This window comes from Phyllostomus discolor, chromosome 2 (assembly GCF_004126475.2).
Source record: "Phyllostomus discolor isolate MPI-MPIP mPhyDis1 chromosome 2, mPhyDis1.pri.v3, whole genome shotgun sequence".
Classification (NCBI taxonomy): domain Eukaryota; kingdom Metazoa; phylum Chordata; class Mammalia; order Chiroptera; family Phyllostomidae; genus Phyllostomus; species Phyllostomus discolor.
Window position 1 is genome coordinate 18,911,416 of NC_040904.2, and position 144,179 is coordinate 19,055,594.

Sequence of the window (144,179 nt, forward strand, 5' to 3'; positions counted from 1 at the left end):
TGGTGGGTATTTTCCTGGGCTCTGACACGGGGCAGTAACTGGGTAAGTTACTTAGAACCAACACCTACCTCAGAGGTAGTTATGAAAATTAGATGAAATAGTGCAGAAAAGAATGCTGGGCACCGTGTGCCTGCTACAGTAGTGAGTGTTTAGTAAAGTGGAAGCTTCCTGAACTATCAGGATGACCAATATTGCCCAACTGCAATTTAGCCTGGTAGTTTGCAAACCCCGCTGCATATTGAAATTACTTGGAGAACTTTTACGACATACCAACACCTGAGCCCCACTCCACAAACCCTGATTTAACGTCTCCCCAGTGGAATCTCGGCTGATCTAAGGAAAAGGGGACAGTAACCGCTAGGGACTTCCTACTGGTTGAGGAAACAGGTCTTCATTCTACTGGATATGATTGGCGGTATAACATATTTGGGACTTGAATTTTTACTTACCACATTATATTTTATGGAGTTCTCTAATGAAGCATTAACGTTGTTCCTATCTATTTCAGACTGCTTTATGAAAACTTTTCTAGTATTAATCACTTCAAAGCACCACACGTTTGTTGTAAAGCTGCTGCCACCGGGAGTGTCTCCTCCGCTGGGGAGAAATTAAACCCAAACTTCAGGATCATCTCAACCACTTACTAGAGGAAATCTCTAGAAATTACTGAAAGGGATTTTTGCCTTAATCTCTTTCCTTCTGGTACTTTAGAAATAAAAGAATCGTACCCTTTGCCTCCTTTTGTGGTAAACATTTTCATAGCTCTCCATCACTTCTGTTACTCTGAGTATGTCTAGAAGGCCAAAAAGGCACATTTTATGTATCTTTGTCAGTCTTGGAAGCACAGCCCATCATAGCAGGTTCCCTAGTATTTGTTGAGTTGCGTATATTCAGTTCATATATATATATACAGGGTGGTCAAAAGTAGGTTTATAGATGTTCCTATGGAAAATACAATAATTAATGAAATAAAATAATAGTACAAGAATGAACTGTTTCACAAACTCACAACTGTAAACCTACTTTTACCAACCCCCATATTAACACATTGCCTTGTTATAAAAAGTATTTAAATATTCATGCAATAACTCACAAGTTATTATATCTTAACTTATATTTTAATTATTTTTTATTTTTTGATTTTAGGGGGAGATGAAAGGGGAGAGAGAGAGAGAAAGAGAAACACTGATTTCTTGTATCATTTTATTTATGCATTCACTGGTTGATTCTTCCTTGCATGTGCCCTGACCTGTAATTGAACCCATAACCTTGGCATATGGGGATGGTGCTCCAACCAAATTTAGCTACTCTGCCACAGCTTAATTTATCATTTTAGAATGTACTTTTAACATGTAAATTTTACAACATTAATGTTTTGTACTTCATATTGCTGAACACAAATTAATCTCATAAAGTCATCTTTGGACATTGGTTTGTGACTACTTTGTATAAATAGTAGCTAACATTATGCAGTTGTCTGAAACTTCTTACTGACCCTTTAATAAGCTTTTGTAGCTATTTTCAGTTTAGAAAGTATGTTTCATCACTTTCCCTCCAGGGAGCATGCCTGCATCCTTCCCTTCCCTGACAGGCATACATCTCCTAAACTCTAAGGGACCCTAAGAGACTTGCAACCAGGGGAGCAATAGGCAGCGACAGCTGTCCCAGGCTCCTCCCCGAACCTGCCCCCAAGGTCCCTTTTATCTGACTCCCCAGTGAGCCAGCAGCCGCCCTACCTTGGCTCACTTCTTTCCTATAATGTTTCTAGAGAGCTAAAGCAGCCCTGCCTAAGTTGACTCCTATTGCTTCTTCTATCCTAGGTCTTTCCTTATTTCACACTACCCAGCTTTTTAATACCCTCAAAATAAGAACAAAAGGAAAGAAATTATATCTCTTGGAAGCTGTAATGGAAAAATCTCTTTAATTCTGGAACATACATTATCGATTGTTTGGTATCCTCCAAGCACGCTGACAAACAGTGCAGTCACTGAGTGAATGGCCCGTCTTAGTAAAGCAGCACACACTCCTCATTCTGTAGCCTCTAAACCAACAGAAAGGTGATTCCTGGCCCATTATGAAGGTAATACTTGAAGAGACATAAATAACTCTGAGGGCTACATAGCGTCTGTCCTCCCAAAGATGTCTCAGCAGTAATGGATTTTTTTAACACACCCACACATCAAAATTTGACTTATATTTAAGAATTTAAGGATATTTCACCTCTTCTCTGCCTGGATTATGAAGGCATACGAAGCAAGAAACTTTTTTTTCTAAGAAATTTTCTTTTTTAGGGGAACTCAAGCGTTAAAGATTTTAGCCTTAGTTAATAGTCTTCAGTGATAATGCAGGTGGAAAGATATTATTTCAGAAACTGGAAAGCAACAACAAGCAATTCAGCCTTTGTGCCCCGAGGGTCTGTAAGCCTGTAAGCAATCCAGATGTTATCTGAGTTGTTGATCAACAGATAAAGAAGTACAAGGAAAATCGCCAACCCCCCTCATTCCTTTCCAATTAGCCTTTCCCCCCCCATTCCCTTATCTACCTGTCCTTGGCCTGATAAAAAGGTCAGTGTGAAAAGGTGTTAAAAGGATTAAGCACTCACAAAGACCCAGTCCTTGTCTCTACTTGCTGGTTCTGGTAGTGACAGGCAGCATGACTCAGACTTTTCTGGTTTCGCATTCACAGTGATGATTTTCATGTTTTCTAGAAAACGATAGTGCTGTTCTTCACAAGAAATGAAGGTTTCTCACAAGGTGTTCTACACATATTACCAAGAACATTGGTTTCATGGATTAGTACCATCCAAGTCCTTTTTTACCTCTAAGCAAATGAACTTGTAAATACATACCTTTTTAGTGTGATGGCAGGTATGTAATATTGATAAATCAGCCCTTAGCCAGTGACCCAGAATGTTTCTGAGATTCTTTTTTTTTTAATGAGGATTTCTTTATTTTTAAAGATTTTATTTATTTATTTTTTAGAGAGGGAAGGGAGGGAGAAAGAGAGACAGAGAGAAACATCAATGTGTGGTTGCTGGGGGTCATGGCCTGCAACCCAGGCATGTGCCCTGACTGGGAATCGAACCTGCGACACTTTGGTTCACAGCCCACGCTCAATCCACTGAGCTACACCAGCCAGGTCTGAGATTCTTAATAATGCAAATTCCTCAAAATGCCTAAATTAGGGCATTTCCAGAGCCACATTCTGACTTTCAGAGGCCGGAGGTACTCTTGCCTTTGTGGATCTCTCTCATCTCAAAAAATATTTAAAATTGTCTGTTATGGTTATGTTGGTGTAAAGGCAAATTGACTCCACACCAGATCATATTATTTATTTTGATTTTAAAAGAATTGAAAATGATTTTACAGGCTCTGAATAAGCTGGCTCTGGGCGTTGCTTGTCTCCCTCCCTCTCTCCACCCCTGGGATATGTTGTTCCCATGATGCCAATGATATGAGAGGTTTTTTTTGAAAAAGAAGGGAAAAGTGAACTTACACAATTCCCACCCTTCTGTGTCTCTATTTCACCTCTTTTGCCCAATTCCCTATTCTGAGGGTATCTTCACCCCGAGTCTCTTTTCTCTACTTTTCTTCTTAGGCCAAATCAATCTATTACAAAGTACTAAATTTTCCCTGTACTAAAGATAAAACAGAGACATGTTTACCTCGGAATAAAAGTATGTTGCTTGTTTTATTTAAGCTCTTCCTTCATCTCCACAGTTCCATAGTTTATATTTTGGCTCTGAGGTGTTTTGTTGGCTTGTTTGGATGAAAAGACATAGGACTGGTAGAAGCCCAGAGAGCTTATCCTCTTGCTGGGATTTTTACACTAACCTGGGTGGTGACCTTTAGAAAGAAAATTAAACTCTGTGAATACCATAATCCTCAGGAAGAAGGAATTATAATGGCTGGTGTTAATGATGTAACAACAGGATGTTTTGAGAGCAAATGACAACGTTTGCATAGTGCTCTGGGCTTTTTAGATTGCAGATGCTGTGCTTACCCCAGCATTAAGCCCATTTAATTTATACCCAGATTACAAGTTTAAATATTACAGAAGTGGATGGAGCCTCCATATATACTTTATATCTTGCTGGTTTCTTTTTGGCTGGAGACAGCTTTCTGTCTGATACGTAATAACAATGCTTTACATTTATAGGCCATATACTATCTTTCACCCAAAGAGTTCAAAGAACTAAGCAATTGTGACTCATTGTTCCTTAAAATGTCTCTATAAAACTGGTGATCGGTACAGAAACTACGTCCATGGAGGTGTTAAGGTGTTAACAAGGCATTTTAAGAGTCAGAGATGGAATTCAGAATGAGTCTCCCTTTCTCTGGATTAGACCGTCATCAGTAGCATAAATTCCCTCCCAGTGAAGACATGCTCTTCAGGGGCTTCAGGTCTTGTTTATGATAAAGATAGTAAGAAGAGTTTGGCTGTTACGCACTTGTCCAAGCTCATCTCATGCTCCCTGCCCCCCCTGTAGCTACAGCCACTGTGCAGATGCTGTCCCCTCTGCCTGGAATACTTGACCTTCCCCAGTGGATATCTCCTGGCCATCCTTCCCATTTCAGATCAAGTGTCCCTAAGAGAAGCCTGATTAAATCAAATTCTAGCATTACAGCCTCTCAAAGTACCAGGTGCCTCTCCTTCCCAAAGCACTTGCCACCGTTGCAGTTTTATACTTGAAGGTGTTGTTTGACTGTATGACTCATGCCTATTCCACTCGCCCAACTGTAGGCTCTACGAGGCAGGGAACATGGCTGTTTTCTTTACCACTATAACCCCAGCATCTAATGTAGTGCTTGATGTTAAGTATGGGCTCAAAACATATTTGTTGTGGAGGTAATTCAGATTTTAGAAAGAGTGTTCTTTTAGAATTTGAACCCAAATCCTGAGCTTCAATTTGGAGTTATAATCAGGAAGAAAATGATCATCATTAAAAATTAGTATTGTAATATATTTGAATGAGAAAATGTACCGAATACCTTCATAACTTAATTAAAACCCTTAAAACTCTAGTAAGAGGAAACGAGACAAATTAGGAAAATAGTGAAAGGAGGAGAGCTCCATAAAAAAAGTAATTCAGGGGAGTTACTGCAATTCAATACCAAATTTATTGCTGTTCTTTGGGAATGTGAGGTTAGACAGGGAAGCCAGCGGATTATTTTGATAGCAGGAATACCCACTTGAACCCAAGAAATGGACTTCTCTCTTTATATATCCCTTTGGCTCTTCGGCTTCTTGTCACCTTCACATGTTAACTCGAATGGTCAGGAAGGGCTCACTATAGATTCTTCTGTGGCATCTAAGGAAGACTGAGAGAAGACTGAGGGAAGGCTGATGCATTTGACTTGTCCATTTCCTGCCTTATGGAGTGGCTCCTGGAGAATTACTGCCAGCCAAAGCCTTGCATGTACCGAGTGGTGGTTCAAGTATAACACACACTGGGCAAGAACCCCTCCTCTCAGAAGTCAAGCTGTTCGATTTAGCAGAAGAAACAACCAAGGTTGGGGTGTGTGTGTGTGTGTTGTTGTGTTGTCTTGTTTTTCATTTTAAACAGGACCTGTCATAATCCTGTCTGTGTTTTTTGGGAGGGGGGGGGTGGGACACAGAACAAAACCTTGTGGAGGCAGTATCAGGGATAGATCTGGAGAAGGAAGGAACAAAAAGAAAGATCATTGAAAAAATTATTGACATAGTTATAGTAAAAGCTGAAGGGGCCGGAACACAAGCTGTGGGAGTGAGAGGGTTTGGGAGATACTTTGGGGGAAGAACTAGCAGGGTTTGAGCTCCGTTGGATGTAGACTGTGAGGAACAGGAGGCAATCAAAGCCGCCTTAGGTTTCTAGGTTTGGGCAACCAGTGGATAAGGGTGCCATTAACTAAGTAGGAATAGAGGACAAGCAGGTTTCCTGGAGTGTAAATGTTAGGGTTTTGGCACCTGAGGGACATCCAAGTGGAGATGCCAGAAAGAGAGACGACCTGGCTGGAGATCCAGATTTCGGAACCTAGATTACGCTCCTTTGAGGAATTAGTTTGCTTTTTTATATTGGTTGTAAATCTTCTTGCAGCCATGCTGCAAATATGGTTAATTTTCCGAGGAAACCCATAATCACCCATCTAGACTACAATGCTGCAGACAGAGCAGATGAAATGTCGTTCATGAAAATCCCTCCTTGGGGACTTGCATTCAGCAGGCCAACTCGGCACTCAGAAAGCAACCTTTCTCTCTCAGATGTGGAACTGGGAGCCCGGGTTTCTTTGCCAAACCTTATCCTCTTCCCAGGAACAATGGAGCCTAGAACGTTTAAGGGCAAGCTGCATATATTAAGACGAGGAAGCAGTGTTGTTTGTAGCTTTAGGGAGATGGGACTAGGTTGGCTTTTAAAGAAGCGAGAGGGAGAGTTGGCAGATCATTCAGGCAGAGAAAAGGGATCCAGCATGGATAGATGCTGGTGGGGAAAGTTCTATGTAGCAAAGGACCCTGGTTAGAGTTGAGAGACTGAGTAGCAGGAGTGGTGAGAGAGCAAGAATGAAAAGCCTGAGACCACAGATCCCAGGCAGCTTTGGTGGTTTTATTAATGGGTTTGGGAAGATGTCAGCTGTGATACTGTGATTTATAAGACAGATAGATGATATAGATATAGATATAGATATAGATATATGCGTGTATGAATGTGTACACACACACACACACATTTGGTTATTCAGATGATCACAATTTATTTCTTTGTGTATATATTTGGTCTCCATCCATGGTTCCTGACCCACAGCTCCCAAAACTCTTTGAATTATCTGAGTTATAAGAGCAATGGGAACATCTTTTGTTATAATATTTGATCTCTTGCCCTAAGTCTCTGAAAAGCTTTGGAGCCATAAATGTGTAATGGGCATCTTAGTTTTTACAGCAGGCTTCTTCTCATCGCCACTGGGCTTATGCTAATGAGGTGACAGCCGGACTTGCAGCTGACCTCTGGAGTCTGCTCTAACAAATGAAACAAACGCGAGAAGTGGGTTGTTGGAGCCTCCAATCTACAGCCAGTTTGTCAGATAACCTGGTCTTGCAACTGGCCTCTTAAAGTGGTTTGTGGTGATGGTAAGGGCATCTTGTAGGACTGAGCTCTTAACCTGTGGAATCTGAGGTAATCCCTGGGTAGATAGTGTCAGAATTTAGTTGACTTGTAGGACACCACACTGGCATCTGAGAATTGCTTGGTGCTGTGAAAAAACACCCCCACCCACACAGCACACACATTGGAATTGAGGAACAGAAATTTGTCAGCCATGCGATCTGCTTATCAGCAGTGAAGAAGAGAAGGAAGGTAAAGTGTGTGTGTGAGGGTGTTGAGGAGGGGTGGATGCCCAGGGGCAATGGGAGTGGGCACGGAAAGGCTGTTCTTTGGACCACCAGGTGACTCCTTGGCTAGGACAGCCAATCATGGAGATAATTTCAGATTGCTGATAGTGAGAACACACTATCCCAATTCCCAATTCAAGCTCTGAAGAACTAGGAAACTTGTAAATCTCTGGTAGGGGAGAAACTTCCTATTGTGTAGATAGGCATGCTGTAAAGGTGATCTTACCTATTGCTGCTTTTAGAATTTAAAAGTCGGTTAAGCATTCCTGATTCAAAAGCATTTGAAAGATGTAAGAACTTTCTCTTTATTAAAAAGCATTCTTATCACTGCTGAGCATTATACTTTCACTTTTATGTAAACCTTTTTGCATATAAAAATATGTGGTGACTGATTTTGTGATTCTTTTTGTTGCTTTTTTATTTTCCACTTCCTTGGATCTGCTATAGCTAAGCAAGTAAGAACAGTGAGTGTCACTTATGGGACATTAATTTCTGTTCTGTCAGTGAGCCGAACTTCAGTTTGGCAAGAGAGGCCAAGTGGGGATGGGGGTGGCAGTTGACCTTTGTAGCAACGTAAGAAAACTGAGGAAAGAACATTCAAACATATTTAGTATGGATTTATTTAAAAAGCATTGGCCCTGGCTGGCGTAGCTCAGTGGATTGAGCGTGGGCTGGGAACCAAAGTGTCCCAGGTTCGATTCCCAGCCAGGGTACATTCCTGGGTTGCAGGCCAGAACCCCCAGCAACCGCACATTGATGTTTCTCTCTCTCTCTCTCTCTATCTCCCTCCCTTCCCTCTCTAAAAATAAATAAATAAAATCTTAAAAAAAATAAAAAAAAAGCATTTAAGCCCTGGCTGGTGTGACTCAGTGGATGGAGTGCTGGCTTGTGAATGGAAGGGTCACCCCTTTGATTCCCCATGGGGGTGCATGCCTGGGTTTTGGCCAGGTCCCAAGTTGGGGGTATGCAATAGACCACTGACCAATGTATTTCTTGTACACTGATATTTCTCTTTCCCTCTCCCTTCCCCTCTCTCTAAAAGTAAGTAAATAAAATCTTTTAAAAAATACTAAATAAAAAGCATTTAGGCAGCTGCAGTTTGTAACATTTTAGCGTTGGTGTAATTCCAACAGATGAAGTACACTCTGGCTTGACCTAGTAGAAATGCACTGAGTGCATAGTTGGGGGTCTGTTAACATGATAGTAATTTTCATTTTCTTTTTTTTACTCCTCACCAGAAGACATGCCCACTGACTTTAGAGAGAAGGGAAGGGAGGAAGAGAGAGGGGGGAGAGAAACATCAACGCAAAGAGAAATATCAACCTGTTGCCTCTCCTACACACCCTGACTCAGACTGTACCCATAACCCAGCGATGTGTCCTAACCCAAACCCATGATGCTTCGGTGCACAGGATGACATTCCAGCCAACTGAGCCTCACCAGCCAGGGCAGCATGGTAGTAATTTTCCACACTGTGTCCTGTAGGTGTGTTAGGCCATACTTTTCTTGAGTTGTTTATTTCATTACTATACATTTCCTGCTTGCTTGATTAAGGAATGAAATGGACTTTTGGTGAGTAGTCCCATGTGGCTCTCAACAAACAGCTGCTGTCTTGCCAACATTCCTTTTGTGCAGATGCTCTTTCATGCACTAACATTGCTTAACGGGTGGGAGAAGAATCAAATGGATAAACACTGGCAACTCAAATAGAAACTCAGATGACAACTCACAATGGTTAATTGAGTTTGGTCTATAGAACTGCAAAAAGTCAGCTTCTTAAAGATGTGCCTGCAGGTTCCAGGGGCTGACTTCTTAGAACACCACTTAAATACCAATTACTCTTGAGACGGATGATAGTCAAGTAAAGGTAATAAGAAGGAAGGGTCTCAGTTCAAGTCAAAAAACAAAAAAACCAAGGTAGGATGTAATCTTCAACAGAATGAGGAAATAAACCATAGCCTCCTGAGAGCTTAGGATAAATTCTTTTGACTTCTTTTATTTTCCCCTCAGACCCCAAAGGGTTCCTGAGCATTTTTAACTAATGGTGCCTAAAATACCAGAAAAAGCAATGTATTTTCTCCCTAAGCTACTCTACTGTGGTATGGAGTGTAGTGAGGTTGAATACGAAGTAGGGTTTACTGTGACCATTGCAGAAAGGATCAGTTTAACAAGGATGTTTCCAAAGATGGGCATAGAATTGGGCCCATTTAGCAGGCATTCTGGTTTTAGTATTGGTTGTGTAGAGTGTGGTAACCTAAGTGAAGCCAGAACAGATGACCTATATGGGAACTGAAAGGGTAGTGGTTTGACTCTGGCTGACCCTGAGGTATAGATTTGAGTGCACATCTTTTTTTTTTTTTAAAGATTTTCACTTTTCTTTTTATTTAAGTTTTTATTTATTTATTTTTAGAGAGGGAAGAGAGGGAGAAAGAGAGAGAGAGAGAAACATCAATGTGCGGTTACTGGGGTTTATGGCCTGCAACCCAGGCATGTACCCTGACTGGGAATCGAACCTGCAACACTTTAGTTCGCAGCCCGCGCTCAATCCACTGAGCCACACCAGCCAGGGCTACGTGCACGTTTCTATTTAGAAAGTGATTCCAAATAGCACAAGTAGAGAAATGGGGAAGTGAGACCATCATAGGAGAAAGCCAATAGAAAGTATGATGATGAGCAGATTGACTCTGTGGATAGTGGGTCAATCCCAGTATGAGATCCTGGGAGATTATACAGAATAAGTCGTGGTGTGGAGTTGTCCCAGGTGAAGCATGAGGAGCTGGGGTGTTTATCTGTTGATGGCTGCAGGCTGTTCCCGGGGATATTAACTCTCCAGCATTCCCCATCTTTAGGGGCCCAGCACACTCCTACAGTTGGAGAAAGTCTTCAGGCAGTCCACCAGTCTTTGGTTCTGACCCACAGAAAACACAGGAACAGTAAATGCTGAGTGAATATGGACCATACCCCTATAGCATCTGCTGTTTTTTTGGTTATCAACCACAGGGAGAATTTAATTAAAGTTATGGATCCTCTCACTAGAAAAAACAATGAGTACATGTATTACATGACTTTGCACTTGACTTCTTAGGATTCAAAAGTTCCACCTGAAGTGCCAAGGTGTTCTCTGTCTTTGAGGATCTATGCTGATCTATAGGAAAATTTTGCCTTGTCTTAGCTTGCTAGAAAGTGAATACGGGGGCATGGGGAGGGAAGAGGCCAGGGTTTTACCAATCTTGGGCAGCCTTCTGGAAGAAAATACTGTGAGATCCAGATGGTGAGCCTGTAGTTAAATTAAAACACCATGTTCTTGTGCCCTGGCTGGCATAGCTCAGTGGATTGAGCGCGGGCTATGAAACAAAGCATCGCAGGTTTGATTCCCAGTCAAGGCACATGCCTGGGTTGCAGGCCATGACCCCCAGCAACCGCACATTGATGTTTCTCTCTCTCTCTCTCTTCCTCCCTTCCCTCTCTAAAAATAAATAAATAAAATTAAAAAAAACACACAGAAACACCATGTTCTTGATGGAGGAACAATGACGTTGTTAGCAGGACTCAGAAATGTGAAGGAGGGAGGTGCAGGTGTTCTTGTAGCAGCTGGTATAACTGAAACATGGTGGTAAAAATGTTGCACCAGAGATAGACCTAAGGACTGAAGGATAGTGTTGCCAGAGATTAAGTGTCTGTGTCCCTCCCAAAATCTGTATGTTGAAGTCCTAACCCTCAATGGGGGTGGTATTGAAGGCGGGGCCTTTGGGAGATGATTAGGTCATGAGGGATGAGTCCTCATGAATGGACTCGATGCCCTTATAGAAAAGACCGCAGAATACATCTGAAACTAATATAATGTTGAATTGTCAATGGTAATTGAAAAAATTTTTTATAGTAATAAGAAAAACACCTGGCTGGTGTAGCTCAGTGGATTGAGCGTGGGCTGCGAACCAAAGTGTCGCAGGTTCAATTCCCAGCCAGGATACATGCCTGGGTTGCAGGCCATGACCCCCAGCAACCGCACATTGATGTTTCTCTCTGTCTCTCTATCTCCCTCCCTTCCCTCTCTAAAAATAAATAAATAAAATCTAAAAAAAAGATCTTATATAAAAAAAAAAAAAGAAAAATAAAGAGGCCCAAGAGAACTTCTTAGCTCTTTCCCCCACATGAGGACACAGCGAGAAGGAGGCCGTCTGCAAACTAGAAGGTGGGTCCTCGCCATGTGTGGAACGTGCCCACGCCTTGACCTTGGGCTTTCCAGGCTCCAGAACTGTTCATTATTTAAGCCCCCCAGTCTGTGCTGCTTCTGTTACATGTAGCAGCCCAAACAAACTAAGAAGGATCTTCCCAAATTGGTTGGGCTGTAAACCTTGATTTGATTCCAGCAAGGCCATCTGAAAGTCCTATAGGAACAACACCATAGTCTGTTCTATTTTACATTTTGCTTGTTTGTTGAGTGTGAGTTCCCGCCTTAGTTGCTGTAAAACAGGGGTGTCAAACTCATTTTCACGGGGGCCACATCAGCCTCGCGGTTGCCTTCAAAGGGCCGACATAATTTTAGGACTGTATAAATGTAACTACTCCTTAACTGTTCTTAACTGTTACGGAGTTGAAATTACATTCGGCCCTTTGAAGACAACCGTGAGGCTGATGCGGCCCCCGTGAAAATGAGTTTGACATGCCTGCTGTAAAGGATGTAAAAATAGATTTTCTCCCCGTATGCCCTGACTGCCAGCTATTTGGAATTCCTCCAGGAGCAAAGACTTATCACTTCCAACACATTAGTATTGATGGCTGTGGGAGAGAGATTTCTGGTACCCAGGAAAATGAACAGTTATTGAAATTGCTATGATGTCATCATGGCCTTAAAACAAAGATAACACCGCAGAGCCATCTGGCACCATATCTGAGTTTCCATTAACCTTGGAACACTGTTCCTCCTGCCCTGGAGATTCCTGAGACACCGCCCCAACCCAATTTGCAGGCCCACCCAAGCCCTTTCCAGTGGCTTTTTCATCCACATGTCTTGTCTTGGCTTATACTGCGTACTTTCCAAAAAAGCTCTCGAAGGCTCTGGCCTCATGTGCCCCATACCTTTTGCCTAAAGAACAGTGGCCTATGCCAGCACTTCAGCCTGAGAGAAAGCTGCCCCTCCAGCCTTTGTCCCAGAGCCAGACAGTTTAGTTCCTGCCTGTATGTTCTTGGCATCTTTTGAGCTGCTACCCCGGTGCTGGAGCTCAGAGGGAGTGAGTTCAAGTAAGTCCATGCAGGTCCTTTAAGAGAGCTGCCTGGGACTCTAGGAGGCTTTACTCTCCCTCAGCCACAATCCCCGCTGGTTTTCACAGACAGACGATATGGGGACTGCTCTTCCTGGCACTGGGACGCTGGGATGGGAGGCCTGTTCCGGGGCTGGGACCCCTTGCTCCTCGGGAGGAACCTCCACAGCCCAGATATCCTCCCGATCTTTAACGGCCACTCCTGGGTGAGGGGTCAGCCTGTTCCACGTCTCTGCTTCTCCTTCCAGGCTTGATGTGGCTTCTTTACGTCTGTAGTTACAGGACTTCTTTTCAGCTACACTTCAGGCAGTTCTGCATGATGGCAGGTTTGAGTTCAGCTGTAATTTTGATGTGGTGGTGGGAGGATGCGAGTACCACATTTCCCAAGTCTGCCTGGGCTTGTTAGATGAAGTGACAGGTTACTATATTTAGTGTGTGTTCCCTCCTCTTACGGTTTTAAATCACCATATGCTATTGTCTAACAAAGATGTTACTACATCATAGAACTTCAGACACAGAGAAGCCAAGAGAGCAATCCATTTTATTCATTTTGCCAATGTAAGTGCTGAGAGATTCAGGGAAAGGGGGAAATGTATTAGAGTCTTCATATTCAAAGAAAAATAATTTTGCTAATATTAGTTGACAATTTAAAAAAATATTTAGTTAGTTCACATTATAATTATATACCCAAATGGGTTAAAGAAAAAAATGATATAATAAGATAATCAGAAGAATATAAATATGTACAATGGGGTCCCCCAAAACAGTGGAGTTTATTTATTAAAAAATTGTGTATTTATTCTTACATGTTTAAACTTCAGTTACCTTCAAAGTACTTTCCATTTGATCCAATACAACTATTGAAATGTTTTTTTCCACTGTTCAAAACAGTTTTTGAACTTGTAGATTTTGATGCCTTTTGATACTTCTGCCATTTTTTGTTTCACCTCTTGCACATAAGCAAAACACTTCCCTTTGAGGACTTCTTTCATCTGGGGAAACAAAAAAAAGTTGCTCAGGGTGACATTGGGTGAGTAGGGAGGGTGGGCAGGGGGGCCATACCATTTCTGGTCAAAAACTGCTGAACATTCAGTGCAGTGTGGGCAGGAGTACTCATAAATCACCCTTTCTGGGCAAACATGTTGAGAGTCTCCAAAAAAAATTCACTGAAGCTGATTGCAGCCTCTCACAACAACTCCAGCTGGTACACTGATATAGATGGGTTCCTAGAACACTCACTTAGCAGAAGAAGCCTATATGACAAGAGGCCTGCCCACCAGAAGATAATTCTGTTTTGGGGGGGTACCCCCTCATATATGTGTGTGCATACATACACATAGGTTAGAAAAGATCTTTACTATTTTTGGTAAATTTTATTGAAATATAACATATATATGAGAAAGTGAACAAATCATAAGTGTGTTAGATGAATTTTCACTGAGCAAACACTACTGTGTAATTATATAAAACCAAGGACAAAAATGTAAGGGATATGATTAATAAGACTGACAACATAAATAACTTAAAACATCTGTACATCAAAAACAATGCAAACAAAATGTAAGGAAGAAATAAACATTCAACCAGAACAGAATGAAAAAACAAGAATTCTAAAAAATGAGGAGAGAATAGGAAGACTCTGGGACATCTCCAAAAGTGCCAACATCCGAATCATAGGGATGCCAGAAGGAGAAGAGGAAGAGCAAGAAATTGAAAACTTATTTGAAAAAATAATGAAAGAAAACTTCCCCAATTTGGTGAAAGAAATAGACATGCAAGTCCAGAAAGCACAGAGTCCCAAACAAGATGGATGCAAAGAGGCCCACTCCAAGACACACCATAATTAAAATGCCAAAGGTTAAAGATAAAGAGAGAATCTTAAAAGCAGCAAGAGAAAAGAAGTTAGTTATGCACAGGGGAGTTCCCATAAGACTGTCAGCTGATTTCTCAAAAGAAACCTTGCAGGCAAGAAGGGATTGGCAAGAAGTATTCAAAGTGATGAAAAGCAAAGACCTATAACCAAGATTACTTAATCCAGCAAAGCTATCATTTATAATGAAAGGGCAGATAAAGTGCTTCACAGACAAAGCTAAAAGAGTTCATCAGCACCGAGCCCTTATTATATGAAACGTTAAAGGGACTTATTTAAGAAAACAAGATCAAAACTATGAACGCTAAAATAACGATGAACTTACAACTGTTAACAACTGAATCTAGAAAACAAAAACAAAGTAAGCAAACAACTCGAATAGGAACAGAATCATAGAGATGAAGATCATTTGGAGGGTTATCAGCAGGGAAGAGGAAGGGGAAGAATGGGGGAAAAGGTACAGGGATCAAGAAGCATAATTGGTAGGTACAAAACAGACAGAGGATGTTAAGAATAGTATAGGAAATGGAGAAGCCAAAGAATTTATATGCGCCACCCATGGACACGAACTAAGGAGAAGGGGGATTGCTGGAGGGCAGGGGAGTACCAGACAGAACGGGGCAAAGGGGGAAAAATTGGGACAACTGTAATAGCATAATCAATAAAATATACTTTAAAAAATAAAGACTTTTAAACTTCAAAAACATGGCAGGGAAAGATGAACAACTGGAAACCGTTTTCAGATATATGACAAAAAGATAATTACCTTAATATTTATTATTTCTAAGTAAAAAGAATCATCGATAAATTTGAATGCCCCAGCTGAAAATGGGTAAAGTACACAAGAGGCAATTAAAATATATACAGGTTGGGGCAAAAGTAGGTTTACAGTTGTTCATATGGAAAATAATATAATAATTAATAAATAATAATAGAAGAATAAACTATTTCAAACCCAGCTTTTGAAGTGAGTGATACACATGTACATGTGCTGAAAACATACTGGTAGATCTCACATCAAAATGGGAATTGGTTTAAGTCTGGATGGAGCAATGTGGGTGATTACTTTTCTCTTTGTGCTCTTCTACATTTGCAAAATTTTCCATAGTGAATATTAATTTTCTAATTAGAAAACATATAATGAGTAATAAAAGTAATTTTAAAGTTTTCTTTAGTATGATTCCATAAAGTCTATCCTAAGCAGTAAATATTTCTTTTGTATGTGTGTCAGCTGCAAATTAAAGAAACAAAAACAGTGACTCACTTTATCTTCTTTGTTTCAAAGTGTTAAGCCATTCCATACTCATCTTTAAAGATGTGTGTGTTATGGTTGCCTCTGTAGTGACATCCAGAGTCTTGACACAACATCAACACACAACACCAGGATTAATCAAGAATAACCACGAATAAACCACTAACACAATACTCGACAAACAGGAGGTAAATACACTCTTGTAACACCAACTAGATGAAGTGTATTAAATTACTCGTCTATCAAATTACTATGATAACAATGTTTGAAGGGTTCCACTCAATTCCACCAAATTGCAACTTACACATATTAAGCTTTTACAGATTCACTAATGATATTATCTGGCGAAGTGGTGCCCTAGAAGGGATTACATGTGTATTTTCTGTCTCCTACTTTGCAGATGATGTTGTCACTTCCTCCTTGTAAGGGTACGGATAGATCACCTTTGAGCAGATCATGATGCCTTTTGTATACCAGGAGGGCATGGGCAAGGCCCGGGAGAAGGTATAAAGTGTCAATTAGTTTAAAGCCAACTCTGAAGCTAAGTTGAGGAAACCATTTACATCAGGAGCCAGGGGCTTCTGGGAAGAGAGAGACAAACACTTCTCTCCCTGCCCCCAACTTTTCTACCTGAGGCTTGGTTCAGGAAGATTCATAGATTTGGACTAGGGTAGTCACATTCTGAAATACAAAAAAGTACAAAGAAAATCATAACCATAAATATCCCACCCTCTAGAATAATCACTACACATATTGTCTTATTTGATTCTAGTATATCTTAATTATTGTTTAAAATTGTCCATTATTATTACAGAATTCTTAAAACTATTATAAAGTCAATACGTGCAGATTATAAAGAATCTATGCAATGCAGGAAAGTGCAAAAATGAAAGTGAAAATATCAAATTCTTTCATTAATAAGTAACACAGTAGTGAACCTTACTCGAGATGTTTTTCAGTTAAAGAAAGGAAGAGGGTGAAAGATAAACTTTTCTACTAATGGCATAGTGATATAAATCTTATTTCTAAACACAATTTAATTTAAACATACTGTATGAGAAAAGAAACAAGTAAAATTAAAGGAATTACTGACATTCAAGATCAAAACACAGTTCTTTACTATAGGAGATAATCTCTTCTAAAAGATTTCTCTTGGGCTAACAAAGCATTTATGAAAAACACAATGAAATTGGAACCATGTTTGTTTTTTACTAAAATCTTTACAGCTTAGCTGACGGTAATTCACCCCCTGCTAGAAAAAGACCTTGGACCTCAGCTCTCCTGCGGTTCCCCCCACTGTGTTTTGTTTACCTTGTCATTAGAGTTTGCACACTGTGTGACATTTTAACATTTATTTTCTCATCTGTAGCAAAATTTCTGCAGTACCTTAGTGTCATTTTTCCATTTTAACAGTCAATACTCAGTTTTTTTCACCACAATTTGTTTCCAAATTTTTTTGCTTTAAGCTCTTAATTGGTTATGTTGTCTGAACAAGTGGTTCTTTTAATAGATCTTGTGTTGCCTAATGTTTTTAACTTATGAAAATATCTACTTGTTATTTTTATTCTCGAATAATACCTTGTCTAAATAATTACTCTTGAGTTACACCGTATATTATATTTGGGTCCTGCAGTATTTCCCTTTTTGAGGATTGTTTTAATTACCTAGTGCTGCGGAACACATCCCTAGAAATCATTGCCACTTACAACAAACCTTTGTTATTGTACACAGTTTCTGAGGGTCAGGAATCTGGGAGGAGCTTCGCTGTGAGGTTCCGGCTTCAAGTTGTGGGCCAGGGCTGCAGGCATGTTAAGAGTTGATGGTGCCTCGGAGATCTGCTTCGAAGGTGACTTACTCACGTGGCCGCTGTTGGGAAGCTGTTTCTTCCCGGCTGGTGGCAAAAGGGAGACTTCAGGACTTCATCACCTCCAGCTTTGCATAGTTGCTGGCCTACCCCAGAATCAGTGCAATCTGAGAGCGTGTGGGTTTGCAACCAGCCCAGAGGCTGCAGTGCCTTTTTCTTTTTCTCCACTCCTCCTCCTTTTTCTTTGCTACAAAAACTTTATTCTTTCCATTTGGTCCAAAACATGGGAGAGCGTGGTTTAAAGTCTGCCTAGTGGCTGCAGGGAGAGGCTCAGGCAGAGGCCAGACATCAGGGAAATGCAGACGTGCCCCTCAAAGGCCTCTGGGCTCCAAAGGCTCCGTGGCTCTTGAGAATAAGCTTTTTCATGACATGCACACCCAGCCCAACCTGAGTGCCCGCCGACCTGCGGAGGTGTGTCAGGTGGTCGCCCATTTTCTCCATGGGTTTCACCCCCTCATCCAGAAAGCGGTTCACCAGGAAGGCAGAGCGATGAGGGTCTGTGCAGATACAACCCAGGACAGGCACATCTAGATGGGCCTGGTTCAGGTTTTTCTCCATGACCGTGGTGGCTTCCATGGTGCCCTGAGTGTCACCCCACTCACCTTGGGACGGCTTCTACATGTTCTGGAAGAGGGTACAGTCACTGTGCAGGTTTTGCATCTTCAAGAGATGCTCAGTGCCTTCTTGCTACTCCTTGGCCACCTCAGGGAAGCTTGACAACAAGGAGTTAAACTCAAAAAACGGTTTGGCAGGTCTCAGACACTGAGGATGGCTGAGACATTTCCAAGGGTAGCGGCGGGAAAAGAGGTTGGACAGTGGTCCGAGTCTGAAAAACGGGACAGTTCTGGGTCTGTTCTATCCAAACACTGTTGAAGCAAGAGGCAGATCTAGGGGACCTCGGAGGGCACTCTGCAGTGCCTTTTAGGCCAAGTCTTTAAAGTGACGTACCATTGCTTTTTTTCCCCAACTACACTTGACATTCAATACTAGTTTGTATTAGTTTTAGGTGTACAGCATAGTGCTTAGACAATCATATACTTTACAAAGTGTTTCCCCAGTATTTCCAGCCCCCACCTGGCACCCTGCATAGTTACTACAATAATGTTAACTATATTCCCTTTGCTGTACTTTGTATCTCCATCATCACTTCTGTGGGATTCTACTGGTCACAGAGACCAATGCTGTTAAAATGGGGGAGGGGACTACACAGGGCATGGGTACCAGGAGGCAGGATCATTGAGGGTAAACTTGGAAGCTGACTACCACCATGCTTTTCCTATTCAGTGATGCCACGTAGAGGTCAGAAGCCAGCCCAAATTCTCTCCCTCACTAGTAGTTGACCTATAAAACCTGACGCCTTGAAATTTTTGTTTTTGTTTTTGGAACTCATTGGTTAGTTTGTGAATTGAATGTTTTATATCATACTTCTTTGGGGGGGGTGGGTGATATTTTGTTCTGCAAACTCAGTTTTTGGTTCATATTAGACATATTGAATTACACTTTGAATAAAACCTTTCTTGTGTTTTTTGCTTCTCTTCATCAAGCACATTAGTTATATTTATCTTTATCTTCCATATCGATTAGCCCCTTTCTAATTGCTCCAATCTTTGTCTTTCTCATCCTGCTTCCATTATTATTATTTCTTTAGTAATGTAGTTTTTACCTGCATTTATCACATCCTTCTAGTATTTATTATTAATTCATTAGTTGTGTATTAATATTATTTTGGTCATCAATTTTTTCTTTTAGGAGTGCAATATCTCTCTCTTCAAAATATCATTCTTTAATTTTATCTGAGAGTTATTGATTTACTCACTTATGTTTTCCTTAAGATGTTTTATATGTAAAACAATTGTGAGACATTTTCTTCTGTTGCATTCTTTATAATATATGGGCCCTAAATGTATCCCAATATAATTCAATGAGACTAACAAAAGTGAAGAATGTTAATTAGTCATTGCAAATTTTAATCCTCTCGGGTCTGAGGCAGCACAAATAAGTGATTTTTCCCCTCAGCTCTTGTGAACATGAAGAGGGAATGCATAATGCTTTTAAGGAGCTACCTGGCCCTACCAGTTCTGAGATGTCAGTAGGAATCCGGAAAAGACAACCTGAACTCTTGTTTAGTTGAAGGAAACTACTATAAAGTATAGCCCTTTTTTTCTCCCTAAAATTATATAATCATTAATCGATCTTGCCACAAACTCCTACAGATAATTCAGAGTCTTTCATTGTGATTTCACCATATCAAATATTGCTTAAAACAAGCCAGCTATCAGGAGGGAGGAGCTAGGAGCTAGGGGTATCATTTTGATTGCTGACCCTTATAGATGCAGTTGATTTGTCCTATGTCCATTCACAATTTTATGGAAGTCAGAGTTAGCAAGGTGTTTAATCAAAACATCTGGAACAGTTACTACCACTGACTGCACTATCAGTCATTTCTAGTATACATTTCCTGAATTGTTTTGTGTATGTAAATCCAAACACATATTTATTTTTTAAAACATTCACAAATACACATAAATGGGAACATACTAAAGATACTGTTTTTGTTTTGGAAATCTTTTAATATCAGAACATAGAGATTTAATTCAATTTCTTTAACAAAGGTGCCATGATTTAGTTACCTTCTCTCTGCAGATAAATTTTACTTTTTTATGCATATATCAACACAGCTGTAATAAGCATCTTTGCTCATATACCGATGTGTGCATACACGAAAGGATGCCTGTATGACAGAGTTCCCAGGATGGATTCATGAAATTTTAAAATGTTAATTTATTTATTTTAGATATTTTGCTTATTTTTTAGAGAGAGGGGAAGGGAGGGAGAATGAGAGGGAGAGAAACATCATTCAGTTGCCTCTTACCCCCCCCCAGCTGGGGACCTAGCCTGCAACCCAGACATGTGCCCTAACCAGGATTTGAACCAGCAACTTTTGGGGTCAAAGGCCAGTGCTCAACCCACTGAGCCACACCAACCAGGGCTCAGATTCTTAATGTAGGTTAGATATGACCCATGAGGTATGATTCTGTAGGAGCTACTTCAATTTACCTGTGTCTTTTGAGCCTGGGCAACTCAAATTTTAGAGGAGTTTATTATAACAATTGGGGTTTTCCTTAACAATGCGTAAAAGTTCCTGAAAATTGTGTTTTTTCTCCTTTTTACCTCATGATTTTTAAAAGTCTTTTTGTACTGGAATTATGCAATTAATGAACTAGGTATCATTTATTGAATCTGCGGGACACTCGGTTCACCCAGAAGGGAGTTGCCTCTGCACCTGTGCAGAAGTCTGTTCTGAATATAGGTCTGCCACCCATAGTGTTCTCAGCTACTCTAGGGCCTAAAGTGAGGGGCTGTAATTAAGGACTGAGTTAGAAATGGGCAAGCCTACTTATTGCATGGAAAATGGAGAATGACAGCTTCACCGTGCTTCTCACTGATAATAGCATATATTATTACATTGCTTAGCTCAAGCTAGATACTGAATGCTTGCGCCCTCTCAGAGTCCCCAGATGAAATCCTAACCTCCACTGTGATGGTGTGAGGAGGTGGGCTCTCTGGGAGGAGATTAGCTCATGAGGGTGGAGCCCTCATGAGTGGGAGTAATGCATTCATGAAGGAGATCTCAGAGAGCTACCAGGTCCCTCCTATCATTTGAGGACACAGTGAAAAGGTAGTTCTCTATGAATCAGGAAAAGGGCTCACACCAGACCCTGCATTTGCCAGTACCTTGATCTTGGACTTCCCGGCCTTGAGAACTGTGAGAAATAAATTTGTGTTATTTATAATCCACCCAGTTATAGTATTCTGTTATAGCAGCCTGAATGGATTAAGACGGTGACTAATAAGCAGTCAATAAATGTTAACTAAGTACTTTATAAGCATTACGCTAGCTAAGTCATTACCACAATTCTTTTGGGTAAGGGCTATTAAAATTCCCATCTTGTAAATACTCAAATGTATGTCAATATTAATATAGGTAGTGAACAGCAAAGTCGGAGTTTGAACCCAGGTCCTCTGGTGTAGAGATCAAAGGAAGCATTGCCTTCTACATTAGACATTGCCCCCATGGCATACCCCTGACAGTTCAACAGCAGTGGCAGGAACTTCTGCATGCACTGACATCACAGTTGCCGCTCAGCAGATTGGAAGTGACTGCAGTCATATTTAATAATTGCAGTGAGCTGGAGCAGGAGAAGAAAACAATGGTTCTAGGAGTAGACCAAGTTGCTCATGGAAAACAATCTCTAGACCCTCCAAGAACAGTTCTAGAGGAATATGAGAAAACTGGAGTTCCCAAAGGCTAAAAGGAACAGATCTGGGGAAATAAAATTTGTGGCTGCCTCTGCCCACAGTTTTACCCTGTGTAAACACATATACATCTGCTGTTACCTAAATGTCAGTACATATACATATGCTGTTCCTGATATACTTGAAAACCAAGATATTTAGACCGTATATGACCACAACGGTGTGGATGAGAAAGGGGTTCTAAGGAATGTACCTCACAGGGTGAGCAGGGTATAACTCTCCCTAACTGGGCAGGTCATTGTGGGTAGTCACACCCCAGGCATATAACTTTTTTAGTAAAAGGTTTATCTCTGCCTCAAGCAAGCCCTGTGCATTTTTCTTGTGCATTTCGGTAAATACAGCTTTGAAATGCCAGAGTAATCCTCTTTTTTCAGACCCCTTGGAAGCAACCACTTTCACGGGAGCCTCCTATAATTTTGTTAACTGTCCTATAGTCCAATCCCCACCTTGCTTTCTCCCTCCTTCATGTAATCTTCCTTAAATTCTCTTCTTAATTCCAGATGCATGAAATAAACTGTAACTGTCCATGCTTTGAAGCATTTGAGATCTGGATTTCTGGCGATTGTCATCAGTTTGGCAGGGAGTATATGCTGATAAAATTTCCCTACAGGTTTGGACATTTGTTATGGTGACAAAGGTGTTAATTCTCAACACTTCCTCAGTAGGGTGTTAGAAAAACCTGTAGCTGAAAGTAAGGTAAACAGCTCTAACTCTTCTCTTGATTGTTCAGCTCTGAATCACCTGCTGATATTTCGAAACTCTCCCACCAGTACTTTCCTACTTGTATCATAGACTCATGCCAGGCTGGGAACTTCCTGGTACACGGCTAAATATAGAAACTGTATAAAATTCTCAGTCTATAACCATTCAAGGTTCATACTGAAACACTCAGACTTTTCATCTGCATTCTGCTAATTGTTTTAGATGTTCTTGTTTCTGTTCGCTACAGTCAGCTCTGTGTACGGCTTTCTTTTTGCTCCCACTGTAGTCGTGGGAGGGTTTTAGTGATAGCCTGCTTTTTGGAGGGAGTTCAAAGTGGCCGGCTTTGTGTGTATTCCCCCACTATGTACAAGTAGTTTACTCTGGCGACCTGGGGCATTACTCAATACCATTACCTTACCTCCATCCCTACCGCCTTATTTGTAATTATTCAAAGTCCGAAGCAAGAAATACATTTGAATGTGAAGAGCGAAATGTTAACAATGAGGATTTGGGGTCGGATTGCTTTAGATGTTAATCTACCAGGGGTGTCCAACCTATAACCCAGGTTGGCTATGAATGTGGCCCAACACAAAATCGTAAATTTACTTAAAACACTGAGATACTTTTGTGATTGATTATGTGTCACAATGTATTTAGTGTGTGGCCCAGGAAAACTCTTTTTTTAAAAGATTTTATTTATTTATTTTTAGAGAGGGAAGGGAGGGAGAAAGAGAGAGAGAGAAACATCAATGTGCGGTTGCTGGGGGCTGTGGCCTGCAACCCAGGCATGTGCCCTGACTGGGAATCGAACCTGCGATACTTTGGTTCGCAGCCCGAGCTCAATCCACTGAGCTATGCCAGCCAGGGCTAGGACAACTCTTCTTGCAGTGCGGTCCAGAGGCAGCAAAAGTTTGGACAATCTTCTTCCAAATTCTGTGATCTTGGGCAAGACTCTTAACTGTTCTAATTCTCAATTTCCTGAGCTGTAAAATGGCAATTAAATGACACCCAGCAACAATTCCAAAGGGCTCCTACTTCTCTTTCTCTTACTTGCTTTAAACACTTAAAATGAGAGGACTTTTCTTTCTGTGTTATTTATTTATTTTTAAAGATCTTTTTTATTTGTGGAAGGTAGTGTTGGTAAATGAAGAGTAGAGTAAAAAAATAAAATGGAGTCTCTATGGTGAAGTTGCTAAATTACTAAAATCAAGTAGGTTGACGTATGAAGAAACAACTCTATTCTTGTTTTAACTAACCTAGGAACTTAAATTCCTGGTCTGAATCAATGCGTGGAGATACATCAGACCTCCACATAACCCTCTATTACCTTCAGGAAAGATTGTTCAAGTATCCACACTACCTGTCATCCGTTATCCAGACCACTGGTCATCTAGAGGATTTCCATCTCAGACAAGTCCAGAGGCCAAGAATGCAGGACTTATTCTTCTCAAGAACGTACTGTGGAGTGCTCGCTTCGCCGGCAGGTATTCTAACATTGGAACGATAATGGAGATTAACACAGCCCCAGTGCAAGGATGATATGCAAATTTGTGATGTGTTACGCATTACAAAGAAAGAAGGAAGGAAGGAAGGAAGGAAGGAAGGAAGGAAGGAAGGAAGGAAGGAAGGAGGGAAGGAAGGAAGGAAACTGTGGAATAAAAAGGGCTTCTATGGAAAGTAACCTCACAGGGTGATCTGATCATAAACTTCTAATGGGGCAGGTCTGGTGTTCATGCCCCAGGCGTGTAACTTCAGTTACTCAAAGGCTTATCTTTGCCTTGAGCTAGTCCTGTCCATTGTTTCTGTGCATCTAAATTAACACACCTTTGCAAAGCCCCCTCTCAGACCCCTCCTTCTAAAGCATGAGAACACATAATCTTAACTAGAGTGTAATACAATCCTCACCTCGCTTCCTTCCACCTTCCTGTAATCTTCCTTACGTTTCCTCCTCAATTTCAAATGCATAAAAGAAACTGCAAAACTTATTCTTCCTACCCGGCATATGTTGTCCGTTTGGCTCAAATTAACTCAGAAAAAAATGTCTACAGGTTTCGACATGTCTTAGTCGACAGTACTTTTTACTCTAATGTTATGAGACTAAAGGGGCCATTTGCCTGTGTGCACCAGAGCCCAATAAGACAGGAACAGGGGGTTTACAGCAGAGAAAGTAAAGGTTTATTTTTAGGAAGTAAGGATTTGTTTTTAGGAAGTAGCCCATGCCCAGAGATAGGTGAGCTAGTGCTCAGGACCTGGCTCCCTGAAGGCTTCCAGTAGATGGGTTATGGAGGGGGCGGAAATCATTACTCATGGTGACTAAGGGAGTTAGGGTTGTGGTCAGGGCCACGGTCTCTACTGACTGGATGGTGCTGGGATAGGGGTAGTTGATCAGTGCATCTCGTTCTGACGTTAGCCCTGGAGTCACTCCGTCTGGTTTCCCAATGTTCTGGGTATGGAGCGGAAACACCACCGAGGCCTAGATGTTATCTCTGGTTTGACAGAAACTCTGCCCCTGTGGTTAACAGACCCAAGGCTTTGTTCCTATAATTATCTGATGCTGATCAGAACCTTGTTGTCCAGACTTGAGTGATCCTGCAAGGGAGAAGCAGGCAGGTGGGTCAAGGTGCTGGACAATCAAAAGGAAAGAGAGGAGGAAAAGTCATCAGGAAATGAAGTTTCTGTGCAGTTACACTAAGAACCTTCAACCTTTCTTCCTTCTTTGGAACACTGGGTATTTACTGCTAAATGTTGTTTTGGGTGTGCAAACCCTAAGACCCTTCAATAAATGTTTATCTTGTATTTTTAGCAAAATCTTGAGACTCATTTTGAGTTTATTTGATGGAACTAACAGTTTACTTTAGGGTTGTGAGGAAAGTTTAGCTTTTCTGAAATTTACAGTTCATGGTGCTCTGTTTACTATCGGTTTCTGATAAAATTTTTAAAAAATTAAATTTGCTCAGAGATTTCACTATTTCAAGTGACTTTTTCCCTCTCTGGTAATGATTTTCTTAAACATAGAATTTTTAAATGTTTTGGATTTTGAAAAATTAATGATAATTAGAAATTGACTCAAAAGGCAGATGTTGGTGAATTAAGAACACTTTTTTATTGTGGTAAAACATTCATAACAAAATTATCATTTTAGCCATCTTTAAGTGTGTAGGTCAGTGGCAATAAGCACATTCTCAGTGTTTCACAGCCATTACTGCCATTCATTTCTAGAACTTTTTCATCTTCCCCAGCTGAGATTCTGCACATATTAGACCATCACTTCCCATTTCCCTCTCCCCCTGTCGACGCAAGGACATCCGAACCTGTGGAGAATTTTAATAAGAGTTTATTTGAGCCAAACTGATGACAGTTACTGGGAAGTTAGATGTCAAATGCTCTGGAGAGTGAAACTGTTGCAGCTCCTTTTTACGCATTTGGAATGACGGAGGGAAAGTCCGGAGCAGGACATGACGCTGGTAGAAAGCACTACCGGGGCTGGATTCCAGGACCGTTACCAAGACGCTGCACGTAGTCTTGAGGGGGGTGAAGCTTTCAGGGGGTTGGAAAAAGAGTCATTCCAAAGGTATGTTAACCTTGATGCACAAAAACAATGCACAGGGCTTGCTTAAGGCCAAAAAATTTTTTTTACTAAAATAGTTCAATGCCTGGGTCCTGACTACCTACCATGACTGGCCCAGTTAGAAATGAATGTTCAGATCACCCTGTGAAGTTACTTTCTGTAAACTCCCTTTTTGGCCGCACACCCATCAACCTAACCCCTGACCACCACCTCGCAGAGATATCTGTAATAGCAGATGTTTTTTAAGAAGAATGGACACAGATGGTATTTCCATAACTTGTGGCAGGCCTTTCATTTCTGCTTCCGGTCTGTGTCATTTCTAAACCATCCTAATTGCGTAACAAGGTAAAATGCTCAGTCTCTCTGACTCTATCTTAACACTAGCCTGCATTTTTTTTTTTGCATGGATTTCAAGCAAGTAGTCCCTGCTAGAGTTATGCTAATCCCTAGAGGAATTCTGCTTGAGGCCTGAGTTTTTTTGGAAAAACAGCCCCTTGCCAGGGGGTGCCTCTCTCAAGGGTGTTGGGAAACATGTACCAAATAAGAATTATTTATAAAAGATTTGCAGGAGATTCGAGACCAGACTCAGATCAGCAGGAATCAACAGACTGACCAGGGACAAAGAGATTTAAAGATTTTGTGCTCTTCCCTGGGTCCCTGCTGGCGCCCCAATGTCTGTGGTGGTCAGTCAGTTCTCCTGCCCACTCTCCCGTCCCTTGACATAAAGAAGCCTGAATTCTAGGCTTTCTTAAGATGGATGTGACGAACCTCTAAGGTCTCTATCTTCTCAAGCTGATGGCTTTTTGATCAATAAACCTTCCCTCACTCCAAACTCTGAGGTCTTGAGTATTGGCCTTTTGAAGGGTTGGGCACATGAGCTTTTGAACTGGTAACACACTGAGATTTTAAAATGGCTTTTCTGTGTCCAAGTAAGAAACATCCTAACCCGTAAGAATTTTTTAATTTATTTGAGCCACACTGACAATTTCATCAGGAAGCAAAATCTGAATAGTTTGAAAAAACTGTCCAGAAAAATGGTAGTTTTGCATCTTATTTGATACATTACAATCAAAAGAGAAGTCTTAAGGGGGTTACATGAAATCCACTGGTGATAGATTAGGGAGGCAGGAGAAGGCAAAGCAAGGAAACTTCTGGGATTGGATAAAGAGTAAAATGATAGACTTGTACTTCTTTTACACAGGTGGGTAGGGATAGTTAATAGGCAACAGGACAATGGCAACGCCAATGAGGGGATTTCTGGTCTCTGCTCTGGTGTGGTGCTTGTGCTTTAAGAGGTCTTGAAAAGGAAACATTGACATTCCAAAGGTAAATGATTGTACATGCAAAGAAACAACATACAGACTCAGTTGAGGTAAAGATGGACTTTTGTCAGGGATGATTCTAGGCTAGCACATGACTACCTTCCATGACCTGCCTTCAGTTAAAAAGTTTTCATTTCAGACCATCCTGTGTGGTTATTTTAGGTCCCTTGAGTTTGTAAGTCTGCCATGCAGGACTCCGCTGAGCTGATCAGGTTTAGTGTATGGCCACTTTTTGTCCATGTCTGCATCAGAATCACAAAAGAATGCTCAGTCTGATCAGAGCACCTGGCCCTACAGGGGCCAGGCAGGATGTGTGTCCCTGGTGTGCATTGCCCTGGGACTGGGTGCTTGACAGCAGCCCCATCTTCTCCTGCTGCTTGGAGAAATGAGTCCTAGTCTTGATATCCCGTTTAAGGGTCTGCTCAGCCTCCCACTCTGCCTTTCAAGCAGACTCCAGGGACACCAGCTGGCTGCACACCTGCCTGCCAATGTCAGGTCAGTTTCTACCCCACCAGGAATTTACCATTCAGCAACACAACCCTATTTCCTCTTGCCCAAATACTGACCTAGTAAAGACATGCTAGATCTCAGTGCTTATCTGTAAATTGAAGCAGGTGAATTAGGTAATCTGAAAAGTATTTTACAGCTTTAAAGTTGTTATTCTCAGTTTAAGACAAACAAACAGTGATCCTGTTGTAATAGGCTAGATAAGATTCTCCTGTAGAGATTTTTTTCGTATACTGGTATTTGTCATATTTGGATATAAATACAAATGCTGAAGGTTTTATGTTTGCTTTGAAAGTTCAGCTAATGATCACTAAAACGTTAAGGAATTTAGGAGAAAAGATAGTCTGTTAGTACAAAGAATTTCATATCCTGAAATTTAATCCTGAAAAAATTGAGTACGCCTAGGGACCTCTGCATGGACTGTGTTGTCTTTTCACAAAATGGTTTTGACTTTCACTCTAATACAGCCTTATTTCAGGTGAAGGCAAGTCCCTGGCTATTTGATAGGGCTATACGCGTTTCAAAGCTAATCAGTATTAAATAATCAGCTTGTAAAAGAAGAGTAAGAGGGTCATTGTGTGTATTTTATTATTGTGTAAACTCAGGAAAACAAACTGAGAGGCTGAGAAAACTCACTCAGATTCTAGCAGATAGGAAAAGTGGCCTGATCAAAATTACAACTAAACTATAGAACAACCATTATTCAGAGGCATCAGAAATTGAGCTGAATGGGAGACCTACCACTACCAAATTAAAGGAGAAACCACATCAGGACTGGTAGGAGTGGCAGAGACTTAGAACAGGCTGGTCCCACACCCACATGTGGTGGATAAAAATCAGGAGGGATGTCTCAGGAGTGAGGGGTCCCGGCCCTACAGTAAGTCCCCCAGTCCATGGTTCCAGTGCCAGAAAGATAATTCTTCATAACTTCTAGCTATAAAAACCAGCAGGGACTGAGGACATTGAAAACAAAAACTTCTGGAACCCCAGTCAGTTCCTCTTAAAGGGCCCATGCACAGATTCTCTCAGACTTATTCTTTTTGAGCTCCAGCACAGAGGCAGCAGATTGAAAAGCATCAGAGACATACAGGGAGGAGCTGAATTGTCCAGCTCCAGGGTAAAAGCCGGGGGTCAGATTTCCCCCAGATGGAAGTGCTGGCAGAGGCTATTGTTGCTTTTCTGAGCCCTCCGCCCACAGAGCCACAGAGCTAGCAGGCGGGCACCGTATCTGAGACTCCATCAACCTGGCTCATACCATTTGCCCCATGCTGGTGATTTCCTCAGGCTCTGCTGTACCCAATTTTGGGCCCATCCAAGCTGTTTCCAGTAGCTTTTTTATTCAAATGGTTTATCTTAGTTCATGTTTCATATTTTTCTAAATTCTCTGAAATAAGCAGCATCTGGCTTCAGGGAGGCCTGTACCTCTCACTAAGTTGCCTAGTACTAGCAGCAGGCCTTGGTTCACAGCTTGGCCTTGCCTGGCTACTTCCAAGCCCAGCACAAGTAGCAGCGTTCTTAGATTGCCTTGTTGCTTATGTTGTGTGACCCTGGACAGAACACAGACAGTGGCTGCCCTTAGATGTGCCAAGAGCAATTAAGGCTCAACTACAATAGGAGTGTGTACACAGACCACATGGTAGGCATAGCTTAAGTACCCTATTTGGGTAGGAGGGAAGGCTGTTCCACTGGACCCTACAGGACACTTACTACAGTAGGCCACTCTACCAAGCCTAGGAGGCATAGCAGCTCTACCTAATACATATAAACACACACAGGGAGGCTACCAAAATGAGGATATAAAGAAACATGGCCCAAATGTAAGAACAGAACAAGACTCCAGAAAGAGAACCAAACAAAACAGAGTAAAGCAATCTACTTGATTCATAGTTCAAAATGCTGTAAATAGGGATGCTCAATGAACCTAGTGAGAACCTTAAAGCATAAAATAGATCCAGTCAGAAATGAAGGATACACTTACTGAAATGCAGAACAATTTACAAAGAATCAACAGTAGTGTGTATGAAGCTGAGGGTCAAATCAGTGATTTGGAATATAAGAAAGCAAAAAAAAAAACCACCCCAAAACAACAACAACAACAAAACCCAAACAAACCAACCAGAACAGCAAGAAGAAAAAATAATCCAAAAAAGTGAGGCTAGTGTAAGCAGCCTATGGGACAATTTCAAGTATTCCAACATTCACATTATAGGGCTGCCAGAAGGAGAAGAGAAAGGGTGAGAAATTGGAAATCTATCTGAAAGAACAATGAAAGAAAACTTCCTTATTTGGTGAAGAAATAGACATGCAAATCTAGGAAGCAGAGTTTCAAAAAACATGAATGCAAAGAGGTCCCCTCCAAGATACATCATAATTAAAATACCAAAGTTTAAAAATAAACAGAGAATCTTAAAAGCAGCAAGAGAAAGGAAGTTAGTTATGTACAGGAGAGTTCCCCTAAGACTGTCACCTGCTTTCTCAAAAGAAACTTTGCAGGCCAGAAGGGATTGGCAAGAAATATTCAAAGTCATGAAAAGCAGGGACCTACAGCCAAGATTGCTCTGCTCAGAAAAGCTATCATTTAGAATCTAAGAGAAGATATTTTCCCAGTCAAGGAAAAACTAAAGGAGTCTATCATCATCAAACCATTATTATATGAAATGAGAAAGGGACTTATTTAAGAAAAAAGAAGATCAAAACTATGAACAATAAAATGGCAATAAATACATATCTATCAACAACTGAATCTAAAAAACTAAGCAAACAAGAAAAAGAGAGACAGAATCCTGGATACAGAGAGCATTTGGTGGTTGCCAGATGGGAGTGGGGTGTGGGGAAATGGGTGAAGAGGTGAGGGGATAAAGAAGTACAAATAGGTAGTCACAGAATAGCCATGGGGATGTAAAGTACAATATAGGATATGGAGTGGCCAAAAATCTTATATGCATGACCCATGGACGTGAATAATAGTGGGGGATTGTCTGAGGGAGTGGGGATTGCTGGGTAGAAGGGGGCAGAGGGTGAAAAATTGGGACAACTCTAATAGCATAATCAATAAATATAACTTAAAAATAACTATTTCAAATAACATTTTAAGGAGACCTGTAGGAAACAGTTTAGACCATTTCTATATTTGTTACTGACATTTCTGAGCACTCCATACAATTTCATGAGCAGGCTGGCCTGGGGAGGTTCTCTGAAGGGATGGAGAGACAGGATTTGGATAGGCTCCGAACTCCCTCGTTAGTAATGACCCGGTCTGCCATAACTTTACCCACTGCTTAATATGTATTAGTCCTCAGTTTAAAAAAGAGTAATTAATGTACACACATATAATTTAAATAAATGCTGAGTGTATAAATCCATAGCTGGAGAAGAATGGGGAAGGATCCCAGGCACCAGATACAGTTTGAGGGAGCCGTCAGAGGTGAAAGAGTTCAAGACCTTCTGGGAAATCAGAGCAAAAGTTTGCCCGGTGGGAGTGGATTATTCAGACAGGAATGCAGTTGGCAACAAGATCAGCAAAAAGGTAGGCTGGGGCAGGTTTGTGTACACCCGAACTAATACATTTCAGATTGTACCCTGTATGAAACAGGAGGAATGCATAATACCAAGCTAAGGAAACACAGCTCTGAGCATATTACTTCCAAATCTCAGGATTTGCACAGCTTAAGTTGGAATTCCTGGACCAGACTTCCATTCTTGAATATTTAAAGTCCTTCCTTAATCTCCTGTTTTCCGGGTTCCTCGGACACCCCCATGTGATCACTACACACATTTGCAAATCCTCAAGTTGGAGTTAATCTTTTCATATGCTGGACGCTTTCCATTTAATCCTGGGTGATAGCCCTTCTTAGTTTGCTTCCGAGTAGACGGTGGGTCTCAGCACCAGATTGTATGTATATAGAGAGCACAGACAATGGCTTGTTCATTTTCATATTACCTTCTTCCAGCACTCAGCACAGACTAGCAATTGAAGGAAGGTTATTTGAAATAGGCATTTCTTTTATAAACTCATGAAAAATGCTGAATGCAGTTTCCTCTTACAAGGCGACATTAATACACATTACAAGTCGGCCCAACATAAAAAGCTGCTTAATGGATGGTAAAAGGCACAGTCATATAAATTCCTTTGCTTGAAGAATTATTTCTACCTGAGTCACATGGTGTTTTGGATCCAACAACATTAAGTACTTATGTCAAATCTTGGAAATATTTGACAGGGGCGAAGAAGAATTATGACCAAGGTCAGTTACTGCTAGGAAAAAGTTTTCCAATTAAAGAACCTTTTTACAAACAATAATAAATAAACCTCTCACAATTACACTTTATGGCCTTCCCAGTTTGGTTGTGTAAAAGACAGGCACTTTTTCTGTTGTTGTTGCTTGATTTAAAAATAGAAAAGAAAAAAAGACAGAATGGTCATAATGACTAAACTTGACCTTCTGTCGTTTATGAAGGTCATTTTGTCAGCTGCGTGGGGTGCAGGGCTGGACTTTGTTCCCTTGGTTGATAAGAGTAATCAAGAATGGAACAGTTTAGAATACAGGGACTGTACATGAAGGCTCACATTTTTATTGCCTACTTCCTAGTTGTTATCGAATCTCTGCTTCTTTTGTATTCACATTGATTTTCTGGGCTAGGTGACTACTTTATTTTTTTTTAATTCCTTTGGTAAATATACAACGTCCAGGATATCCTCCGCCCCTTCCAGCTCCCTCCGGAGAAAACAGTGGAGCTGGGGAGCTCGGCAGCTCTGCTCAGCACAGAAGGCATTCCACAATGACTCCTGAATGAAGGAATTCGAAGGCTCCCCTCAGACTGCTAAGGCAGAAGACAGTTTGACTGGAGCCATTTTTGGAGTTAAGGTCGTTGTTACAATAATAGTCTAAACTGGGCGACCCATAAATAAACGTGATGGTGCCACATGAGCCATACTAGATAGTTAAGAAAATGTGTTCCCCAGGAAGATCAGTTAAAAAAGAGTAGTTCCACATAAAATCACCGATGGAAATACCAGGGACGAACTCAACATCGATATGAAATTGAGGGCCCTGTTTCTTTAATAAAATTTTGTATTGTCGTTTTTACCATTACTATTTAGACCCTGTATGCCCCCCTCCCCCCGACCCCCTAGAGACCTATTTCTGAATATCGATGCTCTCCTTCTTCCTATACTGCCCTCCTCCACTTTCCCGTCCCTGGGGCACAAGAGCTGGCCTTCAGTTTTGTAGCAGGCACGTAGACAGACATGAGCAGGGCAAGGACGGCAGGTGAGGTGCAGAAGGTCTCCAGGGAGGAAAGCCGCTGGTGCCTAGCAATGGGCAAAACTGGGAAAACAAGGACCTCGCCCCAGGGTGACCTTTTCTCCCCTAGATACAGCTGGTCCTGAGGTTGAGGGCCGCTACCATCTCCTCCCTAGAGATGACATCTAGGCCTCAGTTGTATTTCAGCTCCAGGCCCAGAAAAGCGGCAGAAACCGGGTGCGTGATGCCAAGACCAGCTGCTCTAGCTAGTGACCCTGCCCCAGTGCCGAAAAACCAGTGAGTGGAGACCACGCCCCTGGAGGAGCACAGCTGAAAAGCTGCTGAGTAGTCTGTTTATACCTTCCCCTGAGACTCCCCCTAAGATTCCTGCCGCCGGCAAGAGAAGGATAAAACCTAAAGCCGGCAGGACAAAGGACCCAGAACACCCCCCACCCCCACACCTACACTCCCGTGCCATTTTCTTCCCCCTCAGGCACACATCTCTTAAAGCCTAAGGGACCCCACGACGAGACTTGCAATGAGGGGAGCAGTGGGCAGTGGCAGCTTGCCACAGGCTAACCTCCAGAACCTGTCCCCAGGAACCCCTTTTCTCTGACTCGTTAGTGAGTGAGCCGAATCAGCCCAGGCCAGGCTTATTTCCCTACCTAGTCCCTCTCCTGTCGCTCCTATGCTAAGCCCTTCCCTGTTTCACTGGGCCCAGCTTTAGTAAACATCCCCCTCTGAGTGTGCCTCTGCTGCAGCCGGGGAATTCTTGCTTGCTTTCCTGCACTTTGCCTCTTGACTGAAATCTTTCCAGACAAGAAGAACCGAGGTCTCCTGATCTCGCTGGTAACAGTGTGAGTGAGGGAGAGCAGTGGGGGGTCGTATTCACTATTTTTAATACACACACATGTGAGAGAGCTGTTTGATAGAGAATTTTCTTGCCAGCGGTTGGATCCAGGGAGGTCCAGGCTTGGAGCCAGATTCTCGAGTGAGGCAGAAATGGGGACTGGACAGATGCTCCTAGGCTTTCAGACCAGGACAGAGAGAATGCAGATGTAAAACTAGGCGTTAATTTGAGTAGTAATTTAGACGAGGTGTTGATTTAGGAAGATCTAAAAGATATGGAATTAATGGGAAGGTTAATTATGGGCCTCTTGAAGTGAGAGAATGATGGCAGATTATGGAATATGCTTAGCTCCTGATCATTATGTATTTTAATACCTATGTTCTAGAAAGCGGGACCTAACAATAAAGAATGGTGCATTTGTAAATAGCAGCTTTCTTCCCTCGCCTGCATTTGTAACCTCATTTCGTGAACATGAATCTCATTTTGAAAGTAAAGGAAGCCACAGCTAAGCAGCAAGGCAGAAAAACTGTTAGTTCTTCAATTTACGAGTAGAGAATTGAGACTGGAGAATTATTATTTGTATGCTTATGGTATTTATTTATATAGTTGGCTCCTTGTCCCATGGATAATTTGGGCAGGAATGACAGGCAACTCAGGACAACACCGCGCCAATGCCAACCCCCAACTCCTAGCCATCATCTGTCTCTGGAACCCCGATGGAACGGTAGAGCAAACCCCAAGTTTCTATGCATGTAAGTAGACGGCTGCAAGATTCATGAATTAAGTCATTTGGTACTTTTCAACCATGAAAAAAGCTACTCAGGCTCTCACTCATTATTTATTTACTTTAATTTTAGACATGACTATGATAAGCTGGGTTATCTGGCTTTATCTAGCCCACAGGAGACTGGAGCTATACATTTCCTCGGCATTACAATTATGAAATGGTTTTCACAGCCATTATTAGCTGCTCGAGGCAGACACAGCAATAACACCAAGTGGCAGCTGACTGCCAGACAGCCTGGAGAAGACAGACAACTTCTAAATAGTCACTACATAAACCACAAGAATACACTAGTCTACAGCTGTGATTAGGGGGAAGGAGAAAGGTATGCATTGCTTTTCCTGGGAGACAGTGCCACAGGTCAGACTCAGGTTCCCAAACGAATATAGATGTCATCCAGCCCAGTCTCCCAGTTGGCACCTCCATAGTCTTCCTCTAAGGCAGTCGGACAGGCTCTGCTTAGGTGCTGCCAGTGATGCGATTCCATACAATTGACAAGGAATTGGCTGTACATGATTAATTTTATGAGTCAAGTTGGCAGGATCGTGGTGCTCAGACATGTGGTCATACACTAATCTGGATGTTTCTGTCAGGGTGTTTCAGAAAGAGTGAAATTTAAGTGAGTGCACTTTGAGTAAAGCAGATTGTGCTCTGCAAAATAGGTGGGCCTTGTCTAATCAGTTGAAGGCATGCACAGGAAACAACAACAACAAACCCTGACCTAGCCAAAACAAGAGACAATTCTGCAGCAGGTGGCTTTCAGACTTAAACTGCAGCCAGCCTCATCTCTTTTGCTCCCCACAGGACATTTGGCCAGGCATGGAAACATTTCTGTTGTCACTAGGCTGTGTGTTTAGGGGGCTGCTGCTGGTGTCTGGGGGTAGGTGCCAGGGATGCTGCTACACTTACTACAGTGTCTTGTGCAGCTCCCAGGGCAAAGAATTATTCAGCCTAAAAAGTCAATAGTGCAGTTAAGAAACCTTGAATTAGACACAATTCTTGCCTCCCTGTGGCTGGCAATCATTTTTTTAATCCTCATAACACCTCTACACATGACACACATTATTATCTATTATAGATAAGGAACCTAAGCCACAAAAAAATTATGATAAAGCTAAAATGCTCATGGATACCTCCGGGAATTGGGGTTGGAGGGGAACTTTCACTTTGTATATAATGAATTTTGATCTTTGAATTTTATAACCTGTTATATTATTATTATTTTTCTAATTAAAATCAGAGTTTAAAAGAATTAAAACAAATGCTTTACCATTCCCAATTGCATGTTTAAAACAACCCAGTGTCCTCAACTTAGCTTCCCAGGTACCCCAATGTCTAGTTCTGTCTCCTGTTCCAGCTCCTTCCCTCCCCCTCACGCACTCTGGATTCCTGCTGCTCCAGGTGAATGTCTCTTTGGGGATGCCTGTACTTTGCTCTGCCCATCTTTTTATTGCCTGTGACACCGAGGAGGGTCTTGTACATAAACTGCTAAGCAAAGTGAATTACAAAGATGAGTTCTGTTTGTATTGAACCCAAATCTGCTTTCCTATATAATTTTACCCACTGATCCTATTTTTCTGTTCTAGGTATTTACAGGTTTGTGTCTAAGACATCTTCACAGGACAACACTACCAACATTTAAATATTTATGTTCTTTAAGTTTTTTTTTTTTTTGTATGTGAAGCCTCTTTAATTATTTCAGTCATTTCCCTACTGGATCTTATTTTAAGACCATTTTACCCTCCTAGCTGCCCAGCTCTGCTAGAATGCCCTTCTCTGCTCACATCCTTTCTGCAGTGGGGCATGCAGCGTGGTGTATCAGAGTTCAGGGGTGAAGTAACTATTTAGAAAGCAAACAATCTCTTACTCCTGATTTCTTTCTGAACTTTGTACTCGTGTGTAGGCTTTCATTGCCTTCGCTTCTTTGGAAGTTGTGTCACACATCCTTGAATTCAGCTCACCCTGGTAGATAAGAGATGTTTACCATGCTACCAAGTCATCCACGGAAGCCTTAAATCATATTTAGCACCCTTGGCTTAAGGAGGCAGGGAAGAATTTAGTGCAACTTGTGTGTTTATATAAAATAGATATAAGTCTTTTTAAAATTGGTTTGTCTTAAAGAGGTATTCACACAACTACCTGAAACACTGAATTCTCCAAAGGTCACAGTTCCCCCAAGGCTCTAGAGAGACAACATTGAATTGCACCATGAATCAGAATGAAACAAGAGAGACCATTCTAGAGCCCAGCAAGAAACCTCAAGTTTAAAGATAGATCGTGCTTGCTGCTGATTTCAAAACTCGGTTTTGAAATATCCGCAGAAAGTTTAGAATAAAAAAAGTTATGTGGTTTTCCAAGATCATTTGATAAATTAGTGACACAGTCCCAAATATGAGATCAGGGTTTAAAATGCTTAAAATAAAATGAACCTTAAATATTTTGTCTCTAAAATATTATGCATTGAGGAGGCGCTGTGTTTGTGTGAACAAATGATTACAATGCACTCAGTTGGTATTACGTCTCTTCAAAGTCTATTTCTCTAGTTGACTTATCTATGAAACCTCTGGGTTTCTTCTCCTATTAGAAGATATTCTTTCTACAAAAATTTGAAATATATTAAGCTACCAATGAACACCTTTAGCAGTACACCAAGTGACCACATTTTATCACCTACCACCTTCATCATCTGTTCTCTTCCAAGAAATAAGGCTCATTTTCTAGTAGCCTTTTGATTATGTTACCATTGCTTTTCTCAAAGCCTTCAGGAGCTCCCAGATGCTTTTGACATTAAACAAAGATTTGGAGTAATGAACTTTGAGACTTTCTTACAAATTCACCATTATCACAAAAAGCTCTAATTTTTCTTTCACATGGTGTTTACACCCTAGTTGGGAGAGACCACCTACTTTCTCATAGGAAGATCCGTTCTTACTACCTCTGAAGTGTGTGGACATGTTTGCTATGTTCATCTTTAGTAAGAGCTCTCTCTAGGGTTATGAGTTTTCTCAAATGGCATGTTTTATAGCTGAAGTGGAGTTGTTTAGGCCACCTCTTTGCAAATTAGAAGTGCAGTTCAATCAAGGTTCAGGGAAGATGGCTTGAGACCCTGCTTTATTAGGAAGCAAGTTCTGGAATAAACACCTATTTTTGGATTACTCTTATCCTACCTTCTATTTATTGCTTAATTCTTCATTATGTCCCCACTTTGAACTTCTTCCCCACCTATTTTTGGACTACTCTTATCAGCCTTCTATTTATTGCTTAATTCTTCATTATGTCTCCTCTTTGAACTTCTTTGTGCAAGAGACTGAATACGGTGAACATAGAGGAAAACAGCAAAAATAATAAGTAATATTTGATGTTGAGTGCGTCAAATATGTCAGGGCTCTTTATCTACTTTAGCACTAATTTGGACAATAATTATACAAGGCAGAGATAGATACACTGATTTTAAAGATTTAAAATTGGCTGAGAGAAGTTTAGTAATTACTAAGGGTCCCATGAGTACCAAGTGCCTAAAAGGGGAAGCCAAAGAAAATTTGCTACTCATTATTGAATATCATTGAACCTTGTGAAAAGGATGGAAGGAAGATTTGTGGGAGATATATGTAAAAAATTCAACATCCATGCATGGGTTCTGTTAGGGATCTCTGGACGAGTTGTGGATTATGGTGCAAAAGTAAAGCGGACATTGGGATTGAGTTTCTCTAACACTGAATTGGATTTACTTTAAAGTTGGAGCCATTTTAGTTTTTAAAAACAATCTGATGGAAAACAGAGTGGATGGTAGGTAGTGAGTTAGAAAGTCTTTCGTACTTTTATCTTCTCATTGCCTTGCCATTAAGATTATGGGAAGCCACATTTCGGTGGGGAATTTCTATGTGGCTGACAGTTAAATTGGATCAAAGATGCAATGGTAGCTTGGAGATCTGAGTTTGTCAAACACCTGGTTTAATAACATAAAATATAGTGATTTGAATATTTCAGCCAACTCATAATTTTCCATGGTTAGAACCTAGATGAATAATATTTACAATAATTTCTAAGTCTCAGTCATTAGTTGGTCCTCATCCATATTGCCACAATATCTACCAAAACTACTAAGAAGAAACAATGGAGGTGGGTTGAAGATTTACTTGCTCTTCCTTTCCAGACCACTCGTGTCTGTCTCCTGAAGGAGCAACTGGAAGGAGACAGATGTGGAAAGAGCCTTCACAACATAAACGGACCTGTCAGCCTTTGAAGGAACGAGAAAGTACTTTAGCATGGTGAAAGTGAAGGTTACAGCTTACCTGTGATGAGTTGTAATCTGTTTGCTAACTGTCCTTACTTTATAGTATTGAATATTTTATTTTTCTGTATTTGTGATACCTAAATAACGGTTAGCCCCAGTTTAGAGCACATGATAACAATCCCATGGCATTTCTGCCCTTATTATCCTCCCTGGACTATACTCACATTTTCAACGAGTTTTCTGATAGCAACGGTACTTTGGGCCTTTTATCGTGTCTCCTTAGGCACAAAATTCAACTTGAAATGAGAAATGGAATTTTATGTGTATGTGTGTGTGTGTATAAAAGCTGGAAGTTAAGACAAATATTCAAAAAATTCCTAGGAGTCAGAAAATTGTATTATTTATTACATAATCAAACTCCCAAACTAGGATAGGGTGACTATGTATTGAAAGGTTAATCTATATATTTTGAGAAGTTGAGAAATGGTATAAAATGATTACTATATGAAAATGAAAATAAAAGTCAAATGATAAGGCAAGCAGTACTTATCCTGGCTAAGATTATTTTTTTGAGTCTTGAATCTTAAAGACCACCCGGAAATAGAATGGACTTGGAGGGAGAATGAAGAGGCTGGAGCTGTTGTGGGAAAACAAAACAACAGATTATTCCTCTGCCCCGTGCTTTTCTGCTAATAAATGTTAACCTTTCCCATTGACCTTCCTCTTTGTCATTCCTAACAACTTTTTAAAGGTTCTAAATGTACAAGATTAAATCTGAGAAAAATTTGACATTTTGCACCAATGTTAATTTCTATTTTCAGTTCCTGTGCATGTGAGTGTCCTCTTCTATTTCTCTTTCTCAGGGATGAAATTTACAGAAAGCTGTAAATACATGCTTACTACCAGCATAAGATGGAAATACACACAGAAAATTACAGATAGAGTGGTTATTTAGCCCAGCTTTGTCTGATTTAGAAATAAATCTTACGTTTGTGCAACCTTGTCTTAGCTTGCCTTAACTCGTTCTTATTTCTGTTTATTCAGCAAAGTTATTTTCCGCACAGGTCCTGCCTTTGCCTGGCAATTGGATATTTTTGTTTTTGTTTTTAATTTCCATCGCTTCCCACTACTCCTGTTTTGAAGTGCCGCCACACACAGTTTGTGGTTGCTCTACTTCAGTCCAGGGAGTCTCATCCTTGGGGGTCATTTAAATGAGGAGCTTCTTCTAGATCTGTTGATTTTCTGATCATTCCTTCTGCAATGAATCACACCTTTTCATTGGATTTGACAATTCGTCTCCTCAATTTTACCGAAATACTTTGTTTTCAATGAAGTATGATTTAATAGAAAGAGAACTACATTGTGTGCTGGGGAACCTTGGTTATTCTCAGTGTGTCCCCTACCCACTCACCCAAGCGACTTCTCATCAGGGAAATGAAGGAGCGGGATTATGTCCATTGTTTTCAATTTGGAGTGCATAGCAAAACCATCTGAGGAACTTGAAAAAATACTACCCCTTGGCACTGGCTGTAAAAGCCACTGGTTAAACTGAAGAAAGATATGCTAGAACTAGGGTCACGTGAAAGCGTTAGCCTCAGAATGTGGCCTTTAATCCGTGGACTGCAAAAAAATACAGCATGAATAAAATGACTGAGAAGGTCATAGGGAAGAATGCCTGCCTGCCCATCTCTGGGCTGTAAGGTCATTTGGCTAAAGGTCCTTTTACCTATGTATTTATCCTTCTTGATCATAAACCACTTACGTATCTCACCAGTCTACCTCTAAGGACCTAAAAGCACTTTATGTAGTTTTTTTTCTTTTTTTAAAGATTTTATTTATTTTTATTTTTAGGGAGGGAAGGAAGGGAGAGAGAGAGAGAGAGAGAGAGAAACATCAATGTGGGTTGCTGGGGGTTATGGCCTGCAACCCAGGAATGTACCCTGGCTGGGAATTGAACCTGGGACACTTTGGTTCCCAGCCCGCACTCAATCCATTGAGCTATGCCAGCCAGGGCTCACTTTATGTAGTTTTTAATTAATCTTAAGATCTGGTTAAGATGACTAGAGGTCCTGTCTCCACGTAACCAGTTGTGGACATAAGCATATATATGTAAGTTGGTGGCATCTAGGAGACCTGCCTCCCAATTTACTAGGCGTGGCTGCTGAAATGATGGAGCTCTTAGTGAATGTTTTGGGTCAGGGGCTGTGAGGGCTTAGGGAGTCCAAGAGAGAGCTTTGGGAAAGGATGGGTGGTTTTATAGGGGGAGGAGGCACTTTTTCTAAGTGCTGACTAGCTACATACTTCAGGCAAATCCTCCTGGTGGAACAGGAGGGGCTGCTAGGAAAGCTGGCTGTCTCAGCAACTTCTGCCTTATGCTTCTCTCAGGAAAAAAAGCCTTCAATGCTCTAGTGTTGTCCACGTAACATCCTGTTGATGGTGAACACCTTGGTTCTGGTTAAGCAGCTAATACGGTTGACAGCTGTGCCAGTTAGGGTTCGGAGCAATCACAAATTAAGGTGGGCTGTAAAAAGTAGCGTGTTTCCTCAACTTCCTGTTTTTCCTGAGAATGAAACATTAAATCTTTAAAGTGTATATATATATATATACACCAGTAAGAAACCCAAACCATCAGTAGCATGAAAGATGTAAACTTCTTTGACATTAAAATTATATATGTGTGTCTATGTGTACACAATATACCAATGCCAGCATCATTTTTAATGGAAGCTTTAGAGCTTTTTATGATAGAAGACAAAGAACCCCATCATTGCTACTAGAACTCCTAGTTTAGAAGTACTGACCAAGGTAATTAGACATGAGGAAGTAAAAAGAGGAATAAGTATTTGTAAGAAGGAGATAATTTTGTTATTTATAGGTGATGGCAATGTATTAAGAAAAATAAAGAAGTAAAAGAATTATTAGAAACAATGAGATAAATTAGTAAGATGGTTGATTTCACCCACACACACAAAAGAATTTATTCACTCGCAGCTGTGTAGAATGTATTAATCATGGTTTTTTCTTTTAAAGAATCCCCAAACAAATGGTTTTCCTATATATAAAGAATAGTTGGTTAAATAATATTGAGGAGCAAAGTTACCAGTTACAAAAGCAACTAAAGAAAAAAAAAAGATACTCAGAAATAAAATTGACAAGAAATGTGCAGAGATTAGGTGAAGAATAATACTACTCTCAAGAGACTTAACAGTAAAAAGATTAGAAGAAATACTCTGGTAAACTGCTGGATTTGGGCATGCTCCCCCAAAGGGCATGTTCAAAACAAGTTCGAATAATCACTACGCTGTTTTTCTAAGGAGGGCAATCTTTGGTAACTGGAGGGCCCTTTGTTTGGCAGAACATCAAGACAGGTTTGCGGAGGCAAGTTGAAGAAAAGAACTATGCAAACCACTCCCTATTTCAGCCCCAGATATAGGAGATGAATAAGAACAGACGTGTCTGAGAGGGACTTTCCTGTGAGGATGTGTTTTGCAAAACCTGTTCTTATTTTCCATAAGAACTCCAGTTAGTTTACTAAGGCTTTTGCATGAGAAGATTTTTTAAGGGCATTAATAGCATGCTGAGTTAATGTATTGTGGTAGTCGAAGGCATAGGACAAACACGAAGACAGCTACATGGACACCATGCCACCGTCCACCAAAGTTAAGGCACACCTGATCTCTGGGTTATCTTGGGAAAATATTTGCAACACTTAGATGAAGTTCTAATAATCTCTATAATAACAGTGGTCTTATAATATAGTTAGAAAGAGGCAAATCAAAAAGCAAAAGGGCAAAGGCAGTTCAAAAAATAAAAGATATACAGGGTCAATAAGTATAAAGAAAGCATATAACTTTACTAATAATCAAAGTAAATCAATCACATTGGTGAGATATGAACTAGCTGTATTTTTCTACATGTTTTTTTGAGTTTTAAAAACTAAAATAAATATATAAATAAACAACAACAACAACAAAAACATTACCTTTCACCTATCAATCACGGTTCTAAGAGTTTACTTAAAGCCAATCAGAAACAGTCACAAAAATGTATGTAGAAAAATGTTATTTGTGTGTGCCCTCCCCACCTCCCTGCTCTCACCCTGATGCTGGACAATTTAGTTTCTCTCTGCTTGTCCCTGGTTCCTTTCTTCTTTTAAAAGTGTATTTTATTGATTATGCTATTACAGTTGTCCTATTTTGTTTCTCCCCTCTATCCCCCTCTGCCCTGCATCCCCCTCCCTCCAGCATCACCCCCACTTAATTCATGTCCATGTGACATACATATCAATTCTTTGGCTTCTCCATTTCCTATACTATTCTTAGCCTCCCCCTGTATATGTTGTGCCTACAAATTATGCTTCTTATTCCCTGTACCATTTTCCCCCATTCTCCCTCTCCCCTTCCCCACTGATAACCCTCTATTTGATCTCTATTTCTATGATTCTGTCTGTTTCTGTTCTAGTTGTTCGCTTACTTTGTTTTTGTTTTTTAGATTCAATCGTTGATAGTTGTGAGTTTGTTGTCATTTTACTGTTCATAGTTTTGGTCTTCTTCTTTTTCTTAGATAAGTCCCTGTAAGATTTCATATAATAAGAGCTTGGTGGTGATGGACTCCTTTAACTTTACCTTATTTGGGAAGCTCTTTATTTACCCTTCCATTCGAAATGATAGCTTTGCTGGATAGAGTAATCTTGGATATAGGTCATTGCCTTTCATGACTTTGAATACTTCTTTCCAGTCCTTTCTTGCCTGTAAGGTTCCTTTTGAGAAATCAGGTGGTAGTCTTACAGGAACTCCTTTGTAGGTAACACTTTCTTTTTCTCTAGCTGTTTTTAAGATTCTTTCCTTATCCTTAATCTTGAGTAACTTAATTATGGTGTGTCCAGGTGTGTTTCTTCTTGGATCCAACTTCCTCGACTTGTATTTCTAGTTCCTTTGCCAGATTGGGGAAGTTCTCCTTCATTATTTTTCATATAAATTTTCAATTTCTTGCTCTTCCTCTTCTCCTTCTGGCAACCCCATAATTCTGATGTTGGAATGTTTAAGGTTGTCCCAGAGGTTCCTAAGCCTCCTCATTTTCTTTTTTGAATTTTTGTTTCTTCATTTTATTCTGGCTGAATGTTTATTTTCAATCATTGATTGAAAATCATTGTTATAAACCATTGATTTGAGTCATGGTTTCCTTCCCTTCTCTGCTAGCTCCCTATACATTTTGATTTATTTCACTTTGTATAGCCTTCATTTCTTCCTTTACTTTGCATCTGTACGCAATCATTTCTGTAAGCATCCTGATCACCACTGTTTTGAACTCTGCATCTGATAGGTTGGCTATCTCCTCATCACTTAGTTCTTTTTCTGAAGTTTTACTATGTTCTTTCATTTGGGCCATATTTCTTTGTCTCAACGTACCTGTTCCGTAGGAAAATGTTTATTATATAATTGTTTATAATGATAAGAGTTGGAAAGAAAATCAACCATAGGGTATTTGTTAAATAACTTATGGTATAACCACATTAAAGGATACTATGTACCTGTTAACAATGATGTTGTATTTATTTATTGACATGGTGAAATTTTCATGATCTCTTGTTAAACACAAAGACATTTATACCAAAACTGTAACTTTATGATATTATTTGGCTAAAAAGGATTTCTCCATATGTCTGCATCAGAATGTACATCTGTGTCTAAAAACACACAAGTAATTTACATGTGTAGAAGGTAGAAATGTGGAGGATCTTAATGACTTCTGTGCTTTCTGTTTTCTATTTTTATATAAAATAAGTGTAATTAAAACATATTATGGTGATGATAATAAAGAAAGATTTACAGCAACATCATATATTTTAGTATTTTATGGTTCCTTGGAAAATATTCGTGTTCTTACTTGGCTCTCGTTCATAACTTTAAACCCTTTTCTTTTAAAACGAGGCAACAGCTTCTCTCTGTCTCCCTTAGGAAGATATGTCTTCCCTTGTATATTTTGGCATGAAAGAGCTGGAAGGAGCCTGGGCTGGTGTCTTCTCACCAGCCCCAGCAGCGTTTACAGGTAAGAATATCACTGTTTGGGCAAGTGTCCCAACATAGTCACATTACACAACTTCACGGAATCAAGAACTTTCCCGGAGTGTGTGTGTGTGTGTGTGCGTGTGTGTGTTTAATGTCCCAGAAATAAGCTACTAAAACAGCAGGAGCTGGATGAGAGCTCCTGGGAACGTGCATGCAAACACTTTCAGATGCAAGACCTGAAACCAAGCCAGCACACAGGCTACGTGGACAATGGGACCATTTTTCTTGCTCCTTTTTTTTTTGTATCTTACAAACCAAGCCAAATTTGCAGATACCCTTGTGTTTAAGTCCAAGTGAGATAAGCAAGATACCTTCAAGACATCTTTTAGCATGTGTGTTGGAAAGACAGGACCCATGCTGTTGAGGACATGGGGGCTGAGGAAGAGCATTGTGGCCAGGTGGGCCAGTGCTCCAGCCATGGGACTTGAGGTTTTAAATGTTAACACATCTTTCAACTGACAAAGAAGTTATGGGGTAGCATAGAAAGAAAAAAATCATTTAAATCTTAAATGCAGGACACAGAGAGGAGGAGAGAATGTTATGAGTGAAGTATCTTAGCAGCATCTGGACCCTTTGAAGTACTTTTGGTGGTGGGTGGAATTTACTCGATAGAAGAATGTAACCTGCCCTAGATATCTATTCTCTTATGAGTACAAACACGTGCAGATGGTGATGGAATAAATGTGTGCTTGTTGCAATACGTGTTCCTTTGAGTCGGACTGTGTTCAGTATTGTTAACCTTAAATTGCTAATGAACCACAGCTGCTTTCCTGATTTACTAGTAAATTATTAGACTAAAAATTTATTTTAAAAAAATGTCTAAAGTAGGATAGCTAATAAACTACTTGAGTCAACCCAGCAGGTCAAGTAATTTGCCATTTTCACTGGTTACTAGGTTGAGAGTAGGATTTCTAGAGAGGGAGGTATTGGGGAGGCAGGAATGGAGGATCATGAATTCCTTTGTGCCTTTTATCCACACTTAGAAAATGCTGGTTCCTACAGAAGTGTCTGGATACGTTAATATTTTTCTGCAAGTTTTATATTATTTTTGTTCTCCCCATTTCCTCTAGAGGAAGGAAGAGTTAGAACTTAGTGACAAACTAGACAATGGCTGTAGTGCAGTGGGCCATAGTGTCTTCCTCTGGCGTTTCCAGCGTTTGCCCACTGCTAGGGAAACCACAGTATATGACCCATAAGTAGGGCATTGAACTCACCACTCAGCACTTTCGTTAACGAGTCGCCATTCTTGACATCACTGTGTCAGCTGAAAGAGAACTCCAGAGGATTTACTGTGAATGAGATGAGTTAGACATGCTGACTCCAGGCTGGATCTTGCCATTTTGTCCAAATTTCGGAGACTGTCTAAATGATCTTTAAAGAGGCTCCCAGACCATCCCAATTTCTGTAATGACTCTTGCTCTCTCAAACTAGCTAAACTTATTTCCTTATGATTTATCAAAGGTTAACTGAGAGAAAAAGTAGACAGGAGCTAAGAAGATAAGTATAAAATAAAAAAGGACCAAAAAAAAAATCAAATACTGAATGGCTATAATTGGTGTCTTAACCAGCAAGCAAAATGACTCCTGGGTAGAAATGCAAGGGATACAAGTAGGAACACAGTTGGGCAGAACAGAAAGGACAGGAGCAGTCAAAGTAGAGCACTGCGAATATGGCCCTCGAGCCCACTGTTTCTAAAGTCCAGGGTGATAAACATATTAAATGTCTTTATTTTAGGGAATATTTTTCAAAAGACAATTCTGCTTCCCAGGGAGTGAGCTCCCTGCCTTTAAAGCCTGTCCCTGTCTTTTTCACACGGTGTCAGGAGAGGGATGCGTCCGAAGATGATGGCAGGACTGTCATTCCCACAGGGCAGTAGTAGTAGAGTTATTTCCTGCTGACTAAAGCAGTTCCCTTCCAGAGAACTGTGATCTCATAAAATAGTTGGCCTGCGCTTGAAAGGGAGGCATTGTTGGTAGGTAAGCCAATGTCCTCCTCGGCGCTGGGACTCGGCCAGCCTCTCATCGCTGACCCACCTTTGTTTGTTTTCCCAGACAGAAATGATCGCAACACATTAAGGGCCACGGCAAATGCTTGCTTGCAACAGTGAGATGTTCTACATTGCTAAACTATACACAGTATTCAACCGGAAAAAAAAATAACACACAACAAACCAACAACACAAAGCCCAGTGAAAAGCTCAATTAGCCAAGAGGTTGTTTGTATGTTACTTTTTTAAAAGTGATCACCAGTTCACCTAGTTTTGCCTTTTTTTTTTTTTTTGAGAGGAAAGGAGACTTGGGTTGTTGCCAAAGAAGATAAAAATCCATACTTCTGCAAACATATTCTTTTTTTCCTTTCACCAGGCAGCTCTGCTTTAGTGGGCTGCATAGTACATTAAGTTTTAAGATGTTGGATACTTTGGGCAAATCATTTACTCTCCCTGAGTCTAGTCTGAGTTCATTCACTTATAAAACAAGGATGGTAATACTTCCATGGACTATGCATGGTCTGGTTAAAATGGTTAAATAAGATACTGTACATGAAAGCATTTATCAATTGCAAGGTGTGACACTAATGTGAGAATGGGAGGGATCGTCTTTGCTTACCTTGGAGCTGATGATGGTTCTGGGGCACTGAAATAGGGGAGATGCCACCCCAAATTCTCTCATTTCCCTAAGTCTGAGAGGCTGGGAGAAGAAAAAGAAGAGAACCCTGAGAGTTGGCAACTCCCATTTATCCACTAACATGCACAGAAAAATAATTTTTCTTAAATGTTAGAGAAACGCAGCCCAATTCTGCTTCTTTTCCTAGACCCACATTGTCCACTATAGTGCAGGTCTAGATAATCTAGACAACCATACTGTGTTCAGTACAGCGAGGGAAACCATACTGTGGTTTCCTACGAGCGACTTGTGGTTGTTGAACTCTGCAAATATGATGAGTCATAACTGAGATGTGTTACACATGGAAATACATGCTAAAGTTTGAGTACAATAGTTCAAAAGAAAAAAAATCTTTTTCTTTCTTCTTTAAAAAAATCAACTTTATTTGATTCACAGTTTAATGAATTAAAAAATGTCTACTCCCACATAACCACAACCACATTAAGATATGGAGCACTTACTCCAGAAAGTTCCACTGTTTCTATTTTCAGCAACCTCTCCCCAACATCCTGGTCTTAGACAAACCACTGATTTGTCTTCTTCATGATAAGTTAATGTTACCTTTTCTAGAGTTTCATTAAAACGCACACACAAAAATTAGCTTAATGGTTTTGAAATTCAGTCCATGTTGTATAAGTAGTAGTTTATTTCTTTTAAAAAATTATTTTATTGTTGTTTAATTACAGTTGTCTTCATTTATCCCCCTCACTCCCTCCCCCCGGCCAAACCCATTTTCCTCTCTTACTTCCACCCCCTCCCTTTGGTTTTGTCCAGGTGTCCTTTATAGTTGTTCCTGAAAACCCTTCCCCCATTACCCCCCCCACCTCGCACACCTCCCCTCTGGTTACTGTCAGATTGTTCTTAATTTCAATGACTCTGGTTATATTTTGTTTGCCTTTTTCTTTTGTTGATTATGTTCCAGTTAAAGGTGAGATCATATGGTATTTGTCTTTCACTGCCTGACTTATTTCACTTAGCATAATGCTCTCCAGTTCCATCCATGCTGTTGCAAAGGGTAGGCGCTCCTTCTTTCTCTCTGCTGCATAGAATTCCATTAGGTTGCTTCCAGTACTTGGCTATTGTAAATTGTGCTGCTATGAACATTGGGGTGCATAGGTTCTTTTGGCTTGGTGTTTCAGGGTTTTTAGGGTATAATCCCAGCAGTGGAATTGCTGGGTCAAAAGGCGGTTCCATTTTTGGTTTTCTGAGGAAATTCCACACTGTTTTCCATAGTGGCTGTACCAGTCTGCAAAAGCTTGTGCACAGCTAAAGAGAATAGCATTAAAATGAAAAGAGAACCAACTATATGGGAAAACATATTTGACAATGATATAACTCAGACAAGGGTTTGATCTCCAAAATATATAAATAACTCACATGACTCCACTCCAAGAAGACAAAAAACCCAGTTAAAAAACAGGCAAAGGACTTGAACACACACTTCTCCAAGGAGGACATACAGAGGGCCCTGAGGCATGTGAAAAGATGCTCAGTATCACCAGTCATCAGAGAGATGCAAATTAAAACCACAATGAGATACCACCTCACACCAGCCAGAATGACCATCATAACCAAATCAACAAACAAGTGTTGGAGAGGGTGTGAAGAAGAGGGAACCCTAGTGCACTGCTGGTGGGGAAATATCTTGTTAGTATTTTTATATTGATTACATGTAGTGGTGATAATAGTTTGGACCTATTGGGTTAAAATATATGGCTCAAATAAATTTTATGTTTTAAAAAGACTATAAAATTTACAATTATGCAGATGGCTCACTTTGGGTTCTATTGGGTAACACTGCTCTAGATAGTCGGGGAGGAAAGAAAGATACGGCCTTCTTGACATGCATCTTGCATTCCAGCCTCTATCCACCTGAGTGCAGGGCTGTTTTTCTGTTCATTTGGGAAGTACATGAAGACACCAAAGAAAGATCATAGGAAGGCCATTCCATTGCCCTCGAAGCACAGTGCACAAACTAGGCACTCAGGACCTGTCCTAGCCTGCCTTCCTCCCTTCCTTCCTTCCTTCCTCAAGCATGCAATTAAAATGGGGAATGGAGGAATTTGCAATTTCATGTCTCAAAAAGACCGAACAGGAACAAATGGTTTCTCTCTTTTCACTCTTACTAGTTCTGAACAGGGAGAGTTGTGGGCCCCCTGTATGGCTGGCTTTGCAATGGCCTGTGTCCAAGTCACTTATTAAAATCTTTTTTATAAGATGTACATGAATTTCTTAATATCCTTCTGAAGGTTTAGATGTCTTGAAGTCAGGAAATGTGTTTTACATATCTTGCCTTTGCTTTGTATCTTAAGAGGTGCTCAGTAAATGTTGTTGTAAATTATGGGTAAAACAAATAATACATCTATGAATTTATCTTTCTGACCCAAACTGAAATTTGAACCTAAAATGCTGTATAATTGATTTGATGTTGATGATATAGGCATTTTTAAAAATGTGGCTTGTGGTTTAAGATACATTACCCTATCTTTTATCTGTTAAAAAAATCTTATTTTTAAAGCACCTCTAAAGGAATTTAACAAATGAATAAAACCTTCCCAGATTAAATCTCTGGCTCACTTATTCCCAAAACACAATCCTCTCTGACTTTTGTCATTTCAGCAACAAACTAAAAATTGTCCCGGGAACAAACCGATAAGTCCTGTGAGAAATAAGAGAACAATAAGAGAAGAACAATAAGAGAAGAACAATAAGGGAAGAACAACAACCCCATTAACCTGGCGGAGGGGGATTGAAATCTCAGCGGGGGAGAGTGGAGCAGGTTGGATGAGGAACAGCCCGGGGCACAGTGCACACTCATGGGCTAGGGGCCCAGCAAAACCCCGGAGTCCAAACAGCCTCAACAGGGATGGAAGGGAGGGCTGGGGGGGAAGGGCTGAGCCTGGCTGCAGGGATCAAAGAGAAGCAGGGGAAACAGCCAGAGCAGTGTTGCTCTTTGAGCAGAGATAATGGAGTCCTCTGGGGTGAAGAGAATGAACACACAGAGAGATTTCACAACACAACAGACCCAGGGCTGATCGGATTCCTTTATTCCATACCTCAAACTCATCAGGCTTGTCCTCAATTCAAAACCACTCCATATTGAATTACAGGGTTGGAAAAAAATAAAAGGGCGTCCTGTTGAGTGTTTTTCAAACCATGGGTTCATCTCTCTTCAGTGCACGAAATTAATTCAGTGGGTGGAGATTTGTATTCAAATAATGAAATAAAACAGAATGGACTGTTGAAGGGCTCAATAAGTACCAGGGATAAATATTGTTTTATGAATATTTTGTGTTTGTGTGCACGTGTGTGTATGTGTGTTTGGTACAGATACAATGTATTTCTTATTATGGATCTCAGCTGAATGATGAAACCCAGGAAAAACTAACCTAGTCTATCCCCCTGCCTTATCTTTGGGGTATCCTAAAATCAGTCCTAGGGAATGAGGCCTTCGGGGAATAGAGGTTTCATAACCTCTCCGACTAATCCCACGGAGGCGTTCCTGCTGCAAATGCATCCCCTCCACAAAAACAGTCAGTTCTTTAGCAAAGAGGTCCTGGATCAGGCATTTCATTCTGATGAAGCTAATGCTGCTTGTCAGAAACTGTGGGCAACCTCCCGTTAAAGCCCCTAATTAAGGAGAAAGAACAGGAAAAAAAATGGTAATAGCATGCCTCAAACGTGAGCCGGCCACTTGGCCAGTATTCATTAGAGAGCCTGCAAACTGTGGGTTCTATTTAAGGAAAGTCTGGGATGGTTTGAGGGGAAAAAATGAAACGGCGTGGCTCAAGCACTTCTCTCCTTATTGCCAGTTCTGCTTTCAGCTTCCTTATTTTGCCCTGACTTGTGTCTTGACATTTTAGTCAAATTTGGTTTACAATTTGCTTTACAATTTAAGAAGCAGACAAGAACATATATAGAAAAGATCAGACAGAGAAAAGGAGACAGAGTTTTTAACACAAAAATTGCATTAAAGATTCTGGCAAAAGATGAGGACATTCCTGGATCCACTTTAGACAACCACCAGTGACAGAGAAAAAGGAATTGATTTCCATTTCTGTCTCATGGAGTTGAAACTTAAAATTCAAAGTCGACCAGGTGAAGGAAGGACCGTTAACTACAGACTTCATTATTTTCTGCAAAGCACGAAAGACAGGGAGAGAATTGTGGGGTGGGGCGGGGAGTCCTTCAAAGAAGTCTGAGTCAAGTTATCTCAAGGCAGATCTTGTCCCATCCAGACACAAAAGCAAGTGCTGAAGGTTTTACAATGGTGTGACCACTAAAAATACCATTTAAAGATGAGTGGACTTCTTTATCGCCCCAAGAAATCAAAGTAAACCATCTGAAACCCAAGCCGTAGGAAATCCCGCTTCTCAGATAGAGTATCCAGTGCGACACTGAAACAGCGTATCACTTTCTGAGAGCGGAGGCTGCCTGGCTTAACCTCCAGCGAAGCCTTTCCCTGGCGTTCAGTTCAGTTCAGTTCAGCTCAGTTCAGGAACAGACATTCTCTCAACTGAGTCAGAGACGTGGATTTTAGCCGTAATTATGGCCTGCTAATCTAGTGTAGCCCCAATGAAACAGACAGAATGAGCACATTATCATCACGGCAGCAACCTAGTTTCTCTCCCTCGCACAGGGCATGGGTCTGGGAGACAGACTATTGAGAAGTGTGCTCGCTGTTGCCAGCTTTGCCTCTATCTAATCTTGAAGGAGCTTGGTTTCTCCAAAGGAAGAAATGTGTGCCACCCTCCCATCTCAGAGTTGCTGAGGAAACAAAAAACCCCACAAGGGCAGTGTTTAAACATGCCATAACTGGGCACTGAATTGCTGTGGATGAGTCTGTACCATTCCATTGTCTCTCCCACCCACCCATCCTGGGAAACTGGCACAGAATGCGTCTTATTCTGTGTTTCTCTGTCCTGTCTTCCCAGGCCCTTCTCTCCTCAGGTAACCTAATCTGAAGCCTTGGGGACATGCTGTCATATTTTAGATGCAGAGGACAATTTCAGGTTAAGTGGTTACTTTCCCTCAATTCTTAAACACAAAAGAATGTTTAATAGTGGGAATTTCTGGTTAGCGGAAAGGCAGTATTAGTGATAATTTTATGCAACATGCTTTTCCAATATCTCCTTCAAATCATACAATAAGAGCAACATTTGCTCATATATATGAGCCCCTTAGTATCCTTCCTTCCTCCCTCCCTCCCTCCTTCCATTTCTCCTTCCTTCTTCCGCATCATCAACATCCCTCCCTCCCTTTCTTCCTTCTCTCCTACCTTCTTCTTTTCATTAAAGACTATTTAGGATATGAAGTTTTAGGTTTACAGCAAAATTGAGAAGAAGGTACTGAGATTTCCTATATACTCCTCAATTCCACATATGCATACCCTCTATCATTGTCAACATCACTCACCAGAATGGCACATTAAAAACTTAATTAATTAATCAATTAATTAATTATCTTTTCCAGAAACTAAAATCACTTTTGAAAGGGAAGAGATTTCAGACCATTGGTGAGATTCAGGAAAATATGACCAGGCAGCTGATGGAGACCGGGAGAACTGTGTGAGGTCCCAAGGTGCCTACTTTGAAGGGTGCTAAGACATCATTGTCCTGTGTACCATGGTTCTTGTATCTTGTATCTTCTTCAGTAAATATCTCTATTTTTTCCTACTACATGGCTGGATAGCTTCTAGACAGACCTCGCATACCTAAGTATTTTATTTTGGGAAGTTACTAATGTAAATGGTGTTATGTTTTTAATTTGAAATATACTTGTTCATTGTTAGTTTATAGGAAAGACGTTGACTTTTGCATATTAACTGTGTATCCTGAGCCTCCCTTCTTTCTTTATCAAATATTTCTCAATGTCTACTGTGCCAGGCAATTTGTGGCATGATCCCTTCTCCAGAAGCTCAGAGTTTAAGGAGCAAGGTATATAAATAAACATAAAAATTAAAATCATATGTTACTACAAGGAATATATGCAAGAGGTTCTTCTCACTGAGCTTAGGTGGGCCAGGAAAGACTTTTTGGAGATGTATGAAGTGAGTCTTAAAGAATGAGCCTTACGTGAAGTGGAAGAGCAAGGACATTGCAGAAGGAAGATGACAGAAGAAGAAACTAGATGGTTTCCCAGGAATCTATGGTGGCTGGGTAGCAAGAGATGGGGCCAGAAAAGCAAATGGCGTCGTGCTATTGTGTCTCATGCTAAGGACCTTGCTTTTTATTCTATTTTATTCTATAGCTCAGTGTTTTTTTCCCCAAGTAATTGAAGCAGCAGAATTTTTTTCCAAGTTAAATGTTGCATGGTACACCAATATAAAAACTAGATTAGAGCCCTGGCTGGTGTAGCTCAGTGGACTGAGCGCGGGCTGCGAACCAAAGTGTGGCAGGTTCAATTCTCAGTCAGGGTACATGCCTGGGTTGCAGGCCATGACCCCCAGCAACCGCACATTTATGTTTCTCTCTCTATCTCCCTCCCTTCCCTCTCTAAAAATAAATAAAATCTTTAAAAGAAAAACTAGATTAGGAAGATACTTAGCTAACATGCATGTATTTTATAAACGAAACAATGAATACCCTGCCATTGGGTTGACTACAACGCCGATGTCAGGGACAGTTATGTCTTTGTGATCGTGGTATCTCCTCTGCCAGGTAAGCGTTCAGTTCTGTCTCACATTAGCTTCAGCTGTGCAACCCTTTCGTGTCTGAGCTTTGTCTGTTGTACGGTGGCAGGGTAATTTTCATGCACAGAGATAGGCACTGGCGAATGGTGACTTTTAAAAATGTTGCCTGGTGAAAAGGCCCACGGTCACTCGCAGTTCTGTCACCGGGGGACAGGGGAGCGTGGCGGCTCGTGCCTGCCACACGGCAGTTGTTTTTGCAGTGCTAGCCTGGTGTCCTGCCAGTGTTGGAATCGACGTGTTGTTTCCGTTCCATTGGAGGAGTGTTACATAAACTCAGAATGAAAGTCAAAAAAAAAAGGTACCTGAGAATCTCAGGACACTCAGGACAAAGAGGAGATTTGGTTCTTAGATGTACATCAAAATGAAATTTTAGTTTGGGGGGACTCTGAGGATGACAGCACCAACAACTAAAACTAAATATACCAGACAGTGATTCCCAGGGAAAAAATGAGTTCAGCTTGAGACATTTTGCATTTAAGGTATTTTGTGTCATAATATAGGTAGCTTCCTGTAATTATGGAAATAAATGGTTTATTAAAAATTAAATATGAAATTGTATATGTTTTAGAGTTGTGTAACCTCATTTTTTGCTGGCTTCCTGTGTCCTGCTTTTGATAAAATTATAATGGTTTATTTAAAAAACTCTTTATATTTCAAATGAAGAGTTTGAAACTTCATATTTCAAATGAATTTGGAAATGCATGCAGCTGCTTAGCCTGTGGTTCAAAATTCTGCTGCTTCATCATTTCGGATTTCTTGATTTCTATGCAGATGCATCCAGACCAATGTTACATTATATTTAGCAAAGTTGGAATAATTCACAGGGACTTTTGTGCCCTCTCTGATTGCTGCACATATTTAAGCTAGGTCACGACACCCCTCTCCTCCCTCAGTCAAGTTGAATGAAAATGTATCTCTTCAATGAATGGCTTGTTACAGAGCAAAATGTCCTTGACGTTTCCCAGCACTATGGTACTATCACCATCCACTTACTCATTTACTTAGTTCTTCATCCGGTGGAAATAGATGCTGGGTTCTTTCTTGATTTTGAAAGTAAATGATTGTATTAAATTGCTAAGGCTGCCATAACAAAGTACTATAGACTGGGTGGCTTAAGTAGCAGAAATGATTTCTCACAGTTCTGGAGGTTGGAGGTTCAAGATCAAGGTGTCTTGGGTCAAGGTGAAGGTTTGGTTTGTTCTGAGGCCTCTGTCCCTGGCTTGCCGACAGCTGTCATCTTACTGCCTCTTCATATGGTTTTTTTCTCTGTGAGTGTACCTCCTGGATGTCTCATTTAGTGTCCAAGTTTCCTTTTCTTATAAGGACACCAGTCAGATTGAATTAGAGCCCCCCCTAATGCCACATTTTAAATTAGTCAACTCTTTAAAGACTTTATCTTCATATATAGTCACATTCTGAGGCACTGGGGGGTTAGGGCTACAGCATGTGAATTTTGAGGGACGCAATTCAACCCACAACAATGATTAAATATTTTGTCCTGGGTCTTATTAAAAAGACAAAACCGACCTCAATAGATTCCAGTTTTCTCCATAGCATTATGACTTCTTGCATTTCATTTGTATTTTGATGGGGCTCAGAACCAATCTTTCCTTCTGTTATAGGAAAAAAAGGAGAGACATTTTTTTCTTCTGAAATGCATTATAGATAATGCATTATTTGTCAGCCTTTTTGATGTCCCAACACAGAGAAGGGATGGTATATATATCCACAACAAATGAGTGTTTTACTAAGCCTGAGCTGTAGAATTTCTTATTCAAAACCTGTGCCTAAAGCCTTATTATCCCCCTAAGGATGCGTCTAAGCTACCTGAACAGAGATCGCAATAATACCATGGATTAAGAGGAGAAAAACATTTTTTTTCTGTCCTGTAAGAGCCCACAACGAAGCAGCACAGGGGGGATGGAAGCTCAGCCCATCCTCAAAACACAGCCTTTATCTCTATTGTATGTATAGGCATCCCTATTTTTCCCCCAGCTGTGATACTGTGCCATCCTGCTAGGGAATGGGCATGGGAATCTCTTTTCCAGAAGATTGGGAGGTTCTCAGATTCTGTCCTTGTCCCTGGGGGTTTCCACATTTGCTGATGTATCACCCCTGGCTTTACTTATAAGTTATCCATCTTTGAGAGAGGATAGTGCTGTTTTCTCATGAACAGTGTAGGACTGTGAAAAATAAAGGATTTAAAAAAATCAATCCACATTGTGCTATTTCAGAAATTCCTAAATTCTTTTCGCTCGTGGCATCATTAGTGTCTTATTATTTTTTCACAATACCCCTGAACCAAAAGAACTAATAATCCCATTGACTAAGTTATTAGGTTCAAATACTCTAATATAAGTATGTATGTTTTTTACAACCAAGTAGCTATTTGGAAAGCAAAACATATATACATAAAGAAAAAGTAATATTTCATTTAATTCTTGAATAAAGACAATTACTAACAGGATATCCCTTCTCCATCCTTGGAATGCCTGGACACCATCACTTTCATTTCCTGTTCCACATTGGCTTTTATGAGGTTCCCTTTTTATTGCAGCAACTGTGGAAAGCCCAGCTTTGCGAAGAAAAGAATGTCACTGAAAGGAATGTAGCATGGCCTAATGAAACGGAATCACCTTGAGGTAGCAGTGGTATCTGACAGATGTTGCTGCGCTATCCTTGAGAACCTAAAATTTCCTGTTGGGTCTCCTGAGTTCCCCATGGGACTGGGAGCACCCCAGGCCCCAGTTTGGGAACTGCAGTGCTGGGTGAAGGAAGAAGAAAAAAACATATTCTGTGTCAGGAGCTTAACTACAATACAGCATGTAGATATGTAGTCATTTAAGTGTCCCATAAAGCAGGGTACATATTTTTTGGTCTGTTTAGTATCTGAATCCCCTTTCTGCATTTAGAAAATCTGCACTATATAGTTCTTGGGGGGCAGAGTTCCTCTTCCATTGTAGACTGTGAATATACATGACGTCTGGTTTCTAGTCTCCCTCCAGTGAATGCCTATGTTCCTAGGCTCAGCAACCAGACCTGCCTGTCTTGGATTTTCAGTCAGAAACTACTGACTGATGCAAAGGGTCAGAAACCTTGGGGACATTTTTCTGGTTGTGTGGTGTCAATGTGCACACTGGCAACAAAGGCAGTGGTTGGGCCAGTGTCACTGTTGGTAATGTGGATGGACTTGGCAGTGACCTTAATGTGTGGCTGTGTCCTCATGGGACTGGTTCTGTGGCATTATTTTGGCGGTGGTTTGGATGGTGTAGCCTCCCTTTTATCTGTCCATTCTGAGTCTTTAGCCTTCTTGAGGATGTGGACAACCAGATATCTTTTTAATAAACTTCTTTCTCTTTTTAAATCAGCCTAACTTACTCTGAAAGTTGGGACAAATAAAAAGAAATATAACCAAAGGTTTCCAAAACCAGAAGAGAGGCCAGATTTTAGAGGACATATTGCACTGACCTCCCCAGATAGAACAAGGGTCTGAGAAAGTATTGAGATGCACCTTCTGAAAGCTCTAGATAGTTGAAAACATTGGAGAACCAGTCCTTGAAGACTGAAAGAGCTATTTAAGAGGAGGGTTTAGCGTGTAGATGGATTTGAGAGAGGGGAAGACTTGGAAATTTAGTGCAGACTGTATCAGGCCCTAGTAGGTGAGTTTCAAAATGACATGCTTGTAGTAAGTAGGAAGTTTGAAAATATGCTGAGAAAATTCACAGACCCCTGGGACAGGTAGGAGGATTCATTAAAGGGGAGCTTGTTGGGACCTGCCCTGCCTGGTTTCAGGAGCTGTAACACCCCCATGGTTAAGGCTGAGTGAGTGACCTTTGGACCATAAGCTACTAAGGAGACAAAGCTTATCTTCCTGGCAGAGGTGCTGCCTCTGCTCCTTTTACTTCACCTTGCCTGGCCCCCAATGCTTGATCGGTTAGCCAATGATGAGTAAGATTCCCCAAGGGGGGAACGATCTAAGACAGGCATGATCACAGGGGCCCCCAGGGAAGGACTTGGGGGGCTACAGCAAAAGGGGGTGATGGACCCCCTCAGCTTTGACATAGCTTGAGTCCTCATTCTGTCTGCAGAAGTATCCTAATCTCTTGGCTGTCTTACTTCCCCTGCCCGACTTAAGCCTGAAACAATGACAGAGGGTGGTGCAGCCCTGTGCTGGAAAGGGCAGGTTCCCTAAGGTGATCAGGCCTAAGAAAGAATACATAAACTCCTGTGAAACCTGCTTGGTTTAGAATGCTCTCAATTAAATGATAAGGGTCCAAGCAGGAAGTGAGTTTGTTCCTCAAAGTTTTGTGGCCCTTTAGCTATCTGACCCTGACTCAAAATAGGCCCTCAGAGTTCTTTGTATGTGTGATTCTCACTGCCTGATAATGATTACTGAGCTTGATGTTTACACCCTGTATTCCTATGCAAATTGAATCCAATAAAATTTTGTCAAGGCAAGAGTTGAAGCCCTCTTCTCTTGAGAGGGTGGCCGAGGCACTCCAAGGCTTGCTCTCCCCTTGAGAGAGAAGCCGCTCCATCCCTTTTCCTCCACAGGACTCGGTAGTCTGTGTGAATTTATTTCATCTCATCCATAACGCCTCAGACACTGTGGGCTAGTGTTAATGTCAGGAGCTGGCCAGGACAATAATAAATAGATATCACGTGTGATAAATTTAAGGTTGATGAGAGGATGAATTATCCAAGTAGGAGAAATAAGGATAGATAAGATACATTTGGATGATGGGTGTTTTTGGCAAACCCAGAAGTCATTACATTTAAAGGGTGGGGCAAAAGTCGGTTAAGAATTGTTCATTTGGAAAATAATACTATAATTAGTAAGTAATACAAGAATAAACTCTGTGCATGGCATACTCATGACTTTGAACCTACTTTTGCTCCACACTGTGGATCTGTCACTAGCTGACACTTCGTAAGGGCAAATCGAGATGAGTACATTAGAAAGCTAAATATCTGGCTCAGAAAGTCAAGGGAAAGGAAAGCAGGGTCTACCTGTATTGACTTACGAAGCAGGTGAAATGTCTGAAACCCAGGTGGGCCTGTGTGAAAGAGGAAAGAAACGGCATCTGGAAATGGAATCCTAGACACATGTTCATGACTGAAGAAAAAGTTGTGGCAGGAAGAACTGTCCTGCTGCTTTGAAGTAACACAAGGTCCTCAAGAGGAAGAAACCTGTTGGAAGTACACCCAGCAGAAGACAGGAATCTTTTTCAAGCTTCACTGGAATAGAATTAAACATGCATTTATAAACTCTGTAAAATAAACTGAGTCCCTTGAAATCCACAAGTTGTTTGGCTTCTATGAGATGAAGCAATGTCAGATGTGACTCATCTTATCCCTTGGTAAGTGAAGACATGATACCTTTTTCACCTACGCACATGCTCGTGGGACTTCCATGACCTTAGGAAAGCTATGTGGTGGCTGTATTTGGGACAAGATCCTCTCAAATATTAGGCAACATTGTAAATATTACTTATTCAAAAATAATTGCTGATCCCAGCAGTGTTACTAAAGGCATTAGAATATCTTTAATGTGAAATCATTTCTCAAAACTGTTTCAAAACAATTGCCCAAGTTGTTTTAATTATGGCTTAGTGTTCTAATCTGTTCACCTATCTTGTTGACCTATATGCTCTGTGTAAACTGTCCCGTCTGTGTTATTTTAAAACAAGTCCTCATACACCAACTCTCTCTATCATGGGAAGAAAGTAGTTTCACCCTTATCACACTATTAGGGGAATGTTATGCTTTTATACTTTTGAGATTGTGAGATGTGAAGCAATTGGTTGTGAGTTTGGATCAAGATTTGATTTGGGGATTCATTTTTCCTTCCAGAATGATTGGAGACAGAGAAGGAAACCAGCAGGTTGGGAAGGAGCTCCTGGAAGTTAAAAGAAGTTATCTGATAGAAGGTATATGCTGATACCATGGATCTCCCAATGCACATGAGTCTTCCTCTGGGTTCCTGGCACAAAATATTTCAGAAAATCATCCTTATTCATTTATCAAATGGATGTGGGCAGAACACTTCACCTCTGATAACAACCTGTGTCACAATCACTGGCCGGCAGTGACCATGGAACGCTGTGGATGGCTCGTCAACACATGAGAAAAACATATACAGAGACAACCAGGTCCTGTGGGGAAGTAGGAATGAAATGGCCACTCTCTCTGGTGGGGAGAGTGCCCCGTTTCCCTGCTGGAGAGGCTTTTTATTGGTTTTGTTTGCATAAGAATTCAGGTAAAGCTCATTACTCATTGCTAGGAAGTAAGGATCAAACAATAGGTAACAAGGAAGTCTGAGGACCTATTTTGAGTCAAAGAGCTGTAAAAACTTTAAGGAACAAAATTACTTCTTCCCTGGACCCTCATCATTCAAATGATAGCATTCTAAACAAAGCAGGTTTCATAGGAGTTTATGTATTCTTTCTTAGGCCTGATCACCCAGGGAACCCCCCCTTTTCAGCGCAGAGCTGCACAACCCTGTCATTGTTTCAGGCTTAGGTGGAGCAAGGGAAGTAAGGCAACCAAGAGATAAGGAGATTTTCCTCCCAGACGATGAGGACTCAGGCTATGTCAAAGCTGAGGAGCGAGGGTCCATCACCCCCTTTTGCTGTAGCCCCCAAAGTCCTTTCTTGGGGGCCTCCCACATGATTGTGCCTGTCTTAAGTCGTTCCCCTCTTGGGGAATCTTACCTGTCATTGGCTAACCGACCAAGAATTGGGGGTCAGTTATGAATGAAGTAAAAGGAGCAGAAGTGGCGCTCCTGCCAGGGAGATAAGCTTTTGTCTCCTTGCTGGCTTATGGTCCAAGGCCACTCCCTCAGCCTTAGCCTTGGTGGGGGTTACAGCTTCTGATACCAGGCAGGGCAGTTTCCAATAAGCCTGCATTTTTAATATTACATCTTACAGTCTCTTCCCACTACCTAAGCAATCACCCCATGGAGAACCTCATGATTCTCTTTCCACATCAGGACTTTTTATAACTTTGTCTTTTGCTGCTGCTTTTGTTTCTTTAAAAAAATCTTTAGTCACCTTGGCTGGTGTAGCTCAGTGGGTTGAGCATGGGCTGCAAACCAAGGTGTTGCAGGGTTGATTCCCAGTTAGGGTACATGCCTGGGTTGCAAGCCATGACCCCCAGCAACTGCACATTGATGTTTCTCTCTCTCTCTCTATCTCCCTCCCTTCCCTCTCTAAAAATAAATAAAGAAAATCTTTTAAAAATCTTTAGTCTTCTTCCTCTTTAGTATGGAGTTATTTGTTCTGTCATTTATGCCTGCCACAGTGCTTGGTTCATAAGTCTGTATAAGCGTGGAGTCTGTGGTTACTATACTATTTCTGTCTTTTTGTAAAAAAAAAAGAGTTTATTTATTTAGTTCTAGAAAGAGGGGAAGGGAGGAAGAAGGAGGGGGAGAGAAACATCTATGTGTGGCTGCCTCTTGCGCACGCCTACCTGGGGACCTGGCCTGCAACCCAGGCATGTTCCCTGATTGGAAATTGAACCCACGACCCTTTGGTTTGCAGGCTGGCACTCAATCCACCGAGGCACACCAGCCAGGGCCTATTTCTGTCTTTTCCCTTCACCACAAAGACAGAGTCTGTTGCTTAGTCATCTTTGGTCCTGCCACATTGCAGGGATACTCAAAACTCTCGAATGTCAAATGGTTTCCTATGCATTACTGTATGTATGGTCAAACTCACTGCCCAGAATGTTTTAAGCTTGAATGCATATGCTTGTTTTAATTTTTCAATTCTATAGTGATGTGTTGTGAGAAACAGTCACTTAAATTCACTGGGCATTTTGTTTTTTTTCTATTGAAAATGCATTTTTCTAGATGATGTCCAAGATGCCTTTTAGTCTCACATCATTAGTCTGCAGTTCAGGTCTTTCAGTGTATCCTTGGGCAAGTTATGTAATCTCGTTGTTAAATAAAGAAAATGCTTCTGAATTCCAAAAGTGGTTGTGAAGATTAAGTGAGATAAGATCTGGAATGAATTGAAATTGGCCCAGTAAATATACGTTTAGTGAGCGTCTGCCTGGGTGCCAGGAATTGTGCTAGGTGTTGGGCCTGCAGAGATGACTGAGACACTGTTTTGACTCTGGGGAAGGTACGATCAAGAAGTCTTGGCTGGGACATAATATGGACTCTAGCTGTTTGCTGTCTTCTCCTTTCTCTCCCTGGTCTCTCGGTTATTTAACACTGGGGTTTGGAATGATATTAAAATACAGTGATGAACCTTACTTCAAGACCAGAAGCTAAAGCTCATGGCATTCCTTAACAGTGAAAGGGATGACATAATTTGTAAATAAGGAGGTCGGACCAGAACAGCCCCAGATCACATGGGAGTTGTGTGCTTTGGAAGAAGAATGTTGTGGGAGTAACTGGCCCGATGTTCTCTCAGCCTGGGAAGAGCATTTAAGATGCCCTTATCTTAGAAAGAATAGAACTTATTTCTGGCTTATTAGCAGAGGAACAAAGTAAACATGGCCTAATTTTCCTAATGTAGTAATTTTCTATGTGTTACGTGCAATAAATTCATTGCTTAAGAATGTTATGCTGTTTTTTTTTTTTTCCAAAACAAGCCACCCAGTGGGTTTGGCCTCCAGAAAAGCTGCCTACACATTTGAGAGATGTGTACTGGACATTCAGTTCTGACACTTCTTTCCTGCCCGCCTCACTTCACCGCATTCAGTGCCATGTCTCTATGCCAATCATTTATATATATCTGAAGTTGTGGTCACACCCTGGACTGTCTGCTGAAAATGAACAAGCCAATGATTTCTTTGCAAAGATGTACTTAACTACTCACAATGTTTAAAATACCAAGGTGAGAAAGTCAGAAAGTGCTGGACTTTAAAAAATGATTTTACTTATTTTTTTTAAAGAGAGGGGAAGGGAGGGAGAAAGGGAGGGAGAGAAATGTCACCATGTAAGAGAAACATCTATCAGTTGCCCCTTGCATACCCCCAACTAGGGACCTGGTCCGCAATCTTGGCCTGTGCCCTGAAGGGGAATCAAACCAGAAACATTTTAGTTTGCAGGCCGGCACTGAACCCACTGAGCCACACCATCCAGGACTGAACTCTTTTTTTTTTTTTTTTGTAAGCATTAACTACTTGGCTGTTGTTGTTGTGGAGTCTGGTTGAGTGCTCTAATACAGTGAGTTATATCAATAATGAATGATGGACAATGAATTATCAAAGTAAGGGAAGGAATTCTAAGTAGAGGAAAAAGAAACCTAAAGGCACTGAGGTAAAAAGGAGTGTTCAGGGATGTCAAGAGTGTATTTTGATTTCAAGGTGGGCAATGGAGCTGCTATGTTTGGAGTGGCTTGCATGTAAATCGTTCTTTACGTAGTTCCAAGGAGTTGAGACACTGTTCTCCTCAGTGTGGGGGAGCCACTGAAGTCTTTTAAGCAGGATAATGAAAGTCTTGCTTTTGTACTAGCACTTGGTCAGTCTGCCACTTGTGTCTGCCCACATTGCCTCTGAGAGTGCTACAGGAGTCAGTAGGGACTTCCAGATGTCCAGGTCCAGGTACTGTCCATGGTCTCCAGCCTCAGCATATTGGACGTAGAGGCCTAACTCTGCAGCAATGGGTGCATTTAGATGTGTAGCTGGAGGAGAATCTCTGTTGACTTAGTGGAAAAGTGTAAGGATCCTCCTGGAGCCTCAGTGAGGGGCCACTGGTTCTTGCAATTGTACATACAGAATGACATGTGCTTGCAGCTCTTATCTCCATTTGCAGCCAGGAGGATTCTGTCTCCGTGCAAATGATATGAATTGAGTAGCATGTCAAATGACACCAGTGCAAACTTGATTCTTTAATAGAAAGCCCAAACTTTGTTTATTTGGAGTATTGAAATCAGTATTTGTTACCCATTCTAGCCCTACCACATTAAAGGAAGAAGCTGAGGAAGTCTTGCAGGTGCCTGAGAGCAATGGTAGAATCCCTACAGCTGCCCCCAATCTGTTGAGAAGCAACAATGTCATATGGAAAGTTGATCTTGCCTGAAGGAAGTGCTGTTTCTTGCTGGTGATTGGTTGGGAAGTGGTATGGGACCCAATTCTAGTGTATGAGATGCAAGAGGAGGTTTCCTGGAGCCATTCTGCAAACTTCTCTCCTTTTGAAAGTTGGACGAGAAATCACCAACCTCTACCTTTTGCTGAATGTGAGCATGGGGCCAGTAGCTAGGATTGTACTGGAAGGCACCTTAGGACTTTGAGGTTAAGTTAGGTTAAATCTTGGGGCTGAGAATGAAGACAGAAAGACCCAAGGTCTTGATGTCATAGTCAAGCCTTTGAATGAATCTTTCCTGAAACCCGTTCCACCTCTGGCTTTTCATTTATGATAATTTAAATATGATAAAGCAGTTTTTTGCACTTTTTCTATTTCACTGTGGTATGCCACCCCTCCTTTTCAAACCATGCACCTAGTTCTGCTGTTTTCTTCCATAATTATCTCCTTGATTCTTAGCTCATTGCTCCATACTCAGTTAGGAAATTGACACCTGACTGCTATTGTCTTTTGTTCTCACACTGCCATCATCCATGGTAATTTCCATATCCCTGGCATGCCGTGTCCAGCATCCTTACATGAGGAGCACCGAACCCCTGCTCTGATCCCATTTACCTCCATTCCTCCCCAGCACTCATTTCCAAATTCACATCTTAAATTTTGTTTTCTTATTCTCTAACCACAAAGCTTTATTCCTGTCACTGCTCCTGCCAGTTCCACGTCCTTCCTTCCAACTGAACCCGGTTTTCTACCTTATCCCACCTCCCAGCTCTGGCTTCCTCCCTGGCTTCCCATTTGTTGAGTTCCTTACGAGTTTCCCTTCCCTCCTTGAACTAGCCCAGAACCTGTGTTTCCACATCCCCACTGCCCTGTTGTGAGCACTCTACTTCTCTCTGCCCTTGGGCCGTCTGCGAATTTCTAGTAGCCCTTACCTTTTGGGTGATTGGATCATTATTGTCACAGCTGGTATTTCTGGGTGAGGTGTTGCTGAGCCAAAGCACATAATTAGACTTAATCCATCAAAGTTTTCTTTTTTAATTCTTCTGGGCATAAGTACCAATCAGCGTTCTTTTTATTCAGATATTTCTGTCGCATTAACCATTCATAACTTTTACCTACTCTTCAAACCCCTTTCCACTTTCTCAGTCCCTCACTCTCAGTGGCTGTCCTGGCTTCCTGCTTCACCCAGAGAACAGAAGCCACCAACAAAAGTCATCTCACAGATGCTTATCTTCAACCCAGCTGGCTCTTTCCCCGCCTTTCCAATTTCTGCTTCCGTGTCAAAGGAAATGGCACTTAGTGGATGTCTTGCAGGCATTCAAGACCAGGCAGGTTCGCACAGGATTCTGGCAGGCTGAAGACAATTTCTGGAGCCATGGGGATATGACTTTATTCTGGGGTGGGGCGATCCACGCACACCACAAGCCACGTGTCACACCGCGGGAAGTCCCAGCTCCCTTAGGTACTCCATGCACACAAAGTCGAAAGGGTGTCAAAATGTTATATAACAGCCTGATTCTGCACATGTGGGCCCATTCTCAAGGTTGTGTGAACACGGCTAAGTCATAGTCGGGCATCTGGGTGAGGGAGCCTGCCCGACTTCATTTTCCCTACAGAGGAGAAAGACCTTTCCCTGGTTGTTCTTGACTCTATTGTTTGGACAATTCTAGAGTTGTTGTTGTTGTTGTTTTTTTTTTTTTTTACCAATGATTAGCAGGTCCACATGTGTTCCCTGTGTTTACAGCCTCTCCGTCCCTGCTTTTTCTGGGTCCGTTCTTGTGAAGACTGGCACATGCTGGCTTGGTCCTGGCAGATTCAGTAGCAGCCATTCCTGACATGCACTTCACCCAGGCCAGGGTGTCCAGGAGGACCTCGTGCTCACCACTTGATGGCAAGGGAATTAGCTGAGCCATTGAAGGTTACCAGTCAGCAGAGAACCCCAAGCAAACTGCCTGCTGACCTTTATTTTCCCTTAACTTTCAGTGACCAAACTTCTTTTAAAATTTATTTTTCAGTCACAGTTGACCTTTATTATCATTCTGCTCCAGTTTCAGATGTACAGCAAAGTGGCCAGAAAATCATGTATTCTACTGATTGGTTCCCCTGCTGGCCCAAGCACCTGCTGGGCCATACGCATTTATCTCAGCGTTATTGGTTATGCTCACCATGCTGTAATGCACATCCCTGTGGCTACTCTGCAACTGTCCATTTGTCCTACTAGTCCCTTCGCCTTCTTCACGCAGCCCCCCAAGCACCCTCCCCTCTGACAGCTGCCAGTGTGTTCTCTGTATCTGAGTCTGTTTCTATTTTGTTTGTTAGTTTAGTTTGTTCATTAGATTTCACACATAAGTGAAATCATACAGTATTTGTGTTTCTCTGACTTATTTCACTTAACATATAATACCCTCTAGTTCTGCCCATGCTGTGAGCAAACTTTTACTTCATGCTCCTGCTCAGCTCTCTGATCCCCACTGGGATTAGAATTTCTGCAGAATTTTGCCTGCTTAGCGGGTATCATCAGTTAGATTGCCTTTTAGTGCAAAACTGCTTTTATAGTAATCTTACACACAAAGAAATGTTGTTAGAAAGACATCAAGGGCTCCAAGTATCAGTGAGAGACTGCAGGACAAGTTTGGCAAGGACAGAAGCAGGGTAGCTCCAGAAGGTCAGGAGGAAGGGCAGCACACCGGACGTCTGGCTAGAAGGCTGTGGCTTTGCTATAGACACTGTCGCTGCTGCTGTAGCTGTGGACAGGTTCTCACTGTGCTCTTTTCATTGTGTTACTTATCCAGAATTCAATGTCCTGAGCAAGAGCATCAGGTTGGGGGATGCTGAGTCCCTTGTTTGAGTTGTGCCTGCCAGGGTGGGAACGATGGCAGGGAGGTGAGACTCCGATCCCTTCAAGTTCTGTCCACAGTGGGAGGCAGGATGCTGCATCCCATCTCGACCACCCTTTGGCGTTCCAACATCTGTGCGCTTCCTGACCATACTTACAGTTCTGCTTCCTGGAATACCTGAAAAATGATCTCATCCTCTTCCTGATGAAAGAAGAATCCTGATTTGCTTCACTCGGTTCCAAATTCAGTGGTTCAATGTTTCCTTTCATTTACCTAGAAAGAGAAATGCTGCCGTTGTTTAAAACACGTAACGACATTTTCACATCGTAAGGCCTCCGTTGCCTCTGCAAACGAGCTTTGCAGATTTAGAACCACTACAGTAAATGAGCAGCAGCATAGTTACTTCCTAATAGGATAACGTACCTCCAACCTCATTTCCAACTAATTTTCCTGTTTTTATTTTACCCGACTTTTTGCCCATAGAAAAGGAGGCACAGCTGAAAATTCAATGTTGAGGTAAGAACATTTCTTTTTATCAAACCATGGTATATAACCTTAGGATTAGTAAGTTTCTGTAAATATAAATATGAAGTTCCAGGTCATCAAAACACACCAGTTCTCCCTGGTTTTTCTTCTATGAACTTGTTTTATGTGTTGACATTTTTTAATCTACTCTTAAGTATGATTCCTACATAGCACAATTATGGTATGAAAAACACGGGAGGCTAAGCTATTTTGGGGAAACTTTCTAAATGATAAACACGAATGCCTGCCTTTCCCCCCTCTGCTTCTAGCAAAGGTGTTGGCAAGCCCTGGAAACATTTTTAGACCTAGCAACTTTTTTCACACCATCATCATCGTTAAATCACATGGTCTCTGGGTTGGCTGCCTGATAACTTCCTGTCACAGCCTGGCAAGCTGAAGGTAAGTGCCTATAATTTAGACTCACATTTCTCTAGACCATTCAGGCTCTAGACCAGGAAACCAATAAAGATTTCCACAACCCGCCTGCTGGAATTTTCTCTATCACCTTGGTTATCAGTGTTGAAAGACAAAGCCAAATGCTTTTAACAGAAGTGTTCAACAGGCTTCTTGGGGCTTTAGGGATAGAAATCGCTTTGTTTATTAGCCGTTATTCTTAGATAGACCTGAATGGTCATGAAATCTTTTTTCCCTCATCTTTACTGTAGAAAAATAGTGCTCCATACCATTTCATAATATTCAAGGACTTACTTATTACAATGATTGTAAAACTTTATTAGTGTGTCCATAATTTATATTAACATCATAAGTTAGTAATTCTTTAATTCAGATTGTTTTGTGTCTTATTTGTTTGCATTGCTGTGTTGGAGTTTTCACAATTTACATCCCCTTTCATGATGTGGGTAGCCTGGAAACTGCCGCTCAGACGCCCTGCTGTGCTGCGTGTGGTTGGTGGAGAGCCCCAACTACTGGCCTCTCAACCTACCATTGCATCTTCCCCAAGGACGCCCTTTCCACAAGCTGCTCTCAGCCACTTGGTGTGGCAGGCACTCCAAGAGGAGTCGAGTCTTGCGAAAAGCAGGTTTTCTCTACAGAGCAGCTTCGGTTTGAGGACCCCCCAGTGGCCTGGATGAGGCATCATTGAATGATCCTGCAGTCTGAGTCTCTACTTACCCAGTCCATCTTTGTCTCCTGTCACCTTCGCATCATCAGACCTGCATCAGGGCCTGAATGGTTGCCTCGCCTCCTTTCCCCACTTCCATTTTTCCCCTCAGATGTTTTAAATACATCTCTTGCATGTTGAATCCCATCTTGCTGTCTGATTCTTTTAGAATGTCTTTCAAATTGTTTCATCACTTACAGTTTCCAAAGCTCCAATCATTAAACTTTTTGATTACTTTGTTTCTTACCTTTTAAAACTTTTTAAAAATTATACTTGACACACAATATTACATTAGTTTCATGTGTATAACATACGGGTTCAACATCAAAGTGACCACTTTTGCTGTTTGCTGAATCTGCTAATTCTCGTCACAGTGGTTCATTTTTTCCTGCAAACTGTGATGTTTTTATGGAGGCCTATGTGCAGTAAAGACTTGTTGAAGGGGTCTGTGATTCTTAGGTAATGCATGTAAAATACCAGTTTTGAGTTTTCTTCTGAATGAACCCTAGCAAGTTCAATGCTCTGCATGAATTATAATATTAATTTTATGGCTAGAATCAAAGGGCAGTTTTTATTTTTGCTTCTGGAAATAACACTTTTCTTCTTTGGAGCAGAGCTATTAAAACAAATCAATTTCATCTTGTGCATCATTTCGGTGTGTTTGTATTTTTGTTTGTTTCCGTCCATGTCAGGTCGGTCTATCAAGTCTCTATATGTCTGGGTAGGATCCTATAGCATTGATTATTATCTGCTGAGTCATTGTTACAAACTTGGTGCACATTCAGTATTGCTCATACTCCGTCAATCAGCTTCATCTAACTTTTAGAATTATCTGTCTTATCTTATCTTCCTTGAGTAAACTCCTTGGGGGAAGGTTCCATGTTTAGTTCTTTTTGTATTCTATCTCATCGAAGAGATCTACCCTAAAAACAGTTCAATGAATGTTTTAGCAGTTCACTTTTAAAATGTATACAACAAAAATAATTTGTGAGGTAGCTCCATGGGAAGTTTTAAAAATGCACATTAACCGTTGAAAAACTATATCTTTCACCAAAACAGGGTTCAGGCTTGGAATGAAAGTGAGGAGGTCTTGTTTATAGTTTATGAGGATTGATAAAATATTGAAGAGTGTCTTATTAATATGAATCATGCCATTAATGTCATATGAGCCACAAGGTTATGTCTAGGCTCTGGTTTACGCTGTCTTAAAGTAAATGTTCAAGAAATCCAGTCATTGTTATGGCTACTAGTCGAGGCAGGTAAAACCGGGCTGTGCCCTGTCTTAGTGGCATTGTGGAGCTGTTGTTTCTCTGTCACAGCCATGGGGAGATGTCCGTGGAAACCTTTTTGGCCATTCTGCTGCACGGACAAGCCCAAAGGGAGAATGCTAACATTTCAGTGGGGGAACCCTTGACCAGTGGAAGATGGGAGACTGGAGAAATCATCTACTCTTCTATCACTTGGGTAGACAGCTCTGAATCACATTCTACACAGGTTCTCAAAGAGCCTCTAGCAGGATCAGGGCCCAGTTGCCCACAGCACAGACCAGTTTGATATGATAGCAGTTTCCCTTTATCCATGGTTTCACTTTCCACGATTTTAGTTACCTGAGCCAACCGTCATCTGAACATAATAAAGAGAACATTCTATGAACAAACAAGTCATAAGTTTTAATTGGCCACTGTTATGAGTAGTGTGATGAAATCTCACACCATCTAGATTTGTCTCACCCAGGAGGCAGATCATCCCTTAGTTTAGCCTATCCTTGCTGTTATTTGCTGCCAGCTCATCAGTCACTTAGCAGCCGTCCCAGTTATCTGATTGACTGCTGTGGTGTCACAGTGCCTGTGTTCAAGTCACCCTTATTTTACTTAATATGACCTCGAAGTACCAGAATAGCGATGCTGGCAATTCAGATATGCCAGAGGGAAGCAAGTGAAAAGATGTATGTGTCTAGGAAAAGCATAGTATATATTGGGTTTGGTACTCTCCATGGTTTCGGGCTTCCACTGTGGTTCTTGGAACACATCCCCCTCGGATAAGATGGGGGACTACATACTCTACAACCTTCGTTTATCTTTCTCTTCCCAATTTTACCCTCCTAAGCACCTTACTCTTGTTCCTTAGGATCAACTACCCCCAAATTACTTTCACCATGTCACAGACTCTGCTTTTTGGGGGGAACCTAGGCTAAGACATCTAAAATGACATATCACAGGACAGTTGGTGAAGGGACCTAACTTCCCTGAAGGAGAGGTTCATCTTTATCAAATAATGTGTAAACCTTATTTGGAAACATATGTCTGTTTGACATATGTCTGGCTAAGATGAAGAGTCAGGCTGTTCAGATCCCAGAGCCTTGGGTTTTGCTGTGGGAATCTTTAAGCCACTGCTGCCAAGGAGGGTTGAATTGGTGGGAAGAGGTGCGGAGGTGTACAGGCACTGTAGGGCCAAAAAACACAGAACAAAGGACTTTAAAAAACTGCATGTTGTTCTTCCCCATTATGAGCTCTGTATTCTCAACTATCTTCTTTTTTTCTTGAATGAAAGAAAAAATGGCATTGTTTAAAAAATTGTGTTGGAATCATATAAATCCAACTGATGATTGAATCAAGATTCTGGTATCCAGGGCATATAGACCAGATGGCCAGCTAACAGGTTCAGCAGAATGCTCCTTGAATAAAGTCCATTCTCCTGTGACTGTTAAACCAATTGAAGCCAAAGGAAATGAAATATTCTCTAGGTGCTTTAATCCTAGTTTTTCCTGCCTTCACCAAATTGCTTAAAGTGCGTATCTCCACAGGCTGGGGAAGTTTTACTGTGTCCCTTTCATTGTGGCTCCAATGAGCCCTACTTTTAGTGGAGGACACTGGTAAGATTTTCAACCACTGCTTTTTTGGGAGTTAAGCCTAACAGAGCTTGAAAAGTACTTAAGAGAATGAGATATCTTGTCTATCTCTTGATTAAACATTTACAGATGGACTGGTATCTCAATGTATCATATCAAGAAGAGCCAACCTTCATATGAAGCATGAATCATCTCAAGCTTAAACAGATTGTTATATAAAGAATATGTGGTAGTGAAAACAATATGAACAACAGGTTATCAAGATCCTACTTGTGCAAGGCTAGATACTATAGCTAGATGCTTTCCACGTATCATTTCTGGTCCTCAGAACAACATTGCAAGGTCAATATTATTCTCTTTATTTTCCAGTAGAAGAAAATGATACAATTCCTCACTCAAGGACACACGGTTGGCAAATTGCAGTGTTGGATGAGAATAATAACATCAGCAGCATCATCATTAAGATTGTTGGCACTCATTATTATGAACAGACTGATGACCACACCTGGGACAAACACCTTACATATGTTATTTTTTGTTGCTCATAATAACTTCTAGAGTTAGTCATATCATGCCCATAATATATATGAAGAAAGTGAATTTTAAAGGTGAAGTGACTTCATCAAGGTCATGCAATGGGTACATAACAGCTCTGGAATTTTAATTGGGATGTGAAATGCTCTATGCCTTCATGCACTCTGCTAGCACTCTGAAAACAGATTTCTCGTGTGTTACCCTATGCTTGTCTCAACTGACATGTTTCTATTAAGCGTGTGACAGGGTTAAGTTCCATTTCCCACTATTTTCCCCAGGGGTCTGACTAACGCTGCTCTCTTCAAGGGACTGCTCACAGGTCTAATTTCAGCTATGTGCAAAACACCCAACGGGAAGAAAACCTCTTCCTCCAAGGCCTCTCTTATGCATGGTTCATTTTCTGGGCTAACAAGACCTAGAGGTGGCCCCACAGGGTCAACCAGTGAAACATTGCTAACTCCAGTGCCTCATGAAGCAGCGAACAAGATTTAAGAGCAAATAGGCACATTTTACGGTAAATCAGTTTCATTTGTGAGATTTCCTCAAACAGTGTCTAAGGAACCATGACAAGCTGGAAAACTTGATTGAATATGGATTCCGTTGGCTACTGTTCTATTCTCCTTCTTTCTGACACAGCCTGTTTGTTAAATAGCAGAATGATAGATCATCAGGATTAAAGGTGGGGAGAAATAATTTCATGTGTAGGTTGCATAGCAACTTTCTAGGTTTTAGCAAAGTGTCTTTGAAGTTTCTGTGTTCAGAGAAAAACTAAGAACAGTACGAAGGAGAGAAACAACAGTCTGATTTTTATTTCTAGAGTTAGCAACATAGTGTCAGACTAGTTTCTTATTTTCTATTTGAATTCTTAAAACATCCTTTTTCCACTCACACTGAGAATGTCTCACCTAAATAGGAAGCATGACTATTGTTGAGAATTCCTTAAAATAAATACAAGGTCCATTATCTAATTTCTAAACAGCAGAACAACACAGCACACAAAAATATAGTTTTCACATACATCTGAATACGTAAACTAAATATAGTTTTCATACATGCCAGAATACCTAAACTACAGAGGAGTGTGTATGGATGGAACGGGAATCCACCACTAATCAACTGTACTATGTTGGAGAAGACTCTCATCTATGAACAGTTTCTATATCTGTAAATTGGGGTTATCTCTTCTAAGAATCTCTAAAAGTTTTCCAGGTCCTAAGATTTTCATGTATTCTATTTGACACAAGGGCAAAATTACATTATAGATGATACTGAAGGAGAAAAAACTAGGTATTCCTGATTATAATCTTCTAATTTATGCTGTAATTTTTACCCTGCTTTCCCTCCATGTCTCTTATGTGGTTTGTGGTTTTTCTTGACTGCCTTTCCCGCTAACTTTCCTGAAAAGGGACACCAATGGGTTATTGTCATGCAACCTTTCTTAAGAGACCATTTCCCAAGAGGGCAATCCAGCTGGCCCAGGGCTAGCCTTTGATTTGGAAATGCCACTAGAAATATAATCTCTGCCAATGATCTAACGAAGTCCTGACTGGAGGGTGAAAGAGCAGAACCAGAGGTTGGTCTGATTTTCCAAATCCTTTAATGTCAATCCAGTGCAGTCTCACAAGGTGGTCATTCACATTTCTTCTTCTTGCATTCCAAATAAGGGAAAACAAGTATGGAATCCGGTCCTGTAAGAGGAAAAGTGAGCAGGATGCCTACAACACTCTTCCTTCATGCCCCAAGAAATAAGAGGGAAGGAAGCTCTAATATTTGCTAAGTGCCCTCTTTAAATATGATACTTACTATGGTGAACCATAGGAAAGAGAACCTTAGCTTCTTTATTTTACAGACAAAGAGACTGAGGTTCAGAGTGATTAAATGTCTCAAAAATTATAGTTACTTCCAGCTTTTGGCGCGGAGGAGGCAAAGGTGCCCCTTTCTGTGGTCGTCCAGAATCTGGGTTCATCCGACACTAGCCGCCTCCACCATGCTGCCGAAGTTCACCTCAACGAGATCCAAGTTGTTTACCTGAGGTGCACCTGTGGGCAAGTCCATGCCACCTCCGCCCTGGCCCCAAGATCGGCCCCCTGGGCCTGTCTCTGAAAAAGGTTGGTGACGACACCGCCAAAGCAGCCGGTGACTGGAAAGGTCTGGGGATCACAGTGAAACTGACCATTCAGCACAGACAGTCCCAGATTGAAGCGGTGCCTTCTGCCTCTGCCCTGGTCATCAAAGCCCTCAAAGAACCACCGCGAGACAGAAAGAAGCAAAACAAACAAACAACCCCCCCCCCCCCCCCACACACACACAACACAAAAAACCATTACACACAGTGGAAATATCACTTTTGATGAGAACTCAGCATTGCCGGACAGATGCAGCACAGATCTTCAGCTAGAGAACTCCTGGAACCTTTAGAGATCCCGAGCCTGCCCAGTCTGCGGGCTGCAATGTCGATGGCCGCCACCGTCCCGACGTTATAGATGACATCAACAGTGGTGCAGTGGGGTGCCCTGCTAGTTGAGAACTACAAAGGAAAATATTTCAATTAAAGATCGTTTAACAAACAAACAAACAAACAAACAAACAAAAAGAATTACACAGTTAAGCATTCATCGAGTAAGAATTCAGTCCTCGACGTGTCTCCTCCTCTGGTCCTACTGTGCTTAGCTCTGCAGTGGGAGTAGAAGCAGGGGTGGCTCTCTGAGGGGCCCACTGCCATAGCGGCTGTTGACATTAAGTTAGGTTATTTCTCTGTTTGTGAGTCCAGTGATTTAAGTTGAATTAATAAATGTTTTATAATGAAATCCTATACAAAATAGTACTGTGGACCCCCTTATTAAGATTTGGTGCCAGTTAAGCTTCTTTTACCTATCAATGCTTCATGGCTTTGTAAGTAAATGCACTCAGGGAAGGTGATAAAATATGTCCCCGTAACAGAGGGTTTGGGTGCCCCAGGGGTATAGATCTACCAGGAAGCTGCCTCTGACAGGGCTTTGCACAAAATGCATCGTGGGTGGAAATTTAAAAAAGACCTTTCCCCGAACTCCTGAGTGGGGGAAGTGGATGAGAAAGTGTCATCTATACCACATTTTCTTTAATTCTAATCAGAAAATGTTGGTTAAGGGTTCTGAAAATCAAATCGTAGTAGGGCAGCTGGTGTCTTCATCAAAGCCAGTAGATGTTAAGGGTGAAGTAGTAGCAACCGTAAGAATATAACAAAGAAGAAAAGGTGTGGGTAAATATAGTACCACCCCCCTGTATTTTCAGAATTTCCTTTATCAGATTTTTCAGTGATGCCTGTTGGTAACCGAAAACTCAGCTAATTAAAAACCCACTGTTCATGGTTTTGAAAGGAAATACTTCTGAGTAACTCATTTCTGAGTAAATGTTTCTGAGGCATGCCACAGCACCACTTCAGTTTGCCCCCATTTCCTTATTTCTATAAATATTGGGTTGGCCAAAAAGTCCATTTAGTTTTTTTCCATAAAATAAAAGACACATTTTTTCATTTTCACCAATAACTCTATTGATTTGGATATTTCAAGCATGTCAGCTATCTCCTGCATGGTATAACACTGATTGTTCTCAATGTCTCGATTTGATAGCAATCTACCTCACCTGGTCTATCTGAGCATGGAGCATTGTCCAGTGAGAAATGTCGAGCACAAAACTTCACAGCCCATTTTCGACACATTTGATCAGTCATAGCACCTTCTCCATACACTACACAAATCTTTTTTCTTTTGTGTTTCAGTTGTGTTTTTACCTTTCCTGAAATAATAAAGCATGGTATGCTGAATATGTTGCATCTTTTCTTCCATCTTCAATATTAAAGTGGCTGCACAAAAATTCACTGATTTTGATAAACTTTGTTTAATGCACACTGATAAGACAATTATCACAATATGATCTACCAAAATTGTTTTGAATGAAGTTAAAGACAACTAAGTGCTACTAGAGTCATCTTATGGAAAAAACCAAATGAACTTTTTGGCCAACCCAATATTAAGAAGTATTATTTCCGTTTTAGACTTTGCCCACCCTTCTGCCTTCAATCCACCAAAACACGAAACTTATATCTGAAAAATCCAGTCAAATATAGATTGGACTTGAGCTTTTTACTATTTTTAGTTCTACCAGATGCAGGGTAGACATGCTGCTCTCTCCCTCTTTCCCCTTTTTCCTTCCTCTCTCCCACCTTTCCTTTCTTCTTCTTTTTTCACTTTATATTAAAGATGTAAACCTGTAAAGCTTAGAATCAAATAATTATGAAAAACAGCGAAGCCTGTTTCTTCTTTGTCCATCTTCTCAGAGGAAACTACATTCACCCATTTTAGTTGCTGTATTTTGTATTTATTTTTTTTGTCTCTAAATGATATATTTATGTCACTATCTTTCATCCTTAGTGCATTATCTATCAGATTCTCACTGCAGAAGGTGAGGATTTAGTTCTCTTTCCTCTGCACTATTGGTTTGTAGACAAGGGTAAAAAATTCCCTTTCCCTGCTCCAGTTCTTTTGGCTGGCTGAATAATCAGATCAACAGGAGGCAAACTGACAAGAGAAAGTCAAATTTAATATCCTGTGCACAGCAACCCCCCACACAGGAGAGCCTCAGAGATAAAAAGGGGAGTTGGGGTGTACAAGACATCCTGAACTAGGGATGAGGTAATGCCCCTTGGGGCTTCAAAGGGTCATTGCAGGCTGATCAGAGCAGATGTTTAGTAAATAAAAGTTTGCTCTGCCATATGGGTAGGTAGAAAACGTTATCACTGATAAGCTCTTATTGTTGGTAAGGCCTTCAATTCAAATTCTTCTAAGTGGTAGGGAATGGAAGGGGGACACAAATTTCTCCTGAGCCTGAAGCTAAAATTGCTGTCAACTCAAAGTAATCTGCATACCACCAAGGCACATCCTGGGGTGGTTTGTTCTGGACCCTCACAGGCTATATCGCCGTTTTGTTTGGATCAGTGTCCACATTATTATAAGGAATATTCACAGGTTTGACAGGTTATACTTACTTTTTTTCCTTGCACATTCTTTTGTTCATGCCACTGTGAGCCTTATCCCACTTTATACCTGTTGTTGGTCTGGCACCATAAATAAAATGTCCACTGTCATGTCAGTATGTCCCAGTTTGGAAAACACCCTATTTACCACAAAAGTGTTTGCCAATTATCTGGGGTATTCTAGCCATTATATGTCCCTGAGGAAATTCCTTCCAGAGCCATTTGACTAACCCAGGTTGGAACTGGTTGTGGTCTATGCCAGTGCACAGCTGTCATTCTGGGACCCTCGTTGACATCATCTGATGGAATTCTGGCAGTTCTCATGTCCATCTTCTTTCCTTACATTCCGTATCTTACTCTTTTTTTTTTTTTACAAAATAAATTTGATAGACATCCCCCCAAAACAAATCACGTACAAAGAAAAAATTATCAGCCTTTTCACAGTGATATTCATTGCCTGAATATCATAGAACATCATTTACAAAGTTTGAAGGGAAAGACAGTTGGCCAAGCATCTCATATGTGATCCAGCTGTCGTTATAGTGTAAAGGCAACATTCTCAAGTATGCAAGAATTTAGGAAATGCAGTCCCACTGGACTCTAAATAATTTTGTTGAATGGCAAAATCCAGTCAACCAAGAGATGAATTCACATAAAGGAATGTATTAGAGATGAACATTGAATCTAAGACAACTGTGGAATTATGGTTACAGAATAGAAGGTGTTAGTAATCTTGATGACATACGTTTTATTTTCTATATTTATTTTAGGTTATTTAAGAATGTGGTTTTATTTTTGAAGTAGAGAAATATTGGCTTAAAATTTATTATTGAGTTCTGGTTCAACTCATTACTTTTTCTTCAATTAAAATTACATGCTCCTAAATTTAATATACATTATTGTTAAATAGTGTTTGTAATAATATCCTATTATTTCAAAATTCTCTTTAGCTAAGTTTTTCTCTGACCATACTAGAAAAATGTCTAAATGATATCCACCAAATAATGATTCATACGCTATTCAGCATTGTGCTAGAGTGTTTGCCCAGTGCAATAAGGCAAGAAAAGAAACAGAAGCCAACCTAATTGGGAAAAAAAAAGAAGTAAAACTCTTACCAAACAAAAAAAGGGGGTTTGGCTGCCTGTCACCGCAAAAAGCCAAACTCATGAGCAGATGCTGGTGAAAAGGAAAGAAGTTTTATTTGGGTGCTGCACGATCTGGGAGAATGGTAGACTCCCCATCTCAAAGCTTATCTCTTCAGGAAGACCATGGAAAAAGTGCAATCACTCTCAGCAAGACCAGCACAAAAGGCAGTGTCTATAGTTCCTGCTCCATTTTACAGTACCGTCCTTTGGGGGTCATAAGTGGCTGCTAAGCAGTTATCCAGGTAGCTTAGCTTGTTCTTGCCTGCTATCAGTTTCAGGCTGCCTCCTGCAGGTTGCATGTGGAGCCTGCATGGCCATCGGCCAAGTGGCTACTAGGGCCACAGAGTCACACAATCTGGGCTGGAGAGCATGCAAACACACCAGCAAATGCATCACTAGGTAGGCAAGGGAGCGAGAAAGGCTTTCTCTTACTAATGCCTGTGGCCCATGGAGAGAACAAGCAAGTCCACAATCTGGGTATAGGTCAGGAGCAAGAAAAGGACTTCTTTGTTCCCATGGGATTGTATTAGCCTGAGTGTGGGACAGGCCACGTTCTTTCTCAGAATGACCAATCAACTTCCCAGCCCTTTACATGCTCTGGTTGGGTCCACCTCCAAACCAACCCCTTCTTACCCTAGGCTAGACTGATAGGCCTTTCTGGTCCAGCACCTCCTTTTGTGCCATTTTGATTTCTATGGCCCATTTGCCACCTCCCCCTGGTCCCACCCTGCAATCTGATACTGGAGGGGCAGCGGGGAAGGGCTTTAACCCCACCAGTGTACAAACCTCCCCTGCCTGTTGCCATCTGGCAAATGAGAGAGACTTCCTTATTCCCCAACCACTGCGGCATGGTAACAAAACCTCTTTCTTGATTCATTTTCTCCTCTTAATTGGCACGGGAACTTCTACCTTCCGCTCTCTATACTTGCATAACTTTTGATTCTTTCAGTACAATAAACTTTATGCGGAAGAAAAGGTTAAGTGAGATAACCATTGACTCTTTATATAATTCTATCATATTAGCTTGCTTCCTTTTTTATTCACTATCTTTTTCCCACCCCCACCCCATCCTGCCTCCCATCCATATCGCCTGTCATAGATGAATGAGTTCCTTCGAGTTAACAGCCTAGTCAAGCTTCCTTTGTTGTGAAAACAGCCCAGAACAGCTGGGAGAGATTTTTCTAGACACCATACCAACAATGAGGTTGTTTTCTTTCTCCAAAAGTTCTTTGGGAACAGCATGAATCATCGAGCTAGAGTAGATGAATGCTGGAGTGGAAATCCAATCATTCCTACTAGGGCCAAGGGCGTTGACCTATAAACCTTTGGTGAATAGCTGGTCCTTAAGATAAGGGGGCTGGTTTTATGCCCTTAAAAGCCACTTTCTCAAGAGACATGATTTGGGGTGTTGAACACATAATACAATATACAGATGAAGTATTATAGAATTGTACACCCTAAACCCATGTAATTTTATTAACTGATGTAAGTCTAATAAATTTAATAAATAAATAAATAAAATGAAATAAACCACTTTTTCAAAAAAGGAGGTGCCTGTATTTTCATTAGGTCCTCAGAGACATTTGGGGCCAATTAAATTTCCTACAGCTATAATGTAAGGGTTATAATAAAACAATTATGTCCCCTGATATGATATTTTCACTATTCTTAAATTATATTTGAACTTCTATGAAAATACTCATGTGCATAGTTTAAAATGCTGAATAGATTATGTTGAGGGGGGAGGCAAACCATTCACTTGTCCTAACTTCCCCATCCTGTGAACAGTATACCTTGGAGACAGCACCCCATCCAACACACTTCAGTTAATTCTCTCTCTCTTTTTTTAAAGACATTTTTACTTCTCTTTCTTGATTTTGCATTTTAGATGTTACCTAATTATTTCCTGCTATTGAGTATTAAAATGTACTACCTGTGATGTCACTCCACCTTCTACAACACACTCTCCCTTTCCTCCCCATTTCCACTATGTTTATGTCAATTTTTGGTTAAGTCCACCTCCAGGGTTTGCTCTATTATGACCGTGTCACTACTTTCAGAGGTGAGCCACATAGGCATTGGGGGACAATTCTCCGTTGGGTCTTTTGCATTTCTGTACATCTTATTGTTATAGAAAAGACGACTCAAATGGCTTTGGGGTTTGCGAAGGGGAGTTTTATTCACACATGCGGACCTAGAAGAGATCTTCTCCAAATTCTGGGCTCCGAGCTTAGGCTGGGGCATGCTTATATTCTTGTTACAAAGGCAGAAGGAGGAGGGGGAAGGAGTGCAGCTGCTGAAAGCGGGCATACAGAAGCAGAGAGTGGGGGTTAGCATATGACCTTGAGATAACTGCTTATCTGGGAATGGCTGCTGTCTGGGAATGGCTGCTGTTCAGCTATGTCCTGTCACATTGTGAGTACAGGCACTGGTGGTCTGTGTTCCTGACTACCATTTCAAGGATTATGTGTAGTGAACAGCCTTAGAAGACAGCACTAGTGTCCCCATCCAGGACAAAGGACAGGCTTGTTCACTGTCCTGAATGATAAAGATAATGTTTCTTTTTTTGGGGAAAAGTCATGCTGGTTTTCTCTCACCCCATTATAAAAGAATGGGGGTTCCCAAGGCTCAGGGTTCCTCAGTTGTGATACAAACCCATGGTGTAAACAGCCCCCCCTGAGCTGCTCTTTGTCACTCCGATGAGACTCAAAGCAAGGGGACCAGAGTAACCATGAAACTTCTACTTGCTGCTCTGGATTCTTAAAAAAATTCCTTTGCTTCTTGTCCAGGGGTCTTGTGTCTGTTGCCCCCCAAAACTGTGACAAGTTAATCTATAGTCTTGAGAGGTAGGGTCAAGTCTCTGACACTTCCCAGTTCACGTTGACTTTCCTCTACTTAAAAAAAAAAATTTCCGACTTAATACTTGCCTTTGTTTTTGTTTTTTTCTTTGCCAAGTTTGAAAGCCCTGATGAGATGCACGAGAAAAGCACACCTTAGTGTCCACATCAGGGCATGTAACCTGAAGCTGCAGTAGCTCTGAGAAAGGCTGCAAGGGTCCGTCTGCAGGATGAAGCCTGTGCTCTGTCAAACCAAGAACATCAAAGACTGACAACTACTGTTTTGGTTTGAAAGAGTCTGAAGACATAAGAACCAAATGCAACACGTATTTCTCGGTGAACCCTGGACCAGAAAAGAAAAGAAGGCAGTTTTGAACAGTTGGCAAAACTTGAATGGCAGAGTGTCTTTGGGGAAAATATGCACTGGACTATTTGACTGGTGAGTCCTCATATTTGAAAGTTTTCTTTTAAAATATTCAGAGTAGCCCTGGCCAGTGTGGCTCAGATGGTCGGACCATTGTCCAATCAACTGAAAGTTTCCTGGTTTAATCCCTGGTCAGTGCATATGCCTAGGTTGTGGGTTTGATCCTTGGTAGTGGCCTATTGTGTTTTTATTTTCTCTCTCTCTCTTTCTCTAAAGCAATGAAAAAAAGTCCTTGGGTGAGGATAAAGTATTCAGAGGACAATGAATGATAATGGACATATTATGTCCTAAACACACACACACACACAGGCTGGGGAAGAGAAAGAGAGAGAGAGAAGAGAGAAGAGACTTGACATTTATGTGTATTCAGTAAAACATTAACATTTGGGAAATCTGAATAAAAAGGATACAGGAAGTCTTTGTTCTAATCTGGAAATTTTAATGAAAGTTGTTTCAAAATCAGTTAAAGAGTAGGGTACTAAAATGCTGATCGCAAGATTTACATTTGTGTAAAACTAATCAAGTGTCAGGCTTCATTATGACATGATCAGGCAGGACCTAGCTGTCTTGTGGGACTCCTGCTGTCCATATTTATAGGGCTAGACAGTTTCCCCAGAGGAGTTCTCCACTGTCTTGAGTGATGGAGTGTGAGCCTGTCAGTAGCTTTCTCAGGGCTCAGTGTGGAAGGGAACTAGAAACCTCACTCTTGAAAACAGGCACATTGAACATCATATTAACTGTTTACTCGAACTTTTAACCAAGCCTCCTGTTTTAGTTTCAGTGGGAAACCCAATGCTTTCAGAAGCCCTGGTTCCTTTATTGATGGTGATCTGGATCTCTGTGGCATGACTCAACCCACTTCTTGCTGGCTTTTTTCTTCTTTGGGTGCTTAGCAGAGAATGCCGAAACCTGCCTGTTATTGCTAGGTTAAAGCTTTTCAACTTTGAGTATTTTGTGGACTATAATCACTGCTATCATCACCTCTCCTTTCTCTGTTTTTGGGGGATCATGCCCTTAAAAATGAATTTTTGTTATTTTCGTGGGTTTTCAGGAAGGAGCAAAGAGGAAATCTGTTGGGTCTTCTTCTTGTTTTGTTTTGTTTTTCTATGTGCTGCAATTAACAGGAAGATCTTCCATTACCTGAGCTTTCTTTTTATTGAAGACTAACTTCCTACGGGTGAGGAAATGGAGTGCAATGCAATCATTTGGCACAAACTCCAGGTCGACACTAAGATGCCATTATATTAGGGTAGGAAAATTTTAAAAAATATTTTATAAAAATGAGAGAATTCTTTTTTGGTACTAATTTTTTTCCAAAAAACTTTTAAGTCATATTTTTTTTTGTTCTTGGATTGCACTTTCTTCATATCCAGCTGACATTTGGTTAAAATAGGTGGAAGGAAAAGTATTATTCCCTTAGAATATTCTACATCCATAAGCATTTATAACAAAATAAAGCTTTCATTCTATTTCAATACCATGACTAGAAATAGCCTCCTCATTTTTCTTTTATAGTTTTCTGGGAAAACAGAAGCCTTTTTTTTTTTTTTTTTTTGCATATCTAGAAATATTTTTAAAACATACATTCAACCTTAATTTTCATTTCTGAGAAGAAGGTTATTAAGTCTACGGTTCACAAACTGAGCCCTGAGCCAGTCTCCCGGGGCTGCTGTGAAGTCATAGAGGCGTACAACCTACTTAAACATTTTAGGGAAACACAGCAACATCTGTTGGCCACTGCAGGAACTACTAGCTTAAGGCAGCTCACAGCTGCAGCCTTAGAATGTGCTGCATTCTAGTAGAGAAGACATACATTTGTGAAGCTGGTGTTCAGTGGTTGCTGTGATAAAACACAGACAGCACATGAAAATGAATGTGAAACAGAAAATGAGGGCAGTGGTATCTAATGAGATTCCAAAGTCTGAGTGTGTGTCGCCTGTATTAGTCAGCTTTCTTCAGAGAAACAGAAACAAGGAAACGTGGATGTAGAAATACAGAAAGATTTTTTATGAGGGGTTGGCTCATGTAATTTGGAGCCTGAGAAGTCTTGTGATCTGCTTATCTATAAGCTGGAGGCCCAGGAAAGCTGGTTGTATAGTCCAGTCCAAATCTGAAGGCCTGAGGGCCATGACAGACAGTGGTTCAAGTTCTAGTCAGAGTCCAAAGGCCCAAGAACCAGAATCGCTGAGGTACAATGACAGGAGAAGATGGATGTCCCAGATCAGGTAGAGAGCAAATAAGTCCTTCTTCTGCCTTTTTTTTTTTCTTATTTAGGCTATTCCACTCTAACGGGTACATGCACCTCATTGGTAAGGGTAGTGGTCTTAAACTGTGTCCAAAATTATTCAATAATTTTTTAAGAGATGGAGCTGAACCCCTTTCCCCTTGAATATGGGCTAGACTTAGTAATGAGGTTCTAAAAAGTGGAATATGGCAGAGGTGATGGTGTGAGACTCCCAAGTCTATGTTGGAAAGGCATTGCAACCTTCTTCTTGTCTCCCTTGGATCACTCACTTCTGGGCAAACCCCCTGACATGTTGTGATGACACTCACCCAGCGTTATGGAGGTGCCCACAAGCCCATTTTCCAGCAACCTGCAGGGAACTGAGGCCTCCTGCCTATAGCCTGTGAATGAGCCAGTTTGGAAGTGAGCCTTCCAGCCCTAGCCAAGCCTGTAGGTGGCCACAGCCCCAGCTGACATCTGGACTGCAGCCTCAGAGGAGATCCTGAGACACAGCCACCCAGCTAAGCCCCACCCAGATTGCTGACCCATAGAAACAATCAGATGAAACATACTTGTTGAAGCCACTAGATTTGGGGGATAATTTGTTAGGCAGCAAATATAAGTGTAAAATAATAAAAATAAATACTTTTTGTTCTGTTATATGTTTAAAAACAGCTATTAAGTTGTGAGAACCTAGATACTCTTATTAAACTTAATTATTTAATGAACAAAACTCTTTTTTTTTGGTCCAGGGACATCACAGAAACATTATTGAGATACTTCTGTGTCCTATGTACTGACAAAATTTGGAAAATTCATCGTCAAGTTAAAGATAGTTGCTAAATCTTTTTTCCTTTAATTTATTTAAGAATATATATAATTGTTATCTATTTTTGGAATGGAATGGTTTATTACTTTTGCTACTGAACATTTTTTCCCCTTATGTCAGTTGAGTCATGAAAATAGAAAAAAATTATACATGGAATTAACTTCATTAAGGAAAGTGATCATTTGAGAGTAAATTGACTAGTATTCACTAAACGTGAATGAAATTATTGGCTTATAGATGCCAATGCAAGGGCTAATAGGAAATTTGACAATAAAATACGTTGCATATACAATGAAGAATGCAGATGCTGCTTCATGGATATATAGCAGCTTGTGCCTTCAATGCAGCCTTCTGTTTACTGGAAATAAGAAGAGATGAAGCACCCCCTAGTGGTCTTCGTTAATATAATTCAATGGCAGGAAAAAAAAACAACCAAGTTCTTTCCATACCTTGGGACAGTATTTAAAAGATACTCAACCCTATTTTTGATTTCACTGATACTATTAAACCCTTGGTTATGATGCTGTATCTGCAGTTTCTGAATGCAGGCACAACAGCTGTGACTTTTTGAGCCAAATCCAGCAGCAGTGGGTAGCTTTATTGTACACAGGAAAACCAAACCTTTTCATGTTAATATATTAAAAAAAATAACAAAACCCAAACTGGATGAAACTTTCCTAAAGCAGATCTTATCAGCAGTATGTAAGCAATTCACAAGCATGAAGGTGCCCTGCATATTATGAATTACATTGGTTGTAATCTAGCATCTTCCAACTTTCTTGTCCATGTAATAACCAAACATTTAAAACACTGACTTTGTGCTGAACGTTTAACTGTGGAGAGGGGTGTGGGGAAAGGCAGGGAGGGACTCAGAAAAGTGAACAAGTGTGGCGGGATGGGGGAGCGAGGGGAGGCTGTGGGAAGCCGCGCCAGGCACCTCATCAAGGTCCAGGGGGCGAGGAGGTTCCGGCAGGAGGAAAACACACGCAAAGGCCGGGAGTCAGAGCTGACCTGCCAGCATTTTTTTGCTATCTTGATTTATTTTAGCCTCACAAAAGGAAGGTGTTAATAAATTGTTGCTTGGATTAAAAAGAAATTCCTCTAAGGAAAGGAAAACAACTCTGCATTGTGAACTTGCTGATGACTCTACTATTTGTACTTACAATGCCAATATCAATGCTACTTTTTTTTTTTCTTGAGAACTGTGATGTTAGCACCTCTCAGAACAAGGAGTCATTTTTCACTAAGAAGACTTTTCCGAGTGTTTACTTAACCTTGTGTTCAGAACTGCCACCCTTTCATTCTCCAAGGGTGATTAATAATTTATGCCATGTGCACAGAGAAGGCCTGATTTAGTCCATAAGACAGTTGCCAGAGAGCTTCATTTTAAAAATGCAGAATGATCTCAACTAATGTTTAATGTAAATGAAAGCGGTTAGTTTATCCTTTTATGGATAAGTGTGGCTGGTAGATGCGTAGGAACTTGGTGGAATTTCAGGAGCCAACAGCTTGCCACTTAGAACACTGGTCTCGCTCTGCAAATACCTGTACCTCACAACAAGCAGACTGCGGCTGTGCTGTTCGCCTTTCCCTGTTTCCAGAGGTATAGTCACCTGTGGAGCAGCAACTGGAGAAACACAGTAAGCGAGCAAAGTAGAAATAAACACTTGTGATACATTTTTTTTACTCAATTAATCAAAGAGAAGCCTTAAAACACTTACATTAGCTTTACTTGGATGATGACTAATAAAATAAAAAAATTTGAATTTCAAACATGGAACAAATAATTTGGCAATTATATATTTGTTTACACGTATTTCTTATAATAATGACTCAGAGTTCATAATTTGTTTTAGGTTGCAAGTGTAGCAAGAGAGGAAGAGTTTTGTTCAGGGCAGTTTGGGTAGTATTAGATTAGGTCTAAAGAAGGTTTCTATTCTATGCATTCTTGGTTGCAAGTGAAGAAATCTAAATCTGCCTTATTTAAACAAAAAGCAGATTTATTGGCCCATGTGACTGGAGTGAGGAACTGGCACCAGGTACAACTAGCTCCAAGTAGAAACAAAACAATTATTCTTCTGTCCCCCTCTATTCACCTACCCCTTGGCTTTCTCTGTGTTGGTTAATTGGCCTGGTTTGGTGAGGGTGCACAGCCCCAGACCTGCCCCCCACCCCCTGGAAATAGCTTGGTTCTTGCTACTCACAGTGTTTTCCACAGATCAACAGCAGAGGCATCATCTGTGAACTTGTTAAAAATGTAGATGCTCAGGCATACCCACACCTACAGAGTCAGAATCTGCACATCAAAAGATCCGTAGCTGACTGGTGTGCACATTAAAATTTGAGAGCATCCACATGGAACCACTGTGGCTAGGGAAAGGGCTTTTCCTAATTAACTGGGCCCACGTCTCATTGGCATTAAAATGAATATAGGGAGATGGGAAGGAGATGGACAGCCCCATGAGAATCACATGACTGGGTAAGAGAATGTAATCCAGAAGAAGAGTAAGGACAGACAGTGAAAATTATCACCACAACTGACAAGTTATCATTTTGGTCAGAAGAAGGGAATGTTTCGTTCGGATCAGTCTTACATCTCTGAAAACACTGAAAATAAATTGGGGACTTCTAAGATTGTTTCCAGGGGAAAGATGCTGGAAAGGAGAGAGTACCTGTGTAGATATTTATATATTATACACATCTGTTATTACCAAGGTCTCCTTTACAAGATAAACATGTGAGTTTCAGAGTAAAATAAACAAGCATATCAACTTCATAACTTTATCCATCTGAGAATATTATTTCTCCAATAGATTTCTGTCATTTTTTTTGGCTGCCTCACACATGGCTCCTATTTATTATGTTTGGGGAATTCCCCTTTTTATGTGACCTGCTGGGAGGCATAGCCCACCTTCTGCTGTATGAAGAATATATCAGGTACTTGCTTTCCCAGGATTCCTTGCAGCTGGAAATGTGGGCATATGGCTTAGAATCTGTCCATTGGATGTTTCTACCCTAGAATCTGAATCAGTAGCTCCAGAAACCAGAATGGCTCTTTAACAGTGATAATGGTAGCAATAAAATTAAATTTTCTGGTCTATGGTGGCAGCAACATAAGCCATAGCCTGAAGTACCTCTTGGCAGTGGTAATAGTATCTTCAACAGGCTAATTCAGGGCTTTAATTTTGCACCGTGGCTATTTCTGTACAGCACTGAGCCTTGTGTGCAACCTTCTTAGAGAATAATAACTGCTGCTGAAATTAGCCAGAGCCAGTTCATGCTTGTCCCCAGGACCGCTTGTGATCTGTGTAGCCACACCGGACTCTGTGCTTAGAATGGCCCCTGCACTTGGCCGCATGCTCAGCTGTCTCTGTTTTGAAATTCCTAAGAGTTTTTAACAAAGGGGGTCTGCATTTTTATTTTGTGCTGGGCCACACAAATTGTGTATCTGGCCTTGCTGTATCTAACTATGATGACTGATAATGTATCTTTTTCTATAATACAAGTTAGTCAGATCAGGGTGCCTGGATTGGCTAAGAAGAAATCAGGAATAAAGAGAGGTATTCCCATATACTATTTTCTTGGGCAGATAATAACCTTTCTATGTGCTACTGTTACTTGTGTATCCATATTGTATTTGTTCTAATACATTGGGAATTTCTGAGAGTATGAATCATGCTTCTATAGCATCATATCACCTTCTAACATCTGTTCATCTACGAGCGAGTAGTTGAAAGACTTGTTTTTAATTATTTAATCTCATTTGATCCTCATCTAAGCCCTGGAGGTGTTGTTATTATTATTACTATTATTGTCATTATGCACTTATTGCTCAGGGAGATCGTATGTCTAAGCCCACTCCATTATAATGAAGATAGACTTAAAATGCAGGGTGATGTGAATAGCTCCTCCTTCTATGTGTTTCATACTACTAAGGTGTTTCTATAGTCATCCTAGGAATGAGAACTCCCATTGCATAGATGAAGATGTTCCAGAGATTTTGAGAGGCTGCTCCAAATACAGACATAATAATTAGTGGGCTCAAAGTTTGATCCAAGGCTGCATGGAATTTTCTATAGTGGTGGTAAAAAGGAAAACTGAGGTACAAACACAAGCAAAATGTGGTAGTTTACATTCCTAAAGATTTTTGAAAATGGTATGTTTATATTAACAAATTTTCTTAAGACAGGAGGGAGGACAAGAAGATACCACCTGCTTCTTTTTATCTCTACAATTTTATTTATTTTGAAAATGTTTCTTCATGTGCAATCTGGCTGCCACTAAATCTCTACAGGCATAGTCTGATAACACAAATGTCTTTGGAAACATAACCAGCAGGTATGTTCAGTATCTTGAGAGTTCATGGCAACAAAAATAATTATAAGAGTTACATACACAAGTCAGGTTGCTCAAGTATTTAAACAAATATTGATTATCTCATTAGCTCTAAAACAAATATTACCAACTAATGATTAAAAAAATTTCTGTTTGGAAAAACACTACTTTTTTTTTGGAAGAAAGTGAGATTTATGTTGGAAGGAAATACCCCGATGAAATATCAATTTTCTGACTTTAAATATAATTTGAAACCTGCCATGTAATGTTTATACAATAGGACTATAATGCATTTATTCTCCACATAGAAAATTGACATAGAAAATTGGCTAGTTTCAAAGTTTCTTCATAAAAATATTTTTTATTCTGTTGCCGTGTAATGATATTCTCTAATCTTTTGAAATGAAATAATTTTGTTTTGTTAAGAAATGTGATCTCTGAAGAAAAACACCCTTTTGAAATTTGAACACTTATTAGACATTTAATAATATTAAGAAATCGATCTCATTTTTGAGGAGTGAAACAGTAACTTTTTAAACTGATCATTTTTGTGATGTACTTAGTACAGAAAAATCTAGCAAAAGACTTTGGGATATTAAGACTTGCTCATGAATAAAAATCAACACCCTCCATTATGGAAAGAGGGGAGAAATTGTTTCACTCAAGTACAAAATCAAAGGATGGAAAAATGCCCATGGTCAGAAGAAACTGAATCACCACCTGTCTTTCTTTTCCTTCCTCATACAGACAGTTTTGGTTACAAGTCATGGAGTGGATCCGAAATCTGGGCGGTAAGTTCCAGTTGGTGTCAGCACAGAATCATTTCACCAAGGACCTCTGCCCAGGGCGGCCTCATCGAGTGTGAACTGTGTGTGCTGTCTCCTGGGGCCCCACACTGGCAGGACCTGTGCTTCTGCTTGTTTCCATGTTGTGCTTTTGTTGTCTGGATATCCTCAATAATTTTTAGACAAGAACCCTGCTTTTCATTTTGCACTTGGCCCTACCCTGTCTATAAGCTATGTGGCCGCTCCTGCCTTGGATGCTGCTACACATGTTTAGCAGCTTCTTAGTGGAAATTCCAAGCTAGTACCCAAACCACTCCTGACTTTGCTCTCTCGTGTTTTGCTCCTTTTTTTTTTAATCAGTTCCCAAAGTGTGTCTTAAAATTACTTACATCCTGACCTCTTGTCTTTTTTTTTCCTGGTAAAAGGTAATCCTTTTATTTGGACTATGGAAGCCTCATCTTGTTTTATGTTCTCCAAAACCCTGTTCCATCCATTTTCCTCCTCTCCTAGGTCTTCAGCCTTTCTCTTGTTATTGCTTCATTCTCCTCAACGTACAAACACATGCTTTATGAGCAGCTCTCTTGCTGGGCAAACTGGTTTAACTCCTAGGCCCCTCCTACCGCGTCCACTAGTCCGGTGTAAACACATTCTTGCTGGGCTAAAAGGTGCGGGTGGAGCTCCCCTCATCCTAGGTTAAGGGTGTGCCTGGAACCCAGCTGCATTCCTCTGTTCCAGCTCTGCTATGTACTAGCTGTGCGGCCTTGAGCAGGCTACTCACCCTCTCTAGGCCTCTGCTTACGTACAAAACACGAGGATCACACCAATACCTTCATCAAGAGGTTTTTGGGAGAATAAAATTAAATGTGTTGACAACAGTGCATGGCACATAATAAGTACTATCTCAACGCTTCTAATAATTACTCTGCCTTTCTTCAGCTCCACTCTCTCTCCCCTGTCCCTCTCTTCACATTCAAGAGTGATATGTCGGAAAAAGCAGACTATTGCTCTGCTTGTCAAAAAATGTATTAGATGTTTGGAAATAAGTGGAAAAGAACAGGCATCGTGTCCTTTCAGTGTCAGACCTTTTGAGTTCAGCTGTGTTTTTTTGCTGTCAAATCTTGGAAATAGGAAAGATGCCATTCAGTATCCTGTACCCTCCTCCTACAAGTCATCACTAAATGAACACTAAAGCCTTCTGTTGAACGCACTGCCCCATCAGTGCTTAGCATAGTTAGCATTCCTCAGCGGGATGCGTGGGAATTGCTTTATGTATGTATCACCTAAAGGAAATTCTTCTGATCGTCCATCCCCCTGGACTCCCCCCAAAGACTCTAAAGGTACTGAATCCTTAGCATCAAAAACTGAAATATCGACTTTTTTCAAATTCCTGTTCTACCACCAAATAAAATCCAGATTCATTGGGTCTCTTGCTGAAGTAGTACTTATTTAACTTTTTTTTTTTTTTGAGAAATATTGTGTTCCTTGGCTGAAGTCTTCAGAAACATTGTCTGATACAGTTAAATATTATCACAATCAATCCAGTAGCCCGAGTGAGAAGACTAGGCTGTATCTATATTCTACAAGCATCCCTGTCCCTTACTCCTTCACCATGCCTTTTATCATCACATTTCACTGGTTTTTATCCCCAATCTTTCATACCCTCTCCCTTCTCCTAATTTTAGCTTAGACTTTCCTATCTCAGTGGCTCACAACCTCAGTAGTGCATTTGAATCTTTCTGACTCTAAACATATGTATTTTTTTTTCCTGGCCCACCCTAGCCCAACGGAACTAGAACCTCTGGGGATGAGGCCCAATCACTATTTTTAAGAGGTTTCCAGGTTGTCCTGACACTCATCCATGGCTGAGGACTTCCCAGGCAACGCAGAGACTGCCTGGCAGCTCTCACTGGGTGTGTTGTTCCTCTTCTAATGGGTTCCAGCACCGACGAGAGTGATCCTCTGGCACAAGAATAAAATTATGCCCTACTCTGCTTACATTCCTTCATGGCTTTCTTTCAATAGGTCAAAAGCTAAACTTCTTGGGTCGGTGAACAAAATCCTTCATGGTTCCACTAAATCCATCTTCACACTCACTATCCCATCAGTTGCACTGTATACTCTTACATCGAAACGTTCATAGTTTTCCTCAGCACCAACTTTTTAAGTCTTTGGCTCTTTTTACTTTGTTTCCCCGACCTGGAAACCCAGGAGGTTGTTCCTTGTTTTAAGGGTTCCACCCTTGACAAATGCGTTCCTTTTTCCAGCAGACGGCTCAGGCACTCCTTCCCACATGCTGTCACTCTGCCCGCCCGTATACATTTCCCACCCCCTCCTTACATAACAAGGCCACCACTGACCTGAGATTCTTGTGAATGCTCTTGTTTCAGCCTGCCTCTTCTATGTGATTTTCTTCTTTTTAAGAATTCTTATTCATCCCTAAATGCACCTAGCACATAAAAGATGATAAAGTAACATTTGTTAAATAATAAATGTGCTTGAAATTAGGTCAGAAACAGAGTGTGAAAAAAGATAATCACAGGAGTGGGAAGAAGGACAATGAGTATCCAAAAGCTTCGGGTTCTTTCTTCTTTGGATTTCTGTGCTAAATTAGCTTGAAACGCAGAGCTCAACACCCTTTTAAAGGACACTTTGGCACTCGTTAAGGAGAATGGTGAATACGGACACGGAGTCAGCTTTAAGATGATACAGTGCTTGTACCTTCGCCCCTCCCCTCCAACTGCCCTCACCCAGGGTGGTGCCACGTCCGGTCACGTAACAATGACCATACTGACCACATGTCCACGTCACCCATCACAGTCTTAATTTGCATCTTTTCCTGATTTAAGTACTAATAGTGCCCCCTTTTACTCTAAGAAGTGTCCTGGCTTGGTTGACAAATTATGTATCAGCTCTAATTCAAGCTCCATTCATTGAAAATACCTTCCTATGTTTCCTAACTCAATTTATACCAATATTGTGAATGCATACACCTTTGCCTTCCAGCTAAAATAGAAAATAAATTGTTTCCATGTAAGCTGAGTGCTCTTCTCCTTTTTCCGGTTTTTCATGGTGACCATGATGGTCATGCTCATGAACATGTAATTGGAAGAACATTTCATGGAAATCAGAAATTAGCTCCCCCTATTTGTTCAGTTTCTTACTTTCTAAGTGCTTTGAAACTAATAATAAGCCTTGTCTATATTGAATATTATGATTTATATTTCCTGCTGCCATATTTTGCTCTGTATAATGTGTTCACATATATAGTGCACACCCACATTTTGGGCCCAAAATCTCAGCGAAAAGAATCTTTCATTTCAATTTTTTAATTTCAGTTATTTATTTATTTATTTATATTGAGAAACAAAACTGATTATCATATTCCAGAGTATTATTTTGCATACAGATATTGTTATTACTTTCTAGAGTTATACTTTTAATGCATAAGCATAAATAAAAGAGTTAAAAACATTTATAGAGGTACAGGATTAGTACTATACTATGTGCATCTTTATTTTCCCCTCAAATATCTGGGCAAAAAAGTGTGCATTATACATGGCAAAATGCAATATATTTTATCTTTAATTTATCACAGTGTAAGAGAGGCTGAAACAGGGCCTGTTTAAGATGCTCTTCACAATTTATGAAAATGTGAGCAAGAGGATATATATGCTAAATTATGTAAAGGTCAGGGCGAAATGCTTGTGCATAAAGACCAATTGAGAATAAGCTGGTAATGACATGCTTAGGACAAGAAAAAGAAATGTAATTGTATCTTAAGGGTTTGGTTTACTAAAGCTAAAAATGATTGGTTTTAGTCTTTGTTAATGTTGACTGAAGCCCAGTTTAGCTATTTTAATAAAGAGATTTTTTTCTCTCTCTGGAATGTCATAGGGGCATATTGGTTAAGATTAAACCTGGGTGAGCTCAGGATAGAGCTACCACTTCAGCCCCAGGCTAACTTTAGTCTTTGAAGTTCAGAGTGAGTGACCCTGGCGAGATATAGTCGTCTGGTGCCAGAAAATTCCAGGACATCTTTTTCAATTACAGAGATAGATTTTGAGTGCTTCTGTGGTGGAATTGCAAAACAGACAGCAGGAGTGGGAGTGGCAGTAGCAGCTGTAGCCGGCATTTATTATGTGATAACTTTGTGCCCGGCATGGGGCTCAGTGTTTTATATGAAATAACTTAATTAATCCCCACAACAGTCTTAGGATAGGATCCACCCTTAACTCCATTTTTACAAATGAAGAAACCTAGAACGGGTCAATGGCAAAGCCTGGAAAGGAAGAGCCTTCAGTCCGACGTCAGAGTCCAGGCCTTAAATCAATGTGCTAAACTGCACTTCTAACAATTCAGTGTCATAATAGCTGCCACTTACTGAGTACTACTACATGTTGAGTACTTTAAAATTCTTTTTAATCCTCACAGTACTAATATATTACTTCAGGGTTTGCCAGAAGGAAATTAAGGCTCAGAGTGTGATTAGTTTTCCGTTTACAAATTACCACATTAATGGTTTAAAACAACATCAATCTATTCTCCTACAGTTCTGGAGGTCAGAAGTCCTAAAATCAAGGTTACAGCTGGGCTATCTTCCTTTGATTTCTGCCTTTATCATCACAGTTCCATTTCTGACTCTGAGCTTCTTGCCTTCCTCTTCTAAGGACCCTTTAATTACATTGCGCCCACCTGTATAATCCAAGATAATCTATTCATCTCAAGATCCTTAATTTAATTACCCCTACAAAGTTCCGTAAACTGACATAGTCACAGGTCCCTTTGCAGACTTTATTCAGTCTAATTTCTCTCAGGTCACACAGCTGGTGAGGATTAAAGACAAGATCTGAATCTAGATGTTTTTAGCTTCCGAAGTTCACACTATTTCTGGTGCGGATCCCATCAGCCATTCAAAAAACATTTATTGAGGTTATAAAAGGATCCAGACACTGTGGTAGGTACGGGAAAAACACGACACGCTTTAATGAGTTTGAGTCATCTTTGTGCAGGTGCCTTATTAATCTCTGTGTTTTTCAAAAGCGCAGGAGATTAAAGATTAATAAGCTTAAATAATTAATAAATAAGATAAAATAACTCCCAGGGTAGGTATTATTAGGCTGAACTTTTTTGCATTAAGATATTTCCTTACTGATTTCTCACTTCCAGAGTTTAACATCAGGCAAAAGTTTCAGAGTGTATGCACTCTTTTTAATATTTGATCTTTTCCCTCAGTTCTGTGAAATGGATATCTTTCCTGGACAGATGAAAAATAACAGCCAAACATCTAGTTTTGGTTTGTTTTTTTTTTTTCAATTCTTGTAAGATTTACTTCCTTTGCCATTAAAAAATCAGCACAAAGCTTGGTGGTGTTCTTTGTATTTTTGAAGGGGCACCCGTATCTACTTCAAACCTTTACCGGTGGCCTGAAAGGCTGCCTGCCAGCTCAGAGCGGGTTGCAGAGCCAGAGAGGACTCTCTAGCTGGGACAGCAGATCCTCTGGGTACCTTAATTTTTCCAGGCTTTGTTGTTGTTGTTGTTGTTGTTGCCGTTTTTGCACTTAGGGAATAGGCACTGTCTCTATTTACCAGTGAAGTGTTTAAGATTTTGATACAGAAGAGTGGAAACTGAGGATAGTGTGCCATAAAGAACCCATTTTTTGTTTTTTGGTAAGGGAAATCTTGTTTTTAGGGGAATCAGTGATGCATATTCTGTTTTTTTTTTTATTTTATTGTCGCTCAATTACAATTGTTCCCATTTCCCCCCATTAATCTCCCCTGCTCTACCTACCCCAACTCCCGCATTCAATCCTCCCCCCACCCCCGTTGTCTTTGTCCATGGGTCCTTTACACAAGTTCCTTGTCTTAACCCCTCTCCTTCTTTCCCCTGTTATGCACCTCTCTCCTCCCCTTGGCTCACTGTCAGTTTGTTCTTTATTTCAATGTCTCTGGTTCTATTTTGCTCGCTTGTTTCTTTTGTTGATTAGGTTCCACTTATAGGTGAGATCATATGGTATTTGTCTTTCACTGCCCGTCTTGTTTTACTTAGAATAATGCTCTCCAGTTCCGTGCAGGCTGTCATGAAGAGTAGGAGTTCCTTCTTTCTCTTTGCTGCATAGTATTCCATTGTGTAAGTGTACCACAGTTTTTTATCCACTCACTTACTGATGGGTACTTAGGCTGTTTCCAGAACTTGGCTATTGTAAATTGCACTGCTATGAACATTGGGGTGCATAGATTCTTTTGAATTGGTGTTTCAAGATTCTTAGGGTATAATTCCAGCAGTGGAATTGCCTGGTCAAAAGGCAGTTCCATTTTTAGTTTTCTGAGGAAATTCCATAATGTTTTCCACAGGCTGCACCAGTCTGTGTTCCCACCAACAGTGTATTAGGGTTCCCTTTCCTCCACAACCTTGCTAGCACTTGTTTGTTAATTTGCTTATGATGGCCATTCTGACATGTATGAAGTGGTATCTCACTGTGGTTTTAATTTGAATCTCTTTGATGGCTAGTGATGCTGAGCATCCTTTCATATGTCCCTGGGCCCTCTGTATGTCCTCCTTGGAGAAGTGTCTGTTCAGGTCCTTTTCCTATTTTTAAATTGGATTGTTATTCTTCCTGGTGTGGAGTCATGTGAGTTCTCATATATTTTGGAGATCAAACCCTTGTCTGAGTTATCATTGGCAAACATATTTTCCCATACAGTTGGTTCCCTTTTCATTTTGCTCATGTTTTCTTTAGCTCTGCTGAAGCTTTTTAATTTGATGAAGTTCCATTTGTTTGTTCTTTCCTTTATATCCTTTACTCTAGGGGACATATCAATGAAAATATTGCTGTGTGGAATATCTGAGATTTTCCTGCCAATGTTTTCCTCTAGGACTTTTATGGTGTCATGACTCATATTTAAGTCTTTTATCAATTTTGAGTTTATTTTTGTGTATGGTGTAAGTTGGTGATCAAGTTTCATTTTTTTGCATGTAGCTGTCCAGATCTCCCAGCACCATTTGTCGAAGAGGCTATTTTTATTCCATTATATGCTTCTGCTCCCTTTGTCCAATATTAATTGACAATAGAGACATGGGTTTATTTCTGGGCTCTCTATTCTGTTCCATTGGTCTGTGTGTCTGTTCTTATGCCAGTACCAGACTGTTTTGATTACTGTGGCCTTGAAATATTGTTTGATATCAGGTATTGTGATCCCTCCTACTTTGTTCTTCTTTTTCAACATTGCTGTGGCTATTCGGGGTCATTTGTGGTTCCATATAAATTTTTGAAATGTTTTCTCTGTATCTGTGAAATATATCATTGGTATTTTGATAGGGATTGCATTGACTCTATAAATTGCTTTGGGTAGTATGGACATTTTGATGATGTTAATTCTTCTAATCCATGAACGTTGTATATGCTTCCATTTATTTGTGTTTTCCTTAATTTCTTTATTCACTGTTTTGTAGTTTTCTGAGTACAGGTCCTTTGCCTTCTTGGTTAGGTTTATTCCTAGGTACTTTATTTTTCTTATTGCTATAGCAAATGGGATTTTTTTTTCCTAATTTCTACTTCTGACATCATAGCCTGTTTTTTAATATTTAGTATCAGTGGTTTGAACTTCAGTGTCTGTATACAATGATGGCACCTGAGATTTCTCCATTGGGGAAAGTCCAACTGATTTAGTGCTGGGTCTGCCTGCGGAATCCTCAGGATGATCCTCTAGCCCTCCCAGAGACCGAGAAAGCCGCATAACGCATTTTTACACTTTTCTTTTGGTAGTCACTGTCTCCCTCTCTCTTTCCCTCTCAGATCACTTACTCTGCACTAGCTACCACACTGCCCCATGGAGAGGATCATATGCCAAGGAATTGAGACTTCTGGCCAATAGCTATGGGAGTGATGAGTGAGCTTGAAAGCGAATCTACCAGCCCCAGTCAAACCATCAGATGACTGCAGTTCTGGCTGTCATCTTGTCTGTAACTTTGTGAGAAACCTTGTACCAGAATCATCTGGCCCAAAGGCACTAAAATAATAAATGCTTGCTGTTTTAAGACATTACATTTTTAAAAAGATTTTATTTATTTATTTTTAGAGAGGGAAGGGAGGGAGAAAGAGAGAGAGAGAAACATCAATGTGTGGTTGCTGGGGGTCATGGCTTGCAACCCAGGCATGTACCCTGACTGGGAATTGAACCTGCGACACTTTGGTTCGCAGCCCGTGCTCAATCCACTGAGCTACGCCAGCCAGGGCTAAGACATTACACTTTTAGGTAATATTTTACACAGCAATAAATAACAAATACTGGCAGATTTAATGAAATGAGAGATTTCAGGATGATTAAAAAGGCACCATGCAATAAATGTTAGCATAGCTGAGCTTCCAGGTTTTCTGAACTTCAAGATCTCTACATGTCATACCTGATTTACTACTTGACTGGTGTCTACTTTCTGCTGCCTGAATGTGATGCACCAGGGGAGCAGAATCCCTGAAGTTGTCTATATGTGTCTGTTTCTCTAGGCAACTCACAGGCAGACCAGCTATGCGTGCTGCACTCCAGTGAGGCAGTCTGCTCTGACAATGGATAGGAGGCCTAGAGAGCTAGTGGTATACAAGGACTAATTCAAACATTGTCAATAACAAAGGTGTTATTCCATGTTTATGTAGAGCTAAGGGCATTGAGCATTTGTCTAGGATATGAAAGTAAAGAGCAATAGATTTTTTTTTGTGAACTAAGCCCTATCTCAAGAGATGTAGAGTGGAGATATGGTCAGATTTTTGCCTTGAAAACATCAATTAATCACACTGAATTTTCTGTTCTTTATACACTATTTCTCCCATCCCCCCACCTCCCAAATGCAGGAAAGAGACTTCCTTATATGTTGTTGTAGGAGGTTAAATGGTCATCTCTTAAAAGAGCCATTTGCCAATTCACTGATGATCTCATCTCAGTTCCCTTTCACCTTGAGATGTGTGCGGAATTTAGCACTGCTGAAGCAAACTGGTTCTCTTTCTCATCCGACATGTTCAAATTCCTCCTCTGTTCATTTCTGAGACATTCCACCACCAAGTTCTTGTCTTGCCTTCCTGTGTTTTCCTTCTTCAACTCGAGGCACAATAACAATAATAATAGTGAAATAAAAGACTAAATTTTTTGATATTTTGAGTTTGAGTTAACAAGGACTGTTCAAAAACAGTCTCCTTAGGAATGGGAAAACAGGCTATTGGACAGTCCTGCAATACAGACTTGAAAGTCACCCGCATAGACATGATCTTGGAAGCAAGTTGTGCATAAGATCATGGGGATGAAGGATAAGAAAAGAGGCACAGAGAATTAGACCTAGTAGATCTTTCCAAAGAGTTGAAAAAAAAAAGCTGAAAAATAGATAAGTTTTATTTAAATCATGTATTATAATTATAATTATAATTATAATGAAATGTCCATCCTTCACCAGGGCTACTAAAAAAGAATTACAAAAATATCAACTGCTTTTCAATTGTACCTCTTATTTCTCCTGATATTTTTAAGTATAGGAGCTAAATTTCTAAATATTGATGGAGAAAAAGAGGACTAGAGATTTGTACAATGCATCTGCTTGGTAATTGGTCACTGGAAAAAATCAGTTTATTGTTAATTAACCAGTATTTTAAATGTTTTATTAAGGGTAAGTAGGAGTCAGAAATCATTATTGAAAGCTAACTAGTCATTGTTCAAAAATAAAGTAGGTACTGATACAATTGAAAACCTTAATTTCCTCATGTAGAAAAGAATACACGTAATTTTTATTCCTTAGGAAATTTATCTGCTGTGAAAGTGTAATTTCAACATTCAAGAAAAGAGAAAGCAGCCCTAAATCCCTCTGAAATCAAATTAAGTCGGTGAATAGTTTATGAGGAAATGAAAAGGAAGCAAGCAGGACCTGTTAGATACGTTGTTTATGCAATGGTCTGGAAAATTTAATATGAGTGAAATTCTTGTATAAAATCATTTGCTAAATTTTATGGAAGTTTTTCATGGGTTTTAACACAGCATACATTTTTCTTTGAAAGAAAAACTAAGAAAACCTTCATAATGAGGAAAAAAATTTAAAAATATATTAATTTTTCATATTGACCTGTTTTCAACTTTACTGTTTATTGTTGACACTATTATAGATATCCCTACCCCCCTCCCTCCGTCCATCTCTACCCACCCCCTGCCCCCCTTCCTTCTGGCCATCACCACATTGTTGCCTGTGTCCATGGGTCATGCATGCATGTTCTTTGGCTATTCCCTTCACCTTCTTTCATCCAGTCCTTCCTCCCCACTCCCTCCTGACAGCTGTCAGTCTGTTCCATGTTTCCATACCTCTATTTCTATTTTGTTCATCAGTTTATTATGTTCATTAGATTCCACATGAAATATTTTTGTGCTATTATAGCAAATGAATGTAAGGAGTTAAATTACTGTAAAATTTGATGTGGTTGAAAGTTACAGTGACCTGGCTGCCAAAGCAGGCGGAATAATGGCCCCTCAAATATGCCCATCCCCTAATGCATGGAACCAGTGAATACGTTAGCTTACATGGAAAAGTCACATTGCAGATGTGATTAAAAGAACAGACTTTGAAATGGGAAGATTCTCCTGGATCACCTGTTTGGACTCAGTCTAACCACAGGAGTCCATGGAAGTGAAGAGCCTCTCTGGGCTGGGTCACAAAGATGAGATGGAAGAAGGGAGAGAGATTTAAAACTTGGTAAAGACCTACCATGGCTGGTTTTGAAGATGGAGGATGGGGGCTAAGAGACAATATCCAGCAAGAAAAATGGGGACTTCTGGGAACTGCAGCTATAGGGAACCGAATTTTGCTAATAACCCGAGTGAGCAAGGAAACAGATTGTTATAGACTCCAGCTAGAACAGTTGTTAGGGCCCATGTCAGAATTATGGCCTCCAGAATTGTAAGATAACACATTTTTGTTGTTTAAGCCACTAAATTTATAATAATATGTTAGTGCAGCAATGGAAAGCTAGTGCAGCAACTTTATTTAAAAATATGCATAACTGTTAAATAAATGGCCTTCAGTAAATCTCTCAGTCTAGACAAGTTTGTACTGAAGAGCTCATTATTATACTTTTTAGATGGAGCTGGCTTTTAGCTTCCAATTGAAAACAAAAGCTAATCCAATTCCTATAATACCTATCATTGTTTTGAATTACAGTCTACTAAAGAAGACAAAGTTGGAATCACGTCTTCAGTTGTAATTAGAAATCGTTAACAATAACAGATTTCTTTAACTTCTTCATACCTACCACAGTGTATTTATTTGTGAAAGAGGGAATTTGCTCTCACAATTCCTGTAAAATGATAATCTAGATGGATACTAGCTGGTTACATATACAGATGTGGTGGCTTTCTTGGTTATGCTAAGAAGGCTGACACATAATGTTGTTACATATTCCCTTCCCCCCAGACTAAGAATTCAGCTTAGCACAGTAATCTTTCAATGCATGCAGTGCAGTACTGTAGAATGAGCATGGTCCTTGAAACCGGAAGACCGTAGTTGAATGCCAGCTTCACCACATATTTTATCTGACAAGTAAATGAACCTCTCTGAGTGACAGTGTCCTAATCAGTGATATAGGAATAATACTTACCTTAAAAGTTTGTTCTTGCAATAGAATGAAATTTCTCTTCAAATCTTATACTGCCATTCTAATATTTAGTATAATATAACACTGAGTACTAATGAATATTTTGGGATTTTTCACCAGAGATTGAAGCGAGTGGGACAAATATATTATAGAAAATTAAAAAATTGGGTGGAGTGGGGGAGGCAAGGTGGAGGTAGTGGGAATATTTCCAGTAAAACTCACTGGGGCAGCGGCAGAAGGGCTGTCAGGCCAGGAGGTGGAGACCAAAACAGAGAGCCATCCTCAAACTCCATCAGACTAGCATCAATATGCCTGAGCAGTCCTGAAGAGAGGGGGTTGAGTCCTTTGGGCAATGCTGGTTTTGGGCAGTGCTGGTTTTCACGTTAGTCTGGGAAGCTTCAGTGAACTCCAGGGATTCTAAATTCAGTTTAAAGGCAAAAGACTCCTGATGTACCACCTGGTATGGATCTGATTGATTCTGAGGCTGGGCAGAGCGAAGCCTGCTTGTGGCAGCCATCGTCTCGTCCCCAGGCAGGGCTGAGGATGGAAAGTGGGATGGGAGCCACGGGAAACACGATGGAACCTGGGCCTCTGGGAATCAATGGGGTCATATTAAGAGACATTAGGTGAATTTTCTTCACCTGTGCCCTCACCTGAATCATGCAGTGCTTTCCTGTCACTGTTTTAACTCTTTGGGTTGAAGAGATTGGTCTCATTTAAACAAAAAGAGAAAGTTTGTTTGCAGAAACTAGAATGGTACACAAAACCACAGGCTGGGACAATGGGGTCTTAGAATGTAGGTTTAACAAAGAAGTGAAGGCATGTAGGTATCTGCTTCTGGCTCTTTTATAGTTTTTTATTCTATATTTGCTTAAATTTTCCCCCTCTTTTCTGCAAATGTGATTCTATCACGTCTCCTCTGACAGAAGAATTTGGCTTCCAACAGCTTTTGGGTTTTATCTGAAATAGGCTCAGCCACCCAGAGAGAGGCTGCTCAGTCTCTCCAGGTCAGAAGTCTCTGGAGCAAGGGATGCCAATAACCAAAGCTGGAACAATATTAGTGACCAAAAAAACCCCCCATAGTATTGAAATACAACTCGAAGTCTAAAATAAATATTCATGATTTATGCTAATATAAATACATGATTGAATAAATGAATACATAAGAAAGAAGAGACAAATCTACCATGCAGAAAAATTCCAAATAATTTCCATAGATACTATGTTTTGAAGGAGGTGGAATGTAATTTACCAGTCCTTATGTATCAGTTTTACATAGTGAGTTTCTTCCAATTACCAGTATGGGATGGGGGGGAAAGAGCGACTTTACAGGGGAGAGGCCTGACAAACACTGCTTCGCTGGGTGATCAAGATTAATACCCACAGTGGCAAGTCATGTGGATAGCAAGCACCCTTGATATGATGTGATGAGAATGACAATTTATCTCTGTGTTCTTTCTCATCAAACCCCATAATGCCAGTGTAATCAAAAGAAAAACATAAGATGAATTTTAATTGAAGAACATTTTACAAAATACATGATCAGTACTTCTCAAAACTGTCAAGATAGAAAAAAAAACAAAGAAAGCCTTAATATAATGTATCAGTTTTGGTTCATTAACTGCAACGAATATGTCACACTGATGGAAGACGTTAATAATAGGGGGAACAGTCTATTTGGGGTAACCAATCTTCACAACATTTCTGTAAATCTCAATCTGTTCTAAAATAAAAAGTTTGTTTAAAAAATCCTCGGGGAAGGGACTGATGAACTCTTGGCTCCAATATCCGGCGTGAGCCAATCATCTGAGGTCAATGGTGGCGAGGCCAAGTTCCAGACGTAGTAACTTACTATACCATCATTGTGTTGGGTATGTGTGTTCATGTGTGAGTGTGTTATAAGGGAGCAGAAATGTCAGTGATGAAGTCCAAGATAACAGTGCTGGGCAGATAATTTAATGGATGCCCATTTAATTTGATTTTCTTCCTCACCCACATACCTTGTATGGTTATGCTGGAAGTCTGCGGGATTCTCTGTTGATATCACAGTTTTTCCATTTTTCCAATCCAGCTCCCCCTTCTTGCTCACACTAGACTGATGTCTGTGGCCCTCCCCACCCATGTTCCTGGTGGCCTCCAAAACATCACTGTCAAGGAAACAGTACAAGGCCCCGACCCTGAGGGGTACCAACATATTGCTAGGAAAAAATTTTACAGAAACTTTGGAAGATAAAGATGAGAAATTGGCCAGAAAGCAGGACAAAGCTAAAAGAGATACATAATCTAGAGATAAAAGAAACCCAGAATCCCAGAAAGAAAGAATAAAGAAAATGAAATGGAGAATACTGTCAAAGAAAAAATATGAAGTGATTTCCCAGTACTGAAACTTGCAATTAAAGACAGCATTGAGTTCCTGGCACAATGAATGAAGACACATCCCAAGACACATCATTGTGAAAATTCAAATTACTAAGGATAAAGAGAAGATTCTAAAATTTTCTTGAGAAATAAAAATGTAACCTACAGAAGAATGACAAGTCTGGTATCACATGTTCCATCAACAACGCTGAATGTTAGAAGACAGTGAAGAAATAGCTTCCAAATTCTAATGAATAATGTCACAAGACTCATACAACATTTCCTGCACCTTTGAAAAGGAGGTTATTTGAGGTTGGACTATCTCCAAATGAGGAACAAAATTAAGACAAAAAATATCTTGGCATCCTTGAGGTAGTGGAGCCAATTTGTCTCTAGGAGAACAGCAAAGGGAAACTCCAGAATCACAGCTATGCCGCAGGCCTGGAGTTCGGCCAGTATAAACTGAGGCAGCAGGAGAAATGGTGCTTCAGTGGAATACTTATCATTATTTTGTGTCTGTTGGTACTGAGATGAAGGCCAAAAATCACTACAATTAGAAAAACTGAAGACAAAGGCTGTTAAGAACATATCACAATAATCAATCTACACTGCTTGGATCTGCGAGAAACCATATTTACATTCTTATTGACTTTCATCTTTCCCATTAAGCTACAGATAAAGCAGAGAAGAATTAATCATGCACAAAAGACTATTAACTTTAACCTTGCCAAAGCCATTATGCAGATGGTAGAAGTTGCAGGAGAAAAGAACAGCGTTATGCTGAAATGCACACTGTGGTCATTAATATCACGTTAAAAAGTGGGAAGAAAAATTATGGATGCAGCCTGTTTGGGTTTGCCTTGGTATTTGGCCAAAGTATGCATTTGGTTTACTGCTATAAAATATACTGTCCACAGCTGTTGAAATAAGGAAAAGACATGTTAGTATTTCCCTAAATATACAAAATAACTAAGTACTCAAAGTAGATGTATAACAACTGGTTGTAAGCCAGCTCATTATTTAATGTAATAAATTAGATTATATCTAAAATTTACAAATGAGGGAACAGGATGAAAAGCATACCATTAAAAGATGTAGAAGGAAAAATCAAGCAAAAATGATACAGGGTTAGAATGGTTATATCTAGAAAATAAGCTTATAGGTGGTAAAAGGAATAAACAGTATATACATTAATTTAATAAAGTGGAAAAATCTTTAAAAGTGATCAGGAAGTAGCAAAAAGATGTTTAGTGAAGGTGAAAGAATTATATTAATAGATCTTACTATAATTCATCTCAGTGAGGAAGCTATGTTTATTTAGAATGCTCTTTTGATAAATTGCTTAGAGCTGAAATTCTTTTTAGCTTCTCCTAGTAATTGTGCATAATATTTACATATATCGAGTATTTCATTTCATTATTTTAATTTAAAAACTATTATATAAATAAAATATGATTCTTGTTATCAGCCTGGTCTCAACAAGAACAGTCCACTCAAAATAAGAAATTCAAGGAGAGTTTGATTTTAAAGGGACTATTTATGAAGATGCAGAGAGGGGATGGTGCATTGGTTTGGAGCTCAGTAACAACCAAGATGTCACCAACCACTAGGTTTAAAGCAACAAGGAGAGTGAATAACTTCTAGAACTCGGAAGGAAAATGTTGTATATAGTGTCACTATGAATAAAGTATTGACTTTTGGTGGAGAATATAGCCAGCTTGAGGTGACCTTGCAAAGACAGATTTAGAGGAATAAATACACTGGATTCACTCTTTTGCCTCCATGAACTGTCCTACCAGGGATTTCCATGGGCAGAAGCCAACTAGAAGGCAGAAGCTTGGGGATCTTGATATAGGTCATCTCCTTGGGGCCAAGAGATGGGTGGAGGGGAAAAATGGAGGATTTTGGTATAGTTCAACTGCTAGGCATTCGCTTTTTTTTCTTTTTGTGTAGGTGGGAAGCTAGAATTTCCAACACAGGGGGCAAATTTTTAACAGCTTTTTTGTCATGGTGGGAATATATCAACCCAGTCACACTCCTATTGAAACTTAGATTATCCACCATTGATTTCTCCATATAATGTAATAGGGGGAGGAGAAGAAAAAAATAGCAATGTAAGACATCATTGCATTTTCCTGCCTTTAGAGGTAGATATTAAGCCTAAGTCACATGAAAACATTAAGAGATGCCCCAGTAAATTCCTTGGGTTCCAGAAAAACTTTCTTATATGTGCCAGTGATTCCATTTTCCCCAGGTAGTTGCTATAAATGTCTCTTCCCAGAAAATTAATCTTCTTTTTCTGCTTTGTGGTTTAGAGGTAGGAGTAATTCAAAATATTCAAGGGGCAGTTTCTGCTTCCAACTCTCCCAGAGCCATTCCATATTCTCTGATGAAAACATATTGGACTATAAGACTTAACAAACATGCCAAGCTCAATATCACAAGATGGGAAACAAAAATACTTCCAACAGTGTATCTGAATGTTCTATAGAATATACATAATATATTATATACATACATATTACATATATACATATATATAATATATAAAATAATGCTTCATTTTTACTGGTTGCTATAGGTATTAGAATAAATATCCTTAACTTCACAGTCTACTTAGATGTAATTTGACACTACTTCACATAACATATGAAAATATTTACAATTGTATAAATACGTTCACTTCTTCCACTGTACTTTATGCCATATGTATTGTGTATGTTACATCTATACACATTATAAAAGCCACAACTCAATGTCATAGTTTTGCTGTAAATAGTCATACATATTTTAAAATACTCACGATATGAAAAACCCTTCATATTTACCTAAATATTTACTATTTCTGGTGCTTTTATTTTTTTTCTGAAGATTTGAGTTGACCTCTAGTATATTTTCCCTTCAGTTTGAAAAACTTTCTTTAACCTTTACAGGCTATAAGACTGTTGGACCATAATATTAAACAAGAATTAGGCAATCTTTATTTTAGATATTCAGAATTAATTATTTTTTGATCATTCATTGCTTAAATTAAAGCTTTAAAAAATAGAGGTAACAAAGTATTTAAAAACTTTAAAAACTTTAAAGGAAGAAATAGCATAGTGTAGTACAGATGTCCTCAAACTGCACCCCTTACTTAGAACACTGTACGGTTTCATGAGTGTAACTACCATAGCCCACGAGAAATGTAGACATTTGTGTAGACAACAAGATTTGGGTTCAGGTGTTTTTGTTACTTTATGACTAGTCACTCTTCAGAGAATCACTTCAGCACTCTTAATCACATATTTTCTAACTTCTAAAATGATGAAAGTCAACTTTTCAAATACCTACACGATTTAGACAGGTTATTCAGATAGGTGTGTGAGGACAGCCAGCAAGGCTTGGTGAGGACTGTGGTCAAGGAGAGAATACATGTCCTGCCTACTGGCATCGGCGGCTACCAGGCTCTAGCCCATCATCACTACATGAGAACACCAACCTAGTATTGCCAGATGTTTCAATATTGATGTATAATCTCCACATATTAAAATGCAATAAATAATTCAAAAGGTTTAGAAAGATTGTGTGTGTGCTAAACACCACATCTCTGTAAATCAGAGTTGTCCTTATGGATGAGCAATCTGTAATGCTTGGATTAGCTACTTTTTAACCAGTCTTCAGATACTGATATTTTGTAATTCTATAGAACTAGGTAAGAATGAAGAATATGAAGTCAGGGTCATCTATTAATAACTTTGGTATATGTTTGCTGCCCAAATAACATACTGTGGATTTTAATGCAGAAAATAGAAGTTAGTCATGTTTTGTTTTTGAATAATTATTAAGGTATAACAACTATGTTCGGTTATGGAGAAAAGAAAAAGGTCTTTGAGGGCTCTAGTCTACATTAGAGAAAGCTTTTAGGAGACCTGCTAGTAGAGCTTTTATCCAATGTTAATGCACACACGTGGTAGGTGGTTGGGGATCAACAGGATAAAATTCCAGTGGGGTCGTAACTCTGGACTAGATTTATGGGACTCAGCTCAATCACCAAGTGTATTACTAAAAGGATGGTAAAAGCCTACGTAAGGATCTAGCTATAGGTCACGTGACCCAATCCAGGGAAGAGATAAAAGCTTATATGGATCTTGTGGAAGCCTGCCAATACTTGTCTCCATAATACATGATAAAACTCTGACAGGAAACTACTCTTGGGAGTTTGGTATTAAATTAGCTCTCCTTTCTGCTGTTTTCAGATATCTAGGAATGGCTTTCTACTATGCTGGTAATGTAGAAGCCAAAAGATGAAAGTTCTATTTTAATATCTCTCCCACGCCTTATCTTTTCTATCTCTGCTGAAACAGTTCAGAGGCATGGAAATATTAGTGTGTGATATGCCCCATTCTCTATGCTACAACTTTCTTAAAATAATATCACACATGCAAAGAGCCTCTTACCCTGTTTTACAGAATATGTGTGCAAGTACTTTTGCTTTAGCCAGAGACAATTTTTGTCCTGAAAAATTAGAAGTCAGTCAAACTTACATTTAATTTAATTTTTATTTTATTTTACTTTATTTTAATTTTATTTTTCAAATAGCAAGCACCATAATTTCTTTTGCACAGAAGTGTCTTTAGTTAGAATAAAAATGATCTTTGTAACAGAGAAGGTGAAACTTGGTATGCCCTGGGCAATGGGAAAGGTGGGTGAGAGGAGCAGAAGCGGGAAGAGGGGTGGTTAGAAGGTTAGAAAACTACATTTACACAATGTGAATCCTCCTTGGAACCTCTGCAAATCTTCAATAAAGTTGACTAAATTCACATTTAAATTTTTTTTAATTTTAAAAATTATGGTAAAATACATATAACACAAAATTTGCCATCTTTACCATTTATTTGTGAGTGTTGAGTTCAGTGGCATTAAACACATTTACATTATTGTGCAACTATCACCATCATTTATCTCCAGAATATTTTCATCTTCTCATAATGCTTTATTTATGCATTATTAATTTATTCACAGGATGAATAGTAGTCATAGCAATCCTAATACTCATAGTAAATTTAGAATAGATGTTTAGATTTCCACATGTATAGAGAAGGATCCAAGTTTACCCAAATCTTGAGTGGTGGATGGGATGGCTTCATATGACATCAGGGCTATAAATCAAAAAGAAGCATTTCTTGGAAGGATATAGAGTTGTGTTGTGGCCACCAATGGAGGCAGACCCGTGGGTTTTGTGGGAACCCAGAGACAGGAGAGAAGTCAGGCAGCAGACTAGATCTACAAGAGAAAGCATGCTTTCTACTTTTTGCATCTGTGTGTGTACATGTTCTGGTTTATGAATATGCATCATGCTGGGTGTCTGCTGTTTCTTCAGGACAAAATCACGTTTCTATTATGGCTCTTGTAGGTGACTGCACTCCCTGCCTGTTCAAGTGCCACCAACCAACTAATTATAGATTCTGAATCCCAGTTCCATGTCCTAGGAGTGAATCTGATGGCCTGGTTCATGTCTACTCAGCCTCACCTCTGATTTAGCTGTGGCTGGGGTGGAGAACCCTGGACAGGCTCAGGCATGGCTCTTTGCTTTCTGTCCCAGAGCTCCTTTGATGCTAGTGATGCCTTGGGAGCTCACTTTGTTCCTGTCCCCTGGCTTGTAAGTGTGAGGGGGTCAACATCCTTGGGTGTTGACATCCATTCAAACAATGAGGAGTGAAGAGCTGCTCATAAATGCTCCTGCCCTTCAGCCTTGTAGCATATGATTCTGGGAGGTGTTCTGTATACTTTTCTGGAAGTTCAAGTGGAGTCAGGCCCCTTGTGTCCACAGGGGTATTGTCAATAACACACTCTTATATTGGCTCTTCCTCCTTTTCTATCCTAACTCTTTTCATCCTCTCGGTCTGCTCACTGAGATCACTTCCTGGAGAATGCATTTAATTCCTTCTGATACCTAAGCCAATCAGCTCACAAGCCTTGTCACAGGCTCTGCTTTTTGGGAGGTCATGCTGAGATAGGTTGGGTTGTGTCTGGTTATCCATTTGTTATAGGTTGAATTGTGTCCCCCAAAAGATGTGTTGAAGTTCTAACCCCCATTAGCTCATACCATGACCTAATTTCAAATTAGGGCTGTTGCAGATGTAATTAGTCTTTAATCCAATATAGCTGGTATTCTATTCAGAAGAGAAAGGACATCAACACAAAGAGAGAGAACACCATGTGATGATGGAGGCAAAGGTTGCAGTGCTATAGTTTACAAGGCAAGGAACATCAAGAAATCTCCAGCAACAAGCAGAAGCTAGGAAGAGTCAAGGAATGCTTGTCCTTTGCAGGTTTCAGAGGAAACATGGCCATCTGATATTTTGATTTCAGACTTTAAGCCCCTAGAACTGTGAGATAATACATTTCTTAAGCCACCTAGTTTGTGTTTTTTTGTTATAGCAGTTCTAAGAGACTAATTCACAGTTGTTGTAACTTCTGTTGCCAGATATTGAGAACATATGTGTGGCCTACTGTCTACTCATCAGGAAGCAGGCTAATAGGGAAGTGGATAAGGGCGGATTCTTTTATAAGGGGTATGGCTACATACCCCTATAAGGGGTAAGTGGAAACCATGGTAATCTATAACATACGTGGAAATGTTTGTAAAAAGATAAAATGTTGATAACTGAAAAAATAATGTGGAGAATGGATTTAAAGTCTATTTAACAAGTGGAGCTACTTTTCTCTTAACACTGTGCTGGCAATAATGATATGTTTTCCTGACTTTGGCTCTCCTCCTGGATATAAAGCTAGACCATGTTTTTAGGTCTAGTTAGTCAAGTAACATGACAAAATTCTGGCCGTAAATAAATTTAACTCAAGCTGATAAGCATACTTTTTATCTCAAAATTTATTTTTTATTGCATTTTTTTCCATTACCATTTATCTTCCTTATACCCCTCTCTTGGATATACAACTAGTGCATGTTTCTCAGTCTAGTTGGTCAAGTCATATGACAAAATTCTGGCCATAAATCAATTTAACTTAATAAGTCAATAAACATATTTCTGATGTAAGAGATATAGGCCCATATTGATTGGTAAGAAGAAATGTGATACAAAAAAGCAATCTGTAAATTAATATAGAGGTTTCTCAATCAGTACAATATCTTAGCTCACCTAAAGGCATTTAACTCTCTTTTGATATCTGAACTGACACATCCTCTATGAGCTGTAAGATCTGTCAAAGGGTCACAGACAAAGGCATGTCTGCAGGGGCTCATTGATATGACAAGGTCTGGGGATGAGGACTTTCATATGCAGGAAGAAACTTAAACTGGATGTTTGTACCTGCCTAGAATCACACTATTGTAATTGTTTCTCCAAGATTCTTTGGATGAGGTACTGTTGTGTCCATTTACCATTCCTTTGCCACAAGAATCACCAGCTTTGGATAGAGCAGCAGGAGCAGCAATTACCTGCTTAATAACTGGGTAGGTTACTCTGCTGAGTACATAAATGATATAGAAACACATTGCCTTTGAGAAGTTTATCATCTCATAAACTCTGCAGCATGGAAAAAAAATTAGAGAAAACCAACAATTAATGTGAGTAGAACAAAAGAATTTATTTACCATAGCAAAAGAGAAAGTTTGACTAGGATAGTGGTGTTGGAAATGGAGAGAATTAGTGGGTTTGAGAAATATTTAGGATACCAAATCCATGAGAGTCAATGATAAATTGAGTGAGTTTAAGGTTGGTATTGAAGGTGACTGTTAGGATTGAGATTCTGTCTGAAGGACAGATGATGGTGCCTTCTGCTGTGATGTGGAGCACTAGAATGGGGTTGCATGTGGTTCCAGACTTGTTGAATCTGAGGTATGTATTGGTAGGCATTCATATGGGAAGGCTGCAACTCATTGGAGTGCTCTGAAGTGGAAATGGAAATGTAGGGCATTTGATTATATGTGGATGAATTTCATAATGGTAAGTGTAGAGTGAAAAGACAAGGCACCTTAGGGATGATATTGAGGAGTTCACAGAACTTAATGGTTGAGAAAGAAAGAATAATCCTGCAATCAGTTCCCAGATTTGAACAGCTCCATAGACACAGGCCCCTTGCATAAGCGGGAGGAGGCTGGGCCCCATTGGGAAAAAACTTTGCTATACAACAAAAAGTTGTATAGCATAAATATTTCTCTGAGTCTTCCTGAGAGAGTCCTATGACCCCTTTCCAGGATGACTGTGCATTGGGGAAGAGTAAATAGTTGATTTTTTAGGGATTCCTGGACATTGACATTGATGCTAATTTGTGGAGCTGCTCCATATCGTTAGGCATCACCAGTCAGAGTTGGGGCTTAATAAAATCAAGTGATCAGTGAAGTTTGACTTGTGTTAACTGAACTGGTCAGAAGTCTTTGCTGCCAAGGGAGGAATGCCTTCATCAGAGAACCCAGCAATGGTTCAACTGAATTCGAAGTGATCTGCCCCTTAACCACTTTGGGACTGACTCTTCAGGCCAGTAAATCAATAATGGGGATAAAGAGAAATATTTCTGGAATACAGGAGATCTTCAGAGGTGCCACTTATTACACCCATATCCTCTGAGTAAGTCCGTGGGAAACTACAACCTAAAACAAACAGGATGCCAAAGATTTAGATCCCTCAGGAGTGAAGGTTTGAGACAAAGTCATGATCAACTGAGGGGCCTGCTGAAGGAAAAAGGGCTATGGAATGGCTAGAAGAAGGCAGTTGAAAGTATGGCTTTGACCATGTGAGTAGTTTCAGAAACAAGGATTATAATAGGAGATTTTTCCTTAATTTTGATATGAAAATATTACATGTGTATGTATATAAAGCTTTTTTCCTTCCTCAAATGTCAGATAAAATATTCATGTTCAAAAATTGCATGTAAATAGGACAAGGTGTAGATTTAAAAAAAAGTGTACTTACTTGAGGTGACTTTCATTATATAAGTGGACAGTTAAGGTATCCATTTTTACAATTACAAAATGATTAACTTAATAAGAAGGGTATACATATCGACACTTCTGTGTTTTTACATGGCTTATGAGAATAGAATTTGATGGACCAGAGTAGACTTCTTCTTGGAACAAACAGCAGGTGTTGGAGACTTTGTTGCTTTCTTGTCTTCAATAAGTTTACTTTTTTCATTGAAAGGTAAAGAGAACAGAAGAGCAAGTGTGTCCGTTATTCAATGAAGGAAAAGAATAAACCATTATAATGGAATATATATATATATATACACACACACACACACTACATAGAGCTACTATATGATTATAGTAACATAATTTTTATAAAGAAATAAACTCAGAATAATTTTCTTTCTTCTCCTAGTTAGAAATTCCTATGAATATTGTTCCAAACAAGACAATTTTGATCAAATGATCTACTTGCTGTTTTCTTTTAATTTGAAGGAGCTTATTACGAAATAGGAAAGAAATCAAAATATTAACTTGAAAATATGTTTACCCCCATGTTATTGTAGCATCATTTACAATAGCCAAGGCTTGAAAGTAACCTAAGTGTCCACTGATGGATAAATGGATAAAGAAAATGTGATACACACACACGTGCACACACGCACACACACACACTAGAATATTACTCAGCCATAAAAAGAAAGGAATCTTGCCATTTGTGACAATATGGGTGGAACTTGAGTACATTATACAAAGAGAAATAAGTCAGACTGAAAAACACAGGTACTGTATAATCTCATTTATATATGTAGAATCTAAAAATCAAAAACAAAGAAATGAAAAACAAAACTTAGATATACAGAACAGATTAGTAGTTGGCAGAGGTGGGAGAGTGGAGGTCATGGGAGAAATGGGTGAAGGTGATTAAAAGGTACATGGTTCCAAATATAAAATAGATAAATCCTGGGGATGTAACATACAAAATGTTGACTCTATAGTTAATACTACTGTGTTGTATATTTAAAAGTTGCTAAGAGAGTAAATCTGTAAAGTCTTCATCCCAAGAAAAAATATTATACCTATGTGTGGTGATGGATGTTAGCAAGACTTATTGTGGTAACCATTTCACAATATATATAAATATTGAATCCTGTTATATACTGGAAACTAACATAATGCCAAGTATATCTGAACAAATTAGATGATGGTTAAAAACCAAAACTAAAACCAACTTTCCATGTTATCCTAGAAAGGACTGTGCAAGGTTGTCCTATTCCAGTGGCTCTCATCTGGAGGTGATCTTGCCTGTCAGGGATGTTTGGCAATGTCTGGTGATATTCTTGGTTGTCACAATGGGAGCAGCGGAGTAAGGATGGGTTGCTACTGGCTCTGGCAGGTAGAGGTCAGGGATGCTGCTATGCATCCTGCAATGCACAGGCCAGTTCCCCACAACACTGATTTTTCTTGGCTAAAATGTCCATAGTGCCAATGTTGAGAAACTGTCACATCATGGAGTTAAACAAAAGTGGTGTCATTACTGATCTTATAATGTATTACGCAACACTTCTTCAGTATTTTTTTTGCATCAGTTATACATTTTAAAATATGAATTTAAACCCTGGCTGGTGTAGTTCAGTGGATTGAACACAGGCTGTGAACCAAAGGGTTGCTAGTTCTATTCCCAGTCAGGGCACATGCCTGGGTTGCAGGCCAGGTCCCCAGTGGGGGCCATGTGAGAGGCAAGCACACATTGATGTTTCTGTCCCTCTCTTTCTCCCTCCCTTCCACTTTCTAAAAATTAAATAGCACCCCCCAAAAAAAGTCTGCTTTAAAAAATATAAGTTAATATTGCTACCCTTTAGTTCTTCACCTCTAGGGTAAGAATTTAAAACTCTTCATTTAAGCATTATTTACTTCCTAATTTTAAGTCACGTGGCACATAATTGAGGTGTCTAGATAATAAACAAGTGTATTTTACCTGTGGCTCCATAAATATTCTGAGTTTTGGACATATGTGTATAAACAGATGTGTACATGAGCAGGGCTAACTTTCTTTGGGTTTTGAAATGACTATTTTCTGCTTATTTTTGAATACTTTATCTTCACTGTAAGATGGAGGGTCACAGAATAGGAGATACAATTGAAAGCTCTTGATATTGTCTAAATAGTAGAATCAATGACGACACGTCTGTAGTATCAAATAATGACGTCAACTATTAATGGCAGAATACATTTATCCTATTTGACACCAAACACTTGAATCATCCCAAGAGCTGACCTGACAAACTTTTGCTGGTCAAATGCATAGCACTCATTTAATAACAAAAAACCCCCTGCTATTTCTCACTTGACTATAATGGTAAATAAAATGGAATTGCCTTAACTTTGATAGCTTCAGGGGGATTGTACAGACTTATGGATATTTTGAAAATAAATTATGATACCTACTTTTAGAAATTCATGATCAAATTTATCTTCTCATTTGTAAAGAGTATGGGGAAGAACCACATCAAGTTAAGAAACAAAAAAAAAAAACCTGAACAGAGTTCCTCTATTTAGGTGAATGGAATTTCACTGAAACAACAGAATTTAAAATTTGAGTCTTCAAAGCAGTTGTAGTTATAATTGTATCCACTAAGGTGTGCTAGATCTCCAAATATTATTCACGCTGCCCTTGTGTTACCAAATGCACTGCACTGAATTCAGCCCGGACCACTGCCTTTCTTACGGAGCCCTGCCTCACACAAGAGGGTTTTGAGCTGGAATAACAATGTACTGCACACACATTCAGTGAAAACACAAAAGAGGACGAGAGACCATTTCAAAATTTTAAATGAGAAGGGCAAATAGTAGCATTTTTGAATTGGTGATTTTTACAAACAGGCTTTTTTTTTTTTTGTATTGGCTTTGGTTATGTGCAATAATTTGGCTTGTCTGGGAAATTCTAGAAGGTTAACCTGATAAAAGGGAGTTTTTCAGGCATTTTTTTCTTCTACTAAAACTCTTTAATGTTCTATTAATATTTATAATGAGTGTTACAAATGTAAGTTATCTTTGCCTTAATAGCACATCAGTCTATCATTATTCATGATGCTTTAACTCCCTTTTGGTTTCTGAGATCATCTAGTGAAATTTGAAAAACAATTAACACAAAAAGGCAGTCCTAAATAAGTGTTTCAGGCAGGAAGTGGCACAGATTGTAAAACATAACAAAAAATGTTGCGGGTGGAAAGAAAAATTAATTCTTTTTATTTGCCATACTGAATTTAATTTTTTCCAAGTCTTCAAGTTACCAGTCAGAAATTTAGCTATCGTTAAAAGCCTTCTGCATAGCTAGTAATTTAATAGTAGACTCAAAAAGGTCTGGCAGGCAGGGGAATATGCCAACTTTCCCCGTAAACCAAACAGGTTGTACATATAGGGTTCTACACATCCTTAGTGTGGAAGCACTTTTATAGATGCAAAGAATTCCTTTTGGTTGTATAATTGTATTTGGAGTATGTCTTGGAGTGCCTTTCTTCTCTTTATCTTGCAGTGGTTTCAGTTAAAAAGACAATTTGCACTTCACCTCCAAACCAATGTTATTGTTCACTTTGGCAGCTTGTCCACTTACACAGTTTGGGTCTATAATTTTAGTTCTATTGACTGTTGTGATCAATGACCATTTTAATAATAATAAAAAATGATAGATCTAAACTTAAGTTAATCTTAAAGAAAATCTCAAATAACATAGCCATGAATCTTTCATTTTGGTGTGATTTATTTGTGTAGGCAAAAAGTATTTTATATTCAGCTAAAGAGCCAAGAATCAAATGGTAAGTAACTCTTCAGAGGTTGTTTAAAAATAAAGTTTTTCTGGACTGAACTGAAAACTTTCCACCAAAATAATATTTCCTCATACATAAAAGCCATAGGTCCATAATTTATACCATTATAAAATATTGCCTTCTATACCCAGACAGAATTTCATAATATTTTAAAGATTTTTTGGCTATGGCAAGATTCCTTTTGTTTTGATGAAGTTCCAGAATAATGATAGAGTACATGATCAAGTGAGTGGATTTTCATGTATATAAATGAGTTTCTGAATTTTTCATTTGCATATTGGGAAAAATGAAATGTTTTCTCATTCTACTGCCTTCTCATCTGATTATTAAGCTAGTGAACTGGACAAATGTAAAATGACATCTGTACTTTTGCTGGGACATGTTATTTAAATAATTAATAGCAAAATAATCAGGAAACAATTCAGGACTACAAAATTTTTACAATGTTAACCCAGAAAACTCTTCTAGTTGTGAAATCTTTTGAGTTGATTTATTGAAACAATTGTCTCCATAATTATTGCCTGCTGAATAATGGTGATTAATTGCTATTTCCCAAACCTTTAAATAAGGGGATAAGAGTCATTAAACTCATTTTGAATACATCAAGAGGTAGAGAAGGTAGTATGTTTCCCAACATAAAAGTTTAGAGAAATGATTCTTCAACATAACACAAATATGAGTCAATCAGAACTCTTTATGTGTGATGTTAACTTCAAGTTGTTTAAAAGTACTTTCTAAAAAACAAAGAGGAATAAATATTGAATACCACGGAGCTAAAAGCTAATGGGAGAAAAGTAGGATATGCAGAAAGGTATCTAAGCATGCTAATTACTTGTTAAAAGCTGCAAAGAGCAAAATGAGTATCTTCAGCATTTAGAAAACCAGCAACCCCTGCTAAATGGGAACCACTGTGCAACCCGAGGGTGGATTGATTCAGAATTTCAGAAGGCATGTCAGTGGTGCCTGACTTTCAATAAGATGCAGCATTTTCTCTATTTTAGTTTAGAGTTAGGGCATTCATTCTGTGTTTTCTAAGAAGCAAGGCCTGGCTGAAATTTAATTGGAAGTGTGGAAACTCTACTATGAATATTAGACCAATTAATGCTCAATATTTTAAATGAAAAAAATTAAGAAACATTCCATTTTCTATTTGGCAACAAGTGAGGCTAGAGTGTTTCTTTGGAATAATTTCCCAGAAATATTTAAAATAAATACAACTAATATGGATTCTGTTCATAATATTTTTTGAGAACTATGTATGTATTACAGTATATTCAGTTATTATTACTATTTTTTTTTTTGCTTGAGTAAGTGAGATAACATGCAAGCTTCCTATGAATTAGAAAATACTTCCCACCTGCACTCAAGAGACGGCTTGGTGCAGTGTCAAGATCATACTAAGAGACCAACACTACCTAAAGCCATTTTAAGCTTTGCTACAAAGCTATTTTATTATGGAAATGAGTGATTCCAAACAAGTTTTGGGAGAGGAATGGGGCAGCTTGGTGAGGTAGAGGCAGCGGAGCTAACGGAGGATGAGGCTGAGTAGAAGCTCGAGGTCCCTATGGCGGGCGTCCTGAAGCCTGAGGGCAGGAAGATGTTAAAGAAGACAGAGGGAAAGAACATGGACGGGCCTTATTTCACAATTTTTAAAGGAGCACTGTGAATTAGTCTTTCTTTAAGTGGAAGGACCCTATTACACTCATGATAGCTTAGTTATGAGAGGAGAAGAGTTGAAAAGGGAAAACTTCCAAACTGCTTCTGGGCTGGTGGGATTGGGTGGCTGTGGTGGCAGGCACTAAATCTTGGAAGACACATCAGCAATGGTGTTGTGCACATTTCTGTGTTCCCAAGAAAGTGAGGCAACCTGTAAAGATTCAGGACTAGAGAAAATATAAACTATAGTAGGAGGTCAGGAATGAGAAAAATATAGGTTTAGGATCTGAAAAAATTACTAAAGGAAGGTTGTAAATTTGGCTCTATGTTTCTTGATACTCAAAGCAAATTATTTCATCATCCACAAGGAGAAATTTTACCAGTTTCTCAGGAGAAGCAAATAATTTCCTTTTACTGTGTTCTAAAAGAATGTTATTAACAGTTCATTGCTTTGTATTAAGTTTTTTTGTTCTTAATTTTTCTTTTAAAATGTAAACACCCAAGGAGAATATATGCTATTAAATCACTAATAACTGCAAATTTTAAATAATTTTCTTGTAGCCTGTGGTGGAAGGATAGGCTTAATTTTACCAAGAGTGAGTTAGAATATAAATAAAACAATGGTTTATAATTTAGATTTCCCTTTCCCCAGTTTTATTAGTTCTAATTCTCTGAATTCTGGGTTACCAAAACAGGAAGAGAAATGAAACATATCATTACCTGTATAGAAAAATTATTTATGAAACTACAAAATGACAAACTTAATGACAATATTAGACATTAGGCACACAGGAGCACTATTATGGTCCTTAACCTGTGTGATCCACATCGTCCATAGACCCTCAGTTTTTAACAAGCAAAGATGGTGGATAATTTTTGAGAACATGTTTTCTACTTAGATCAAGTTTACTATTAGCTGATTCAGGGGAGCCATTTTTTAAGAGAAGAGGTATTTACAGAGCAGCTTTCAATTTGTCCTTTGGCTGACTCAAGGTGAGGGGTAATCATTGTTTATTTAAGATAGGGACTATATAATAGATAAAATTGAACATCTCTCATCCTCAAAAAAAAAGATATGGACTATAATACACTTGCAGTGAATAATCCTCAGTTTCAATAATGAGAAGACAGTATTTGACGTTGATGGGCCACATCAGTACTTTTTTACCTTCTTCTTCCCTCATGTTTATTCCTTTATATTCTTGAAAGTGTTGCTTGTTCACTTTATTCATATTTTAATCATTAAAGTGAAAGAAAGTGTTCTGTCTCAGAATACATTTTTCATATGTGTTGGTTTTCTTTAATTTTTTAAATAACTGATGTGCAAATAAAAATAAATTGCATTTAAAAAGCCAAATACACTTTACAACTCAATAGCAAATTAAAGGATGAGAATGAGAAATAATGAGCTCCAGTAACATCAAAACTATGAGTCAAAATATAATCCATATTTATGTTTAGTTGTATTATTTTTTCAAAAGATTTTATTTATTTATTTTTAGAAAAAGGGGAAGGGAAGGAGAAAGAGAGGGAGGGAAACATCAGTGTGTGGTTGCCTCTTATGTGTCTGCCACTGGGGACCTGGCTCACAACCCGGACATGTGCCCTGACTGGGAATTGAACTGGTGACCTTTTGGTTTGCAGGCCCACACTCAATTCACTGAGCCACACCAGCTAGGGCAGTGAATATTATTTTTGTAATTGATTTTTAACATTATGGCCATGTGACATATGTAAAAGAAGGGAAATGACCACTTTAATGGGCTATGCATTGCATATAGTTCTTTTTTTCTTTCCTGAAGTGGGTTTGAAATGGTTGAATATATATAGATTTTTACATGTGATCTCAAAGGACAAAATTCCCAATTCCTCCCTAAGGTGCTCAAATATTCCAGAAGAAAATGAAACATATCAGTGTGTTTCTTCCACCTGGTCTTTCTTAGGGGGCCATTCAATGTCCCTGATAATCCTTGAAGATGGTCATCAGTTTATCTTTGTTTCATGTCCTGCTCAGACATCCTTTGTTGTGACCCTCCTCCAGCTGAAGAAGAGAAGATGGAATTTCTTACTTTAACTGGTCAATGGGGAAACACCTGCTGTGTGAAAAATCTTCTCTCTATCATTACTGAGCACAGTATTTTGCTTTCTTGTGTTTCCTGTCCTTACAGTCTGGAATATGAAGGTTTTCAACGTAGGACGCAGCAGTAAGAAGGAGCTTCTCACACTTTACTGGGCGAGGCAGTGATTTCATTGACATCATTTTTCTAGCTGTCTTCTTGGGAACCTGAAAACCTCTGAGTCTTTCAGGAGAGGAAATACTACGTGTGCACAAAATATTTCTGCCCCTCAAGTCTTTATCCAAAATAAGTGCCAAAAGAAGAAAAAGAGAAAGATAACACTCAGCATGTGGAATGGAAGGACCTAGAAGCCTGTTACACGAGGAGAAATGATATCAGGGGACGTCAGTGTGCCAGCTCACTGCAGCTAACAGAGAAGAAACTAAAATTTTCTTTTCTTTGCAATGAGAGGCTGGTTCCTCTCAGATAAATGTATAAGCGGCTACCGCCCATAAATACACTTAGCATAGAAAGCAGTTATAATATTAGCTATCTGTTCCCTTTATTCCTTTTTTAGGCAGAAAAATTTCCACTGATATTTTGTTGTCAGTTATGTAATATATGACTACCACAGGGTTTTCCTCCTCTTAAAAAGTCCTCAGTATAAATATTTCTTGCTTCTAATACTTAATATGGAATTAAATGTAATATTTTTGCAGCTAGTTTAAATGAATTCCTACATTTTGGTAGCATTTGCTAACTTTGCTAATTGACTGAAAAACTTAAACTTATATTCTAACATAAAAACACATAGAAGTCAAATGTTAACATTCTGTGTTTAATCAACAAATTCTCATTCACAATTATATCATTCAAAGTCAATTTAAAATATACATTATTTATTTTTATTTGTTTTTATTTTATTTTTGGTAGGTTAGTTGTTTTAGGCTCCTGTTTATTTTTTTTTGTAACAACTTATAATTTTAAAATTTTATTTACTTTTATTTATTTTCCTCCTGAATGGTTCATTTCTCTTGTAAGTTTTCTAAGTATTATTTCTGGAGAAAATATACTCCTCAAACTTTCTCTAGGCTGATATGAGCTGTAATGTTTATTTTCAGTCCATTTTCTACTGGAAAAGAGAAAGTCACAGACACACATACAAGAAACAAAAGGCTGCTTTTTTTTCCCTCAAGACTATAAAGGATTTCTGTCAGATAGTAAAAGCCTAAAGTTGGAATTTATTGGTCAAGAGATGGAGGGCAATCTCTGGTTATGTTGGGATTTTCACAATTTTTCAATTTAAAAAATTACCACAGATTTTGTGTGGCATTTATAAAGGAAAATATCATTCTTACTGCATGAAGTCATGAATACTATTTTATTGAGTGTTTTAGGGGTAATCGTGGCTTGGATTTTTGAAATGATGTAGAAAAACTGAGGAAACCGACATAAAACAGTCTCATGTTTATGCAGACTTATTTACTCAAAATATGACATTTATCTGGGGTAATATTGACAGAGCATAAGAAGTCAGAAGAAAATGTCTTTTCTGTAAGATGAAAATGAGAACAAAATATTTTCTGACATTTTTGGAGTGCTAAGTAGTGTCGAGGAGTGGGTTAATAAGGAAGAAAAGTAAAAGCAAACAGCATTTATACATAGTTTAATAGTTCTATATAAACAATATGCTTACAGATGTGAGTAAAGTATTCTTTAATTCTTTAGTGTGTAGTTCTGGTCACAATGTTCTTTCCGGAACTTAGAAAGGTATGTTATATAAGGTCAGTAAATAAATGATACTATTCATTAACTATGTGACAAATGGAAGAAAAGGACCAGCAGATGTCTGTTGTGAATGACCTTAGGGTTCTAAGCACTCCGGGAAGCATGTTAAATACATGAAATAAATATCAAAGTCTGAAGCTTTAGATGCAATAAAAGCATTTGCTATATGCAACAGTCAAGTTGTGTGTCATGCTGTTGGAAAACTTCTGAAAAGTCAGGTGAAACTGTATTTGCTAGGGTATACATACATGTTCGAAATTAAGGTGAAACTGTATTTGCTAGGGTATACATACATGTCCTTTCTGAAGGAAGGTAGTGGACATGGTTGTGGAAGTTTCAGGCATGAGACACAGCACTTCTGCTGTTATGCTCCAAAAGGATCTGCATCTCACTACAAACACGAGTTTCTATGGCATGTGCAACATTTTTATTCTAAGCAAAGTCCTGAAAACAGTCACCAAAGCCTGTCTTTGCAGACAGCAAGAAGCCACTGACCACGGGGTCATTATCGAAGGACATCTATAAGGCAATGTGTACCTAAAAGTAATGAAATTGTGTGTCTACATCTATGAAGATTTTTGCTTCCTGAAACAAAAGGTTGAATCTAGAGGTTAAGACAGTGATCTTAAAGGCAGGAGATTGATTTAGCTTTGATAGATATGTCATATTATCTACTTAGTTCAGGTATTTAGAAATTCATAAAATAGAAACAAAAACATTGTCCTTAAGTTCTTTCAAAGGATCTTATTTAGGGAAGAAAAAAATTCAGATATTCAGAGGGTAATCAATTAAAATTCAGCAATGAAGGCTAATTTGGACTAGTCTAACTTCATGGATATTCTACAGGCTTTAAAAACATTTTTATTATTTTTCTGTGACAGCCAGGCCAACCAAGTAAGCCAAATGTTACCTTTTTAAAGTTCTTGTAATTACCACAATAGCTAAGAATCATTTGTAATTAGGTGAGTATATAAACATAATACACGCCCCTGCTTATATAGCAATTACTTGCATGAAAGTAGAGACTTGTACATTTTTATAATAATGTTTTTCTTTAAGAAGAAAATTGTTTTCCTTTGGAATTAATTTACAAGGCTCCCTTGTCTATAAATAGTATATTTCACCCAACTTCTGACTGAATTAAAATAAATTCTATATAAATCAGCTTTGAACTAATGAATCATAGAGCCAGTGCATTTTCAAGTAAGTAACTTATGTGTTGCTTGTCTTACATTCCTTTTTTGAGATCATTTTACTTCTTCATACTTCTACTTCTTTGATTCCTAGCTTTGCCCCATCTTATGCCATATGAAGTCCATATATAAAAATTTCCTATTGACACCTAAGATAAATTGGAGATCATTTGTTTTAAAAGGGATTCTTCACTTTATGAAAACTTTCATATCAGAATTCCTTTGAATAATAAGATACTTTTGATGTTATTTTGACACATACATTTTAACTCATACATTTTAAAGACTAGAAGTTGATTTCAAGATCATGTAAAAGAGTGCTTTTCAAACTTTAATGCATGTACACATCACCTGGGGATATAGTTAAAATGCAGAAATATTTCAGTACTCTGGAATGGGGCTTGAGATCTGCATTTCTAACATGCTCCCAAGATGCTGTTGATGCAGGGACCATACTTTGAGTTACAAAGACCTAAAACATCTTCCAAATGCAGTGATTCTTGGGGAGGTCTGATCAATGTAAAGTTCTTTATTGCATTAAGATACATACTGAATAACTGGAATGGCAGATTTTTCTATATTAATATTTCCTGAAAGCCTCAGTAAAAGGAAACCAACTATATTAATAATTGGATTTAAACTAAATTTGTTTTCACAGACTCCACCTGCTTCTGCCTTTTAAAACAAATTTGTTTTCATTTGTGAACTTGGTTAAGACATTTTAAATCCCTGGGTTTTAGTTTTTCATCTGTGAAATCAGGTGTGGATGGAATAGAAGGCTGAGCCTGATGTAGACACATGAAGATATTTGTTGCATGAATAAGAGAGTTTCTTCCACCTTCATATTTTGTGATTTTTAGAAATCAAGGGTGGCATGCTTTCCTTGAAAAAAAAAGGAATGTAGGCCTAGATATTGTTAATAAAAAGCAATGAATCATATTTTGGTTTAGGTTTATCTTGTGGACAGTTGGTGAAGAGAAGCAACTTGGGTGGGAATGTGTCACAACTGTGTTTTCAAGTGACAGCGTTCTCAGTGACTCAGTCCCCAGAGCTCTGGGGAGTGGCCACACAGATATTAACTTTGTCTAAATGGACTTATTTCAGGGAAAATATAGATTGCCTTGCATGGTCTGCTTGAAAGACTAGTTATTTAAAGCTGAAAGATGGTCTCCAAGCCCTTTGCTTCAATTAGTGTTTCCTGATTAATTTGCAAAGCACAAAGGAAGTATTTAAACCCATTAGATACCACAGTTCTCTACTCCTCACCACATATTTTTTTTCTTATATTTGGCTTTCTTAATTTTTCAGAGCATGGGTACTTTTATGCTTTAGTTAAGATTTGTTATATGTACTACACTTACAGACTACAGTGACTAAACCAAAAAGTGGTACACATGATTAAAAAAAAGGACACAAGCTATTTGAAATTATCATATCCAGGATGTATGTTTGTGTCACCATAACTAAAAATAAATTGTTCTTCCTTTCTATACCAACTCTATATCTCTTACCTTCAACTTATGTTCTTAAGAAGCTTCTGAGGAAAATTTTTTTGGCTGACCCATGTGTGTGTGTGTGTGTGTGTGTGTGTGTGTGTACATTTTCAGGCTGAATAGTCACGGAGGGAAAAGTGTTAGGGAAGACAGAGGAGCCAGTAATGGAAAATAACACCATGGGTTTGCTCCAGTCTCCTTTTTCTAAATGGCTGGAGCTGAGTCATGGATGAGAAACATGCAATCTTCGGTAGGTTTAACCTGGCAAGTAGAGCAGAGCATATGGAAAGCTTTTGTGTGTGTGTGTGTGTGTTTTAACAAATAAGAATTCGGATTTCAGAGAAATCATTTTTAAAGGAAAAATTTGCTTAAACTAGAAATTCAGCTAGTAAGAACCCATATGACCATACTAGCTGTTAAAAATAATACTAAGATACCCCTCTTCTCTCCATTGTTAAATGGCCATCTATTGAGTCCCCTCCCCTTCCAAACCCACCTTCAAGAGACTTCCTATGTTTCTGGCTGCCTTGGCTTCTCCCCCAGGCACCAGTTATGTGACTAATATTTTTAAATATCACCATTGAATGTTCTCAATTTATATAACATCTATCTTCACGTTCTAGAAAAAAGGAAACAGCATCTAAAAAGGGAAATGATGATCAAGTAATATATTCAAAGAAGGAAATACCATGCATATGTAATGGCAAACATAAGTTAGCTGGGTGTGTGTGTGACAGGGAGAGTGTTTTTGGACTGCTACGGTCTGTGAGAGTGGACCACTAGACCAAATTGGCAACAGAAGTTTCCTCACCATTGTCAAATGAACAGCTTCTTGAAATGCAAAGTGAAAGGATCAAGAGAACCTACTCTCACACTTTCAAAATCTTTGATGCCCTCTTTTTTCTTTTTTCCTTATTTGTATTGTTGACACTATTACACATGTATCCATTTCCCACCTTTTGCCCACTTCCACCCAGCTAGGTTGTTTTTTTTTTTTTGATTCCCTCTTAACAAAGGTGATTCTGGGACTAAAATAATAGTATCATGGCATGACTTTTAAAAAATTCACAGAATAATTTTAATCAAACTTGTCTACTTATAATGTTCATTTTCGGATAAGTTAAATTAGAGTTTTCTTACATGTTATTTAAAGGGGTGTCATCCATAAATATCTTCTTGACCAAGTGCTGTGATCTTTAGAAACTCATTCCTTCCAGTTCCTTTTTTAAAATTTAATTTTATTTCAATTGTTGTTCAAGTACAGTTTTCTGTCTTTTACTCCCATCCCAGCCTTTGAGTTCTTATTTAGTTTTCCAGTTGATTCAAATGTTCAGTGCAAATGCTCCTCAGAACATTAGAGGTTGTAGCCGACAGCTCCGGCTCTTAACTCTTTCTCCGTCTAACATGGGACACTGAGTGGCTACAGATGAAGAAGGCAGAGTTCTAGTGGACACTGAATTGGGAGGAGGAGCCTTTCTGCTCTGAGACTAGTGACACTATTTGGAAGATGATTACCATTTGGAAATGAATATGCAATTCCCATGGCAGAAGGAGGCCTTGTCTCTGGGACAACTGCAAATGCTTGCCTAATAAAGGGGAAACTCAGACAAGTTCAGAGACACCATTTCTATGGGCATGTCCCTGTCTCAAACTTGAAAAGAGAATTAAAATATAATTATTAGCTTGAAAATTAATTAATGCTGGTAGCTCTTATTAGGAGTAACATGCTTTATATTCCCAAGATTAAAAATACTGAGTAATTTTGGAAATGATTTATTTCCAAAATCTCTGTGGCATTTGACAGAGTTGATCACACTATATGATAATGAGAATTTTTTTTCTCTTCTGATTTCTTTGATGTTATCTTGGCTCTTTGGCTGTCTCTCAATACTAATTTTGCGTTTATTCCTTTGCTCTCTCCTCGTGCTGTGTCTCTCTCTTCTTCCCACAATACCACAAATTTCTTTGCTCATACGACCACCTTCCCATACACAGTTTGTTTTTGTCTCATTCTCACCATTCAAGATGCGGCAGCTTTTTTTATTGCTTCACGCAGATGACACCCAGTTTTACAGTTCTGCTCCCTGACTTCGTACAAAGCTCTGGTTACACATTTCCAACTGCCTGCTAGACATCATTATGGCGTGGTCTACAGTTTTCTTCAACTACAAATTTCTCGTACCATTTTTATCACCTTTCCTCATAAAACAACTCATTATTCCTAAATTCCCAATTTCTGCCAAATATAATGATTTTCTCCTTTGGACTTAACTTGAAGTATAATGGAGTTTTGCTGGAGCCTTTCATCTCTTTTTAATCAGGTATCTCCTTCCTTTCTAATTCTGCCTATCAGTGCTTTAGTGCACAGCTTACCACTCCTTTCCCACTTGAGTTCAAGTGCTATTGTAAGATCTACTTGTGCATTTGATTTAACCTCACCAGGGAGTTTAGAATTTATATAGCAAGAATTGTGACTTTCTACTTTTTAAGCCTGAGGTTACACAACGTGGTGTCTTAAGCATAACAGATACTCAATAAATATTTACCATACTGTTGTTTAATTATGACAATTATTTTATTCTTGCACCATACAATAGGAATAATACAAAATAATAAAACTAAAACAGTCCTCAAACTTGGCCATTAAAACAAAGCATCAGAACATACCAAGTATTGTTTCAGTGGTTTGATATGGGAAAGAGCCTTGGCTAGCCAATCTAAGTTCAAGTTTACATTGGAGATTCTTTTTTTTTTACTTTATTTTTTTAATTTTATTTTAATCATTGTTCAAGTACAGTTTTCTCCCTTGGATTCTTTAAATTAGTTGCCATCAGTGTGACAAATCCTGCCTCACAAGATTGACTTTAATAATTTAAATGTTTCTTTGGATTTTTATCCTTGAAACCTAAGTGTATGTGGGTGGAAAAGGATGATTCTGACTGGAGTTGATAAGATTAAGAAATAACTCAGCTGAGTAAGCTTTTGTGGCTATGATCCACTTAAAATGCAAAGTGTAGAGAGTTGTGTAACTAATGCTAGAGACAGAGACTAATTTTAGGTAAAGGAAAGATTTAGACTACTAAATAGCACCTTGCTTATGCAGTCAGAAATAATTTCACTTTTTATTCCAAAACAAGAATTGAAAATGGCATTAGCTTTAATGCAGGCAATAAAGCAAGTGCAATGATCAAGTATCTTTATTCTCCATCTAAATAAAAATCATATGACAAAACTAGGATGGAAAAAAAATCGATGGGTATGCCCCTGGGCATTAGAATTGCCAAGATAGGAGCTTCTTAATATTCTGGTCAGCTTTTGCATCTGGCAGGAGCTTTCTGTCAGCCCTGTCTTCCAAGTATTGATTATCTGGAATCAGAGTTCCAGCACCTTCAGGTCCAGTGTTATCCAATTTCAGAGCCAACCCTAGACCAGGCTGGGTGACCATTCATAGCCCATAACCATCCACCAATGGGAATTACTGGAGCCCAGACTGTCTGTGTCATCCTCCGAATCATTATCCTTCTCCAGTCTTCACTTTCTTCCTATCCAGCTTAGATTCCATGTATTAATAATTAAAAAAAGATTTTTTTCTGCCTCTGGGCTAAGTGGAGATCAAGAGTGAAATCAAGTTCAGTTACAGGAAAATAGAATGTTATATTATTTCCACAAATAACCAGTTTGAATACCTCTCTAAATAGCAGAATTGGCTTGCTTTTCTGTCTGTCATCACATCTCTATGGCAAAACACCAACTCTGCATCAGCCCAAATATCTGTTTTCTCTAAGCATGTGAGGGAGCAAATCAGCACTACTAGAGAAAATCATGAACTCAGCAGATTGCTTCTAACATAAATTCATTATTTTCTTACTTGGACCTTAAACACTGTCCAGGAAGCCTGATACTTTCATGGTCCAACTCTTCTACTTGGTGCAGAAATGATTTAAAAACTTTTCTACTTTCCTTAACCTTCTGGATGTAACTTTGTTACATTTCTTCATGGAGTATATAGAAACTACTAGAGGCATTTTTTCAACTTTTAAAAATTATATTTTATTGATTATGCTATTACAGTTGTCCTAATTTTTCCACCTTTGCCCCCCTCCACTCAGCACCCCCCTACTCCCTCAGGTAATCCCCACACCACTATTTATGTCTATGGGTCATGCATATAAGTTCTTTGGCTACTCCATTTCCTATACTGTACTTTACATCCCCATGGCTATTCTGTGACTAACTACTTATGCTTAATCCCTTCACCTCTCCATGAATTCCCCCACACCCTTTTGCCATCTAAAAATCAAAATGCTGTGTATCCATGATTCTGTCTCTCTTCTTGTTTGTTTAGTTTATGTTTTAGATTCAACTGTTGATAGATACGTATTTTTTGTCATTTTATTGTTCATAGTTTTGATTACCCTTTTTTTCTTAAGTAAGTCCCTTTAACATTTCATATAGTAATGTTTTGGTGATGAACTCCTTTAGTTTTTTGCTTGTCTGGGAAGCCCTTTAGCTGTTCTTTGATTCTAAATGATAGCTTTTCTGGGTAGAGCAATCTTGGCTGTAGGTCCCTGCTTTTCATGACTTTGAATATTTCTTGCCAATCCATTCTAGCCTGCAAAGTTTCTTTAGAGAAATCAGCTGACAGTCTTATGGGAACTCCCTTGTAGGTAACTAACTTCTCTTGCTGCTTTTAAGTTTTCCTCTTCATCTTTAACCTTTAGCATTTTAATTATGAGGCCCTCTTAGAGTGGGCCTCTTTGCATTCATCTTGTTTGGGACTCTGTTCTTGCTTCCTGGACTTGCATGTCTATTTGCTTGATGAAATTAGGGAAGTTTTCTTTCATTATTTCTTCATGTAGAGTTCCAATTTCTTGCTCTTTCTTTTCTCCCTCTGGTCCCCTGTGATGTGAATGTTGGACCTATTGAAGTTGTCACAGAGGCTGCTTATATTATCCTCATTTTTTGGATTCTTTTTTTCTTCTTATTGCCTTGATGGGTTGTTTTTTGCTTCCTTATGTTCCATATCATTGATTTGATTCTTGGCTTTATCCACTCTCCTGTTTTTCCCTGTACATTTTTCTTTATTTTGATTAGTGTATACCTTGTTTCCAACTGGATCTTTTTTATGCTGCTGAGGTCCTCACTAAGTTCCTTGAGCATTCTTATAACCAGTGTTTTGAACTCTGCATCTCACAGATTGCTTATCTCCATTTTGTTTAGCTCTTTGTCTGGAGTTTTGATCTGCTTTTTCATTTGGGCTATGTTTCTTTGTCTCCTCATTTTGGCAGCCTCCTTGTATTTATTTCTATGTGTTATGTAGGGCTACTTTGACTCCATGTCTTGGTAGTGTGGCCTAATGTAGTAGGTGACCTATAAGGTTGAGTGGCACAGCTTCCCCTATCACCCAAGTTGGGTACTCAAGGTGCACCCTTCATGTTGGCTGAGTCCACTCTCCACTTGCAGTTGAGCTTTGGTTGCTATTGGCAGATCAACTGGAGGAATTTACCCAGGCCAGTCAGCTGCAAGGATTGACTATGACCACTGACCACCAAACTCCACCCTCTGTGGAGGATCAGCTGTGCAGGGGCAGGGTGGTGGTGCTCTGACCTGGTCTGTAGTTGGCTACTGGGTGGGCTGGCCCTGGAGTTTTCCAGGTGGTATAGGCCAAGGTCAAATCCCACCTGTGTTTTTCCTGGGGCCACCCTGCCTGAGCTACAAAGCAATCTGAGATGGCTGCTACTCATGCTGGGCTTGGGGATTCCCAAGCAAAGACAAGCTGTGAATTTAGGTTGGCCGTTGCTAGTGCTGGGCCTGGGGCTCACTGAGGCCAGCTGTTTCTTCTTTGATAAAATTTAGGAAGTTTGAAGCCTGAGCCAAGACCATCCATTCATTTCAAAAAGCAGCATGGGTGGACCTATAATTTGGGTAGGGCAGGGTCTCTGGGGTTCTCCAAGGTAGTCAGACATGTTAGCCAGGTTGATGGAGTCTCAGATATGGCACCAGCTTACCGGCTCTGTGGGAGGAGGGTTTAAAAAAGGGACAATGGCCTCTGTTCACTTTGATGCCAGACACTTCAGTTTCTCCCTATATACCACTGGTTCCTTTAAGCTACTTCTCTGATGCTGGAGCTCAGAGAGGGTGAGTCTGAGTAGGTGAGTCCATGTGCAGACTCTTTAAAAGGAACAGCATGGGGCTCCAGAAGTTTCTTTCACTGACTCAATGCCCACTGATTTTTGCAGCCAGAAGTTGTGGGGACTTATTCTCCTGGCACTAGAACCCTGGGCTAGGGGGCCTAGTGTCGGGCTGGGACTCCTCACTCCTAAGATATGCCTCCTGAATTTTTAATCCACATATAGGTGAGGGACCAGCCCAGGTCACATCTGTGCCCTTCCTATGAGTCTGGATAGACGTGGTTTCTTTCATTCTGCAGTTGTCAGACTTTCATTCAACTTAATTTCTGGTGGTTCTGAATGATGGTTGTTTTACATTTTAGTTGTAATTTTGATGTGGTGTGTGAAGAGGCAAGCCATGTTTGCCTACACTGCCATCTTGACCCAAAGTCCATTGAATTTTCTCAAATTTTCATCACCAAGTCTATCTGCATACATTCTCTCTTCTGTTCTTCTCCACAGAGGATGAATTGTTCTTCCTAGATAAGTCCAGTACTGTCTAGCTCTTGGTTTCTAATCATGTTCCTTCCAGCCATTTGTATTGGTCAAAGTCTTACAGAGAAACAAAGTGCACATACACACATGATAAGGAGGCTGAGACGTTCTTTGGTCTTCCATTTGCAATCTGGAAACCACTGGAGCTGGTGGTATAATTCCAGGTCAGATCTGAAGGCCTGAGAACCGGAGTACTTGATGATGTAAATCTCAGTCCAAAGCAGGAGAAGACAGAAGTTCCAGTTCAACCTGGCAGGCAGGAAGGGAAAAAATCCTTCCTTTCTTTGCTTTTTGTTTCATTCAGTCCGTTAAAGAATTGAACGAATCCCACCCACATGGGGAGGACAATTTACTTACTTCACTCATTCAAATGCTAATCTTCTCTGGGAACACCTTCAGGCAGTGACTGTACCCTCAAGCAATTTTCAGGAGCGTGTAAGAGGTTCGAGCTCTTCTATTTATTTTCGGTATTCTAAACCTTAATGAAGATATCTACATCTATCTTCATGTCTCTCGTATATCTATCTATCATCCATCTATCCATCCATCCATCCTTCCATCTGTTTTTTATTATTTTTTTCCTCAGTTCTGCCTGTGTAGTCCATTTCTGTTTGGAGATCCTTGTCTTTCTTCAGCTTTCAGAAGTGTTTTTCTGTTTCTTTGATGTTTTTTCCCATTTTCTTTTCTGTTCTCTCTTCTATTATCCTATTAGATGGATCTGGGTGTTCAGGATTGATCTTACATAGCACTTAAATTTTCTTTCTTATTAAATGTCTTTATCTTTTTTTTACGTTTCATATTCTTGGAAGTGAAGTCAAATTTCTATCAGGTCATCTGATATTCATCCCACATCCATTTTATTCTCTGTTCCTCAAACAGCAGAAGTAGTAAAAACTTAATGAATGAGATAAGTAAATTGGCAATTTTTTCTATGTGCATATTTGGAACCATGTACATGGAAAAATGCTCATAGGTTATATTAATAAAATTAAGTGTTTGTTGACTAAGTGTCCATGATATACTGGGCATTGTTATTGAAGCTGGAGACATGCTGGTGAATGGAACAGACAGGTCCCCTGTTTTCATAAACTTCAATTCTCTGAAGGGTGTGGAGGAAGAGGAAAAATAAACACGTAAATGCTAAAAAATGTAGCAAGTGTTCAAACATACATTCCAAAATATGAGTATGAAAAAAGGCTGAATAAGTTCATATGAAAGCACCATATCATGATCGTGCTACGCAGATCATTGAGCTAACTAACAGTGGTGTTCTGGATAACAGTGGGTGTTCTTGGTTAGCCAGTCACTTTAGATGGGGTTGTCAGGTGCAGCCAGTTTGAATAGATGACACTGAAGTTGAAATCTGAGCAGATGATCAGAGAGCGTATCTGAGGCAGAAGGAATAGCTTGTGCAAAATCCTAAGACAAGAACAGGAAGAATGTTGTCGTGGTCAGAGTGTGTGTGCAAGAAAAGCGGTATGACTGAGATCAGAAACCCGGGCAAATACCTAGGGCTGTGTAAGCTGTGGAAGGAATTTGGATTTTTCTCCCAACTGTAATGAGAAGCCATTGGGGGATTGCAAGGAAGGTAAAGGGGCAATCTGATTTATATGTTAAGATGATTGTTCCAATTGCCTTACGAAGAATGGATTGCAGTGTGGCTGGAGTGGAAGCTGGGGTGTCAGTCAGAAGGCTTTTGTACTCATCTGGGCAAGACATGCTGGTGGCTCTGATCAGGGCTAATAGTGGAGATGGAAATACACGGGTCCAGTGAAATTGTTGTCAATTTTTTAAATTGTTCCCCCCAAAGGATTCACATACCCCTCGATGGTATGTGAATAATAATAATATGAAATTGCAAATTGCCTTAGAGATCCACACTGCAGTTTTATATATGGAAAAAACAAGGCCTGCTGATCTTTCATGCATTAGTTCAGGTGTCAAGTTCATTTCCTAGGAAGGAACCCAGGCATCTGCCAAGTTCTGGTCATCTATCGTATACCTCAATGTTTTCTCAGCATTTCTCTTCTCTCTTCTGTATGTTCTTTTGTTTGACACTCTCTGCAGCACCCTCTCCACATTATTATATATTCATGTGTGTATTTCTATTTCTTTTTCTTTTAGGTTATGAACTTTGAGGGCAAGCAGAACCTGTCAACCTGTGTTATAGTTTTCAACCAGACCGGTGCTTAAGAATCACCAGGGATCACAGGAGCAAACTGTTGAAAAAAGAAAGTGATCATTCATTATGTTAATGTTCTCTGACATAATTTGGTTACTGAGAGTAGTGAATCCCAACATTCCTACCATTATTATTCAATATCTATACTCACTTTTCAGACACTATTAGGGAAATAATCCAGAGAATCCCTTTTTAGCTGTATATAGTGGAAAAGGTTTGTAATTTGGATTCAGAAACCTGGTATTCAAATTTTGGTGTTGCTTCTTTCTGATGGAGCGACCTTGGTCCTTTGTTTCTCAGCTGTAAACCAGGCTAATCACAGCTTCTTGTCTTACCGAGGTCACAAGATTTTGTGATATTTTGAATATTTTATGTGAAAGAACTTAAACTATAAAGTACAAATGAGTGATGCTATTTAATAAAACCTATAGTTGACTGAGCTCTTAGCTATGCTTCAGATACTATAGTAAAAGTTACACATGCATCAACTCATTACTCCTTATGACACTGTTATGAGGTCAGGGCTGTCACTATCCCCACTTTTCAGATGAGAAAATGTAGGAGAGAGTACGTATTTCACTGTGGATAATTCTCACCCACGCTTTAGTATTACCCATGTAGTTTAATGCTCATCCTTAGTACTACCCATGTGTAATGAGCATCTTTATTTTCCCCTCAGAAATTTGGGCAAAAAACTGCACATTAGACATTCAAAATGTGGTAAATCACTTGTCTAATGTTGCACACTCAGTAAATGACAGAACTAGGACTTCAGCTCAGGCATTTGACAGTACAGTCCTTGCATTTAACCACCATGCTCTGTTATCACTCTGTGAAGTTCACTCTGTGAAGTTCAAGCATTTAGAGCACATATGCTAGGCACTGTGCTAAATACCGAGAGCACAAAAAGGAAAGGGCAGGGTCAGTCAAGGTGTTTTAAATATGTACGCAGGTCAAGAATTTTTTTTATTTGAACAAAGAAAAAACCTCATGCTTGAACAATTGTAATGATCCTTTACATAATTAGCATGTGTGAATTCACAGATAATGAGTCAACACAATAATAGTATGGATTAGTACACATTTTACTATATAAGTACCCTATCAGTAAATATTCTTTATTAGCTGAGCCATAATTTTTAAAAAATAACTTCCTGCTTCATATGCTAAAGAGATTAATTTTTTCAAAGAGATAATATTAATATTTGTGGATTTTCAAACACATTCAAGACTTCAATCATGTTTGAAGACTTCAGCTAATGGGATATCACTTTCATTTTCAATTTAGTAGACAGGATGAATTTTACTTAAAAATTCTATAATAAACATGGAGGTGGGTTTACAACTATATATTTTTATAACTATAATACCATGGAAACTGGATTTCTGCGGCTTTATAGAATATCTCATCTTAGCTGTCTAATGGAAGTACGGCTTCTAGAATGTTTAAAAGAATTTTCTTTAGTTGCATGTCATACAAATTCAATCTTTTCTTGCATGGATTTTCCTGAGACACAACAGACAATTATGCAAGGCCATTTATGCAAGTGAATTGCTCAGTGATATTATCAGCCAAAATTGTAGGTTGAGGTCAAGTGATGTCAAGTCATTATTTAAAGAAACAAAGACAAAGGGAAAAAGACAAATTGTAGTGGGGAAATTTAATACATTTTGGCAACATAAGTAGGAAGGTCAGTAAAGGACATGAAGCTAGAGTGATGTCATTATAACTGGCTTTAGTTCAAAAGTGGCAGGGTGGCAGTTAGCCAAAAAGGCACTTTGATGTTGTTTGTTTATATATTGCTATTTAGCTATCCATAACCAGAAGTGGAGATTACAGCAGATAATTTTATAGTGGATGATTGAATATTGTGGTTACTGCATTATTTTAAGCTTTGTTTTTAAAATACAATGCCTATATATTGCTGAGAGCTTTCATTTTTAACATGCATTTCCTCCACGCATGTGGCTCTGCAGGACTCTACAACGTAAACAGGACCAACTGCTGCAGAAGTAATTATTTGATGAAGTGATCTGGATATAGATTTTGAGTTCAGACAAAGCATTTAGGAAAGATTCTCATGATCGGTTCAAATTATGAAATAATCAGATCTCCGCAGTCTCCTGTCCGGCTTCATGGGTGGTACTCATGCCAGGCCTGTAAAGAGGGAGAAAGGAGTCAGCTGGAGGAATGTTTTTCTCTTTTAGTTTCTCACTGGCTTGCAGTCTGCACTTTTCTCCTGAGCAGACCGTGAGCACCTAAATAGCTGTGACTCTATTGGCTAAATCACAAGTATTTAGCAACTGATGGCTTCCTATTGATTAGAAGTTTTAGGGAAAATTTTTGTTGCATGCTGACGTTATAAAGCAAATCATACACTTTACAAAGTGTTCCCCCTGATATTTCCAATGCCTACCTGGCAACATACATAGTTATTGTAATATGATGGACTCCATTACCTATTTTAGAGTCTGCTCCTAACTTTAGGACCACTCCTGACTTCTACCTTAAGTCAGATTTTGAGATGGAGATTTGCACGCAGAAATTTTATTGATGAGCACTCTCAGGAATTGGTTTTGAAGGCATTGAAAGAAGTAGGATTAGACAGAGGGAGAGATTGGGACTATCTTGTAGTTGCAATAAAGAAGTTGTGGAGTTTATATGAGTCTTTAGTAAAGCATGAGGACTGGTCCTTTCTACCCCTTCTTACTCCCCTCCCTTAACCAGCCACTGGATGTGGATTGCCACGGGGGAAGGGCATAACCCAGGTTCTAGGGGAGAAACTCAGCTGTGACCTAGCAGCAGCCCATACTCCCGGAAGCTGGGATGTGAGTGCCTGGGCCCACATGGTGCTTGTGGAGTGCACTCCCTTACACCTGAGACACAGAGTGGTCAGCTTCTTCGGAAAACATTAGAGTACACCGGACAACACTCTCAGCCCCTGTTCTCAGTTAGAAGGCGGGAAACTTCTGCAAGCAACACGTGGAAAGTTAAGTTCAAGACTTTGTGTCTTGCATCTCTTTGCCCAATGTGGATGTTAAATGTAAAATCCTCTAACAATGACCAAAATTGTCTTATAATCATAGAGGAAGTTATGTTTCTACAAATTTGCACTTTGGTGACCTGAAGGTCATTTTCCATGACAGTACTTAAAGTCTGGCATAGTTCATGCTGAGCAGGTGGGCAGTCACTGATAAATTTCTATCAATAAGTGGTGAAAATGTCTCAGTGGCAACTAAGTATTCAAACATATTTGCAAAATTTATGGTGGGAGCAACAGCCAGAAAAGAGAAGTCTTTCAGACCAGGTACCCCGTTCAGTTCCATATAAATGACTTTGTCCATGAGACCACATTTCCAGAATATTTATTGAAATAGATACATTGCATCATTAGACTGTATCCTTGCAAACATCTCACTGGACAGTTTCAATTCAATTCAAACTTTTTCAATTCAAAGAAAACTTAGATCATGGGCCAGTAAATTAAATATGAGACCAAACATTTCTGTTAATTGTGTAATTACTATTGCTATCTCATTCTGTGATATATTTAGGTTCAATACTCTGTCACAGACTTTAGTCATTTTATAACTTAAGCACAATTTCTTTTGGGCACCAAGCCACATCAATCATCAAGTTCTAAAATTCCTGATGAAGCTTTGCTGACAGTGAGAAATTGTAATGCTACAAGCAAGTGATTATTTTATATAAAATCTTGGTAGCAAAGTGTTCCATTTTTTCATCAGTTTCTTCTGTCCTTTCTTCCTGCCTCATTTGTTGAATATAAATAGCCAGTAGAGAACATGGACAAATGTGCAATTAACTGAAACCCAAATGGGCACTGTCCTTATTTGTAACTTTTTGATGAGGGGAAAATAAACACTCAAGAGTCACACATTTCAACCCAGATAGAGATATTTGTTCATAACATTCTGTTAATTTACTATATAGCTGTCCCATACTCTTTAATAACTTTATGAATATATTTGATGTTAACACGCATAACACAGAAGAAATAACTTCTGTATTAAGTTCCTAGGGTGTTTAGACACAACATCTCCTTCAGCCAGTATTAGGCAAGGTTTTAAGTCTTTGGCAGCATGACAGATGCATGGACTTAGGATCTTCTTCTTCCTCCTCTCTTGTTCCTCTTCCTCTTCCTTCCTCTTCTTCTTCTACCTCCTCTTCTTCCTCCTTCTTTCCTTTAAGAGACATACTTTAACTGTCTTTTTTCTGCCTTTATCCTATCTTTTTTGTTCTGAGGAATTTGGTAGCATTGGTTTTTCTCTCTTTAAATTATTTTCTCCTCTCCTAGTGTTTTTGCAATCCTGGTCTCTGGATCACTTCCATCCTGTTTATTCTTTGTTTCTTCAAGTAATTTCTCCCTCTCTATACTTTAAATATGGGTGTTACTTGTGGTTCTGTCTTTGTCCTCTACTGTATGTTACCCTCCACCTTGTCTTTGCTGCTTCATCCACTTCCACGACAGTGGCATGACCTATACGCCAATGACTTCCATCACTTTGCTTAGACATAGTGGGCTGTCCTTCACTATAAAGATACCCTGTGGGCATGGATGTGGTTCAGTGTGAATAGTCACACAGTGTGAAGCAGAAATGTGATTTTAACCATATGATATCACTTAATATGTGGAATGTAAAAAACAAAATAGATGAACAAACAAAACAGACACAGAGATGCAGAGAACAGACTGATGGCTGCCAGGGGAAAGGGAGGGTTGGGCGGTTGGGTGAAAAAGGCGAGGAGATTAAGAAGTACAAATAGTCATGGGGATGTAAAAGTACCGCATAGGCGATACAGTGAATAATGTTGTAATAACTGTGCAGTGTGCCAGGTGGGTACTTGAAATATCAGGGGATCACTTTGTAAAGTACGTGACTGTTTAACCACTATGCTGTACAACGGGAACTAATACAAGTGAATTAGAATGTACAATACAGAATGTCAACTGTAATTGAAAAATAAAAAATATAATTTTATGTTCTACAATATCTAATTTTCTCCAAAAGATGGCATAGTTATTTGAAAAACAATAATTTCAAAATTACTTCCCAGACTCTGACTCTATGGCTTAGGCTAAACACTTTAGGTGAATGACTGAAGTCTTGACTAATTGTTCCCTTATTAAATAAAATTTTAAATTTATTTTACGTACATATATGTAGAATAGTGTTTTTCCACATTTCCATGGTAAGAATCACTTGGAATGCTGGAGTTTACTTAATTCTGCTAATTAATACAATAGACCTGGCATGGGTCAATGATTTAGAAATTTTTATTTTTGCAAATACCTTCAGGTGATTATCACGATCAAGAATATTTGGTAAACACTGATTTGAGACGTGCTTTTCAACTTCACCTGCATATTTTAAGCCTTGAACTATTGACCTCAGGTTGACCAACTGAAAAGTCTATCCAGTCCAGTTTTAGGAAAGTAAAGTAAGTTTTCTGACATTTGGTTTGATACATTTTCCTCTCTGGAAGTATAACAAATACCTATTCTAATTGTTTCCTAGAAGGCACTGTTTCTTGTTTCCATTTCTGGCCAGTTCTACTAGACTGTGTTTTCCTTGGAGGGCCCATCTTCTTGGATTTGCGGCATAGTAAGCCAAATGAATCATTAATAAAATTGGTTCCTTATTAAAGTATTGTTACATTAAAAACCCTAGCTTTCTCTGTCTTGTTTCCGAAAATCGTTGGAAGTTAGGGTGCTTTTCACCTTCAGTCTCACATTGATGACTTTGGGTATGCCAGCCTGGATTTCATCCTTTTCCTCAATGGGTCCAACTCCTTTTGGTGCCCCAGAGATATCTCCTCCAAGGTCATTATTTTAGAAGGGTTGCGGATGACAGCGGGTATAGAAAAAATCATGGAGGATGTCTCACACTTATGCCTGAGTTCGCCATTGACCTTGAATTAGAGCTTCGGGTTGGGAGGGTCAGAGATCTCTTCTGCGGTGAAGCTCTTAGCTGGAATGCACGGCAGCTGCTTCTCCCTGTACTCATCCTGCCTGTCTGTCCCAGCACCGGCATAGCTGGTCATGTGGTCCACTGCAGCTCCTGCCTAGCGCCATGCCATCTGCACTCCTGGTTCCCATCGTGGTTGCAGGTACATGTGAGGATGGGAAACCCTCTGGGTGCAGGTGGTGGATGTCTTCAGGAAGAGCACAGACTCATCTGGCACGCAGTCTCTATCCCTCCAGTATGTGTAGCTCCTGCTACATACGATAGTCTTCCTCCACTCTCAAAACTGGGACAGATGCCTGGGGTACACCAGAGGTCTCACTAATCACTCCCAGAATCTCATGGACCCTGGGTGGCCAGTCATCTGATGTCTGTGGACACCCGGAGAGGACCAACTACCTTGGGGCACGTTCCCCTCTGGAAAGTCTGCTTTGTGCTCCTCTCAGTGCCCAGGGCTTGTGACCTCTGCCTGCTGGAGGCTGCTGTCCAGTGTTGTCCAGCCTCAGGACAATGGCCTGGATTCTGGAGAAAGATGGAGGTTCTATATCTAATTTTGTTCTGAGGTTTGCTGAGGGTGGGTATCATCATCTCTTGGCTTTTAAATGTCTATATTCATCTGTTGCAAATATTAGTCTTATTTTTATCATTTCTCAGTCTCTCAAATTTTCCTACCACTCCAAAGGATTCTCTTCTCCCCTCCTCCTTCCAGGAAGGCATTTGGGTGCAGAACAAAGCTTTTATATCCTATGGCATTGGGAGAGGGGCATCTGGGCCATGGACTCATTGATGTCCAGCCCACCTCACCTGGTCTTTGGCACCAGTTTTTGCCTTTTGCTGGGTAGGCTGGCCTACCTGCTCTATCAGTATCCTGTGTGCTGGTCTCCCCTGAGGTGTGAATCGTGCCACTATGTTTTTGAGGTACATTCTCTTGATGACTTTCTGTCCTCACCACTTCTGATTATGAGGTTGTCTGTGCCAACTGCTTAGCTTCTTCTTTCGTCTACCCTTTCAGCACCTGTACTCACCTTGTACAGCTGCCCTCAGCTCCCCTGCAGCGGCACCTCCCTCACTAATTGTTATTTGACAGTACTCATGCTGGATACTGCCCCGTGCCTGGTAAGTTTCTTTAACTGGCTGAAGACTCCCCAGGCTAGGCCCAGGGAAGAGTCAGCTCCAAGATTTTTAGGTCTATCCTTTCCCTCCTCCCGATGTATTCAAGTGTTTCTATTACTCCTAATCCCCGCGCCTCACCCCAGGGTCTTGATTCTAGGATACCACAGTGTCAGTGTGTCAGCCAGGCTCTTGGCAGAACCAGAAATGGCACATTCAAATTGGACAATTTCAGAAGAGTTTAATAGAGGGACTCTTGACAAGGCATGGAGAAACTGTAAAGGACAGTGCAGGCCTCGGGCTAGAAACAGCAGAACAGCTGGGCAGCAGTTCCGGGCCTTCAGTGGAAGTAGACAGCCTGTAACAGTTCCACAAGGAAACAGATAGTAGGTACCCCTTTTCTCCCTCTGGTTCTTTCTAGGTGCTCCTCACAGGCTGGATCCAAGAAGCAAGAGGGGGAGGAGCTTGTTAATGCAGCCCATCCACTGATGCAATCCAATGTATCTAGACAATCCATTACTCAGGTAGGAAACCTGGAAATTGTCCTTGATTTCTCCTACCTTTTACCTCTCTCCTTTTACCATAGCCAGTAATGATATTTAACAGTTAGTGAATTTTTACTGTGTGCCAGAACGGTGCTGAGTACATTATATACCTATATGAGTACAGTCTTTTTCCTCCACATTTTATTTTTTAATTTTTTTATTGTTCAATTATAGTTGTTCCATTTTTCACCCATTAATCTCCCCTACCCTACCTACCTCCCACCTCTCACATTCAATTCTTTCCCCAGTTGTCTTTGTCCATGGGTCCTTTATACATGTTCCCTGATGACCCTTCCCCTTTTCGCCCTGTTGTCCCCTTGCCTGCTCCCCTCAGGTCACTGTCAGTCTGTTCTTTATTTCCACATCTCTGGTTGTATTTGGCTTGCTTGTTTGTTTTGTTGTTTAGGTTCTGCTTATAGGTGAGATCATATGGTATTTGTCTTTCCCCACCTGGCTTCTTTCACTTACATATATACGTACGATCTTATGTGGGGGGCATTATTTAACTGTGACTTATAGGAATTAATTCCCCATGATCCTACAGTGGTGGAAGAAGACACAAACCCTGGAAGTCGAGTTTCAAAGCCTGCTTTATTAACCCCCACAGTGTACTGCAGTCAACCAAATTGCCAAGTCCAAGTGTCAACTCTGTCACTCTTCCTTTATTCCCATTCTGGCTTCAGCAAAGTCCTCCTAACACACACACACACACACACACACACACACACATATCTTTTAGTTTCCCATATTTTTTCCTGTCCCCAATCCATACTCCATATTGTTATTTGAGTTAAGTTTCTAAAACCAGCAAGACAAAATGAAACAAAACAAAACAAATCATATTACTCTTTGCCTAAGTCTTCTCGTTTGTTAGCTCTTGATAATAGGATAAAGGTTATATGCCTTCCCGAGGCGTAGGAAAGTAGCCATCCTCTGGGACCAGTATTTATTCCCTCTCTGCCCCCCAACCATCTCTTCAAATATGCTCTCTAATATCCTTTTCTTTAGTGATTCAGAGTTTTCATAATTTCGTGAACATATTGGATTATTTTGTGTCTCCTTTATTCACGTATGTTTTTGCCAGAATGCTCAATCTACTACCACCATCTTTCATTGTTAGTTTTTCATTCCTCTTTTAAGACTCCAAATATTATCTCCTTGGTGATGCTTTTCCAGATTTTTTCCACCCACAGGGAAGTTAGTGGCGTTTTCCCTCAGTGCCTCTGTAGCATATTCTACATATCTTTGTTGTAGGAACTATTACATCATTTTGTAATTAAATTGGACTTGCATCAGATGGGCATTTAACCTACATGCATTCATCTATATCTATTATCAATGAGAGGAAGGACTTAAAAGGTGGGGCAAAGTATAGACTTTAGTCTGTAGATGCACTCAAATATGAAACAGGTTATACACACCTACAGAAAGAGAGCTGTTGATTATATTGAACATTTTCTCTTCCATCTTTGGCAAAGAAGAGAAATGTAGCATTTATGCTGTTGGGCAGAGGGATGAGAATGACTTCCTAAAAGTAGTGCAGGAATAAATATCATGTTGAAGGCAATCCAGAAACATGAATTAGAAGAGTTACAGAAAGAGAGAAAATTTTCTCCATAAGATGAAAATAATTGTAAGAAATAGGAAGAGCAACCAAATTGATATTTTTATGTGTGCTTAAGCATTTCAACTCGTAAAACCTGCCATAATTTCTGAATATTATCTAAGAAAACAGATTTTTACATTATTAAAATGCAGGGGTAGGTGAAAACAAGTTTACTGTTGTGAGTACATGAAATGATTTATTCTTGTATTATTATTTATTAATTATCATTATTTATTTGTATTACAACTGTAAACCTACTTTTGTCCACACCTGTATATAACACATTTATATACATATGTTACAGAATAAAGTTGTTTATATAAAATCATTTTTATATATTCTATGGTATTTTATGGAATATAAGTAATACTCTATTTTATAGAGAATTTAGGAATTTTTATGGATGACTTTGTAATGTACAATTTTGACCTATGGTATGACTTCAAAATTAACAAATCTTGTGTATAAATTGATATAATCTCTACTTCCCTCTCTATTTTCTTACCCCAAGCCCCACTAAACCCTCCTTGGGAATAGCATATTCTTGGCAGGGAACTCATATAAGGATCTCAAAGTGGAGACCTTTTAAAATACCCTAAATAGTATGATTTCTCAAAGAGCCTGATACATACCCTTAGAGAATAAGGGAATGTTCAGAGCAGTCACTGACCATTAAGAGACCTGTTATGGACGGAACAGTTGTTTTACATGTAAACCGTGTGGTGTAGCCATGAAAAGGCTGAGGCTGCTACACAGTATTTGCGACTGTGTAGGGACTGGAGCGTGTCCTTTGTCACTTTCTCAGCAACAACCATGGTACCTAGCAGAGGAGAAATATTCTGTAGTATTTATTGATGTGTTTTTGGATCTATTTTTGTGCTAGAGAGAGAAACCTGAAGTCAGGGTGTGTTTATACAGTATAATAGTTAATTTTATGTGCCAACTTGACTGGCTAAGATATGCCCAAATAGCTAGTAAAATATTATTTTTGGGTGCCTGTGAAGGCGTTTCTGGAAGTTATTAGTATTTGAATCAGGTGACTGAGTAAAAGTCCACCCTCACAATGTTGGGGACCTGGGACTTCCACCTTCTCTTGCCCTCGATTATCAGAATCACCCCCCACCCCACCCCTGCCGCACCCTGG

General features: G+C 39.6%; 1 non-coding gene and 1 pseudogene across 1 annotated transcript; both read left to right on the forward strand.

The window, feature by feature from the left end:
- Window positions 1-24,093: 24,093 nt before the first annotated feature.
- Window positions 24,094-24,198, forward strand: LOC114491209. Its single transcript, XR_003684015.1, has one exon. It is a non-coding gene; the product is annotated as a U6 spliceosomal RNA (small nuclear RNA).
- Window positions 24,199-26,083: 1,885 nt separating this feature from the next.
- LOC114490747 lies at window positions 26,084-75,006 on the forward strand (annotated as a pseudogene).
- The last annotated feature ends 69,173 nt before the right edge of the window (window positions 75,007-144,179 follow it).